Source organism: Theropithecus gelada, chromosome 1 (assembly GCF_003255815.1).
Source record: "Theropithecus gelada isolate Dixy chromosome 1, Tgel_1.0, whole genome shotgun sequence".
NCBI lineage: Eukaryota > Metazoa > Chordata > Mammalia > Primates > Cercopithecidae > Theropithecus > Theropithecus gelada.
In genome coordinates, this window is record NC_037668.1 from 62,466,979 (window position 1) to 62,611,157 (window position 144,179).

General features: G+C 46.2%; 3 protein-coding genes across 9 annotated transcripts; all 3 read right to left on the reverse strand.

Annotated features, from left to right (window-relative positions):
* Positions 1-39,425: 39,425 nt before the first annotated feature.
* SMIM12 (small integral membrane protein 12) lies at positions 39,426-47,700 on the reverse strand. 6 transcript variants are annotated; one of them, XR_003120749.1, is made up of 3 exons: positions 47,047-47,162; positions 42,795-43,346; positions 39,426-39,447 (listed from the first exon to the last, which is right to left on the reverse strand). XR_003120749.1 is itself a non-coding variant. In XM_025393253.1 (2 exons), exons 1-2 carry the CDS (start codon positions 47,339-47,341, stop codon positions 43,063-43,065), a joined length of 579 nt encoding a protein of 192 aa, XP_025249038.1. In that variant the 5' UTR covers positions 47,342-47,700; the 3' UTR covers positions 42,408-43,062. The 6 variants fall into 6 exon arrangements, 5 of the variants coding, with proteins under 5 accessions (XP_025249038.1, XP_025249061.1, XP_025249051.1 ...); XM_025393253.1 differs by lacking the exon at positions 39,426-39,447 and having other exon boundaries at positions 42,408-43,346; positions 47,047-47,700; XM_025393276.1 differs by lacking the exon at positions 39,426-39,447 and having other exon boundaries at positions 42,408-43,346; positions 46,180-47,316.
* Positions 42,408-43,059, reverse strand: LOC112625289 (the record flags this gene model as incomplete). Its single annotated transcript, XM_025386570.1, has 1 exon — positions 42,408-43,059. A coding segment is annotated over one exon (579 nt), but the record flags the coding sequence as incomplete, so codon positions are not given.
* A 1,211-nt stretch (positions 47,701-48,911) lies between the features above and the next one.
* Positions 48,912-117,325, reverse strand: DLGAP3 (DLG associated protein 3). Of its 2 annotated transcripts, XM_025399490.1 has the most exons (13): positions 113,467-113,614; positions 113,122-113,230; positions 95,034-95,116; positions 92,083-93,240; positions 87,886-88,091; positions 87,489-87,561; positions 74,878-75,091; positions 74,297-74,610; positions 73,815-73,900; positions 57,128-57,612; positions 56,079-56,170; positions 54,520-54,663; positions 48,912-53,699 (listed from the first exon to the last, which is right to left on the reverse strand). In XM_025399490.1, the coding sequence occupies exons 4-13, from the start codon at positions 93,187-93,189 to the stop codon at positions 53,481-53,483; spliced, it is 2,940 nt and encodes a 979-aa protein (XP_025255275.1). In that variant the 5' UTR covers positions 93,190-93,240; positions 95,034-95,116; positions 113,122-113,230; positions 113,467-113,614; the 3' UTR covers positions 48,912-53,480. The 2 variants fall into 2 exon arrangements, with proteins under 2 accessions (XP_025255275.1, XP_025255267.1); XM_025399482.1 differs by lacking the exons at positions 113,122-113,230; positions 113,467-113,614 and adding an exon at positions 117,191-117,325.
* Positions 117,326-144,179: the final 26,854 nt, after the last annotated feature.

Genomic DNA, 144,179 nt, shown 5'->3' on the forward strand with positions numbered 1-144,179 from the left:
AAAGAAACTGACAGAAAATTATTCTTGAGAGATGTTTCCTCAAGCCAGGCCACATGGAAGTTCCATTTCTAAAAGCCCTACCATGTCTGAACACCAATCCAAAATGACAAAACACACCAGAAAATAATGCACCACGAATGGGAGTATGCAAAAACAATATACAGAAGAATTTCACTTCCAAACACTTCAAATCATTGAACCATTGGTCAGGATTTTAAATTCATGTAATAAACCAGGTGCGGTGGCTCACACCTGTAATCCCAGCACTTTGGGAGGCTGAGGTGGTCAGATCATTTAAGGTCAGGAGTTTGAGACCAGCCTGGCCAATATGGTGAAACCCCGTCTCTACTAAAAATACAAAAATTAGCAGGCGTGGTGGTGCACACCTGTACTCCCAGCTACTTGGGAGGCTGAAACACGAGAATCGCTTGAACATGGGAGGCGGAGGTTGCAGTGAGCCAAGATTGTGCCGTTGTACTCTAGCCTGGGCAACAGAAAGAGACTCTGTCTCTAAATAAATAAATAAATAAATAAATAATTTATGTAATAGTTTGAATTACTGGCTTCAATACTTTATCCTTCCCTGCATCCACACCCTTGCCCTGGCCCCACTGTAGGCAGAGTATACTTTTACACCTTTCAGCTTAGAGCTTGGCTAGGTGCCTTGTTTTGGCAAATGACTTGAGGAGGAAGTAGCCATGGATGATTCCCAGACTCAGCTTTAAGAAGCCTGAATGCTTCTGCTTGTTCTTTTGTGCCTCTGCGATCATCACAAGAACTTCCTCGGGGTGGCTGCTGCCTTTCAGCCAGGGCCCTGAATGAACACTAGAAGCAGAACTGCCCCAACTGACCACAGATCTACAGTAAAAAGTGGAGCCACATCGGCTGCCCCAGTTTTAGGCAGAGGCCCCCAGCTGAGCCCAGCCTAGTTCCAGCCAGTCAACAGACTCATAAAAATATGTGATTTTTGTTTTAGGCCAGTGAGTTTTGGGGTGATGTGTTATATATAATATTATTATGAAAATATTCATGTGATATGAATAAGTATGCTTTATATTATTGAGAAAAAAAAACAAAAAGGCACCAAAAGTGAGAAAAAAAAAGGTGTTTTTCTAAGTCCATGGAGAAAGAAATCTAAATCAAACACAGAAATAATTTTAGAAGTTATTGAATTTAAAAGCTAATGGAGAATTCTGCTTCTACTCACAAATGACACTTATATGCAAACTTTCTTCCAACCATAAACAACTAGAAAACCAGGCAAAATATATGAAGCAATTCCTTTTGGACATTGAACAATAGGCAGTGAAGAACTCTGAGAAAAGGGAAATAAAGTGAGCCAGCCGTACCATTGCCCCAGTTACTTGTGAAAACAGTTTCCAGGCTGCAGAGCAGGGAGAGAAACCCAAACAGAGACCCACAGTCTTGCTGAATTGAAGAGAAAGAGCTCAGAATTCAGGGAGGCAAAAATGTCCAGACTTTCTAGGACAGAATACCACAGAAGATGGAGCTGCACAGAGAAAGAGAGTTCCAGAGATGTTCAGAAGGGTACCCTTGAGTGTTTTCCTAAGTAGCAATCACTACATGTATAAGGTGAAACTCATAAGGCAATCATCAATAAAAAACTATAAGCTGAACAAATCCTGGAGCTCCACAAGGCTAAGAATAGTTGATGTTTGCATCTTCCAGAGTGGAAAAACCACAGAATACACGGGGCATTGGATAAAGTCCTGACATTAGCATCACATAGGAGCAGGCTAAATTAGCCCCACACGAAATGATCCTCTTGACTCACCCTAACAAAACTAAAAAGCAAACCTCAAGAAGATCTAATATCCCAAGTGGCTCAACTGCATGGCAGAGCAATTCCAATATTTTATAAAGGAATACAACAAAACCCAGCATCCAAAAATTATAACTTACAATGTCCAACACTCAATAAAAAATTACCAGGCATGCAAAGAAGCAGGAAAAAGTGACCCAAAACCAAGAAACTATTTAATAAATAGAAACAGGCCCCTAAATAACAGAAATGATGGAATTAGCAGAAAATGAATTAAAAGAGTTACTTTATAAATATAAAAATATATTCTCAATGATATAAACGAAAACATGAACATGCTGAAGAAAAAAAGGAAAATAAATTTTAAAGACCAAAATGGGATTTGTAGAGAGAATAAAATGCAATATCAGAAGAAAAAAAGTACATTGGATGAGATTTACATTAGAATAGACACTACAGTAAACATGAAGACACACCAGCAGAAACTACTAGAAATGAAGTGCAGAAAGAAAGTCATTCAAAAAGATTGAGCAGAGCATCAGTGACCTATGAGACAGTATCAAGTAGTCTAACAAAGAGAAAGTCTGAGAAGTGAAAAGAGAAAAGAGGGATTAGGAACAGCATTTAAAGAAAAAAATGACCAAAAAATTCAAATTTGATGAAAATAATAAACTCACAGAATCTCAACTAAGAAGCTCAATGGAGACCAAGCAAAATAAATATAAAGAAAACCGTGTCCTTTGTAGGGACATGGATGCAGCTGGAAACCATCATTCTTAGCAAACTATCACAAGAACACAAAAGCAAACACCGCATGTTCTCACTCATAGGTGGGAACTGAATGATGAGATCACCTGGACTCGGGAAGGGGAACATCACACACCGGGGCCTATCATGGGAGGGGGGAGGGGGGAAGGATTGCATTGGGAGTTATACCTGATGTAAATGACGAGTTGATGGGTGCTGACGAGTTGATGGTTGCAGCACACCAACATGGCACAAGTATACATATGTAACAAACCTGCACGTTATGCACATGTACCCTAGAACTCAAAGTATAATAATAAAAAATAAAAAATAAAAAAGAAAGAAAACCACACCATGGCACATCATAATCAAAACTTGAAAATCAGAAATCTTAAAAGCATCCAAAGAAAAAATATGACACACAGAGGAACAAAAATAAGAATGAAAGAAAACTTCTCATCAGAAACTAAGCAAGCCAAAATCAAGAGCAACATTTTTAAAGCTAAAAATAAAAAGAAAAACAAACAACTATCAGGCTAGAACGCTAAACCCAGAGAAAATATATTCTAAAAATAAAGGTGAGTGATATATGCTACAACATGTATAAAAACATTATGCTAAATGAAGGAAGCCAGTCACAAGGACAACAGATTGCGTAATTTTATTTATATTAAATGTCCAGATAGACAAATCTATAGAGACAGAAAGTAGGTTTAGTGATTGCCTAGTGCTGGGAGCTTGGGGAGCAACGGGAAGTGACTGCTAATGGGTACAAAGTTTCTTTCTAGTATTAAAAAAATGTTTTAAAATCATGCTGATGGGTTACACGGCTCTGTGACTATACTAAGGACCACTGAATTTGCATACTTTAAATTAGTGAATTGTATGTTATGTGAATTATATCTCATCAAAGCTGTTATTTTTTTAAATGAAAGCTAAACAAAGACATTTTCAAACAAGAAAAAACTAAGGGAATTCATGCCAGCAGATATGCACTACAAGACATGTTAAATGAAGTTCTTCAGGAAGAAGCAAAATAATACAGATGGAAATTCGGATCTACATAAATGAATGAAGGAGAAAATATTGTAAATATGTAGGTAAACATAAAAGACACTTTTTTAAATCTCATTAAAAGATAACTGTGGCTGGGCACTGTGGCTCATGCCTGTAATCCCAGCACTTTGGGAGGACAAGGCAAGAGGATTCCTGAGTTCCAGACTAGCATTGGCAACATAGGAAGACTGCATCTGTACACCAAAAAAAAAAAAAAAAAAAATTAGTCCAGCGTGGTGGCATACACCTGTAGTCACAGCTACTCAGGAGGCTGAGGCAGTAAGATCGCGCAAGCCCAGGCCTTTGTGGCTGCAGAAAGCCATATACGCACCATTGCACTCCAGTCTGGGTGACAGAGTGAGACCTTGTCTCAAAAAAACAATAAAAATAAAAAAGATAATTAACTGTTTGAAGCAAAAAATAATGTTATATTATGATGTTTATAGCATATGTAGGAATAAAACATGACAGTAATAGCTCATAGGCCAGGAGAAGAAAAAAAATAGAAATATACTATTATATGGTTCTTGTATGGGAAGCAGTATAATATTGCTTGAAGGTAGAATGTGATAATAAGTTAAAGATTAATATTGTAAGCCCTATGGAAATCACATTAAAAATATTTTTTAAAAGAGGTATAACTCATAAGCTAGTAGTAGAGCTAAAACATAATCATGTAGCTTCCACTTCCATAAAGATGACCTAGGGACCTTAGGACCAGAGGAATGACATGAGATGACAAAGTTCACTGGATTTTCTTTTGGCCTCAAAAATCCCAAATTTGGAGGTGAAGAAGCTGGCAACCTTTAAATGCCAACAGGCACAGACCAAAAATAAAGCTCCAACAAAAGCCTACTCTCTTTAGCCAAAGGACAAGAAAATGGCAGCACAGAAAGAAAGAAAACCTTTAGACAATAACCAGTCTACTCCAGGAAAACACCAAGAAAAAACCGTATAACTCACAATGTTGTATATGTGTACATTTGTATATAATGTTGTACAGTGTAGCCACACTCCTATCTATACCAGCAAAGATTGAGTGAGGAGCCTAGACGTTCACCTTCATTAGGCTATAACAAGGTGCTTCCAACACCCCTGCCAGGGTGATGTAGAGAAAACCAAATAGGGAGCCAGGAAATAAAAGATATACATATTTGAAAGGAAAAAATAAAATGTCCCTATTTGCAGATGACATAATTGTATATGTAGACAACCATCTCTATTTCTATACGATAGCACTGAACTTAACATTAAAGTTAAAAATACAATACCACTTACAATCACCCAAAAAAATTGAGGTGTAAATCTAACAAAACAGGTACAGGACTTGTTTCCTTAAAACTACACAATGCTGCCAGGGGCAGTGGCTCGTGCCTATAATCCCAGCATTTTGGGAGACCAATACAGGCAGGTGAACTGAGGTCAGGAGTTCGAGACCAGCCTGTCCAAAATGGTAAAACTGTCTCTACTAAAAATACAAAAATTAGCCGGGCATCGTGGCGCACGCCTGTAATCCCAGCTACTTGAGAAGCTGAGACAGGAGAATCACTTGAACCCGGGAGGCAGAGGTTGCAGTGAGCCAAGATCACACCACTGCACTCCAGCCTGGGTGACACAGCGAGACTCCATCTCAAAAAAAAAAAAAAGAAAAAGAAAATACACAATGCTTATGAAAAAATTTTAAAAAGAGCTAAATAAGTGGAGAGATATGCTATACTCATGGATTGGAAGATTCAACAGAGTAAAGATGATAATTTTCCCCAAATTACAGAATTAATGCAATTCCTTTCAAAACCCCAGCAAGTCTTTCTATACATAGAGACAAGGTCATCCTAAAATTATATGGAAAGGCAAAGGAACTAGAATAGCTAATAAAAACATTGGGGGAAAAAGAATATAGTGGGATAAACCAGTCAACCCAATTTCAAGACTTATCACATAGCTATATAATCCAAGCCACATGGTGCCATGCAGGGACAGACACATCAGTGGAGCAGAATAGACACTTCAGAAATAGACACACACAAATATTCCCAACTAATTTTTGAGAAAAGCAATTCAATGAGGAAAGATAGTCTTTTCAACAAGCAGTGCTGTAGCAATTGAGCATTCATAGGCAAATAATAATAACAGTAATAATGCACTTCAACCTAAGTCTCACACCTTATACACATGGATCATGGACTTAAATGTAAAATCATAAAATTTTAGAAATGAAATCTAGGGCTAGGCAAAAAACATTCTTAGGCTTGACACTAAAAGCATGATCTGCAAAGGGAAAAACTGATGAATCAGACTTCATCAAAATTAAAAAACGTGTGCTTTGTGAAAGACCCTGTTAAGAGGATAAAAAGACAAGCTGCGGAGAGAACAAAATATTTGCAAACCATATATCCAACAAAGGATTAGTATCTAGAATATATAAAGAACCCTCAAAACTCAACAGTAGGCCAGGTGCAGTGGCTCATGCCTGTAATCACTGCACTTGGGAGGCTGAGGTGGGAGGATCACTCAAGCCCAGGACTTCGAGGCTGCAGTGAGCCATGATCACCCCACTGCACTCCAGCCTAGGCAACAGAGATCCTGTCTCAAAAAAGAAAAAAACTCAACAGTAAAAAAAAAAATCCAAACAATCCAATTAAAACGTGGGCAAAAGATGTGAAGAGACATTTTACTGAAGAAGATATACAGATGGCAAATAAGAACCTGAGAATGTACCCAACATCATAAGCCATCAGGAAAACACAAAGTAAAATCACAATGAGGCCGGGCACAGTGGATCACGCCTGTAATCCCAACATTTTGGGAGGCTGAGGCGGGTGGATCACCTGAAGTCAGGAGTTCAAGACCAGCCTGGCCAATATGGTGAAACCCCATCTCTACTAAAAATACAAAAATAAATTAGCTGGACGTGGTGGCGTGTGCCTATAACCCCAGTTACTCGGGAGGCTGAGGCAGGAGAATCACTTACACCCAGGAGGTGGAGGTTGCAGTGAGCTGAGATTGTGCCACTGTCCTCTAGCCTGGGCAACCTAGCAAGTCTCCATCTCTAAGTAAATAAATAAATAAATATAAATATAAATAAAATCACAATGAAATATCACTATACACCTATGAGAGTGGCTAAAATAAAAAATAGTGTCAACACTAAATGCTGGGAATGATGCAGAGAAACTGGATTCCTCATACACTGCTGGTTGCAATGTAAAATGGCACAATGTTTCTAGAAAATAGTGTGTCAGTTTCTTTAAAAAGTAAACACACAACTATTACATGACCCAGAAATTACACTCCTGACATTTATCCTAGAGAAATGAAAACTTTCGTTTACCAAAAAAAAAAATCTGTAGACAAAAGTTTGTAACAGCTTTACTCATAATAGCCAACAACTGGAAACAACTTTAATGAGGGAATGGTTAAACAAACAACAGTATATCCATACTGTGGAATACTACTCAGTAATAGAAAAGGAACAAACCATTGATACATACAACAACCTGGATAAATTTCCAGAGAATTATGCTGAGTGAAGTAAGCCACTCCCAAAAGATTAAATACTATACAATTTCATTCATATAACATCTTCAAATTAAGAAAATTATAGAAATGGAAAAAAAGAAGTAGTTGCCAGGGGTTATGGAGAAGGTATAAGTAGAAGGTAGGCAGGTATGGCTATAAAACGGCAACATGAGGGTGCTTGTGGTAGTAGAAATATTCTATATCTTGACTATATCAAAGTCAGGAACTTGGTTGCAATATTATGCCATAGTTTAGAAAGATGTTACCACTGGTAGAAATTAGATAAGGATGCATGAAATCTCTCTGTATTATTTCTTACAATTGCATGTGAATCCACAGTTATCTCAAAATAAAAGTTTAATTTAAAAATGTAATCATACAAAATAATTAATTCAAAAGAAGGCCAAAAAAAGGAAAAAATAAAGGACATATAGGACAAAGAGAAAAAAAATAACAAGATGATAGGTTTAAATCCAACTATATCAGTGCTTATATTAAATGCAAATGATCTAAGCATTCCAATTAAAAGAACGAAATTACAAAACTGGATAAGAAAGCAAGAGCCCACTATATGCTGCCTACAAGATACTCACTTCAAACATAAAGATATAAATAAATTAAAAATAAAAAGAATGGAGAAAAATATACCATGCAAATACTAATAGATAACTATATTAGTGGCTATATAAATACCGAACCAGCTAGACTTCAGAACAAGGCATATGACTAGGGATAAGAGGGGCATCTCATAATATAAAGAGATAAGTTCAAGAAGATGTAGCAATCCTAAATCAGTATGCACCTAGTTACAGAGTCTCAAAAATACATGAAGCAAAAACTCATAAAATTGAAAGGAGAAACAGATCTACAATTATAGCTGGAGATTTTAGCCCTCGCTTTTCAGTGATTGATACAAGCAGACCAAAAAAAAAAATTAGTGAGGATTTAAAAGCCTCAAAGAATACTATGAAGCAACTCAACCCAACTGACATTTTTACAATTCTCCACTTATTAAGCACAGGGTATACATTTTTTTTAATTCACATGAAACATCACCAAGATAGACCAAATATTAGACCATAAAACCAGTCTCAACAAATTAGAAAGATTTGGATCATGCACATTATGTTCTTTGACCACAATTAAATTGAATTTAAAACTAAGAAAGGTACCTGGGAAAAACAAAACATTTGGAACATAACACAAAGAAATAAATCAAGGGTCAAAGAAGTTACAAGAAAAATTAGGAAATATTTTAAACTAAATGAAAATGAAAACACACACAAAATTTGTAGAATGCAGCTCAAGCAGTGTTTAGAGGAAAATTCGTAGCTTTAAATGCTTATATTAGAAAAAAAGAAAATACCAAAATCAATAATCTAAGTTTCTACTTTTAGAAGCAAGAAAAAAAAAACTGATCCCAAAATAAGAGAAAAAAATAATAAAGATAAGAACAGATGGCTTATGCCTGTAACCCCCGTAATTTGGGAGACCAAGGCAAGTGGATTGCCCGAGTCCAGGAGTTTGAGACCAGCCTAGGCAACATAGTAAGACTCTGTATTTATGAAAAATTTAAAAATTAGGTGGGCATGATGGTGTGTGCCTGTAGTCCCAGCTAATCAAGAGGCTGAGGTAGGAGGATCTCTTGAGTCAGGGAGGTCAAGGCTACATTAAGCTGTGATCATACTATTGCACTCCAGCCTGGGTGACAAAGAAAGACCCTGTCTCAAAAAAAAAAAAAAAAACAGAAGTCCTTATGAACAATAGAGAAAATCAAACCGAGCTGACTTTTTAAAAATAAATATAAAGATAAATAAAGTGGATAATCCACCAGCCAGATTGATCAAGACAAATAGAAAAAGACACAAATTACCAATATCAAGTATAAAAGAGTACAGATCCTATAGGTATTAAAAGAATAATAAGGATATATCATGAATAACTTCATGCCAACAAATTCAACAATATAGATAAAATGGGCACATTATTTGAAAATACAAACAATCAAAGCTCGCTCAAGAAGACATAGATAACCTGGACAGTCTTAAATAAAGTTCATAGTTTAAAATCTTCCCACAAAGAGAACTCCAGGCCTACACGACATCACTGATGAATGCTATCAATTGTAAAGAAAAAGCGTTAACACTTCTACACAAACTCTTCTAGAAAACAGAAAAAGAAGGAACGTATCCCAACTTAATTTGCAAGCAAGCATCTGCCTGAGTAAAATAACAGATACTCACAAAAAAGAAAGAAATTACAGACTACAGCCGGGCATGGTGGCACACACCTGCAATCCCAGCTACTTGGGAGGCTGCAGCAGAGAACTGCTTAAACCCAGGAGGCGGAAGTTCCAGTGAGCCAAGATCATACCACTGCACTCCAGCCTGGGTGACACAGCGAGATTCCATCACCACACCCCCAACACACCAAAAAAAAAAAAAGAAATTACAGACTAATACCCTTTGTGAACATAGACACATAAAATTCTTATAAAAGTGTAGTGATATATAGAAAAGATAATACAGTATGAATAAGTGGGCTGATTCTTGGAATGCAGGATTGGTGTAACATTAGAATATCTGAAACACATGATCATCTCAAAGGATGCAAGAAAAGCATTTGACAGAATTCAACACTTGATGATTATAAACTCAGTTTTCTAAGAATAGACTTCCTCTATCTGGTAAAGAGTGTCTATAAAAAACCTACAACTAACATCATACTTAGTGGTAAATTAGGCAAGGATGTCTGACCACACCACTTCTGTTTAATATTTTACTGTCCAGTGCAGTGAGACAAGGAAAAGGAAAGTGATATATCTTGTAAAGGAAAAAGTCAAATTATTTTTATTCTCAGATGACATCATTATTTAGAAAATCCTAAGGAATCTACAAGAAGATACTAGAAATAATAAGTGAATTTAGCAGGATCTCAATTTATAAGGCCAATATACAAAAATTAACTATATTTTTATATACCACAAAGGATCATTGGAATCAGAATTTTTAAAAACACTATTTGCAATAGCATTGAAATCATTTTTTTAAAAAACTAGGCATCAATTTAACAATATGTACAAGACCTCTACTCGGAAAACTATGACACATGGTGAAGAAAATTAAAGATCTAAATAAATAAGATAGATACCATGTTCATGGATAACAAGACTTCATGTTTTAAGATGCTGGTTCCTCTGAAATTGATTTACAAATTAAATACAACCTCAATGAAAATCTTAGCATGCTTTTGGATAAAAACTGGCCTAGAAAAAGAACAAGATTGGTGTATATACCTTACCTATTTTCAAGATTTACTGTAAAACTACTATGATCAAAAGGGTGTGGTATCAACATAAGGATAAACATATAGAGAAATAAAACAGAATAGAATCCAGAAATAGACATATACATATATAGTCAGTTGATTTTTGACAAATATTCCAAAGTAAATCAGTGAGGTCAGGATTTCTTTTTTTTCATTAAATGGTGCTGGAACAATTGGATATGGAGAAAAAAATTAATGTCAGCCTATACTTCACACCATACATAAAAATTAAAATAGATTTAAAAGCCTAAACGTAAGAGCTAATAATATAAAACTTCCAGAGAAATTCTTGATTTAGGTAAAGATTTGTGACATTGAATTCTTAACAACACAACAAGCACAAACCATAAAAGAAAATAATGATAAATGGAACTCCATAAAAAGTATTAACTAAAAGACATGAAATGATGCTCAATACTAGTCATTAAGGAAATGCAAGTTAAAACCACAATGAAATGCCACTACAAAACCCTGTAGACAACCTAAAATGAAAAAAACTGATCACGCCAATAACATGGGTGAATCTCAAGAGCATGCTAAATGAAACAAGCCAAACACAAAAGATACCATGTAATTACATTTATATGAAATTCTACAAAAACAAAACTTTAGTGAGAGAAAGCAGATGAATAGTTACCAGTTTCCTGATTTATAAAGTGGAGGAATCATCTCCGTAAGTACCTACCTTCTTCACAGGGTTGTTGCAAATATTAAATGGGAATTAAATGAAATAACCTGTACAGAGCACAGTATCATACACATAAGAGTTCAATAATTGTTAGCTGTATTTTTAAATGATTATTATTGTGGTAGAGCCTGCTAGGATTCACTTATGTCATGTTGCCCTCTTCTTCCTGACAATGCTGCTGGACCTCATTTCTAGACTCCTTGAATCTAGGAGAACTACACAACTAATTCTCACCAATAGAATTAGAGTAAAAATGATGTGTGTTACCTCTTAATAAGGTAGTTAAGGCTGCGGTGCCTTCTCTATGCTCTGTTTGCTGGACGATAAAGAGGATCCAATGGAGGACTCAGACCCTAGAAGACAATGGAACCACAGCATGACAGGGGCCTGAGTCCCTGAATGACTGCCTGGAGCAGAGCTGTCCCCATTGCACTGGACTCTGAAATAAGCAAAAACCAAACCTTTATCGTGTTAAGCAATAGAGAGCTGGGTTTTTGTTTTTGTTGTTGTTACAGTATTAGTCTAACTAACCCAATATACCCAGATATATGTATAACCATACACAATACTGCTCTATCCTTATCCTTCCTACTTTGAACACAACTCCTCAAAAGCCGTAGTTCATACTGAGCTCAGCCTCTCACTCTTCAGTTTCCATTCCTGGCCCTATACTTGAACCTACATTTTTACTTCCTGTTACAACCTGAGTCTACAATCATTGATGAGCCAAATCTCCACCAACAGTCCAGGATGTTAAGTAGCACATCTTTATTGCTAGGCAGGGAGGCACAATCAAATGAACATGGCTTGGTGTTTCAAAGACCCAGACTGAAATCTCTGCTCTACAAAAAAGGCTAAGGCCATGTGATACCATCTCTCTGAGCCTCAGTGTCACTATCTATAAGACAGGGATAATAATGTCTTCTTCACAGAGTTGTTGTGAAGATTACACTAGGTAATGGATGTGTAAGGACCCAGCACAGCCTCTGACACACATGAGTCTCTTGGTAGACCCAGAATTACTTTCCCAATTCCCAAAGACTACTAGAGCTGACCAGGCTCCCAGGGGCCAGCATACCATACAGAGAAGCCTGTGGATTAGTAGAGAGATGCACTCTCAGCCCCAGTAGAAGTGGCATCTGCTCAGCTCTCTTTCCTGTACCCATGGAAACAAAAGTAAGTACAGACCTCTTACTGGAAATACTGTAACAACCTCCTCTCAATCACACACTGACAATACCACCACCAACAGCAACAGTCTGATGATAGCTAAAATCTATTGGGTTTATTGTGTGGTACACTCCCCATGAGAAAGTTGAGATGCTAGAAGCGCATTTAATTTTCACAATAATTCTATAAGGTACATATTCTACAGATGAGGAAAATAGGGCCCAGAGAGGTTATGTAACCTGCTGGAAGTCACACAGCAACCAGGTAGCAGAGCTAGAAATTAAATGTATTCATATGTTCAATCTTTCATTGATTGGGTCAAGAAATTGTTTCTGCCATGTGCCCTGCGCTAGGTCATACACCGGGGCTGAAGACACAAAGATGCAGAGAAACAAAATCCTCAAGGTGTCCCAGGGGAAACAGATCATGACTCATTAGCGACAGTCCCATGCAGAATGCAGCCTGTGCCGTGGCAATCCCACTCTGGCCCCTTCCCCCAGCCCTGCTGCCTCCAAAAGCTGTGGAACCCCAGCAGCAGCCCAGAGATGTTTCCTGAGGCTGCTGTTTTCCTTGGCCCTGAGGTGGGAGACGGTGTGCCCAACAAGGTGGAAAACAAGACAGAGGGTGGGGGAAGTAAGAGGACAGCAAATCTCCCCACCCCATCAACCTGTCTCTGTCACTGGTGGAAGCAGGGATCAGAGGGGGCTGCCTTTCCACCCACCCACCAGCCCGTCCAAGCCATTGTTCCCTTGTTGTGACAGGGGGTTCAACTGGGGCCCACGGACTGGGGGCTTCCTCCCCAGCTCACCGTGCTTGGACAGCTGGAGGAAACAGGCGGCTGGCCGGCCAGCTCTCCACTCCAACAACAACAGGCTGCCCGCCCACTGGCAGCCTCGCTGGGGGCCCAGCCTGGAGCCAGAGAGGCCACCCCACTCCACCCCGTCACTGGCAAAACATGTTTTCTTGTTTTCCAAAGGGGAGGAGGAGGAGTGTACCCACGCTGAGCAAACACAGACACTGATAAGCATGGACAGGCCTGGCTGCCAGGTGGGGCTGCAGAGGCAGGGCCAGGACCAGGCTGGCCCTGGAGGTCATTCTGGCCAGCCTGCCAGGTTCGGAGTCAGGTCGGGGGACAGAAAGCGCCTGCCACTCCAGGAATAAAGCACCCAACCACAAGCCTTTCAGAGAAAGAGAAGAGACTGCCAGGCCACAGATATAATCACTGACCTCAGAAGCACAGCAGGCTAGCCTTCAAGAGCTGGAATGCTCTATCGGGTGCCTGCTCCTCGGCCAGTCTCTATGCCAGTCCCTTTGCCAGCAATACGCTTTTCAGTGCTTGTAGAGACCATGAGAAGTATGGATTGCTGCCCATGGCCTTCTTCAGATAAGGAAATAGAGGTTTAAAGAGGCTGAGTGACTTGTTCAAAGTCACGCAGCAATTGGTACCCAATTGGGATATTAATTTTTATCTGTCTGACCACAGAGTTCATGTGCTTTTCACCATGCCCTGACCAGTCCCAGAGCCCTTTATATTTGTAGGAGTCTTTAGTTTACAAAGCACTTACCAGGTTATTGTATTAGTTTCCTAGAGCGCTGCTGCAGAAACCATCATCAACCTGCCAGAGCTGTATCTCTTATCAGAAAGCTCACAACAGACCAGTTAGGTTAATGTCTTAGTTTGGGATCCCCCCTCCTTCACCCAAAGCAGGAGGTAAGGATTTGAGTGCAAAATGGTTTATTTGGGGGTTGATCCCAGAAAGCTACCATAAAAGAGATAAAGAAAGGAGGAAGCCAATAGAGGGTGAACAGGGACTGCTGTGGACAACTGGGGCTCAGTCCCATTAGGGACATCGTGGAGACAGCACAGAATAAAATTGTCCCCCAGAGATGCCATCCAAGCCATTGTTCCCCTGTTGTGACAGGGGGTTCAACTGCGGCCCATGGACTGGGGCTTCCTCCCCAGCTTTCCGTGCCGGAAGCTGGAATATTTATCCACAACTCCTACACATCATTGGTTGAGAGCTGTCCCCCGCATCTAAACTCTCTAAGCTTCCAGACTGCTCCATGATTAAGCTGAGTATGCTCCTGTATCCAGAGAATGTCCTCAGGCAGAGAAATGCAAGTTGACAGCTGTGCAAGGATGGTCAGTACCGAGAGAGTATAGGTAGGACACTGACAGCCCTGCCACTGTTGGTAAAGCAGGGAGCACCACCCCAATTTGTAGATGTAACCCTTGCTCCCCCAGGCTGCACCATCTCCATACCCTGTACACAGAGAGACTCTGGCCCCATTGATCCCTCTTTAGCTCGAAGGAAAAGAATGACCTCTCTGCAAAGGTCATAGCTCCTGCAGCCAACCTCACAGCTCTGAACACCACCAAGGGGTTACGTCTTGCTGTCCTTGCCAATTCCGACCCTGCCCAGAGAGAGTCCATGTCCTTTAACTCCACTTCACCTCTGTCTTCCATTCCTATCCATGACCTTCCCCTTCAAAAGGCTGAGGCAGTATTTATTTTCCCTCTATTTGGGGGAGGGTCTTAATAGTACTGTCCAGGAAGCAAATAATCAACTCTCAAACACCTTTCAATCATTTCTCCAACTAGGCCCAAGGGCTCTTGTACAAACAAAACCCCTGGTGTCCACCAGCTCAGGGCCAGAGTGTCCATGTATACCAGAGTGCTAGAATGAGGCCACACCAAGTGTTTCACTGCACAGATGAAGAAAAGCTCTAAAAGCCAAGTGATTTGACCAACGCAACACAGAAAGCTATCCTTCGAGTCCAGGTCTTCGGAAAAAAGGCAGGGTGCGTCCTGCCCCTGGAGGTTTATAACAGATGCTAGAAAGGGGTGCTTTGCTTTTGCTCTACCATCTGCATGTGTACAGGGGCGTGCCAAAGTGGGGGATGGGAGTGGTCAACCCAAGGTATAGGCAGTAAGGGGGTGCACTGTCTCTAGCACATTTAAAAAGAACAATAAAGCTGCCTAAAACTCAGACAGCTTTTTATTTTCACCATGCACTGGCAATTCTAGAGGATATTAGTGATAAAATACCCCCCAAAGGTGGGCTGCTCCCACCAATCCCCCAGTGCACTGCTGTACTGTGCTCCTCCTCTCCTTTACATGACCATGGCAGATATTACCAATCAATAAGGTCTTTCTCTCCCACTGAAGTGGGAGCCTGCCTCAAAATCCATCTTCCATGCATTACTTTAAGCAACTGCATTCTGAGCTGGCATTGGAACTGATCTCTGGTACCTAAGATCCCTGGAAGCTAAGGGTCGCCCAGGCCCTGTTCCACAGGCTGTTCTCTAACTAGACCCCATCCTGTCAAACTTAACCCAACCCCCCATACCCCCTCTCTGATTTCACAGTCCTCCCTCATCTTTCCTTACTATCCTCAGCTCTATTTTTGCTCTGTCCTTATCCAACTCCACACCTGCTTCCTGCCCCAGGACACCTAAGGCCCTGGCCTGAGAATTCAATCCAAAAAGGCTTGGCCTCCTGCCGGTCTACCTCTGGGCTGCGCTCTTCCTCTGGCCAGACAGCACAGCCCCACAGGGACCATTGGAAGGTGACTCCTCGCCTGTGTATTCTGTCATCAATCCAACCTTGAACCCACCGGGGAATCCCCTTCAGGGAGACCAGGCCTTCAGTTCTTATGACTGTCTGAAGTTATATTATGGATTCGCCTATAGGTTTACTATCTGTCTCCCTCCATTGGGAAGTAAATTTCAAAAGGGCAGTAACCTGGTGTGTCTTATTCCCCAGTACCTACAGCAGTGCCTAGAACATGGTAGGCACTCGATAGTCCTCGGTTGAATGAGGAAGTAAATGAGTTTTTGGCCCAGATTCACCTAGGGGAGCCCCCACACTCAGGATGGCTCTGCCTCAGGATGTAACCCCTGTAACAGGCACACCTGCCCTTCACCCCATGTAAAACCTCAATCCCTTCTGCCACCCCATCCTCTGCCCATCAGCCACTCCTGTGCTCTCCTGCCTTCCCTCTGTGCTCTCACCTGTCCTCTGGTTCTCTGCAGTCTGGGTCTCTCCCCAGTACCTGTCAAACCAATCGGCAGCCCCAAGAATGGAAAGACAGGAGGTGGAAGGGCAGAGTATTTGAGGGCTAGGACGCTCAGATCAGACAGGCCAAACCAGCCATGTGACTCTGGGCTGGTTACTCAACCTTTTTAAGGTTCAGTGTATCTTCATCAACAAAATGACAAAAGTAGTAATACCCATTTCAAGAGTTCTTAAGGGATTAAAGACGGAGCTAAAATATACCAGATGTGTAGTGAGTACTCAGTAATGTGTACCATTATTCATACTAAGTTAAAAGGCTTTTACAACAGTCCGGAGGAAAACTTCCAACCCACTCAGCTTCCCCCACGGCTTATAGGGATCTCTGAGAAAAATGTGCACAACTTAGGCTTGCATAGAACACAGGTTGAAAAACAGTGGTCTAACTGCCACTTATTTTGCATTGCATTAATGTCCCTAATTCTTCATCCCTCCCTCTACCCACAGGCTTTGTCCTAATGCTTTGCAGTTTATCTCACTGAAGAGGTCGAGTTTATTTCCTCACCTTTGAATGTGGCCTGGCCTGTGGCCTACTCTGACCAACAAAATGCAGTAGAAGTGACGATACCAGTCCTGAGTCTGGGCCTCTAGAGGCCTTGCATATTTGTATCTGCTCTCTTGTGCCTCCACCACAGCCAAGAGAACAAGCCTGGGTGAGCCTGAGAGAGAATGAGGGATATGTGGAGCACAGCAAAGCCATCCTGGTCATGCCAGCCACGGCAGTGTAGACCAGCTAACACCAACTAACCCCCAGACATGTGAATGAGCCCATCCAAGATCAGCAAACCTGCCTGCCCTGTGAGCCATAAGCCCTTACTGTTGTATAGCGCTGAGGTTTTATGGTTCTTACACAGAAAAAGCTGACTGATACATCATCCAGCCAGGTATTGGACCCCATTGTGATCTAGCCTCTCTACCAAAAGCTGACCAGCTTCTGCTCATGCAACCTCCACCAACAGGAATCAGATTACCTTTAGAGGCAGCCTACTCCAAAACTCTGTCTATATTTTGACCTAAAATCTCTCTATTTGTACTTGAAGCCTTGAAACAAACTCCTAGATCCACACAAAAGAAGCCCAGTCTCTCTCCTAGGCCCATCTGTGTGTTCATTTAGAATCCATGCAGAATGCTACTGTAGGTGCCCATTCCTGCCTGTGGGGACGGCCTCTCTGAATCCTCCACTGTCCCTTTGTCTCTAGGCCATCGTCTCTGGATTCTAAGTCTGGAGCCAAGATCACATACCCCTACCCAGCAGCCAGAAACAGGGAGGAGGAAATATCTTGCTCCCTGTGACCTCCATAGTGAGAGATGGAGCTCTGCTTCCCTCCAAGAATCATGAGATTCCTTTAAATCAAGGAGGGGGCTTAGGGTGCTGGGCAGGCAAAGTCAGGGGACAAGTGTCAACAACAGTCCCTAGCCTCAAAGACCTTACATTTTGGAGTAGAGGTGAGGAGGGACCTTAGAGATCATCTATTCAACATTTTCCAAAGTGTTATTGTAACCACAGCAGACAATTCCTGTTCATTTTTTTTTTTTTTTTTTTTTTTGAGACAGAGTTTTGCTCTGTCCCCCAGGCTGGAGTGCAGTGGCATGATCTTGGCTCACTGCAACCTCTACCTCCTGGGTTCAAGTGATTCTCCTGCCTCAGCCTCCAGAGTAGCTGGGATTACAGGCCTAATTTTTACACTTTTAGTAGAGTGTAAAAGTGCCACCACACCTAATTTTTATTTATCCTTTTAGTAGAGACTGTTGGCCAGGCTGGTCTCGAACTCCAGACCTCAAGTGATCCGCCTACCTTGGCCTCCCAAAGTGCTGGGATTACAGGTGTGAGCCACCAAGCCAGGTCTGGTTCAACTTGCATGTAAGAAAGTTGTGAGTTGGTTTTGAGTCTGTCAGGGACCCTCAGGTCACATAACCAGAGCAGGCCCAGATGAACCAAGCGTGCAACCACAGGGGGATCCTAAGGGTTCAGTCCGAGGAGTGGGGATTGAATTCAGAAGCTGATGCTGGCTGGGCGCGATGGCTCACGTCTGTAATCCCAGCACTTTGGGAGGCTGAGGTGGGTGGATCATGAGGTCAGGAGATGGAGAACAGTCTGGCTAACACGGTGAAACCCCATCTCTACTAAAAATACAAAAAAATTAGCCGGGCGTGGTGGCGGGCACCTATAGTCCCAGCTACTCGGGAGGCTGAGGCAGGAGAATGGTGTGAACCCGGGAAGTGGAGGTTGCAGTGACCCGAGATGGCGCTACTGCACTCCAGCCTGGGTGACAGAGCGAGACTCTGTCTCAAAAAAAAAAGAAAAAGAGGAAAAAAAAAAAAAGAAGCTGATACTATATGGCAGGATCCAGTCAGATCGTGTGTCCCAACATCACCTCATTGCAAGATCACGCCTCATTATCCTAGGCTTATAAAACCTGACTCAGTCCCAGCTCAGGGAGACACTGCTTTGGAAACTACCCCTGGCGTTCTCCTTATTTGTTACATGTAATAAAATCCCCTTGCTAAATCTTTCTTGGTTATGGTCACTGGGTTGATACCCACCAAGAGACCGAACCCATCCGTGATGTGATGAACGTTACCAACAGAACACTGTAAGGAGGATGAGAAAGGTTCTGCAGTCAAATAAGTCGCTTGAGAAACACTGGTGAGCTTGGGTTCCTTCATTTCCGGACAGCTCAGAGTCTTTACTATGCCAATGTGCACTGGGAACATCTAGAAGAAATCAACAGCTTTTCCCTGGTTTATTTGACCATGCAACTCGATTCTCGTGGAGTATTTTGTAGGACTCATGTTCAGCAGATCACACTTAGGCAAACTGATCTAACCTAACCCCCTGATATTCAGACAGGGAAACTGAGGGACTTTCCTGGTCTCACCAGGTCCCTGGCCTCGTAAGAGTCAGCTCAGGACTCAAGGAAGGGACCAGTTCCCAGAAAGAGGAAGCAAAGATGGAGGTAGGGACCTGGGCCAAGGAAACTGCTCAGGCGGTGTCCAATCCCTGGTCTGGTGCTGCCTTCCCTGTTCTGTCTGCTGACATGAGCTCACCACCAGGTGCAGCTGAACAATGCACACTCTCTATGCCTTCAGGTCTCACTTCCACCTTTAGGAAACTCCTTCCAGGAAAGAGGGGGAAACATCATGGGCTGCACCAGGCGACAGCCCTGCTCCCCAGCTGCCTCCACAGCCAGAGGGAAGGGGCAGGACACTCGGTAATCAGCAGGTGCCAGAGCCTGGTTGTGAAGCGCGGATGCTGGAGTCCAGGCCCGGATCTGCCACATGGCTGTGTGACCTTGAGAAACAATAGTTAATTCTCTGAGCCTCAGTTTCTACAGCGGAAAAAGAAAACACTGATCAGTTGAGACATTTCAAATGAAAGTATCCAGCAAAGTGTAAAGGATTCTGCAAATGTGGAGAGTTATTGTTACATTGGACATCAGATATGAAACAAACTTTCCTCTTTTTCCTAACGAGAGATCCTGAAAAAAGATTTATCAGATGGGTTACAGTAACCCTGGGGGCTTCCCTAAAAGGAGGTGTCTCCTATTTGGTTTAATTTGACAGGGCTGTGGTCTGCCAAGAAACAGAGATAAGACAGCATAACACTGAAGTGTTTATTCTAGAAATATTCACTGAGTGCTGCTATTGTGCCAGAACTTTGCTTAAGTCTCTCTCTCTCTCTCTCTCTCACACACGCACACACACACAATGTACACACGCACACACCATGTCAGCTTGCACCTTCATCTCCACACCCTTTCTCTGATGGTCCAGGCTGCCTAGAATGTGCTGCCCTCGCTTCACCTGGTGAATTGCTATTCATCCTTCTCAGTTCAGCTGAGGCATCACTTCCTCAGGGAAGTCTGCCCAGCCTCTCCTCCCTCCAGGCTAAGTTGGGTGCCTCCTTTGTGCTGCAACCCTGTAGACTGCCATCACTCATCCTCCTATCCCAGAGTGACTCTTACCTGTTTGTACACCTGTCCCCTCTAATAGGTTGTGAATGATTTGAAGGCGATGACCCTTGAGCCCAGCCTGGCTCATACAGGTTGACTGAATGAATATGTGACCCAGCTTTCAGTTCTCCCTGTTGAGGGAAGCCTCAGATTTTGCCTCCTGCCAATCCTTGAGCCAAGATTCCACATGTCTTCATATGTCCCCCCAAGAAAATGCATACCCCAAAGCACCTGAGCACTGAAGGTTTTGTAAGGAAGTCAGAGGTGATGCACACACCACAGCAAAGCCCCCCAGTATTCAACAGACATGTGTATCCCCCAGTCTCCTTCCTATCAGCAGTAGTCCTTGGTGGAAGACAAAATGAGGCCCTCACCCCCAAGATGTCCATGTCTTAATCCCAGAACCTGTGAATATGTTAGGTTACATGGCAAAATGGAATTAAGGCTGCAGATGGAATTAAGGTTGTTAATCAGCTGACCTTAAGACGGGGAGTTTATCCTGGTTTATCAAGGGAGTCAGTAAAAGTATAAGAGGAGGCTGGGTATGGTGGCTCATGCCTGTAATCTCAGCACTTTGGGAGGCCAAGGAGGGCAGATCGCTTGAACCCAGGAGTTCAAGACCAGCCTGGGCAACATGATGAAACCCCGTCTCTATAAAAAATACAAAAATTAGCCAGGCATGGTGACACATGCCTGTAGTTCCAGCTACTTAGGAGGCTGAGGAGAAGGATCGCTTGAGCCCAGGGGGTGGAGGTTGCAGTGAGCTGAGATGGCACCACTGCACACCAGCCTGGGCAGCAGAGTGAGTGTCTCAAGACAAAAACAAAAAAAAAAAGTGCAAGAGGAAGGGAGAAGTGGAGGTCAGAGTAATGTGATGTCACTTGAGCTGGCTTAAAGATGGTGGAAGGGAGCCATGTGCCAAGGAATGTGCGTGGCCTCTAGAAGCTAGAAAGGATAAGAAAACAGGTTCTCCCTTAGAGCCTAAAGAAAGGATGCAGCTTGCTGACACCTGGATTTTAGCCCAGTAAGATCCACTTCAGAATTCTGGCCTCCAGAACTGTCGGATAATAAATTTCTGTTGCCTGAGGCCACCACATTTGTGGTAATTTGTTTCAGCAACAATAAGAAACTAATACATCCTCTTTCTTGCCCTTGCCCCATACCATGCCCAGACTCTCCTGTCTCAAACAATTCAGTTCTGGCCCAAAACCTGCAGCACATCTCACTCAGTTAAACAAAAGCCCTGCAGTTGCCCAATCTATCATTTTTTTTTTTCTTTTTTTTAGACACAGAGTCTCACTTTGTTGCCCAGGCTGCAGTGCAGTGGCACAATCATAGCTCGCTGCAGCCTCGAACTCCTGTGCTCAAGGGATCCTCACACCTCAGCCTCTCAAAGTGCTGAGATTATAGACATGTGACATGGCACCTGGCTTACCCTCTTTATTTTATTTATTTATTTATTTATTTATTTATTTATTTATTTTGAGATGGAGTCTCACTCTGTCGCCCAGGCTAGAGTGCACTGGCGCAATCTTGGCCTCTGCCTCCCAGGTTCGACTGACTCCCCTGCCTCAGCCTCCCGAGTAGCTGGGATTACAGGCATGTGTCACCATGCTCGGCTAATTTGTGTATTTTTAGTGGAAGGAGGTTTCACCATGTTGGCCAGGCTGGTCTCGAACTCCTGACCTCCGCCCACCTCAGCCTCCCAAAGTGCTGGCATAACAGGCATGAACCACCGCACTCAGCCTACCCTCTTTAAATAAAGAGTTCAGCAACCATTTGTTGTTACTCAAGGATAACAACAAATGTTGTTACCCCTAGCAACTAGTCAAAGCATCCTTCCCAAGCAGACGGTGTGCTCCCTGAGGGAAGTACTGGTAAATGCAATTTTCTCCATCTTATCACTTGTGAAATAAGAACACAGCTAACATGTGGGAGTACCTGCAGTGGGCCAGGGACTATTGTTAGTGCTTCGCATGTATTAATTTGCTTCACCTTCCCAACAACTCAGTGCAGCAGGTACTGGTATCATCCCCACTATATAGTAGAGGAAACTGAGACACAAGGTGTTCAAACAACTTGCCCAAGGTCACACAGCTGAGATGGTAATTCAGGCAGTCTGACTCCAGAGTCTGGGCTTTTAATCATCACAGTAGAGTCTTCCAGTATACAAGTAAATGAATAAATGAAGTGAACGTGGATGCAGGTGTAGACATATACCTATGTGTGCAGATGCTGACAGTCATCACAACAGGTCACCTGTGCTTATAATCACAGCACTCTGGGAGACTGAGGCAGGAAGATGTGCTTAAGCTCAGGAGTTTTAGACCAGCCTGGGCAACATAGCAAGACCCCATCTCTAAAATAATTTAAAATTTAACTGGTCATGGTGGCATGTGCCTGTGGTCCCAACTACTTGGGAAGCTGAGGTGGGAGAATGGCTGGAACCCAGGAGATCAAGGATGCAGTGAGCCATGATCACACCACAGAACTCCAGCATGGACAACACAGTGAGACCCTGTCTCAAAAAACAACGAAGAAAAAGACAGGGCACCTCCCCTCAAGTTTCTCACAGTCCACCTGGGGAAGCAGGGGCGAACCGCATCCGCAACCACCCAGAGCTCAGAGAGCTTTTCTGCGCAGAGCTCTGGGAGCAAAGGGAAAGGGCATCTAAATTGGACTGGAGTGAGGGGTCAGAGAAGCTTTCTGGAAGAGGTGGCACTGAACCGAGTTTTATGGGGTACATAGATAATCGCTGAGTGAAATGCAGCAAAGGCACTGGGTCAAAAGACCCTGAGGCCTAAAGGGAAAATACAGGGACAGGACAGGGACACAGAGAGACAGAGAAACACTGACTGCAAATGGTAGAGGCAGAGAAAAAGCTACAGAGAAAGAGGCAGAAAATAGCTGATTGTGTCGTGAGTGGCTGCTCCCGGCCCAACCTCCCTCCAGTCCTGGGACAGAAAATAGCCTGGCTGACCCGTAGTGTGCAAAGCATTTCCTGTGCAGCCCTGGGGACCCCTGAGCTGTACTTTCTCAGGGGTGGGGCTGGCTGGAGTCTGGGTGTGAGGGCAGAGAAGGAGGGGTCAAGCAGTCCAGGGCCTGGATGAATTCTCCAGAGCAAGAGTGGCTGAAGATGGGAAGGCGCTGGTGTGCATATGTCAGGGTCCGTTTCTGCATACGGGTGTGCGTGTGCCCTTGTCCGTGCCCATGTGGGCAACTGCACCTCAACTCACCCATGTGGCTAATCCTGGGTTTCCATGTGTCTCTACATGGGCATTGAAGGCCGGACGGGCACAGCAGGGCACAGTGGCCACCTCCCTATCTTAGGTACTCAGGCAAAGGGCAGCTATGAGCCTTCTTGAGGTTACAAGCCACCTCCTCTGGGAAGCTACCAGCTTCAGTGTTCCTGGAGCAGCTTCCACTTGATTCCTTATCCCGCCTGGTCCCCAAGGACACCACCTCCATGTATCCCTTTATGGGTCAATGAACTAGTCCCAACTTTTACTGGGGACTGAGTGATCCAGAAAGAACTTTCTCTGGAGGCCTTTCCTAAGGAACAGGGGGAGGGGTTGGGGGACAGTTAGGCCTGGTTCCCAGAACCCAGCACATCTCACTGAGGAGGACACCTCCTTTCAGGAAGCTCTCACACTTCCCAAGTGACTGCTCAATGACTTCAGCCTAGTCCTTTTCCCCTGCCCCCTTGTGGAGTCCCTGTCCCCACCCCTGAGCCTCCGCCAAGGTTGCTTTTTTTTTTTTTTTTGAGACAGAGTCTCGCTTTGTCACCCAGGCTGGAATTCAGTGGTGCAATCTTGGCTCACTGCAAACTCTGCCTCCTGGGTTCAAGCATTTCTCCTGCCTCAGCCTCCTGAGCAGCTGGGATTAGAGGCACACACCACCATCCCCGGCTAATTTTTGTATTTTTCGTAGAAATGAGGTTTCACCATGTTGGCCAGGCTGGTCTTCAACTCCTGACCTCAAGTGATCCACCCACCTGGGCCTCCCAAAGTGCTGGGATTACAGGGCTCACAAAGTGCCAGCCCCCAAGGTTGCTTTTTAGATTAACTATCTTTAAACCAGCTCTCCCCATCCTGTCTTTATGCAGTTTGTTATTTTACCCTCTACCCCTGTTAGACTTTTCTTATTCCAACACACGGAGATGGCTTTGAATCTAGAGCACAGGTCATTCCTATTCGATGGACCTGATTTCAGAAGCATCCTAGCAGTAGCTGCGTGACCACCAACGGGGCTGCCGCAGAAGGACTCCTGCCCGGGAGGGAAGCTGGGCTTTCATCTGCAGCAGGGCAGATGCACCTGCTGCAGGGGCAGTCCAGGTGAAACATCGGTTTTCAGGATGCCCAAAATGTACATTCTTGGGCTGGGCACAGTGGCTCACGCCTGTAATTCCAACACTTTGAGAGGCCAAGGTGGTGGATCACTTGAAGTCAGGAGTTCGAGACCAGCCTGGCAAACATGGTGAAATCCCATCTCTTCTAAAAATACAAAAATTAGCCGGGTATGGTGGCAGGCACTATAATCCCACCTACTCGGGAGGCTGAGGCAGGAGAATTGCTTGAACCCGGGAGGCAGAGGTTGCAGTTAGCCGAGATCACGCCACTGCACTCCAGCCTGGGCAACAGAGCAAGACTCCATCCCAAAAAAATAAAAGGAGGGGCCGGGCGCGGTGGCTTAAGCCTGTAATCCCAGCACTTTGGGAGGCTGAGACGGGTGGATCACGAGGTCAGGAGATCGAGACCATCCTGGCTAACGGGGTGAAACCCCGTCTCTCCTAAAAAATACAAAAAACTAGCCGGGCAAGGTGGTGGGCGCCTGTAGTCCCAGCTACTCCAGAGGCTGAGGCTGGAGAATGGCATGAACCCGGGAGGCGGAGCTTGCAGTGAGCTGAGATCTGGCCACTGCACTCCAGCCTGGGCGACAGAGCGAGACTCCGTCTCAAAAAAAAAAAGAAAAGAAAAAGAAAAAAAGATGTATATTCTTTTGCTCGCCTCCTATGTTGGAGGTTTCCAGCCCACATCTCAGCCAGGATTACCTCTCCATGACCTTTGGTCTCATACCCTGGCCCATCTAACCACCAGTTAGGATCTTTGATTCCACCACATTTGGACCCATGGAGCTCCTGTGAAAAGTCCATAGAAGAGTTGCTGGGCTGGATGAATGCCAGCTTCATTGGCCAAGCCATGCCAGGCCTTCCTGGCCTTCAGGGTCTGCTCCCCTACTCCCCTGGTTTCCAAGCAGCTGCACAAATAAGGGGTGCTAGCATCCCCGCCTTCCTAATAGGAGAGCAATGGAACTAACATTTGTTGAGCACATATCCTGTGTCTCCCTTAATCCACACAACAATCCTTCTAAAAGGACACTGTAATTCTGATGAAGAAGGGCTTTCCAGATATGGCAAGTCAGGATTCAGAGCCGGGTATATCTGATATGTGGAAAGGCCAGCATCTGCTTCTCCCAGCATATATTTACAAGGGGAGGGTCTGATATGGAAGGAGTGTGCAGGGGGCAGGCCTCTGGAGGAGGTCAGGGCCAGATGACCCTTCTCTGGCCCAGCTCCTAGGACTAGGGCAGCACCTCAGGAAGAGACAGGGGATCTTCTGGCAGAGGCCAAATAACTTTCTTTCCTGGGGGATTTTGTGAGAGAATGCTCACCAGCTGAGCTGCTTTGGGGGCCAGTGACAAGGTATGATCTGGATGTGGTAAAAGGAACCTTCTCCCGCCTTCTTCATGGAGCTTCAAATGGCTCCAGTTCAATAAAGACCAATGGAAATATGGTGCCACCTGGAACCCGGGCTGTCTGCAAGTTTGAGGGCACCAGGACAGCACTGGACACAGATGGAGTAACGATTCCTCCAGGGGCCCTACAGCCCTTCTGTAGCTTGCAAGCCAGGGCCAGTCATGAACTAGCAGCCTGTGCGCACATGAGAGATAGCCCGGGGTCTCTCTGAGTAGGCAGAAGTCTGGGGTTCTAGAAATGGGGAGGAATATGAGGCAGAAAAAGTAGAACATTAAAGCCAGTGTGATTTCATTTGAATCCACAGGTTGATGAGGTCAGGGAAACTCACATCTCGTGCACTTTTAGAGATGGGATCAGAAAGGCCAAGTCACTTGCGGGGGTGGAGCTAATGCCTAGCCTTGGTCTCTCGAGCCTGGCTCTACAGCCACATACTTTCCAAGACACCAGGCTACTTGGGCCACTCTTAACACCCGTTTCCAGACCTCACCTCAGTTCCATTTTTAAGGTTAGTGCACTTCTAAGAAATGACCAGCCAGGTGCGGTGGCTCACAGCTGTAATCCCAGCACTTTGGGAGGCCGAGGTGGGTGGATCACTAGGTCAGGAGTTTGAGACCAACCTGACCAACATGATGAAACCCCATCTCTACTAAAAATACAAACATTAGCCAGGCATGGTGGCACGCGCCTGTAATCTCAGCTACTCAGGAGGCTAAGGCAGGGGAATCGCTTGAACCCAGGAGGCGGAGGTTGCAGTGAGCCGAGATCACACTACATGTTCTGCAGCCTGGGCAACAGAGCAAGACTCCATCTCAAAAAAAAAAAAAGAAAAGAAAAGAAAGAAATCACCAAAGCAGAGAAGGCTGAGTCCATCCCTGCAAACCCCTGCCCTGCCCAAGAGCAATTGTCACACCTGTTCCTTCTTGGAACATCATCTGAGGAACCATGTGCCTTCTCTGGGAACTGTGACCCCAACCACAGGCCATTGCAGAAGCTGCCTCGTCTTACCTAACACGTCTTCTTCCCAGACACTATTTAGTAGTCAAGGGACACAAGTACCTGGGCTAGTGTGTCCCTTCTTTAGGATTTTTGGATTTAGAAACCAAATTTGATAGTCAGCCCTCTCCTGTGACTGACAGAACCTGGCACACAGAAGACCTGGGGGTTATCAGTGGCCCTGCTTTCCTCCACCTGGAAGAAATAGGTCTGCTGGGAGAAGTTGGGGCCACCCCAGAGAGAGATGCGGAGGTGAGGGGCAGGGAGACAGTACCGGGGAATCTCGTGTCTGTCGCCAAAGCTGCCCTGGGAACTAGTAAGGTCTTTTTGCCTGAACGAGTTGGATTTTGGTCACTTGCCTAAAGCCCTATCCAGCCCCCATATGCCCTTTCCCATCCATCCCAAGATAGGAAGGACAAAGGGCATCAGCACCAGGGAAAAGAAAAGCCCTGGGGGGTGGGGAGGTAGAGGGAGGCCCCCGTTAGACAGTCCCTTGGGTTTCTCCCAACAATGGCACGGGCAGTGACATTGTTTGTTTCTGGGATCGAGATCCCTCCCCGGATACCACCACCCCTTGGCTGGCAGTCAGGTGGGGTGGAGGTAAGAATTGGTGGTGAGGCAATTGCCAGTGTCTTTGGAAACCTGGTGCCCGTGGACCCCCTTTCTCACACAACTTCACACGGGCAGGGAGGGAAAGAGGAAGAGATCAGATGGGGACAAGAGAACAGCTTGTTCTATGCTACAGAGCAAGAGAGTGACCCCAGGCTTGAAGGAAAAGGGCTAGGAGACTTCAGAAACAACCTGGATGCTTGATCACTACTCAGACACCCCAGGGTGGCCTTGCGCAACCAGTTCTCTTTTCTTTGCCTCAAGATCTACAACTATGAAATGAGCAATGGGAGCAGAACATACTCTGGGCTAGAGACCCTGATCCCTCCCATGTTTGGGGAAAACTTGGCCTCACATGTGATCCCAGATAGGCTCCTAACCGTGTCACCTGCCAAGCTCCTATGAATTCTAACTGCTGTGACTGTCTGGGAACCTACCAGAGTAGACCAGCCCACAGGGCCTTCCTAGACCTGTCCAACACCCATGGCCTCAGGTGCCAGGCTTGCTGAGCCTCCACTGTTGGTACAGCTGATGGGAAAGGACAGGAAGGTGGGACGGGGCGGGGAGGGTGAGTTATTCCAAAGGCAAGATCCAGCCCAATGCTGATATCTTGAGGCCATTTTGATGTTCACAGCAGACAGATTTCAGAATTAGGGTTTCAGGAAACAGGTGTGTTCAGAGCAGGATCCCAGTCCAGAGCTTAGGAGTACAGACACCCGACCCCGCTCCTCCAAGGGGAGCAGAGAGGGACGCTGACAAGGCTAATCAGTGTCAGGAAGCAAAGCAGGGCTGATAAACTGTATAAACTGGGAGTGTGCAGCTGAGGTTAGATGGCTTTGGTCCGGGGGTGCCCAGGACTTATGCACACCAGGATGTTGGCAACAAAGCTAATAATTCCAGAGCCCGCAGCCCATGGAGGCTCAGGGAGTGGCTAAGAGTGGTAAGATCGGTGCCTGTAGCAGAGGAGGGAGAGAACTTCGAGCCACATGCTGGAACTACAATCGATGCTTGGGGGATGAGTCTGTCATTGACATTAGGGAAAAGCCATGTGATTGTCTATGGTTTCTGTGCCGAGGATGGGGGACAAAGGGAAGAATCCAGAGTGGCAGGTGTCGGGATAAAGAGTCCTAGGGCAGTTGTGGCTTCCCTGGGCCTAAGCAGTCACAATTTACACCTGTATGAGGGCAATAGAACACAAGGCAAACTCTGTTAGTCAGTAAGGCCTGGCCATGACCCATCCATGGAGCACAGGGCCTGCTTGGGCAGCTTTCTTCGTCCAGCCCCAGAAGTTCCTGGCCTTTGAGTGTTAGACCAAGTGTGCACTGGATTAACTCCACCAATGGAGGAAGAGAACCAATATCAAGAATCCAAACCCCATAGACACTCCAAATAGTAGAGGGATACTATGTCACTCAGTTCTCAGTCACCCAAATCCTTTTTCCTCATTAATTTATTTCCTTCCACTTATCAGGTTCCACAGTTATATCACACCCTCTCGCTCAGCACCATTCAATAGGACATTCTGCAGTGACAGAAATGTCGGTCCCCACCATCCAATACACTAGCCACTAGCCACGTGTGGCTAGTTAGGAGCTAATTTTTCATTTGTGTTCATATTACTTTAAATAGTCACATGTGGCTAATGGCTACCACATTGAACAGAGGCCTGGTTCTCCTATGCTGTAGGGCAGTAGGATCCTCAAGTCCAAACACTTAACTATATCTGTACACCAGCAATGATTAGAAAGGGATCTCTGCTCAGGGTAGGGCTGAGTGACAGAGACAAGAGGAGAAGGGAAAGAAATGGAAGGAAAACATGACTAGGTGAGGAGCATGTGCATTACCTTATTTTATCTTCACAGAGACCTGCAAAGTAAATATGATTAAGCTCAGATTATAAGTAAAGAGACAGAGACTCAAAGAAGTCAAATTACTTTCCTTGTCACACCATTAGTTAGGGCCAGAGTCAAGATCTGAACCCAAGTGTCTGCCTCCAAAGTCCATGGTTTTCCACCTATCAGACAGCTGAGAAAGAGAGTGGCCCCTTCCTGGCAGCGATGGGTCTCAGAGTTGAGCAGGTCAAATTCATGGGCTGCTAACTCGCCTCCTCCAGAGCAGGTCTGCCCTGTTACAACTGCATTGATGTGAACTTCCAGAAATCAGACACACCCAGACTCACACACAAGGCCAAAGGCACATGGCCAGAAAAAATTATCTGTGACTGTGCCATCCATTAGTGCAGATAATTAATGGTCTATTTGATATTCTTGGCATAAAAAAAAGGCAGAAATAATGCTTTGTTTGGGCTGATATTAAAATATCTCTTCATAGCCCTGCTCTCACTAATTCACTTGCTCACTGGCAGACCAGGCAGTAGGGTCAGAAGTGAGCTACAAGGGAAGGAGATGAGGGTGGAGAAGGAACTCACATTTCTTAGACATCTAATAAGTACCAGGTACCAAGTGAAAGACTTCAACAGATTATTTCAAGCAATGATCATCCCTATGAGTCAGCTCTTACTATCCTCATCTCACAGGAGCAGGACTAAAGCTCAGAGGGGTAGGGTGGTATATGCGCAAAGCTGCACCGCTGATAGCAGTGAGGGACGACTTCAAAATCTAGGTCTGCCTGACTCCAAACCCATGCTATGTCACACTGACCATTGGCAGAGATCTAGAAAGCCCATCGCTGCTAATAAAGTGATGGACCTCCTTTCCAGCTCACTCTGGTATCATGCCTAAAGCCAGGCTTCTGTGTAGCCATCTCATCTTCCAGAAGTTCAGGCTCCCATGAGCAGGAGAGGACCCAACCCCCAACCCCATTGTGCAACCAATGACAATGAGAGCCAGGCGTCCCCTTTCTTACCCACCACTTTCCTCCCCACCCCATGGGGTGCTGCCAGTTCAGCACAATAGTGTATTCTGTGTCCAAAAGCCTCTGCTGGCGGCCCCTAGTCTTTTGCAGTCCCTCCAGACAATGGCAGAGCCCAAAAGGCCTGATAGCCAGTGACAAATATATGTGAATGACCAGCTCACAGGAAGTGGCCTTCAATAGTCCGATAGTTTCCTGTATCCTGACATTGTGAAGGCCCACTTCCTGTGCTGTCTCTGAAAATACAGCAAGGCAAAGCTGGGGGTGGGTGCAGAGGCAGGGTTTCCCTGTCTACCCCCTAGCCCAGGCTCCCCTATAATATACAACTCTGCTTGCCTAAGGATGCCACCAGCCAGTCTCACCTGACTTCTGATTCAAGGGTGAATTCCTGGCTGGTCTCTGACCTGTCCCTTCTCCTCTTAACCAAACCCCACCCAAGCCCAGTCAGAACAAAATGACCTATTTTTAAAGATTTTACAGGCTTCCTCAGTCTCACCCCCAACCCCCCTTCCAAGTTCCCAGGCCTTCTCCTGCTGGGAAAGGCTTTCTCATGTCTACTCACATACCTTTGCTGCATACTAAACCCATTTCCGCGTGTCCGCTGGTCACTCTGCCCTGAATGATAACCTTGATAGGTTTACAAATGCTCATTAAGTCACCCTTCAAGTTTATCTTCCCGGAGCCGATAATCACAATGCCTTCAGCTTCCTCCGTGTTACAAAAAGCAAAGCGAAGCAAGAGAGCTGGGGAAACAGGGAGGCCTCCTTTATCTCTGGCTCCAGCTGGACTCAGGAAAGGCTCTCCCAGGTTGTGCCTCCCCGCAGCACCTTGCCTCCCAGCAGAAGCTGGCCCAAAAGATCAAGCGCACCTGCCAGTTACCAGGAAAGCAGGGGCAAGAGGGAGAACGGATGTCTTCTATGGAATGAGGCACTATGCTAAGAGCTTTCTCCTCAGTTACTTGGTGAAGGAGGTAGTAAATCCCTATATTAAAGACTAGGACACAGAGAAGCTAAGTGGCTTTGCCCAGGGTCCCACAGCTAGTGAGAGGGGGAGCCATGTGACCCACAGCCTAGTAAGAGGAAGCCGACAGTACCCATAGCCTTGCTTGGCACTGGAAAATGGTTTGGATACGGGGGAATGGGGAGGTTACTGTTTGCTCCCTCCTCTCACACCTGCTCTCAGGACCCTCATATCTCATACATGGAAAGTCATCTCCCAACTTCCTAGCACAGGAGAAACAGTGCTGGAGGGGGGCAGGTGGCTGCACCAGTCCCGCCAGCAGCCTGTCTCTGAGCATTGTTCTCCACGGTCAACAACGACGGCACTGAATTAGCCTCGGGCCATTGTGGTCACTGGGGTAGGAGACATAGTGGGGGTGGGGGTACAGGTCAAGGGGTGACAACCCATTCATTCCCTCCTAGTCATTGGAGATCTGAGAGCTGCAGCCCAGTCAGTCAGGAGCCCTGAGCCCAGTGTGTCCAGGAATCAGGGAAAACAAAGAGGTCTCTGGAGATGAAAGGAAAGAGGAGGGGAGGAAGCCCCCACTGACTTTCCCACCCTCCACCCTCCACTGTCCAAAGGGAAGAAAGGCCAAGGGCACAGTGAAGCTGGGAGGAACAGCCAGCTTCACTGGAGGTAGAACAGAGCTCCAAAGCCCACAGACCTAGGCTTCGCTTCCAGCACAACCACTCTCTCAACGTGCAATTCAGTTACTTAGCCCCTGAGTCTCAGTTTCCCCATCTATAAAATGGAGAAAACAACCCCCGCTTTGCAGGGCTCCTGAGAGGATTAAATGAGATATCAAAAGCATCCAGCCCAACACTTAGCCTAAAGGAGCTCAGTGGCCACAGTTCTTGGGTTCCCAAGACTAATGAAGTCCACAGGAAAAGCAGGATGGCTGCCTTCTAGCCCTTTTCCAAGAAGCCAGGGAACCTCTGCAATCCTAGGAGTCTGTGGACCTGGCTGGGCAGAAGGCAGGGGGCAGCTGGACCTAAAGCATCCATCCTTCTTGCCCCTCCAATGCTGGCTTCTGGGCCTGGGGGGACAAGAGGGCATGAGAGACCTAGAACTGCTGACCCCAGAGGAAGATGCAGGATGCTGGGTGAGGGCAGTGCACCATCAGAGGACCCTGAGATGATCTCAAGACCACCTAATAGGGCTGCATGAAAGACTGACGGGGAGGTGGGCTTCAGGGCCAGGCAAAGCGCTTACTTGTCATCTATGGCCAATTCTGATTCCCAGAAAGTTTCTAAGCCACTTCCCAACCCGCCCTCAGCTTTTATCAGAAAACACATGCACTCAGAGAGGAAAGTCTTTACTAGAATATCAGCCTAAACCAACTCAGTCAGACAAGAAAATCTCCTGGAAAAAATAATAGAAGTGATGTTTGAACTCTCAGTGCTTTTTCTAAACCACTCCCTGCCAGGTGGGGTATGTAGACAGCTGCAGAGCTCAGCTAAAACAAAGGTGGTGGTGTTACCCCCTTCAAAGTCACTGCTCATGGGGACAGCCTGGGTCACAGCCTGGAGGCGGAAGGGAGTCGAGGCTCTGATAAGGCAGGGGAAGGATGGGACAATGCCTGGGACCTGCTGACTGTTCCTTCACCCCAGAGACCACAGGGATAATCAGCTCACAGAGCCTTCCGGCCTCAGGCATTTAGTTCTGACTCTAAGGCCTCTTGTGGGAGAGAGGGAGGACCCAACACCAGCCTCTCCCCAGGGTGGGCTGAGCGCCTCCCCATTAAAGGCTCTGGCTGCAGCCACTCTCCTATGCAGAGGGTTCCCCAGCGGCAGCAGCCCGCTTCATGCTGCTGTCGTCTGTCTGTTACTGCTGAAATGTGTCCCCACAAGATTCATATGTTGAAGTCCTAAACTTCATATTTCTTCATAATATGACTGTATTTGGAGATAGGCTTTTAAAGACAAGATTAAATGTGGCCATTAGGGTGGGCCCTAATCTAACCCGATGGTGTCTTTTTAAGAGGAAATTTGGACATACCAGGAGTGCACAGGCACAGAGAGATGCCCATGTAAACAGGCAGCAAAAGGGTGCCCACCTGCAAGCCCGAGAGAGAGGCCTCAGAAAAACCCAATCAAGTCGGCCCCTTATCTTTGACTTCCAGCCTCCAGAACGGTGAGAAAATAAGTCTCTGTGGTTGGTGAGCCACTCTGCGGTGTTTCATTACAGCAGCCCTGACAAACTAACATGCTTCCCCTGTCTGGGGGTCATGAGCAACAGTCTGGGGGACCCCCTCCGCATACACTCCCAAGAGCCACAGTAGCCCTAGCAGGGTCCCCTCAGCTCAGTGCCACCCTCAGCCAACCCTCAGCTTCTCCAGCCTCCTCCAGAAATCTCTCTCTGCCTGAAGGCCAATCAGTGAGCCAGCCAAGGCTGTGTGCAGGTTGGGATTGCTGCAAGACACCAAGGCAGTCCAGGAAGGGCCTGGGGACTCGGAGGGGGGCAGTGAAACAGGGGCAGAGAAGCAACAAACAACACAGCCAACAGGCCTCAGGACTGAGGATCAGGGTTCCCCAGCTGTTGGCCACAGGGTTACTGTAGGCCTGTTTCCCCACTACACTCCAGCACCCCTCTTAGAGCCCAGAGAGAAATCAGGGTCCTAAAGTGTGGCTCAACGTATGAAATGGAAAAAATACTCCTAATCACAATAACCAACTTTTCCTAGTGCTAACTATATGTGAGCCACTGTTCCAGATGCTTTGGTGTATTTTCCTTGAATCCTCGCAATAACCCTATAAGTCATACATTAGCCCCATTTGACACAGGAGACACTGAGAAGAAGCTTGCAAAGGACTGCAGCTGTGAAAGGCAGTGCTGGGCTTTGAATGGGAGCAGTCTAGCTCCAGAGTTGAGCTTCTTGAGGAGAGTGGATTGCAGGGTGCGAGGTGGGGTGGCGTGGGATCTGAGCCCATCAAGGCCCCAGCATATATCAGCGAGGTGAGAGCCAGCCAAGGACAGGGCTTTAGGGACAACAGCAGCTGAACAATCCACCTTGTCATCAATCAACCAAATTATAAACACACAGGACTTGCATCTGTGGGAAACACTGTGACCTCCTACCCTCCCGCACGTGAAGAAAACAGCTTGGAGAGGATCAAAGGGGCAGAGGTACCCTAAGAGTTGATCTTTAGTCTGTGTGCTGGGAAAACAAAACTGGGAGGGGGCAGGAAAAGCAGGCTGCAGCCTTCATCAGAGGTAAGTCACATGAGCCACCAGAGGGGCTGTGACTATGCCCTACAGCCAGCAGGCACCCAAGAGGGTTTCCCCTCATCGTCAAGTCAAGCAAACTGCAGGCCAGAAGCTGACCTTGGTTTGGCATGATGACAAGGTGCAAGCTGGAAAAGGGAGGGGGCATGGGGCGGCCACAGGGCCAGCTCTGCTAAGAATCCCATTATCTTGGGGGAGCCATTTCCCACTCCAGGGGTAGAAGGCGAATCGGTGATTTTCTCTCTTTTAATTGAATCCTTAAGAATGACAGACAAGTGGAAAGAGGGTTTCATATAAATACAAGATTTATAGTCTGCTTCTTGAGGAGGTGGGGAAACCGGAGCCTTCTCCATCTCTATTTTCAGTGCTTACAGGCTTCACCTGCCAGCCCACCCCACCCTCTTAGGCACGTGGCTAGAGGGAAGGCATGAAGGGGAAGATGGAGATAAAACAGAGACACTCCAGAAGCAGTGGCTCCCACAGGATCTCCAGGAAGTCATTCCCACCCCTTCCCAGGATTCCTCAAACCAAAGGGTTGGTCCAAGGGTCCACCGAGAGGCTGGAGAGCACCACCTGGTAAGTGCATTAAGAGGATCCCTGGGCTCAGACCCAGGGCCTCGCTGGATTCCTTGGAGTTTTCCCATCCACCCTGCTGAGCTGCTGCAGAGCTTTGATCACTACTACACGAAGGGTTTCCTGAATGCTTTCCTGAGGACATTGTTCCCCACCATAGAGTCATCAGGGTCAAATTCATCACGGGCTATCCTGGTCCAGGTCCTACCCAGGAGGGAAATGCAGTCTTCTGCCCAAGTCCCCGTCCCCTAGAAAATTAAGCCAGCAGTTTCTTTTGGTTCATCCCATTACCAGCCTTGGGGAAGGTAACGCTGTAGCAAAACACAGCTGCCATTAGCTCTAAGCTGCCAGGCACCTCAAAGCACACACCTGGCGGCCCTGCTCCTTAGCCTTCTGAGACCTGTCCCCACACCCAGCCCCAGTACCTGCTCCATCCCAGAATCACACTCCAGGGCCTCTTAATTCATTCAACATTTATTGACAATGACCATTTGTGAGGCACTCTGCAAGGGGCAGAGGAGTAAAAATTGGTCCCTGCCCTCAAGGAACTCACAGTCTAGGGGGGATACAGACACACACCAATCCCAGTGCCTTGTAACGACATTCTTACAGTAGAACGAACACAGGGCTAGAGAAGCAGAGCAGGAATGACAATCTGTGCTTGGGAAAACTGCATGTGGCCCTGCATGCTAAATCCTGTAGTGTAACTAGGAGTTTACCAGTTACCAGGCAGCCAGTGAGGGAAGTACCAGGCAGGCACAATGTGTAGGGCACATGGAGGTCTCAAAGTTTAAATGGGCATAACATATTCAAGATGTGGCAAAAACTAGGTCCCATCATGGGGAACAATGGGAGATGAAGCTAAGGAGGTGGGCAGGGGCACGATGGTGAAAGAGCTTGCATGACATGCAAGGGCCTTTCATTTGTTTCCTGTAGGCGAGGAGCCAGGAAGGTCTTTAGAAAGAAAATGCTGGTAGAAATGGGGAGAACTTTCAGGAAGAGACCAAAAGCTCAGGCAAGAAATGAAGAGGACCAAAAGCAGGGGAGTAAGGGGGAAAACAAAGGATGGATTTCAGATGCAGAAGTGGCCACCACAGTGGGTGATGGAATCCATGGGAAGGAGGAGGGGCAAGATCAAAAACAACCTGAACAACAGGACAGAGGGAAGAGACTCTGCCCGACACTGCACTAGGTGTCTTATAAACATAAACATTATGTCAATGTCACCACTCTGTGAAGCGGGCAGAATTCACCCCATTTTACAGATGATGTTCATAAACTTTAAATAACTTCTCTAGTCACACAGCTAGATTACAGAGTTAGGCTTCAAACCCAGGTCAACATTTCAACCATTATACTGTATGGTAAATCTAGACAGAGATGGGTGGTATGCTGTTTTGGATAATGATCTAGAATTTAAGGGAAAATTCAGAACTAGAGATATACATTTGAGAGTCATCGCCACTGGGGTGGGGGAAGCCACAGATGAGGCTAAGACTGTCCAGCAAGAAAACAGAGGCAAGAACGAAGCTGGAAGAACATTCACATTAGAACAGGAGGGAGCAGGGGCAGGAGAGCTGAAAAAGGAAACTGAGATGTGGTGATGTCAAGGGAGAATCCTATGAAGAGAACGTTGTGTACTTCAAAAAGCTAGAATATGACCAGTATAACAAGATTTGCAATTACAAAGGCTTTGAACCAAAATGCCCTCACCGCTGTATTGGTGGAGGCAGACAGCAAGCAGTAAAGAGCAACAAAGGGCACGGGGATGGGGTTGAGATCCTCAAGGAGCTTGGATTTAAAAAAGATTACCTTGGCCGGGCGCAGTGGCTCACGCCTGTAATACCAGCACTTTGGGAGGACGAGGCGGGTGGATCACGAGGTCAGGAGATCAAGACCATCCTGGCTAATACGGTGAAACTCCGTCTCTACTAAAAATACAAAAAATTAGCTGGGCTTGGTGGCGGGCGCCTGTAGTCCCAGCTACTTGGGAGGCTGAGGCAGGAGAATGGTGTGAACCCGGGAGGCAGAGCTTGCAGTGAGCCGAGATCGCGCCACTGTACTCCAGCCTGGGTGACAAAGTGAGACTCCATCTCAAAAAAAAAAAGATTACCTTGAAGTGTTGCAGACTCTGTTGCCATCCACAACCCATGAAGGAAGAGGGCCAGGCAAGATGGTTAATACAAACTACTCCAGCTGCACTTAGCAGCTTAGGCTCAGAGAAGGAGAAATGGACATTGGAGCGGGGATTGGAAGTGAAGAAACCGGGTACTGAGAGAGGGAATAAGGGCCCTAAGGACTTTGGATTCTTCTAGATGGAAAAGCTGCCCTTGCTGGGGCGCTAGTAAAGATTTTTTTAAATCTCAATAATTAGAAGGGCCCATTCGGCATTTTTAACAAAAAACAAAGCCAGGGTTTACTTTTGTATTATGTAAAAAGGATCTGATTAACAGATAATTGATGTTAACAAGTTTAATTCAAAAAGAATAAACTGTTTTTCAGGTACCACAGGCACTGCTGGAACAGGATGAAAACGGATACACCAGTTACTAATTACTCCTCACTCTTCAAATTGATTCCCGTAAAGACTTCTACTTCGCAAATACTTTAAAATAGGCTGTGTACAGGAAAGAAATAATAGCACATGTATTTGTATTTTATTATTCAGACTGGCTGCCATCCCAACTAGATAAAGGAGGTTTTACTGAGCTGTAATAGCTAGCACTTGCATGTTTTCAGAGCACTCTAAACTGGTTTTCTCCCTCTTCACAGGATCAGCAGGGAACACGTTCCCCATTTTGCAGGGAAACCAAGGCCAGGAGAGGTGAAGCGGCATACCCCAGGTCACCACTCAGACCTCTTGCCTCCAAGTCCAAGGCTCTTTCCTCTCCCAATTCTCCTGATCTGTGACCTCCTGGGCATTCTGGCCAATCTGCTTCCCTCTGACTTTGCAGACTGCCCTGATGGAGCTACCACGAAGGCAGGTGGGAAGCCTGCAGTCTCCTGACCAGCCTGTGCTTCTTGGTTCTTACGCAAGCCAGTTCTTTCTGTGAAATATTTATCAGCAGCAATCAACCACCAGGTCTATGAGGGTCCCTATTGTCCTTCAGCCAAGGCTGCTCTCTCCCCGAGACCCCCGCCTCACCAGGGGCACAAGGATACACGCAACTATTGCAGGAAACGTAGGTTCTTCCTGCAATACAATTAAAGCTGCTAACATTTACTGAGTACCCACTGGTGGTTGTGAGGATGAGGTAATGTATGTAAAGTTTTAGCATAGTCTGTGACAATGTATGTAAAGTTCTTAGCATAGTCACTATGTTAAGAAGTAATTATGTAAAGTTCTTAGTCACTATGCTAAGAACTTTACGTAATTACCTCATCCTCACAACAACCCAACAAAAATTCTTACCCCTATTTAACAGGTGAGGATATTGAGGTTCAGAAGGGCTAAGTGACTTGCCCAAGGTCATCCAGTTAATTGTTGAGGCAGTATTCATAATTCAAGTCTGTCAGACTCGAGAATCCACTTTATTTTTCCTCTGCTACACTGCCCTGGCTCCCTACTTTACAAGTACTTAAGAGATCTAAAGCAAAGTGGAAAAGAAAAAGTGAGGCAAGACGGAGGGGCTTTTACATTTTCACTGCCTGGCTCCCAACCCAGACTCTGGCAAGGCTAATTCCATGATGTTTCACTCAGCGACAGTCCCACCAACCAGGAGCCCTGGGGAGCTGACCAGAGTCAAAAGGCTCCCTGGCAGGCTTGTTCTGGCAGCTGCCCAGTCGACTTGTGCTAACACAGCAACAGGCACAGGAAAGGGTCTAGAAAGAGTGGAAAAGCACCAGACACTGAACCGCTGCAGGGAGAGAAGTGATTCCTGCCGTGCTCGGACAGCATAACCCTATACTAAAGCCAACACCATCACAGGGCTGGGAAGAGACGGGGAGAAGTGGTAGGAGCAAAAAGCCCCAAGCACGTCCACTCACTCATGTGTTTCAGTGAACTGTGACTGGAAGGCCAGTCAAAAAGAGGGTCACTGCCTCCAAGGTGAATCAGCAAGCATGGAAGAAAACCAGTCTGTACCTTGGTTCATTCCAGCAACCCTGACCTGTCTATACCCACATCCACATAAACCTTGCTACCTAATGTCACCGGAGCAGAGGCAAGAGCACATATACTATCTTACAGCCACTGCAACGACCAATTTCAGCCAGCCTGTGGGAAAGAAAGATCTAGCTGAGAATACTAATAGACTTGCTAGAGGAAGAAATTCAGTGACGACATGCTCTTGGAAAGAAAAGTATTTAAAAGGGGGCACAATCAAAGTGAGACTGGAAGAAGGGAGCCACTTGGATTCCGAAAGATAGGGCTCTCTCGACCAGACACCGAGTGCAGGCCAATGGGTGGTGACAGGGATATTTTAAAAGATCTGAAAATCCAAAAATGTCTGTGGGAAAATGTGTTTGCTATTATTTCTGTAGGCTTTCCATCCTCACATTTTTCTTAGGTTATTAAGCTGTCTTTGTACAGGATGCCCAAAAGGGTTTTGAGGGAAACCAATTCTGGGATCTAATATTTGTCACAAGTTGATAGATCGAAAAAAAAGCATATTTCTTAGGTGTCATCAGAAGGAGGCAGTTTGAGAGGTCACAAATTGGCAGCCACTGGGTCAAATTAACCCCACAGGTAGGTTAGCATGCTTAGAATTTTGTAAAATGAACTATCAACACTTAAAAATCAGAAGGTTACACACACCAGACAACCCTGAATTTCTAGCATCTTTTCTTTTCTTTTTTTTTTTTTTTTTTTTACACTCTCTGGAACTCTTAGAACATCTTTTAGAAAAATTCAAAAATCTGGTACCACTGGATGAGCAGCAGATTGGAAGGTGAGTCGCCACTGCCCCCTTTCGGCAGGTCTGTACTTTCTGCCAGCGTGGTGGCGCATTTGTCACCTGACCTCTGCCGGCACCGGTGTTTGGTTTAGCCCAGGGAAGCGATTGCAGGCTTGGTAATGCCCAGGACTGCCATAGGGTGGCAGCACTGGTGTGCCAATGAGGCCTGCTCATCAGCCAGAACCAGAAATCTCCTTACTTGGTAGCTGACAGCCTCTCCCCAAGTTCCATCGGATTTGTTCCCTGCGAAGCAACAGCAGCTCATTTCCACATTCCCACTAGGCCTCAGTGACATAGAAGAAGCCAACGACTCAACCTGCTCCCTCCTCTCAGGCCACCACCAGGTCCTGGAAGGTACCTCCAGCTGGCACCTCTTCACAGCTGGCACCTCTAACTGTTCAGGAACTCCACCCTCACCCACCTGTGAACACCATCAGGCCTCAGGAGAGACAGTCTAAGAAGCAGGGCCAATACCCACTCCCTTTTAGAGGCAGATTAATTCACGAAATGCTCAGTACTGCCCTTTGCTGACTTAAACATCAGACGACTTCAAGAGGCAACAGCTTCTTATGCTTCTTCCTGCTGTCTGCTTTTACTCCCCTCACAGCCTTACCAGCAACATCTTAAGTGGTAACATTTAGTAGAAACTCCTAGAGCCCTTTAGGAAAGACATTTGGTGTTATGCATGAGATCCTCAAAACTGCTCATTTATCCCATTTCATCCAAAGTGACATTTACTATTTTTACTGTTTATTCCAAAATGCAGGAAAAACTTCATATAAGATATTCATTGCAGTATCTAAACAAGTGAACAACCAGAAACAACTGAAATGTCCGGCAATATGGAAACTGTCCAGAATAAACTTATGCCATACTCCCACTTGATAGACAATTATGTTGCTATTAAAAACAACTACAGCCGGGTGCGGTGGCTCATGCCTGTAATCCCAGCACTTTAGGAGGCCAAGGCAGGCGGATCACAAGGTCAGAAGTTCGAGACCAGCCTGACCAACATGGTGAAACCCTGTCTCTACTGAAAATACAAAGATCAGCCAGGCATAGTGGCGCGCACCTGTAATCCCAGCTACTCAGGAGGTTGAGGCAGGAGAATCGCTTGAACCCGGGAGGCAGAGGTTGCAGTGAGCCGAGATCACGTCACTGCACTCCAGACTGGGCAATACAGCAAGACTCCATATTAAAAAAAAAAAAAAAAAACTACAGGCCGCCAGGCACGGTGCCTCACACCTGTAATTCCAGCACTTTGGGGAAGTTGAGGCAGACGGGATCACTTGAGGTCAGGAGTTTGAGACCAGCCTGGCCAACATGGTGAAACCCCCATCTTTACTAAAAACACAAACACTAGCCAGGCGTGATGGTGCATGCCTGTAATCCCAGCTACTTAGGGAGCTGAGGCGGGAGAATCACTTGAACCCAGGAGGCAGAGGTTGCCTTGAGCCAAGATCACACCATTGCACTCCAGCCTGGGTGACAGAATGGGACTCCATCTCCAAAAAAAAAAAAAACAAAAAACTACAGGCCAAGGCCGGAGGATCGTTTGAGACCAGCCTGGGAAACATAGTGAGACCTGGTTCTACAAAAAATTAAAAAATTAGTTGGGCGTGGTGGCATACTCCTGTAGTCCCAGCTATTTGGGGGGCTGAAGTGGGAGGATCACTTGAGCCCAGGAGGTCAAGGTTGCACTGAGCCGTGAATGATGACCACACAAAATGGAAAAATGATAATGTGAGAAAAGTATATAAAATTAAATGTACAGTAATAACTATCTTTAAAACCTATGCAGAGAATTAGTAAAAGACAACAAAATGTTAATGGTTGTTATTAACGAGCTGGGAACATGGGTGCCCTTTTTAAAATCCCTACCAAATTTTCTTGAATGTGCGTATATACTTTTATAGGGAAAGGCGTGTGCGTGTGTGTGTGTGTGGTCTACTTCCATTTAGACTTGAAGCTGCTACGGCCAATTGTAATGATGGTAAAAAGCTTCCTGGGAATCTGTGCCTCCAGGATTCAATGCAACCGCACTAGTAAAGCAGTTTCCAGGGCTCCTTGGCACCCTTTAATACCAATGTTATCCTGCTCTAAAACACCTGTACTTGCCTAACTCCTAAGAAGACTCCCAAATACCATCTAGATGATAAGATTCGATCATTATGGTTCTCAGATACCACTTTAATCAAGTTTTGCACTCTACAGTGATGGGGGTAGATGATGGGGACTGTTTTCAAGCAAATTCACGAGGCACATGTTCGTCCCTGCCCCAAAGTGAACAGTCTGGGCTTCCCAGAACAGAAAAATGCTTTCCTTCCCGGGGGAATCCCATTCCTGAGCTGACAACACAGATTTCAGTAAGAATGAGCACAAAGGATAGGGCAAAACAGTGAAGGGAGCCAGGTGCATATTTGAATTCTTCCCAGTGCAGACTGGAACTAGACATGCAGGTATCCCTCCTAAAGGCAACACCCAAATCCCAGCCATTCCCACTCGAGGCCAAACCGCCTGCCCACAGAGATTGACAGCCAACGTTCATCTCATAACACTCCTCCCAGCAGTGCACCAGTAAACTCAGATGCCTGAGTGCTTGTGGCCACCACACAACAGATGCGGCCTTCCTCTTCACTGGCCCTTTGGCTGCCGCTGGGTCTGCCTGGACATCAAGGAGCAGCCAGTATTTGTGTGGCTGTGTGGTGTGGGAGGGGCCAGAATAAGCAACAAAGCCAATTAGATGTGGGTTCTGGGGCTCTGTCAACATGGTAGCAGGACAAGTCACCGCCCACAGTAGGGCCGTAGGGCCCTGTGTCCTCCATCAATTCTTCTCTGGGCGGTTTCTGTTCAGCACAGCTTTCGGGGCAAATTCTAGCTTGTCCTTAAGGCTCACCACCTGCGTGTGGTCCTTGCCTAGAAGCTCATCCAGCTTGCGATCCTCTCGGCGCTCTGAGATGCTCTTTTCCTCCTCCACGGGCTGGGGGTCCTTTCCCCTGATGAACCATTCCAGGTGGTAGCCCACAGCCCCGACCACGAAGGCAACAGGGAATGTGACATAAGGAGCATAGGTACGAACCACGGTCCAAAACACAGGCCACATGACATCTGTGGAAGAGCACAAGGCAGCATTAGAGAGAACCCAGCATCACCTCCCACCAAATAAGAGCAACCCACTAGGGCTCTCCACTTACCAGGCAGCCTGGCACAATGTTTTTTACTTTTTGTTTTGGGTTTTTTTTTTTTTTTGAGACAGAGTCTTGCTCTGTCACCCAGGCTAGTGGTGCGATCTCGGCTCACTGCAACCTCCACCTCCCAGGTTCAAGCAATTATCTGCCTTAGCGTCTCAAGTAGCCGGGATTACAGCTAATTTTTGTATTTGTTTAGTAGAGACAGGGTTTCACCGTGTTGGTCAGGCTGGTCTTGAACTCCTGACCTCATGATTTGCCCACCTCGGCCTCCCAAAGTGCTGGGATTACAGGCGTGAGTCACCGTGCCTGGCCAGCCTGGCACAACTTACTGAGCACCCACCCCCATGCAGAGCAATGCGAGAGGTGGGTCCCTGAAATAATCCAGGAAATTTCAAAAGATTCCATTGTTAGGGAAGAAGGAGGGATCTTCAGTTTACAGACTGTAATCTTTGACAAGTGTGCACCAATATATGACAAATGTTCCCCACAAGGGGACCTCTGAGCCTTACCTAATAGAGCTTCAAGCCCATTGACCCCAGGCCCTAGTTTGCCAACATTTCAAGAAGGGAAAAAGACGCCTTTCTCTGCTCTATGAAATTTCTCCATGAGCGCAGCCAGCCACCTTTTCCCCATGACACACAATTCTACAATTCTCCACCATATGAAAAGTCGTTCCTTTTCCTCATGTAAAGCATAAGGAGTATATTTAAACAGTCAAATACATACTGTGTTACCTAATTATTCTGGATTTTAGGTAAATAGATAATGGTTTTATCCTATTCTGAAACCTGGCTTTTCTAACAAGGGGACAAACCTATACTTTACAAATCTGCTGACTAAACCACTTTCAAAGTATCCTATCTTGGCTAAAGACGGTGGCTCACACCTGTAATCCCTGTTACTCAGGAGGCTGAGGCAGGAGAAATCACTTGAACCTGGGAGGCGGAGGTTGCAGTGAGCTGAGATTACGCCACTGCACTCCAGCCTGGGCGGCAGAACGAAACTCCGTCTCAAGAAGAAAAAAAAAATTCCTGTCTTCAATGAAACCCATACAGTCGTATTTACATAAAAAGCTCCTGAAAATATCACAAATCATTATACATACTCTGGATATCGCAGAACTTGAAGATTTACTGTGAAAAACCACTGTACAAGCCCTGGCCGGGAGCTGGGGCGGGGGTAGGGGGGCAGGGAGAGGAGTGGAATTGTCTCAGGGCCTCCTGAAATGAAGTAGGGCAATGCCAAAGTAATGTAAAAACACACAAATTGGGTCACTCTAATGGCCATTCTGTCTCAAATGATTATTACATTATCAATTTAAAAAGATCATTCACAGTTATAATAACACAGCTACCATGTATTGAGCACTTATTACATGCTAGGCCTTGGGCTAGGCACATCGTATGCACTCTCTCTCTTAATCCTCATGTCCACCACGTAAGGTAGATACATAACCCACTATCAGAGGGTTAAGAGACTTGCCCAAAAGTATCCACTAAAAGATCTTTCTGTTTATGCCCCCGTAGGTACTTCTCCAACACTGCTATCTCTGATCTAAAGTGAACAATCAAAACCTCACCAAGGATAAGATGATTCTCCCCCTCTCTCTTTGGTTCCCAATTCTCTTTGAAGGAATCCCATTGTTCTCTGGACATTAACACTATAAGGCAGCGGTCCACAACCTATATTTGGCACCAGGGACCAGTTTCGTGGAAGACAATTTTTCCACAGATGGGGGCTGGAGAGGGATGGTTTCCGGATGAAACTGTTCCAGCTCAGATCATCAGGCATTAGATTCTCATAAGGAGCACACACCCAGATCCCTCGCATGCGCAGTTTACAATAGGGTTTGCACTCCTGTAGGAATCTAAGGCCGCTGCTGATCTATCAGAAGGTGAAGCTCAGGCGGTAATGCTTCCCAGCTGGCCCACCGCTCACCTCCTGCTGTGCAGCCCAGTTCCTAATGGGCTGAAAACCACCACCGGTCTGTGGCCCAGGAGGTTGAGGATCCCCCCAGTGAAGGGAGCATCATGAAATTAAAAATAATAAATAAAATAAATAAATAAATAAAACTGCAGCATCTCCAAGACTCCCCTCCTTATTGTCTTAGCACCAGGCACTATGATGACAATTTACACACGAACCATCACCTGATCCTCATAACACCTCTATGATGTAGGAATGATTAGCCCAGGCTCTTGTTGAAACAAAGGCTCACAGACATTATGTTAACTTACCCAAAATCACCAGAAGTGATAGAGCCACTGATTTTGAACCCAGGCCTCTCCAACTTCAAAGTCTACACTCTTTCTAGTGGGAAGAACACACTGCAGAGGTATACGATTTCTGTTCAAATCCTGGATTTGGAGAGAGCTTCCCACAGTTCTTTTCCCATCAGCCTGGCATTTCATTACCTAGAAGAGCTTCCCCTTTCCCAAACCCTGAGATTATACTCAGGGATTTGTGAAATTCAGAGATATAACAATAGTTAAAAGAGGCACCTCTGAAGAATCTCAAACCTAATACTTCTTCATTTTCCTTCCACCTTTAAAGCAAGTCCTCTGTAGAAGTAAATGCTTCCCTAAATAGCAACTGTCCAGACTTTCAAATCTGTCTTAAAACATATCGAGCCTGAGTTCACAACGATCTCTCACATGTAGCATAAAGTCTCTCTCTACCGTCCTGCTCACGTTCTAATCATTCCCAAATAAGTCAATTCATTCCTTTATTCAACACTTATAACCACTTGCGCTGTGTCAGGCACGGTGCTGGCTTACCCTGTTTGCATTTCTCAAGACACTTTAAGCTCCAAAAGGCTAAGCACCATGTCCGTCTGGCCCCATTGTGCCCTATCCATCCAGGCACCTCTCCCACCCTGCCTGGCAGAGTGCCCAAAAAAGGTCTGCTGAACGAATGAATGACAGCCCAAACAACTCCCTAGTGTAAAATCACAACATTCTCCACCCACTCTCCTCCAGAAGGTGGCAGGAACATAACAGACGCCTTTGCTGATTACAGAAACCTAAAGACTCCATCATAGTCATCCCCAGACAAGGTATCACAATGAAAGAGGCAAAAGTGTCTGAAAAACACTGTGACGCATATTTCCAGCCCGGCATGGAGGACGTCTGCCAAAAGCATCCGGTAAAAGTCAACTGAGTTGCTGGGAAACCTGCCCCAGTGCGGGGGCCCGGAGGCCCAACGAGGCCAGAAGCCGTAGTCCTAAATTCAAGAACTGCTAACAAGGACAGAGGAGGCCTGAGAAGGTGAAAGAATTAACCCTGACAGTCACTCAAGCGCAGTCCAGGAATGGGAGCGCAAGTGAGGTCAGGGTCCATCCAAATGGCTACCCTTCTCCCTTCTGTGGGGCTCCCGGTCCACTGCCCCTAGCCCACCTCATTCGTGGCCTCATCAACGTCCGTCCTCACTGAGGTGCCGATAAGCCCTGTCTGCGGAGGGCTACTTGGGCTCCCAGACTGGGCACCAGAGCACCCACCAGAGAAGGGGGCTGGCAGGTCTGGCCGGGACCGGGGTGGACCCTAGCGATCACTCCTCCCGTAACTCAGAGGTTACGGGCCTGGGCTGACCGGACCTGCTCGCCCGGACCGCGCGCTCACCTGCGACCCAGCCCACACTCCCCCGTGTGGCCCCCGCTCTCCGCCCGCTCGCCGGGAGCACGGAAGTCGCCGCTCCCAGCGGCCCGCGGGACCTTGCCCTGTGACCCTGCCCACTGGCCGCCGGCTCTCGGAGCGCAGGGATTGGCTGAACTTTAGCCAAAGGAGGGAAGGAAGCTAGGCGCCCGCAACCGGGCCCCACTGCGCTGAAATGGACGTCGCGCCCCCTGGTGGCCTGGAGGTTTCTCAGTGCCGTCCCCACGTGCTTTCTACGTGGAAAAAGTGAAAGATCGATCATCCAGTCATTTTTTTCAACTGATGTTTATTAGATGTCTTCTAAGACCTAGGTCTTGGCACGCAAAAACAAAAGACATGATCCCTGACCTCAAGAAGCTCTTCTTAGGAAAGTATAATTTAGTGCTTTAAGACCTCTTGGGATCCAGGCTAGCTTTCTAGTGACCCTGGGAACATTATTAACCTGTCTGAGCCTCCCTTCCCCTTCTGTGTAGAGGTAATAACACCCATTTCGCAGGGATGGTGTGAGGGTTGGATGAGACAATATTTGTAAAGTACTGTGGCAGGCACACAGCCAGCAGGGAAATAAATGTGGCTAGTGTTAGTGTAAAAATAATTGAAATATAGTAAAACCTAAGTCTTGCATGACCTCTTGGGTACAAGTATTCACTTCCTCCTCTGTGTCCCCACTGTACCCTATACAGACATCAATTTTATCATATACAGAAAAGTCCCAAAGCTCAAACTTCTTAACACTCCCACAAGGCCCTTCCCACCTTCAACCCACTAATCTCAGTCTGCATATTTATTTTGCTCACACATACAAAACCCGGCAGACCACGCTGTTTCACACCCAGTGAATTACTGATGCTTTTTCATCTACCTAGAGTGTCCTTCCCACCTTTTTTTTTTTTTTTCTTTTTAGTTTCACTCTTGTTGCTCAGGCTGGAGTGCAATGGCACGATCTGGGCTCACCGCAACCTCCGCCTCCCAGGTTCAAGCGATTCTCTCCTGCCTCAGCCTCCCGAGTAGCTGGGGTCACAGGCATGCACCACCACGCCCGGCTAATTTTGTATTTTTAATAGAGAAGGGGTTTTTCCATGTTGGTCAAGCTGGTCTCGAACTCCCCACCTCAGGTAATCCGCCTGCCTCAGCCTCCCAAAGTGCTGGGCTTACAGACGTCAGCCACTGCGCCCAGCCGCTTTTTTTTTTTTTTTTTTAACAAGATCTCGCTCAGTTACCCAGGCTGCAGTGCAGTGGCACAATCATAGCTTACTGCAGCCTCGACCTCCTGGGCTCAAGTGATCCTCCCACTTCAGCCCTCCGAGTAGCTGGGACCACAGATGCACACCACCAGGCCTGGCTAATTTTTGTACTTTTTGTAGAGACTGGGTTTCACCATGTTGCTCAGGCTGGTCTCAAACTCCTGAGCTCAAGCAATCTGCCCCCCTCAGTCTCCCAAAGTGCTGGGATTACAGGCATGAGCCACCGTGCCTGGCCATGCAGTGCCCTTCCCGCCTTTCTTTACTATGCCAAATTGTGCTCTGGCACAATCTTCAAACTTCAGGGACACCTCCAGAGGAAGCCTCATACATAGACTGCTTACCACGTTAGGCACCCTTCCCCTATTATCTCAAAAGCTCAAAGCTAAGTTCTGGCAGTTAAGATGGAGAAAGGGGAACAGTGTTGTAGGGACCAAGGTTCACTGAAAATCAACTGACAAAAGGCAGATTAATAGGAGAAAAGACATACAAAATTTTATTTTAACGTGCATAGCACGGGGTGGGGGGCGAGGGGGCGGGAAGGGAAGGGTCACAGGAGAATGATTACCCAATAACCCAATGGGGTACAGAAGCTTATACACCCTTTTTCAAAGGGGAAGGGGAGAGATGGAGAATATAGACAATTCTTTTGAGGGAAGCACGTGATTCTTAGGGCGAAAAAATGGACAGAAATTAACTTGAAAATGATTCTCTTTAGAATTTGAATGAGCCCGAGAAGCAGGCATCATCTTGTGAAAAATCCATCCAGGCGTAGTTGCCTTCCTCAGTCTTCTTTTCTGAGATAGATGAGATTTCGCGGAGGGGAGGAAGGCAATTTTGTTTCTTTTGGAAAGAAGTTTTCTTGATTAGATTAGGACATTCTAGAGAGAGTGCCTCCCTATACTTGGGAGAGAAGGTTAGAGGGACCTTGATTCTGAGGCAGCTTTGAAGGCCTCTCACCATGTCAAAGCGCCAGTCTTTGGGGTATCGCTTTCTGAGCCCCAACAGTACAAAGAAATATTTAGGAGACCGTGGTTAGCAGAACCTGTTCACTAACTGAATATGTGGAGACGAGAAGGGAACAGAACTGCCCAGAGTAACTGGCATTTGGCCAGCCAATCATGTGCTAGGCATTGGGGATGCAAAAATGGCTGGGACCAACCTGCCTCCAGAGTTCTCTGACTAAAGAAACAGATGGGTCTACAAAATGTCAATAGAATATAAGAAATGTGATGACAGAAGTATACACACGCAGCACAGAGGAGGATCTTCAGCCCGGCCAGGAAGATTCAGGGAAGGCTCCCTAGAGGAACCAGGCCTTGAGCTGAGTCTTGAGTCATGGCTAGCAGTTCCCTCAAGCAGAATTGCTGAGGGGCTCAGGAGCATAGACTTAGAAATCAGATAGCCATGGGTTCAAATCCTGACTCTTGTCTGCTTATCTCAGAAAAGCTATTTACACTCTTTGTTTTAAAAAAAGACAATAATAGTACCCACTCCTAGGGTTGCTGTGAGTATTAAATCACCTAAATGTGTATAAAGTGCTTGGCATAGTAGTTTGCACCTTCTCAGTGCTCAGTAAATGGTTATTGACATGTTAAGTATTTCCCAACTGTATTGCTCCTTCTGTAATGTCCTATGTCCATTCGTGGCATTACTCATTCATTAAGCCAGAAATCTGAATGACACCTTCAAGGTGTCCCATCTTTGCGTTATTCTCCAGATCCAGCTTGCAGCATGTATGCCTCCTAAATGTCTCTCAAAGTCAACATCATTATCTCTTACCTGGACCACTTTAGCAGCTCCCTCAATGGTCTCCCTGCTGTCTTGTTGCCCCCTCCAGTCCATGTCCTGTCTTTTGGCCATAGTTTTATCTTTCAAATAAAACTATGAGGCCTCCATCTTAGCCCCCTACCCCCAACTCTATGGGTTCCTCCTGGCCATATCTCCTCCACGCCCTCCACAGCCACCATAACCTGTCACCCTCTCCAGCCTGTGCTTTCATTCCCAACACACATGTGCCTCCACGGCTTTGCCCAGGTTTGTCCCTTGGCCGGAAATGAATTTCTCCCTTCTCTTCCTTGACTACAAAATGCTAATTCATCCTGCAAGATCCAGCTCACAAGGCTGAAAGCTCTCCCAGACTGCCTGTGCTATGGTTGTACCCTCCAAAACTTACACTGAAATTTGTCATTGTAAGTATTAAGAGGTGGGGCCTTTAAGAGGTTATTAGGCCACGAGGGTTGCACTCTCATGGGTGCAACTGACGCCCTTATAAAAGGGCAAGTTCAACTCCCTCTTGCCCTCTCTTACCTTCTCACCTGCCATGGGATGACACAGCAAGAAGGCCCTCACGAGTTGCCAGCACCTTGAAACTGAACTCCCCAGCACCCAGAACTGTGAGCCAATAAATACCTGTTCATTATAAGTTACCCAGCCTGCAGTATTCTGTTATAGCAGAACAAAATGGACTAAAACACCCTGGTTGCTAGAGGCTCTCTCCTCTCTCAACCCCTTGGCCCCTCTGAGAGAGCAGGTCTCCCTTTGCACCATAACTTTCTGTTTATGTGCTGGCCATGGCCAGACTGTAAGCAACTTAAGCCAAAGGACTGGACCTAATCTTTCACTGATATATGGGGCTCAGCATAACTACCTAGGCCACAAGAACCAAAGGAGACTCATCCACACCAGACATAGAAAAGTCTATGAAAAGTCATAGACCCATAAAATGCTGTATAATGTAAAGGTTAAACTCAGACTCAGCCACTTCCTGGCTTCATGGTTTGAGGTAAGCTGTTTAAACCTCTCCATGCCCCAGTTTCCTCATCTGTAAATGGGGATGATAACAGTATCTGTTTTACAGCGTTGCTCTGAGTTCAAACCTCACCCATGCCCCAATTTTAGAGATGATAAAACAATCTCAGAGAGGTAAACTGACCCAGCCCTTCTACTGGAGACCCTTGGACAGTCATCCAATTTAAGTTTTCCCAAACCTGGCTGCTCAGAATCTTGTGGAGCACTTGTTAAAACCTTATTTGAGGGCAGAGTCTATTCACTAAGTCTTGGACGAGGCCCCAGAGTCTGTATGGGATCACCTCCAAACTAACTGCTTTTGGGAATTCAGATCACATTACAGCCCTCCTCACCTTCCAGGCTCATGTGAATTTGTATTGTGGACCATCTCTTGCTTTTCAGAAGTTGTCTACCAAACCAGTCTATAAAACGTTCATGCCACTCTTCTGTTCAAAACCCTTCTATAGCTCCCTACAGCCCACAAGACCCAGGCCACCTGCCTCAATGAGACCCAAACACTGATATAATCAAGACCCTGTGCTCCCAATGTCTCTTCCTCCTCCAGGCCTTTGCACAGCTGTTCCCTGATCTTGGAACATTCTTCTCAACCCTGGCCCTCCTTCAGCAGCTAATCCCTAATCATCCTTCTGGCACTCACCCCTGTATTTTAACTGCTTGCTTATTTATCTGTTTTTCCCATATGACCATAAGCTCCATTAAGGGTAGAAACTACATCTTGTTCAAGGCTATTCCTGTGGCGCCCAAAAGTGATAAATGTCTGCTGAATAAATGAATGAGAAGAATTAGCTGATCCAGTGTGGCCCAAAAAAGCAGCCAATCCTGAAGGATTTTCCTCCTGCCTGGAGGTGACACACCAATCCAAAGGACTGCTCAAGGAGTGGAAAGGGGCTTTCTGGGTGGAGAATGCCATCAGCCCTCTCTGGTCTAAGAAGCCTGCAAAGCTAAAAGCTCACGATTTGACATTAGACCTGGGTCCACCACATTTAGCCCTGTGACCTCAGACAGGTCGTGTAACCTGCCCTGAGCTTTGGCTTTCTCTTCTGTTTTAAGGACCAGCCACATTCATGTAAAACACTCACCCCTTGCCTGACCCACACTGGCCACTCAATAAAGCCATCGATACTAGGTTCTGTTTGCCATTTAGCTTCCCAGGAGAGCTCTGTTCTTTGTACTTCCTCTTCCCCCACCCCAGCCTCCACCAAGGTGGCCACCCATAGGAGGCATCAGAAAATGTGGCAGGACTGAAGTTTTTCTGCTGCTGATCAGGAATGACTGGAGCAGAAGGAACATTGCGTCCCTAGGGGAAGGGAAACCAGTTATTTGTCAATACCTAACAATCACCACACTCCCGGTTTATCAAGCACATGCTGTGTGCTCAGCGAGCTCCGGACTTCCCTCTCTGGGGGAACCCTGGGGACTGGGAGGCAGAATGGGATACAGCGAAACCGGGAGAGAGGAGAAATGGACACCCTCCCCCTCTTCACCCCACCTGGGCCCCTCCAGGAGGGTCCAGGTCCTTACTGTGGGCATCAGGGGGCCGAATCTCCTTTCCACCAGCTGGCCCATCCCTGGGAGGAGCTCAGGCAACACCCCTGCTGTCTCCAAACCAAGAGAGTGGGCTCCCGGCCCCTTCTCCCTTCACCCCCGTCCTCCCACACACGGGACGGAGGTGGCCTCTTCTGGAGAGAGCAGCTGGCTCGAGTGCAGTTCTGCCGTTTTATTTTTCCTGGGATACTCAAGGGGATGTGGGAACAGCCACAGGTGTGGTGAGGGGAAGCCCCCATCTCCCCTACCCAGCCGCTGGGAAAGGGGAGAGGCCCAGGCGCCCTGGTCCTGGGTTGGTCCAGCCACTGTGGTCCCTGGGCCCAGTGGGCAGAGGGCTGAAGATGGAGCCCCTGGGAGGGTGGGGCGGGCTCCTAGGCGGGGTTCGGGATTCTTCATAAAAAGCCACGAAGCTTGATCCCCACGAAGCCCAGCCCCGCGGGGTGGGGGGAGGGGACGCAGAGCCCAGATGGGGGGCCCGGCCCGGCCTGGCCCGTGGGGGGAAAAGAATGGCAGAGATGGTGCCCATTGGAAGGAGGTGGGGACAAAGCGTCGGACCAGGTGGGCGAGGGATCCAGGTGAGGGGCACAGGGCGGAGAGGCACGGCCCCCTGCCCAGCCCGGGCGCCTTCGCGTGGGGTCAGGAAGGTAAAAAACCCACGAGAGTGTGACGGGCCCGGGGGCTGGGGCGTGCGGTGCCGGTGGGGCGGGCGCACGGGGCGGCCCGCGTTCACAGTGACCTCGACGCTGGGTGTACAGTACGGGTGGAGAACCGCGGGCCCAGGCCGGGCTGGGCGGGCCGGACCGGTCACAGCCTGGTCTGGGCCTCGGGGATGTAGATCTCGATGCTGTCGGCGCTCTCGGTGGCCGAGCTGTGGCGGAAGGAAGCGGCGCGCTTGGCCGCCAGGAGCCGCTTGCGCGCTTCCTGCCGCTGCCGGTCCACGGAGTCCAGGGAGCGCTCCTTCACCGGCACGCCCCGGCCCCGCAGGGGCTTCTTTGGTATCGGCGGAGGGACCTTCTTCTCCTCCTGCGGAGCAGAGGACAGCGCTGAGCTGGGGCGCCGAACTATCCTAACACCCCGGTGCCCGCCCCCGCGCCCCCGCACCCCCGCACCCCCGCACCCCCGCACCCCCGCGTCCGGAGCGCTGACGACCGCGCGGCTCCGAACGCCATGGCGCTCAGAATCCGCCACGGATCCCGCGACCTGAAGCCCCACCTGCGCCTGTTCCGACAAGGTCAAATCTCCACATTTTCTACCAAAGCGCGGCGCGTTCGAGCGCCCCCTGGTGGCGCCGTTCTCAACAGCTCGCATCAGAACCGGGTTTTCACTCGGGGTCCCGACCCGGAGGAGGGAATTCCCAACCCAGGCTCCGCAATGAGGGTGCACATACCAGGCCTCTGGCCCTCATCGCAGACAAGGTCCAGCGACCTGGCAGCTGAGGGGACTCTCAAGGCTCTGCCCTGGATGCCTAGGCCCGAACTGAAGACAGTCTGTCCTTCTGTAAGGTCTACTTTTGCCTTTTGCTCCCTCCAGCTGCAGCCGCCCTGCCCCTGCAGCCTCCCTGCCCCCGCAGCCTCCCTGCCCCCCAGCCTCCCCCCCCCCCCACGCTGAGGAAGCCTTGGGGTTCTGGCAGTTCAAGCACTGATGAGCACTGGGGCCAAGCAGACGGCAGTGGCCACGAGCATGGTCACTCTGGAAGGGGATGGTCACCTATCACCTGTCCAAGGCTGCCCTTGCTGCCTATGGGTCCCTTCCCCTGCCCCCTTGTTCGTCCCACCCTTCACCTTTCTGGGGAGGGGAATTTCCCAGAGTCTGGCCTCTTTGCCTGAAGGGACCCCAGCCCCACCTTAGGCTCCAGGAGTTTCCAGCTGTTGGCCTTGAGTTGCTGTAGCTCCAGGAACTTGAGGGTCACATCCTCGATGGAGAGCTGTAGGAGGTCCCAGAAACCCGCCAGGTCCTGGAAGGTGGGCACAGGGAATGCAGTGGGATCCTGCAGCAGAGGAAGACAGAGGGAAAGTGATTGGTCAGGGAGGTCTGAGCCCCAGGCAGGACTATCTGGGGAGCCTGTCCCCGATAATTCTTCATGGGTTCTTTTCTATTTTCCCTAAGTGTTGGCCAGTCTGAGAAACAAAGGGAAAGCATACAAAAGAGGTAAATTTTAAAGCTGGGTGTCCGGGGGAGACATCAGATGTCGGCAGCTTCCGTGATGCCCCCAAGCCACAAAACCAGCAAGTTTTTATTAGTGATTTTCAAAAGGGGAGGCAGTGTACGAATAGGGTGTGGGTCACAGACATCACATGCTTCACAAGGTAATAAAATATCACAAGGCAAATGGAGGCAGGGCGAGATCACAGGACCAAGAGGAAATTAAAATTGCTAATAAAGTTTTGGGCACGCATTGTCATTGATAGTATCTTATCAGGAGACAGGGTTTGAGAGTAGACAACCCATCTGACCAAAATTTATTAGGCGGGAATTTCCTCGTCCTAATAGGCCTGGGAGTGCTACAGGAGACCGGGGCTTATTTCATCCCTTATCTACAACTGTAAAAGACAGACACTCCCAAAGCAGCTATTTCAGAGACCTCCCCTTGGGAATGCATTCTCCTTCTCAGGGATGTTCCTTGCTGAGAAAAAGAATTCAGCAATATTTCTCCTATTTGCTTTTGAAAGAAGAGAAATACGGCTCTGTTCTGCCCAGCCCACAGGCAGCCAGACTTTAAGGTTATCTCCCTTGTTCGCTGAAAATCGCTCTTATCCTGTTCTTAAGGTGCCCAGATTTCATATTGTTCAAATACACATGCTCTACAAACAATTTGTGCAGTTAACGCAATCATCACAGGGTCCTGAGGCAACATACATCCTCAGCTTACAAAGATGATGGGATTAAGAGATTAAAGACAGGCATAGGAAATCACAAGAATATTGATTGGGGAAGTGATAAGTGTCCATGAAATCTTCAGAATTTATGTTCAGAGACTGCAGTAAAGACAGATGTAAGAAATTATAAAAGTATTAATTTGAGGAGCTAATAAATGTCCATGAAATCTTCACAATTTATGTTCTTCTGCCATGGCGTCAGCCAGTCCCTCCATTCGGGGTCCCTGACTTCCCGCAACAAGGACAAGAGAAAGTCCTATCCACCCTAACTGCCAGGAACCTCAGCCTGGGAGAGTGGGTGGGGGCTGGGAGACAGGGGGACAAGAAAGAGCCCAGCCCTCCCTTCTTATGCACAAACACCTGGTCCTACCTCCAGGCACAAGATTGACAGCTACTCCTGCAGGCATGCAGGCCTGGTCTCACCTCTGGTACACACGCACACTGGGTCACCTGCCTGTCCCACCTCCAGCACACACACACTCTGGGTCACATATATCTGGTAGGATCTACTACTATGGGCACTCACCATGCTTTGCTGACACAGCCGGAAGAACTGCTGAACCTTCTGGGACAGGAGAAGTTGTGTGCTGCCCACAGCACTGCGGATCTTCTCCAGGACTAGAAAGCAGAAGGAAATTCAGGGAGGGAAATGATGCATCTCCTTCCCCAGACTCCAGGAACTCTGCCCTGAACGCTGATCCCTTGGTTGCTTGGCACTGTCTATCCATCAATCTCCTCCAGCCCCAGTCCCATCCTATCCTCAAGTTCATAACAAGTTCTTGCTCCACTACACCAAGACTGTATCCTCAGACCCTGATGTTCCCTCCTTCATACAGCCTACATTTCTTGAGTGCTCATTCTCCTTTATCCTTTCTCCCTCCCATATCAGAAAACAGACAGAAACCAGCCCCAGCCTAGCCTATGGCCTTGGCCAGGGCATTAGCTCAGTGACCACCCATTGGCTAAGCTTTGTTCATCACTCACCAGTGCATGCAAGACTCCTTGGCTCTTTAAGAATGACCAAGTAATTTAATGTACGTAACACATCTTCATAGTCACTGTCCCCTCAACTCAGAGATTCTGGAGTAAGACTGTGTCTCTCAGTGGATCTGACTTACAGGAAGCGCCAGGCTTTCCCTCGGGCCAGGGCCATGTCTCCCTGGCTGAATCTCCCTCATCTATGCCTCAGACAGGATCTGACATTGTGAACTGCCTCCCTCTCTGTAATCTCGGTCCCACCACCTGGATCCCCACACCAGTCCAGATCTTAGTCCCCATAAACTTGGTGATTTGGACTAGTAGCCATCCATAGAAGGTCCAGCCCTTTGGCCTGCATTGTCTGCAGTCCCAGCCCCTGGCCTCTAAAGCTGCACCGTGTGCACCCTGCTCCCTTCCAAGAGCTCCCAGCATGCCTTGCTACCAATGTTGACCTGCCACGCTCCAATGCAGACCAGTGAGGCACAAACTGAAGGGGCCTCCTGTTACACTGCAGCCCCAGCCACCCCCATCAGGGTCTCCTGAGCACACACTAGGCCATGGTCCCCAGAGTCCCCTCATTCCGATGCCGTGACTCACTCTCCTCAGGTAGCTCATAGTCCTCCGCCTCACGCTCCATCTGCTGGCACCAGTGCTCCAGCTTCTCCACCTCTGCCCGCAGCATCTTGATGAACCACTCGCCGTCCCGTGGGCAGGGGGACGCGCGGCCTGAGTCGGGGAGGCTACGTGAACCGCGCTCTATCCAGGAGTCACGGCGGCCGGCCCCGGGGCCGGGGGTGGGGGCAGGGGCAGGGCCGGGCGACCCATCGGTGGCCGGCGGCTCGTACGGCAGTGGGTAGCCCTCGCGGTAGGCCCACTGGCCCTGTGTGTGGACCGTGCGGAAGACTGAGTAAGTGGGGGCCCGGGGCCCAGGCTGGGGCTCAGAGGCGTGCCTCTGGAAGGAACGTCCAAACTGCAGGGCCTTGTCTTCTGTGGCAACCGTGGCCAGGCCTGCCAGGCCCTCCAGCTCCAGGTCTGCCTGCACGCCGGCTGTCACACTGTTGGAGCGCTTGAACCTTGCTCGCCTGGGGAGAGGGGTGGCTGTCATCCCCCATTGCCCAGGCTCATCCCAGCTCTCACCCCCACCCCAAGCCAAAAAGAAGGAAGGGAATGAGGAAGGGAACCTACAAAGTGATGGACATTAACCTATGCACTTTAAATATATTGGTCCTGGCCGGGCGCGGTGGCTCACGCCTGTAATCCCAGCACTTTGCGAGGCCGAGGTGGGCGGATCCTGAGGTCAGGAGATCGAGACCATCCTGGCTAACACGGTGAAACCCCGCCTCTACTAAAAATACAAAAAATTAGCCGGGCGTGGTAGCGGGCACCTGTAGTCCCAGCTACTCGGGAGGCTGAGGCAGGAGAATGGTGTGAACCTGGGAGGCAGAGCTTGCAGTGAGCCGAGATCCGCCACTGCACTCCAGCCTGGGCGAGAGAGTGAGACTCCCGTCTCAAAAAGAAAAAAAAAAAAAAAAATATATATATATATATATATATATATATTATATATATATATATATGTCCTTGCAACAGTTATGTACATAATATACCTACCTATTGCACTGCCTCTAGACAAGGGTGATATCCAAACTATTTAGCAACCAGTTCAGTCCATGGACAGAGCAGATGCTGGCATACACCAGGCAGAGCAGGCACAGACCAAAATGCTGCAGCAGTGCCCTGGAGAGGCTAGATTGTGGGGTGGGTCAGAGGAGCCAGGGTGGTGGCTCTTTACCAGTGAAGGCAGAAGTATTTCAATTTTTTTTTTTTTTTTTTTTTTTTTTTTGTGATGGAGTTTTGCTCTTGTTGCCCAGGCTGGAGTGCAATGGCATGATCTCGGCTCACCACAACCTCTGCCTCCCAGGTTCAAGCGATTCTCCTGCTTCAGCCTCCTGAGTAACTGGGATTACAGGCATGCGCCTTTTGTCTCTTTTTGGAAGAGACAGGGTTTCTCCATGTTGATCAGGCCAGTCTCAAACTCCCAACCTCAGGTTATCCGCCCACCTCAGCCTTCCAAAGTGCTGGGATTACAGGCGTGAGCCACCACGCCTGGCCGAAGTATTTCAATATTTTAACAAATGCTATGTCTATGCTAGTTTACACCAGCTGCACTAGAGTGTCCTCAGCCCTACCTAGAGATAAGTAAACCAAGTCAACCCAGCTTCAAAGTAGCAGAGCCAGGATTTGGACTCAGGGCTGCTGGGCTCCACAGTCCAAGCATTTCGCACTGCACCAGCTACTAGAACATCACAGGAAGAAATGCCTTGGAGCAGCTGCAGGTGGAGTGGGCAGGACTGCAGCTGGGAGGACTTCTCTAGGGACCCCGATGGCTCAGCCCAGAGCCTGGCCAGACACAGTAAGTCAGTGCCAGTGGAGCTGAATTAAGTTATTTGCAGGAATGACATAGGGCTTGGAAATTTCTTGTCTTTGAGTTAATAATATGCAAATCTTATGCAAACCAGAAAGTCAACTGACCTTGTTCATTTTTTCCCTGAATTCAGAGTTCTTTTCTATAAAGAAGTCAGCGGTCCCTTAAGATGCATGAGGTTGGGACCAGGCAATACTTTAAGAAGTGGGAGCCAGGAGATGTGGGAAGTGGGGGATAAACAGAAGATCAAGGTTTGGAAATTCAAGGACCACAAAAGAAAAGCCTGTGTGTCCTGAGCTACCTCCACCCCTACATGGTCAGAAGGGATTGTGGTGCCAGCTCTAGGGGTCCCTCCACCTCCCCAAGAGACTCTCCCAACCCCCGCAACTTCAGCCTTCCTCTTGCTGCCCAGGCCTTCTCTCCCTGCCTGCCTGCCTACTTCTCTCCAGCTGGCAGGCTGCCTGCTGGGAGCCTGTTGCCATAGAAACCAGGCCCAGAAGGATGCTGCAGGACCCAGGAAGGAGAGATGCACTCATGTGCAGTCTCCAACGAGCCCTATGTCCCAACCCCCACCCAGAGAGGGAGAAGAAGAGAGAACATATCCTCATTGCCTCCCACACAGTCTTCCCCTCAGTGTCTGCCCTGTCCTGCCCTGGTCAAGGCTTGTACCACCATCTGCCCTGATGATTAAACTGGCCTCCTTTCAGATACCTCTGCCTCCATGAGTACCCTGCAGAGGAAGAGCATGGGACCAGGAGTTAGCTCTGAGTTCTAATGCTGGCTTTGTCACTGTGTGCGTTTGTCACTCATCCTCCATCTAGGTCGTCCAATGTGTATGTGTATGTACTTAAAATATATATATATATTAGATATAAATATACACACATATATACATCTAAAAATACACACATATATACAATTATAGAAATAGATAAGTAATTGCCAAGGTAGCTCCTCTCTCTAAAATTATATTTTGCATATTTTAAGATCTGGGGCCCTCCCCAGTCCACCCAAGACTGGAATAGTCTTCCTAAAGCTGAGCTCTGCCAAGTCATTCCCCTGCTCAAAACACTTCCACGGTCCCCTACTACCAACAAGACAAAGTTCAGACTTCCTGTACCAGCATTATCTGAGGCCCTGATGCCCTGGACACAGTCCTCCTTTTCAACCTCATCTCCCCCACATTCTCCTTGTTCCCCAAGTTGACTCCAAGTCTTTGCACACGCTATTTCCCTGCCTGAAATGTCCATTCCCTGCTTAAGTCCTGTTTCACCTGTTTCACCCCTCTCTGCCCCCAAGACCACTCCTGATTACCACACCTCCCTCAGCAGCCCTCCTGGCTTCACAGGCAGCCCTGCTGTTCGGGCAGATTGTTCTTTCTGGTGAGAGTCTTGAGTGTCTAACTGCAGTTAGGATGCACCTTGACTTGCTTTGAATGTTCGTGTGCCTTTGTGCTCCAGTTAGCTTGTGGCTCCTTCAGAGCTACAGCTGTTGCAAACCACAATGGTAATGGAGGGGTTTGCTCCAATAAATACGTGCCTGATGATCTGCCACGCCTGCGTGCTTTCCTGTCACCCCTGCTAAACACAGCTCTGTCCTTCGGCACTGCCGTGTTCGCTGCCTTCCACCTGTCCTCTGAGATGTCCTGAGAGAATCCCATTCCATCGCGATGGAAACAGTATGGAAACAGCCATACTGCCGGGAACAGAAGCACCAAGTGCCCCAGGCTGCATGCTTCTCAAGTCACTGCCTCAGTGAGCTCTCTCACATGTCTGCCTCAAAGGAGACAAAGGAAGCCGACGAGCCAATGGGATGACCGGAAGCACAGTCCTCACCAACGCTCCCGGCCAGCAGCCAGAGATGTGTACAGCACAAGCAGGAGGTGCTCATCCCTATGCAAGTGGCATTTAAAACCAGCAGTGTGGGACAAGCTCACCCAAGAAAAGAACAACGGATCCAAGATCCAAACCCCGGGGAAACATGGACATTTCAGGGGTGGGTGGAGATGGTGCAGCTCATAGAGGAGTCTAAGCTGGAAAGGAAGAGGGAGAAAACCAGCAGAAAGTGACATAAAAGCAGAGAGGGGACAGAAAGGTCTCATGAAGGAATGGGCAGCTAATATGGAAAACGCAGCCGGTTAAGAATGAAAGGTGCCCACGGATTTGGCAATCTGGAAGCCACGGGTGATCCAAGCAAGAGTGGGTTTGGTGGAATGTGGGGGCAGATGCAGACTGCAGCAGGTTGTCAGGAGGTGGAGAAAACTAGTCAAGGCAACTCTCAAAGAGCCTGGCTGAGAAGGGAGGAAGGCAGAAAAGAATGTACTGTTAAAGAGGGATATTTTGTTTTGGGTGCTTCTTGCTTGCTGTATCCCAAGAGGAAAGAACCTGTAGGCAGAATAACAGCCACCAAAGGAATCCACATCCTAATCCCCAGAATCTGTGAATATGTCACCTTCCACAGCAAAAAAGGAATTTGCAGATGTGATTAAGTTAAGGATACTAAGAAGAAGAGACTCTCCTGGATTATCCTGGTGTAATCACATTTTGTAAATGAAAGAGGGAGGCAGAAGAGTCAGAGAAGAAGATGGAACGACAGAATCAAGGTTGGAATAATGCAACCTGGGGACTCAGCCCACCACTGCTGGCTCTGAAGACAGAAGCAGGCTACAAGCAAAGGAGTGTGGTCAGCCTCTACAAACTGGAAAAAGTGACCAAATGGATTCTTCCCAGAGCCTTCCAGAGTCCAGTTTGAAACCCCATTGAGACTCTGACCCCAGATAATAAATATGTATTGTTTTCTATCACTGAATTTGTGATCATTTTTTTCAGCAGGAATACGAAATTAACACAACCTGTAAAGAGAAATGGAATGAAGAGAGAGAAGAGAGAAGGAACCAGATATGAGGGGGATAAAAAAGAATAACATCTTCTGAGCACTTAGTATGTGCCAGGAGAAGCACTTTCCATGAATAAACACGCTCAGTCCTCACAAACAGTCCCACTCTATGGGTGTTAGTATCAGCCCTACTAGTAGATCAGAAAACCAAGGCTTAAGGGGGTTGACTCCTAAAATGAAGGCAGGGCTGGTGGAAGAGACAAGGGAAGAGATCTAAGTAAGCTGGGGTTTGGCTTGGAAGTGGACAGAAGTCCCACCAGTTGACCCCAGTCATCACAATGAAGTGGGTGATGGGGGGTGGTTATGTGCTGGAGATGTCTGGGGAGTAGGGAAAGGAATGAAAATGAGCAGCTTTAGTGGGGGCATTAGAACAGAGCAGTTAGGCCGGTGTGCTCTGGAGCCTTGCCCGGGTCCAAAACCCAGCTCTGTGGCTTGTGCCTCATTTCCCCATCTGTAAATGAGAATGATAATAGTAACAGTTCATAAGATTGTTGTGAGATAATATCCATAAAGAACTCAGAACAGCACCCTGCCTGCCCATTGTGTTAGCTATTCTAGAGAAGTAGAATGGTTTGCAGCTCTCACTGAAAAGAAAGGGAGCTGGACAAACACAATCATCGGAATGTAGCACTGAGAACCCGGCTAGGGCATTGTAGTTATTAATTATTATGATTGCTGTTGATCATTTCCATCTGTTCTCCCACAGCGCTTTGAACAAAACTCTTTTATACTCCATATCACATTGTATCATGGCTGGTTATTTGCATAAGTGTCTCCTCACTAAATAGGGCAGTTCATCACACAGAAACGTTGGCTGGTTGGTTGGTTGGTTGGTTGGAAGGAAGGAAGGATGGTAGAGACCACTAACTGTCTTCTAAGATCCACTCTCCACTTCCCCCTTAGTAACAGAACCCCACCATTTTATGCTGGACGCATGGCTACTTTGAATAAAGATTCTTTCCCATTCTCCCTACCAACTAGATGTACCCATGTGAGTAAGTTCTAGCCCATGAGACAAAAGTAGAAGTGGCATGTGCAATTTCCAGAAAGTGTCCTTAAAAGGAGGAGGTATGCCCTTCCTTGTCTCTTCCTCCTTCCCAGTCACCAGAATGCAGACATGATGGCTGGACCTCGAGCAGCCATTTTGAAACATGAGACCAAAGGGAAGTGCTAAGTGGGGTGGGGGATGAAGAATAAGATAGAAGGCTCCGGGTCCTGACACTGTGGGGCACCTACCAGACCTCAACTAAGTCTCCCTGGATTTCCTCTAAGTAAGAAAGAAATAAACTTCTATCATATTTAAATCACTGTTGTTTGGGGGTTTTCTAGAACTCACAGTCAAACCCACTCCTAACTATAACAGATGAATTTTTAGAATAGTGAAGTTCAGGGCTTATGTCGCTATTTAGTTTTGGATTTGGCAGTATTTGCTGTGGTGTCCACCAACAGCTGTCAGCACAGGATAGAAACTGGCTTCAGCTGTGAATTGTCATTAATGCGTAACAATGCGTTCAAAGTATTTTCTCCCAAGCCTTTAAATGCGGCTGCAGAAGCCTCCTCCCTTTGAGTTCTCCAAGGTGACAATGATTACATTCCTGACGATTCTGCAAGTTGTTATCATGGTTACTTCAGGGAGAGTTTCCACTGTGATTCTACTTCAGGGAGAGGTTCTACTGTGATTCTCTGGGGGATAACATAAAAGCCTCTGGGTAGAAGCTGGATTATCCCAAGAGACACAGTATCCAAGGAAAGCTCAGTATCCAGAAGTTGTCGAGAGGTTTTGCCAGGAGTATTTGGCAGCAGGCTGGAGGGGTGGGAGGGGGAGTGGGTAGGGAGGGGGAAGGACGGTGTCATTTCAACTAGGCATAGCCTTCAAACTAGCTGCTATAGAAGCTCCTGTGTGAAGGCATCTAAGAGCCTAAACATATAATCAAGCAGGGCTCACTGAACCCACCGTTCCAGCCCGGGGGCTGTGACAGGGATGCCAAGTGGAGGCTAGGGTGGGAGATTCAGGAGGAGTCATGAGGGTCAGTCAGGAACTGTCCTAAAGTTGCAGGCTCAGGAATGGAGGCAGCATCTGTGCCCAGGGCTTTGGTAGTCAGCTTCTCGTTGCTTTTGCAGGATTGTTCTTGGAATATAACTTCATGGGGATGGAAGCTTCCTTCCCAGGCTTAAGGGGCCATTCTTTCAGCATATACCCTTCCCAAGGTCCCAAAGCTAGAAATGACCATAATGTCAAGGAAAGGGTAGGCAGGTCTTCCTCCACAGAGTTCTCCAGGTGGCCCTTAGTGGGCACAAGCAGGTATGAGTAGGGATGTCAGATAAAATATAGGACTCCCAGTTGAATTTGAATTTCAGATAAATAACAGATTTTTTTAGTATAAGTATGTCCCAAATATTGCATGTGACATACTAAAATGTATTCATTGTTTATCTGATCATCAAACTTAACTGGGCATCCTGGTAGTTTTTGTTTCTTTATTTTGGCGGGTTTTGCTGTTGATGTTGTTGGTTTTGTTTTTGCTAAATTTACAGTTTAAGATAAGGTCTTTCTGGGGGGAATCTAGAGGTGGAAGATACAGGCAGATCCCCATGGTTAGAGAGAGTTGGAGGCAAAAATCCCATTTTCGATGACTTCAAAAGGCCATTTGCTAATATTCAGCAAGGCATTTGATGCATCCTTTTATCATAGCCCAGAGTGTGCTGGGTCTAGGGAAACAGGTGCCGTAAGGACACGTTGAGACACGGCTGGTAACTGATTAAGTATGTTCTCTCTCACCACAAGGCCTTAGCATATGCTATTCCTTCTGCCTGGAACCTTATCTTCCATTTTTCAATCAGTTAATTTTTGTTCATCCTTCAGATCTCCATCCAAATGTCACTTCCCAAGGAAGCCATGCCTGACACCTCTGGCAGACTCAAAGCCCCATAGTCTACACTGTCAAGGCTCACATGCCTCTCCTTTGCGGCACCTGGCACAGTGGCTATGTCATTAATGAGATTCTTAGATTAACTTAGTGGTAAGCTTTGCATGGGCAGGAGCTGTCTCTGGTTCTGCTCACCTTTGCATCCTCAGTGCCCAGCACAGTGTTTGGCAAATAATGCAGATCCAATAAATATCTATGGATAGATGAATCTTGGCAGGGGTGTGTGCAGTGGAGATAGAACTGAAGGGGTGCCAGCCCCCTCCTCGTATATTCTACGCCAAGTGATCACTGATGCTGGGCAACTGGAAGGACTCACAGACAATTCCCAGACAGAAGGGACAATAAGTCCAAAATCCTCACCCAAGAGGTGAGCAGGGAACATCCTGAAAGGCAGAAGAGAAGAGATGTTTCCTGCCCAGCAATTTTTAAAACCAAAGCACAGAGAAAGAAACAGATACTGGGATGAGCGAAACAGCAGTAAGGACAAGAGAGTCAAAGAAAATGGGGCTGGGCTGTGTGCGGCGGGCTCGGCCTGAATGCTGGCCAGGCGAGGCTGCTGGAATTCATGGCTCACTTTTATGCACCAGTTGGGGCATGGTGTGTGAGGAGTCAGACTTAAAGTGCCAGGGACATAAGGGACAGAAAGGACTGTGCAGGTGTATGACTAAGGACGCCTGCAGCAGACAGGCCAGGGAGCCTGGCCAAAGAGATGGGCCAGATTTCCCCCCTCCCCACCTGTCACTCCCTCTGAATTCCCAGTGTGATCACCTGTCCCAGGCAATTTGGTTCTTTAGATGCTTATTCAACACCATGTCCTCTCCTCAGTCCGCCACATCAAGACCTCACCAACCACTTACACGACAGCAAGGAAGGCCACGTTCTCTGCCTGTCCCTGCCCTTCCCTGACTTTCACTCCAAAACACTGCTCAAATTGGCCCACTTCTCTCTGTATCCACCGCTATCAGCCTTACCCAGACCACCGACCAACAGAGTAGACTGAACTAACTTAGGAAGCTCCCACTCACACCCTAAACACATAGAAATGCTGGGTTTTAAGAAATCAAAAAGGTGTTTTTGCTACAATGCTGGGCTTGAAAATAGGAATGAGAATTTTCAGGGTACCAGAAACAGGAAGGAAATTCAAAACCCGTATAGTCAGAGAGGGTCTAAGCCAAGTGAACCACAGGGAGATCAGGCCAGACATATGCTAGAGGCTGGATGAAAATGCTGAAGGAGGATGAGAGGAGAGACCCCAAAGCTGTGCAGCAAGGGGAGCTGGAAAGAGACCCTGTGCACAAAGCCGGCAGCCAAGAAGGTCTGTTTCATTTGCAAACTTGGACTGGAAACACTCATGCCAGGGATGCAGGAATGTGGCCTGGAAGGAGAATGCTGGGAAATCAGAACATGAAGGCTTCCTTGTGTGGGGGTGTGGGGTTCAAATGAGTATTACCCCTGTGAAACACAAGAAACGTCAAACCTCAAGGGAAGATATTAACTTTAAAATTTCAAGCAATGCGGCCGGGCGCGGTGGCTCAAGCCTGTAATCCCAGCACTTTGGGAGGCCGAGACGGGTGGATCATGAGGTCAGGAGATCGAGACCATCCTGGCTAACCCGGTGAAACCCTGTCTCTACTAAAAAAAATACAAAAAACTAGCCGGGCGAGGTGGCGGGCGCCTGTAGTCCCAGCTATTCCGGAGGCTGAGGCAGGAGAATGGTGTGAACCCGGGAGGCGGAGCTTGCAGTGAGCTGAGATCTGGCCACCGCACTCCAGCCAGGGAGACAGAGCGAGACTCCGTCTCAAAAAAAAAAAAAAATTTCAAGCAATGCTTCAGCATGAAGGAAACTGAACCAGGAGGAAGAAGAGGGCAGTAACAAACAATAGTGAACACACAAATTATGGAAACACACTTGTAAATCTAAACTGTTAAAGCATAAAAGATACAACAGCAGCTGATTTCGCAGACTTTTAAAGAGGTATAGTCAAACTGCTAGATAAACATAACATGGAAGATGGGAAGAGAAAATTAAGAAGGAAAGTAAAGTGTTCCAAAAGTCTTGTTTTGTGCCTAAGAGGGACAGAAGTACTGACTAATGTTAGACTTTATTAGGAAAATATGAAATTAAGTATATCTGTTAAATTTTTAAGGGAAATCACTACTAAAATGTAAACTTCCAAACCAGTGGAGAGAAGAAGAGAAATAAAATAAACTCTATTTACTGTTGATCAGTTCAACGTAAGATAAAAAGTAGGAGAGGGAGACAGCAAAGAAAAAGCATGTCAACTAGAAAATTTTTAAAGAGATGATAGAAATAAACTCAAATCAGTAAAGAAAAATATATACATGGATTAAATATGTCTAAACTCTAGTTACATATCGCTTATAAGCAACACATATAGGCCAGGCGTGGTGGCTCACTTCTGTAATCCCAACACTTTGGGAGGCCGAGCCAGGTGGATCACCTAAGGTCAGGAGTTCGAGACCAGCCTGACCAGTATGGCGAAACCCCGTCTCTACTAAAAACACAAAAAATTATCCAGGTTTGGTGGCACATGCCTGTAATCCCAGCTACCCAGGTGGCTGAGGCAGGAGAATTGCTAGAACCCGGGAGGCGAGGTTGCAGTGAGCTGAGATCATGCCAATGCACTCTAGCCTGGGCGACAAAGCAAGACTCATCTCAAAAAAATAAAAATTAAAAAAAAAAAAGCAACACATCTAAAACATAAGGATATAGGAAGGTCGAAAATAAAAGGATGGAAAAAGATGTATTGGAAAATTAACCAAAAGCAAGCAGTCATAGCAATAAAAATCAGGCAAAAAAGACTTCAAGGCAAAAGCCATTAGTAAGGATGAAAAGCAGCCTATTTAATGATAAAAGAGCCAAGCCACCAAGAAGATACAACAGTCACAAGCTTGAATGCTTATAAACAGCACACTCTCAAACTGAAGTAAAAATTAACAAAGTTACCAGGGAAAATGACATATCCACAATCGTGGTGAGACATTTTTAACACACCTCTCAGAACTGGTAGATCAAATGTACAAAAAAAGAGATAAACATTTGAAAAATATAATTTATAAATTTAACCATATACGACAGTGGTCCCCAACCTTTTTGGCACCACGGACTAGTTTCGTAGAAGACAATTTTTCCAGAAGTTGCAGGGGGGCGTGGTAGAGGATGGTTTTGGGATGATTCAAGCACATTACATTTATTGGGCATTTTATTTCTATTATTATTACATTGTAATATATAATAAAATAATTATTCAACTCATCATAATGTAGAATCAATAGGAGCTCTGAGCTTGTTTTCCTGCAACTAGACGGTCCCATCTGGGGGTAATGGGAGACAGATTATCAAACATTAGATGCTCATAAGGAGCACACAACCTAGATCCCTCACATACACAGTTCACAATAGGGTTCAGGCTCCAATGAGAATCGAATGCTACCGCAGATCTGACAGGAGGCGGAGCTGAGGCAGTAATGCTCACTCGCCTGCTGTGCACCTCCTGTTGTGCCTGGTTCCTAACAGGCCATGGACAAGTACCAGTCCCCCGCCCAGGGTTTGGGGACCCCTGATATATGATATACAAATATATAATGAATGAAGTCTCAACAAATTCTAAGGAATAAATATAACAGATACATAATGTGACCACAATGGAGCATATTTAGAAATCTGTAATGAAAAGGCAGTCCCCTGTTAAAAAAATTCATTTGAAAACTTAAAAAAAAAAATTATTCCAAAAGTTCAGAGGTTAAAAAGGAAATTATGAGAAAAGTGATGAAAGACTGAAAGTTACATCTTCAGAAATGTACAATAAAAATGCTGCTTCTCAAAACTTATGAGATACAGCCATGAAAGTATATAGATATAAGGGAAGTTACAGTCCTAACAGCACATGTTAAAACATAACAAATATTGAAAGTTAGGGATGAATTCAAGAGGCAGAAAAAAAGACAAACACAGCAGATGAAAGAAAATAATCAAAAGTAGTAGAAGAAAGGAAATATTAAAGATTGCTCACCAAAACCAAACACTAGCTTTTCTAAAAGATGAATGAAATATAAATTTCAACATACTTTTTTTTCTTTCCCCTCCTTTTCTTTCTTTGACACAGGGTCTCACTGTCTCAAAGACAGGCTGAAGTACAGGGGTGTGATCAGAGATCACAGCAGCCTCAAACCCATGGGCTCAAGTTATCCACCTGCCTCGGCCTCCCCGGGAGCTGGAACTACAGATGCACACCACCAAGCCCAGCTAATTTTTGCATTTTTTTGTAGAGATCTGGTCTCACTATGTTGCCCAGTCTCACCTTGAACTCCTGACCTCAAGCAATCCTCCCGCCTCAGCCTCCCAAAGTACTGGGATTATAGGTGTGAGTTACTGTGCCCAGCCTAAAAATATATTTAAATGATAAAATATACAAACCTAAGGCAAGGTTGATTCAAGAAAGAGAAGTAAGACATAAATACATGGTATTAGAAATAAAAAGGGAACCAAGCACAGTGGCTCAGGCCTGTAATCCCAGGACTTTGGGAGGCTGAGGCAGGCGGATCACTTGAGGTCAGGAGTTTGAGACCAGCCTGGTCAACATAGTGAAAACCCATCTCTACTAAAAGTACAAAAATTAGCCAGGCATGGTGGCAGATGCCTGTAATCCCAGCTACTTGGGAGGTGGAGGTTGCAGTGAGCCAAGCTCGCACCACTGCACTGCAGCCTGGGTAACAGAGTGAGACTCTGTCTCAAAAAAAAAAAAAAAAGAAGAAATGCAAAGGTAGATATCAATATAGAGATGCAATAAATATTGATAACACATTTTAATACTATGAGAAAGAATATTTGTGCCAAAAACTTTGAAAACCGTCAATTTTTATAAAATGTTTCTTTTTTTAGAAAAATATAAATCACCAAAATGATTCAAGAAAAAAAATAAAACCAGAACAGGTCAATAATCACTAAAGAAACTGAAGCTGTAGTTTTAAAAGTCTCTCCTACCCACAAAAGCCATCAGACCTAGATAATTTTATAGGCAACCTTTACCAAACCTTAAGGAATAGATAATTCTTGTCTTACAGAAATTGTTCCAAAGAACAAAAACACAGAGAAACGTACCAAATTCATTTTAGGAGACTATCTTAGCTCTAATACCTGAATTGAATAACAATAAAAAATGGTAGGCTTATAATTATTATGATTTATCACTTATGATATATTCATAAATATAAATGATTTAAAATTTTAAAGTAGCAACTGTTCAAAAATCTAATAATGTATACAAAAATAATATAGCAAAACTGTAACAAAAACCCCTAGAGTTCCACATACCTATTCTTTGTCTTTAGGCATGAGAACCCTGATTGTTAGCTATGTAGTTTACACCCTCCACATTGCTTCCCAGCTAAAAGACTATACCCCACAGCCTCCCTTGCAGCTAGGTGCCACCATGTGATGAGATTTTAGCCAATGTAATGAAAGTGGTTGTGTGTAACTTTCAGGAAGTCTTTTTAAAAAGGAAGGACTGCATCCCTCTTCTTCTTTCCTCCTTCTCACTGGTCAGCATGCAGACATGCCTGGAGGAGCTTGAACCTGAGGTCCCTGGACATGAAGTGATGTACAAAATAGAAGGAGTCTGGAGTCCTGACATTGCACTCCCTACATCTAAGCTGGCTTTTTTTTTTTTTTTTTAATGAGAGAAAAATACACTTGTTTAAGACACTACTGAGGCCCTGTGACTCACAGCCAAATTTAATCCAAACTGACAATGGGATCAAGCAGGGTTTATCCCAGGAATGAAAGAATGGAAAATCCATTCATATAATTCACCGTGTTACACATTAAAGAAAATCATGATCATCTAAATAGATTCTAAGAAGCATTCAATAAAATTCCACTCATGTTCTCTATTTTAAAAAATAAAAATAAGATGCGTAGCCAACTAGGAATAGAAAGGAATTTCCTTAACCTGACAAATGGTATCCATCAAAATATGTAGCAAACATCATCTTGAAAAGCATAGCCACTAAAGTCAATACTACTCAACAGTGAACAGAAGTCCTATTCAATGCAGTATTACAAGAAAAATAAATGAAAAATACAGATTTAAAAGAAATATCTTCATTCGCAGAAAAATAACTGACTATATATATATAGGAAGCCCATCATGATTTTCAAATAACCTATGAGACTAGTAAGAGAGACCTAATTCAGCAGCAACGTTACTGAATACAAAATCAACATACAAAACATACAAAACCTAACAGTAGAGGCCAGGTGCGGTGGCTCACGCCTGTATTCCCAGCACTTTGGGAGGCTGAGGTGGGTGGATCACCTGAGGTCAGAAGTTTGAGACCAGCTTGGCTAACATGGCGACACCCCGTTTCTACTAAAAATACAAAAAATTAGCCAGGTGTGGTGGCAGGTGCCTGTAATCCCAGCTACTCAAGAGGCTGAGGCAGGAGAATGGCGTGAACCCGGGAGGCAGAGCTTGCAGTGAGCTGAGATTGCGCCGCTGCACTCCAGCCTGGAGGACAAGAGCAAAACTCTCGCTCAAAAAAAAAAAAAAAAGAAAAACCTAACAGTGCTCCCACACACTGGCAGTGCCTAGTTGTAAAATACAATAGAAGAAAAACATCCCAATCACAATAGCCACCATACTGCAAAACACAATCACCTGTCTTCTGGATCATGAAAAATTCTCCTAACTAGCCTTCTCGTTTCTACTATTACTTTCTTCTAATTCATTCTCCACTCAGCAGCTTGTGATCTTTCATGAACATAAGTTAGATCATGTTACACTCCTTTTTTAACCTTTTCATGGCTACTCATTACTCATAATTAGATTCCAAGTCCTTATCATGTCCATGCTCTGCATAACCTGCCCCCTGCCTGTTCTCCAATTAACTCCTTCCCCACTCCCCTGCCCCACTCTACACCAGCCACATCGACGTTCTTTCAGTTTCCGATGCATGTTAAACTCTTTCCTGCCCCAACACCTCCACATATGCTAGTCCCTCTCCCCAGAATGCTTTTCCCTCCAGTCATCACCTGAGAGTTCTTAGTCAATCCTCGAGTCTCAGCTTAAATGTCACCTGCTTAATCTAAATAAGGTCCTTTCTCTCTTATCTCCTCTTTTTCTTTCATATTCCCACATAATGTGCAATAATATTCCACTACCTATTATATCATAATATGTAGTCATATTTTTAGTCAAGGATTATTCATTGCCTTGATTTCCCCCTAGGCCATAACTTCTGTGAGGGCAAGAGTCATGTCTTTGATGTTTCCTGAAGCATTTAACACAGTGCATAGGAGCTATCATACAACACGTGCTTAGTAAGTATCTGATGAATGAATGAATCAACGAATGAATGACAAGAGTTTGCTGATTTAGCAAGAGTCTCAGCTAGAAGGCCTGCAGCACTCTTCCCAAGATTCAAGGGTTATTAGGAGGAATGGGGGGACCTCCCACCCCCTTGGACCTAACTAGACAGGGAACCAAAAAGCCTCTAAAGGGAGTGAGTGGGCTTGGTGGTCCATGGGATAGCACTAGAGTTGGGGGTGGGCAGGATTCAGACCATAGAGTTGCATCCGTCCATGACTCCTATCCCATCTCTCTGTAATTCAAGTCACAGATTTGCAAATTGGGTTTGCCACAAAATGGTATTTTTCTGAAATCTTTGTGGCACAGTAAAAGTTTGGAGGACAGCAGCTTTAGAAGTCATGCAGGCAACCAGGGCAGCATTCTGCCACCCTCGATGAAGGCATTTATAGCCCCAGGAGCATACAGAACTTCAGGGAGCCAAAGCAGAAGTTGAGAAAAATGGTGAATCCCATAGGAACACCAGAAAGACTTGATCAGACACAAACACAAGACATCCCAAGGACATCCCAGAAATAGCTGGGGAAATCTGGGCGAAGGACGGCAACTAGGAATAGAGCTATGAGGAACCACTGCTAGTGGGACACTAGTTTTTTGTGTTTTGGGTTTTTTTTGAGACAGTCTCGCTCAGTCACCCAGGCTGGAGTGCAGTGGTGCAATCTCAGCTTGCTGCAACCTCAGGCTCTTGGGTTCAACCAATCCTCGTGCCGCAGCTTCTCGAGCAGCTGAGACTACAGGAGTGTGCCACCACGCTCAGCTAATTTTTGTATTTTTAGTCGAGATGGGGTTTTGCCATGTTGGCCAGGCTGGTCTTGAGCTCCTGGCCTCAAGTGACCCGCCCACCCTAGCCTCCCAAAGTGCTGGGATTACAGGCGTGAGCCACCGCACCCGGCCTGGGAGACTAGTTTTATTCCTCTAGTCGTATGCCTGGGAAGCTCAGAATACCATGAAACCATGATGGCCAGCCCCTGGCAAGTTCCCAGACACTCTTTCTCCCCATAGGCACCCAACAACAGAGAGGCCTCTTTCTGGTATCCTCTCCAGAGCTGGCAATGCTAATTCTTCCGTGAAAATTAAGGAGTCAATGTTTCTGAGGCCACCTAATGCCAGAATAGTGGCTGCTGGTAATTGTACTGTCTCGGGTACACCACAGACTCAGGCATGTAATAGGTACCCCCGACTGGTTAAATGCTTGTGCGAGCCAAGTGAGGAGGAGTGTTATATCTGCCAGGGGCCCCTGAGAGGCAATCTTCCTGTTTCTTTTTGAGCTCACATACTTGTACACCACAGGATGTAATAAGGGATTGGCAGATCCTGTCATCCCCTGGAAAGGACAATTGCTGGAGTCCTGCTCGGCACCTACATGTAACCTCTCCCATCCTCTTCTTCCCTGCAACTGCTGTGTATCTCCCGTCTGACTCTGAGCACCTGGGGTGGGCATGGGCACAAGAACTCTAGGTTTGATGACTCCCCTGGTGACATCTCTGTGGACAGCCTCTGTGGCTGCTCTGACCACCCTCTATAAAAAGGCTTCGTCTCACCTCCAGGAAAAGAGGATGTGCAGGGAGACTGGGCTAGTGGGGACACTATGTAGCCCTCTCTCTCTTCCTCTCCCCCAACAAAGCCTGGGCAGTCCCACCGTGACCTACCTCTTGTCCTCTTCCACCTGCACGCCAATGGAGTGGAACTCCCTCCGGCTCCTGTTCTCGGTGTCTGAATCTGAGATCGTCTCCACCTGGTGGCAGGGTGGAGGAGTCAGTGGCTGTGGCGAGCCAAGGTGAAAACCCTTCCCGGGGAGAATGGCTAGCAATGGCTGCGCCCCAAGCCAGCTGGCAGGTCCTGCAAAGACCATCTGCCTGAACAAGATGAGAGACCCAGGCGGTCGGTCACAGGCCTCAAAGTGGCAACCACTGGGCACGGCCCTCCATCCCTCCATTAGCCAGGACGAGGGACGAGGGAGTGGGCGGAGGCTGGCTGGAGCAGCCCCGTCGATGTCCAGGCACGGGGCTCACTTGCAGCTCAGGGGAAGCCAGGAAGAAGGTCGATATATCCAGAAGGCCGCTTCCGGCCCCTCACCCCAGCCCCAACCCGCCAGGGTCCGAGCCCTTGTGGGCGCCTCCCCGTTCCATACCTGCACCCCAATGGACGGCCGCCACTTCCGCTGCCGCGCCAGGCTCCTTAGCTCCTCCCTGCCAGGGATGGTCTTGATGATGAGTGTGGGGGGCTTGGGGCTGGCCCGGGGCGGCACCGGCGCCAACTCCAAGGTGCGCGCACCCATGGCTGGGCCGTCCAGCCCGTCGGCGGAGCTGCAGCGCCGGGCGGGGCCCTCGGCTGCCGTGAAGCTCTCGTGCGCGGAGTCCGTGCTGCTCTGGGCGGTGATGGAGATGCGGGGCGGGGCCTGGCTTCCCGGCGGGATAGGGGGCGGGGCCTTTCTGAAGTTGAAGGCTGTGGCCGGCGGGCACAGAAGCGCAGTGCGTGAGGCTCGCGGCCCTGCCTGGGTCCTGGGCCCGCGCCCGACTCCCACCCCAAGAGGCCCTACGGGACCCTGCAGCGGCTGCTGCACACACGCCAAGGGACGCTCTCCCCGTTATATCCGACCCCGGGAGCGAGCGATCTGCGCAGGGTCACAGCACAGTCGAGGGGGTGGCCAGAACCCGGACCCAGGGCGCTCTCCAGCCTGGGGCCGGGCCAGGGGCAGGGAGGTGTACTCACAGGAGCCGGGCCTCCCTGAGACAGCGGCAGGGGTAGCGAGGAGAGGCAGGCAGTCGTCGTCTTGAGAGCAGCCGGCCTGGATGGCCCGGAGGTAGCTGTGGCTCCGCATGCGGAAACAGCCGGGCAGGTCCAGGGCGTCCACGGCCTGGGACTCCAGCTCCCCAAACACGGACCCGCACACGGCCTCCAGCTGCTGGTTCAACTCATCGCTGAGCTGGAGGGCAGGGGGTCGGGAGGACAGTTACGAGGTGCCGGGAGGGGGTGGAAATCCCTGGGGTGCTCTGCCTTAGGAAGACCTCTCTATATCTGCAGAGGCTGTGGGCGACTCTTCCGCGTTTGAACTAAAAGGAACCCTCTTTGCAAACAAAGATGGGGTCATCTCTGCTCCATCCTAGCTCCCCAGGCTTGTCTTGGGGCCCAGTCTTTCCTCTAAATATCCCACCCCCACCCCCACCTCCACCCCACCTATGCCTCTTCCAGGTGTCTGTCTGGCTGCACCCCAGGCTGCAGACCACCATGTTTTCCTCTCCACCTAGTCCCAGCCCCTGACGTTTCTCTAACCTGACCCCAACAGAGAGGACCAGGGACCTGGCATGCACCCTCCTGCCCAGTATGGGGGTGGGGACTACATGGAGGACACCTTTTGTTTTATTATTTATAATCCATTACATTACAAAATTGACTGAAAATTGATATATATACCCATTAGTTTCCGTCCTGCCACTTGGTATTTTATATGTATGTTTATATTTTATATGTATGTTTATATTTTATATATATATATAAATAAAATATAAAACATCAAGTGGCAGGACGGAAACTAAGGCGTAAGTGATGGAGCAAAGTTATTAACCTACCAGTGTCCCAAGCCTTCCCCCACCTTCTACCCACTCACTCGGGTTCTGGCTTAACCTGTGGGCTCCTTCTCTACCCTCCCCCACCGAGGAAAGCTTAGCCATTGCTGGATGAGGTTCTTGGTTTTGTTTTTGGTATTTTGGTGGTGCGGAATCCATGGTGTTTAAAAAAAAAAAAAAATTTAAAGCATGAAAAAAAGCAAAACAAAAATTTTGTTCATGGAACTGTGCCGCACACCACCACACGAAGACTAAATATACCACAGAGGTTGCAGCTTCATTCACATTACATGAGAAAACTGGTGCAAAGAAAAAGTACAGGCAGGAAAAGGTGCTACCAGAGGTAAGTGCTACCCCCAGAACACAGGTGACAAAGTCCTGAACATTGCTTAAGATGGGCACATATTTAACCCTGAGCTTCCAAGCAGGCAAAGCATCAGGGAGTATAGCCTCAGAGTTGCCTGCATGGGCTATGAGTGAGACCTCTCCAAGATTCAAGTGCTTGCTCTACCACTTCCTAGCAGAATGGCTTGGGGAAGTTAAAGTTTGGGGGCCTCAGTTTGCTCACCTGTCAAATGGGAGTGATAATGGTACCATCTTCACAGGGCTATTGAGGGGACTCAAAGAAAAATATGTGAGGCTTTTGGTACAGGTACTAAAACATAGTAAGCCCTCAGCTAGTGGCATGCAAAGGTCTCAGGGCTTCCCTGGTAAACACAGGCCAGATGCCGAAGAGAACCACAACAATTCCTGTCCCTGAGACTAAGAGACAGTCATCCCCTGTGGATGATTATGTAGAGTCCATTGAATGACGTCATGGACAAGGTCCTCGACAGCATCCCATGGCAAATGTAACAGCAAGTATCACATGGCTGCATCTTGTGACATCTCCCAGGAAAGATTCATGGCATTATATTTATGTGCAGTCAACAGAGGATCAAAGGAGTGGCCTGATCCATGTGTAAACTGCAGCTCAATGTTTCCATAATTCAGCCTCCAAAGCATAACATGATTTTGCTGGATTCTACTTCAAATAGAGCCATTTCTATTCCAATCTATTAATGGGCAAAAAGACCCAGAGAGGGCAGATGAATTGTCTAAGGATGCCCAGCTGGTAAGTGATAAAACTGAAATTAAATGTCATGCTTCCTGGCTCCCACATAAGGCTGATTGAGCAACAGAATCTCTTGGGGAGCTTGTTAAACCTACATTAACTCAGGCCCCACCCCAAGGATCTGAACCCAGGGTTAACAAAACACCTCTCTTGCTTTGGCTGCTTAGAAGCTCAGAGTCAAATTTGCTGGAGATTTAGATTCAGTGGTTTCAGTGTGGGCCCACTAATTAAAAAGAAGAATTGTCTGAACTTTTTGAAGCTTTTTCTAAAGTGTATGGAAATCACAGGCCATGGAAAAATCAATCCGAGACCCCATAGAAGTTAAATTATCTCATACTTGACTGTCACAAGCCACACTTGTGTGACAGTTGTGGCTTTCACCATGATGCTCTGTCATCTACCTCTCAGTCTTTCTGTCTCTGTACTTCTGGGGCACCAAGGACAACAGTTGCCAGTGTATTTCCTAGAACACAGGAACTGAACTAACTCCTGCTATTTCTGGGCTAGGCTCAAGACACTCCCCAACTAGAACAAATGCAGCCCAGAGTGTCCCTCTTGGAGCACAGGGGAGCTAATCTAACCCTAGCAGAAAGCACGCTGGTCTCAAGTCCAGACACCAGGGATGAAAGGAATGTCACTCTGTAGTATGTTTCTGTATCTCTAGCCCTCTTCTGTGTATAAAGCACTAGGCATAATATCTGGCACACAGTAGATGCTCAATAAACTTTAGCTACTATTATTAGCAACAAGAGGCTCTTAAATCACAGTGACAATACCACTCAGAATGAGAAGTGCCTCTTTCCCTGGGGTTCTGAAGCTCTTGAAATCCCACCCACAGGCAATATTCACAACCAATTCTATCCAACGCAGACAAAAGAGGGTGAACAACTCCCTGGGGTCATACACCTGCCAGCTCAGCTGGCCAAGAGGAGCTTCTGGGGTTCCAACAGGAGACCAGGACACAAGGGAAACACGGACTCAAGAGACTCTCAGAGAAATATTGCACCCAAGTTGATCTTTACTATCTTACAATTATAAAACTATTCCTATTATCCCTGCACTGACTTCCATCCACCCTGCTTCCCTCCACACCCACTTACAGGAGAGTCAAAGTCAAAGGATCCTCTTGGGATGAGATCCTTAGCCTTTCTCCAAACCGGACTGAGAATCAGTAGCCATTTCCAAGCTCATGGCATATTTACAGTAAAAATGCTTTGTGTCTAATTGGAAATTGTCCAGACTAGAGTTGGTGGGTCCAACAGGGGGCCAGGCAACATCCTGTATACTTTACATGTGTTATTTAGTTTAGATAACCTTTAGAAAACTCTCCCATTTCAAAACATTGGATAAAATATAACAAATGTTGCTTTATATGCATAGCTGAGCTCACAAGAAAGCGAGATAAGTCCCCAGGGGACAAAAGCAAAGAGGAGACTGGAAAATCAGAATATTAACTGTATGAGCCAATGCTGCAAACAGCCCAGTGGAGGCGGGAAGTGGGGGCAGGGGCTGTTGGTCTCAGCATTTTGGTAAAGACTTAAGTTTTAAACACCCACTTGGGCATAGGAGGAAGGCTTTGGGCCCACATGAAGCATGGAATTGGAAAGGAGAACCTGCATAAAGTTAGGAAAAGTGAAACCTTTGATGAAAATGTAGACTAGAATAAAAAAATTAGTCATCACCACAGGCTGATGACAAGGAAACTAGTCTGAAGTACAAGGATGGCGGGAAGGGAAAAGAGGCAAATCCCCTAAGAGTCTGTACCTACAAGCTGGTCCTCACACAGCTACAGTACCGTGTATCTGCATGAACCTTCATGGGCCACACCCCCAAAATTAAAAATTAACATAAAATCATCCCAAACCATGGATATTCTAACAGAAGCAACTGCAAAATATTTCCTGGGGAACTCACTCCTAAGCTGCTCATGCTTCTCACAGATAAATTTCCAATGAAGGTGAGTGTACTATGTGGGAGACAGCCTCTGACATAGCTCCTAATGATCTCTATCTCCTGGAACTCACACCCTTGTGTAATCCCTTTCTCATGAGTATAGACTGGACTTATTGGCCCACTTCTAATGAATGGAATATGGCAGACACAATGGGATATCACTTCTGAGATTAGGTTACAAACAGACCATGGCTTCCATCTTAGACACCTTTTCTTATTCTCTTTCTCTCAGAGCCTTTGCTCTGGGGGAGGCAAGCTGCTATGCTGTGAGTAGCCCTATAGTGAGTCCCACATAGAAGAAATTGATGTCCCTGGTCAATAGCCAGCAAGAATCTGTAGCCTGCCAACCGCCATGTGAGTGAGCATGGAAGCAGATCTTCACCCAGTCAAGCCTTGAGATGCTGCAGCCTTGGCGAAAACCTTGATTGCAACTTTGTGAGGCACTTGACCCAGTCACACCCACAGCCAGGCTGCACTCAGGTTCCTGACCCACAGAAACTGTGAGACAATAAATACTCATTGTTTAAAGACACTACATTTGGTGATAACTTACATAGCAATAGAAAATACAAATTGTGACATAAACAAAAACCAAACTTTTATTGGGTTAAGCCATTGAGAATTCAAGATTTCTCTGTTATAGCAGCTAGTGCTACCTTAGCTAAAACAAAATAACTTTTAAACGATGTTTAAAAGTTCTAAACTTAAAAGATAAAACTGAAAACAGAAGAAAATAAGACTCTAAAGCAGGACAAAACTGTCAAAAACCACCATTTTATCACTCTGCAAATCAATAAAAGACATATGACAAAGAAACATGTATTCATAAAAATTACTGAACTTTGGGTAAGAATAGCATGACTCTATAGTATCCTGAGGCTGCCCTCGTTCACCAGGTCCCCAACGCTATCAGTTGCAATACTTCAACAAACGTGGTGCCGCATGTGAAAAATCAGCTGCTTCACTGCCTCTGCCAGGGGGCTCCACTTAATTTGGGGCATTGTCAGTTATAATATCAAGAACGGGGAAGGCCAGCAGCACTGTTAGGCTGGGTTCCAGCAATGTTTAGGCCAAACAATGGACTGGCAAACTAGCCAGGAATTTATCAGAAACTTCCAGGGGGTGAGACAGACCTGGGGAGTTTAATAAGCTCTCCACATATTTTGGGTTAACTCGAAGCTGGGTAAATGCACAGCAGAGAGCAGAGAAGCCTGAGCCACCCACACATCCCTAACGAATGGAGCCTATATACGTGTGCAGGGGAAATAAAAGAGTCTGGTGAAGAGTAAAAGCCAGGGTAGGTTTGAAAACAACCTGAACTTTGCCCTCCCCAGCTCACACGTAGAACTATAGGCAGAGAGAAAGTCTAACTAGCTTGAGGTTCTTGAGCACAACCTCCGAAAAATCTCTGGCTGAACACTAAGCTATGCAGATATGGGGGAACCCTCTAAGAAACAAGGCTTAAAAATAAAAATAAGAAGGAAATAAAACTGAATGGAAACATTAGAGGCCACATGCTGTAGGGAAGACAGATTTCACAGATTTCATTCAGATTAACAAACAAATAAAGCAATAACAATCTTCAAGAGGAAAACATAAGAATCTAGAATTGCTACAATATATTAGCTAAAATGTTCAGTATTTAACAAAAAATTATGACACATGCAAATAAACAAGAAGGTATGCATATCCCCAAATGTTGGATTTATCAGACAAAGACTACAAAGCAGCTATTATGAATATATCAAAGAATTAAAGGAAACCATGTTTAAAGATTTAAAGGAAAGCATGACAACAATGACTTCATGAATACAAATCACAACAAAGAGAGATTAAAAAAGGAAGAAATTGAAATTCTGGAGCTGAAGAGGATAGTAACAAATTAAAAATTCAGGAGAGGGGGTCAACATGATAAATGATCAGTAAACATGAAGGCAGATCTGTATAAATTATCCAATATGAATAATGGAGAGAAAAAATATTAAATGGAAATGAACACAACCTCAGAGGCCTATGGGACAACATCAAGCATATCACCATACATGTAATGGGAGTTCCAGAAGGAGGAGGAGAAAAAAGAGAAAAAGGAAGAGATAGGGCAGAAAAGATATTTGGAGACACAGTAGCCAAAAACTTTCCTTTTGTTTTTGTTCTTGTTTTTTGTTTTTTGTTTTTTGGGTTTTTTTAGAGATGAGGTCTCACTATGTTGCCCAGGCTTGAGTGCAGTGGCTATTCACAGGCACAATCATAACAATCATAGTGCACTACAGGTCAAACTCTTGGGCTGAAGCAATCCTCCTGCCCCCACTTCCCAAGGGGCTAGGGCTACAGGTGCCCACTACTGTGCCTAGCTACCAAATTTAATTAAAAAACAAAAAACATTAGAGATCAAAGAAGCCCAATGAACCTAAAGTAGGCTAAACACTAGGAGATCCATATTCACACAAATTATAGTCGAAATGTTGAAAGCTGAAAACAGAGAAAATCTTAATAGCCGCACAAGAAGAACAATTCATCACACAGAGGGAAACAACTCACTTTTCATCAAAAACAATGAACACCAGAAGGCAGTGGAATGGTATATTCAAAGTGCTGAAAGAAAAATAACTGTCAGCCAGGAATTCTATATCCAGCAAAACTATTCTTCCAAGACGAAGTGAAAATAACATTTCCAGATGTTACTGAATAATTGTAGACTGAATAATTTATTGCCAAGAGACTTATATTATGAGAAGCACTAATGGAAGTCCTTCAGGCTAAAAGGAAAATAAAGTAACACCCAATGGTAACTCAAATACAGAAGAAGAAATAAAGAGCACCAGAAATGGTAAATATGTGAGTAAATACAAGAGCCTCTATAAATATATTTTCCTCACTTCCTCTCTTAACCTCTTTAAAAGACATAAGATTACACAAAACACTTATTATAATACCAATGTTTATTTATAACAAGTGTTAGGTTTAAAACATATATAGGTAATATATGACAGTAATAGCACAAAGGGGGAAAATGAGTTATGTTAGAGCAATGCTTCTATATTTTACTGTAATTATATTTTGATAAGCTAGGATATACATTGTAATTCCTAGTGCAATCACTAAGAAAGTAACTCAAATTGTATAGTAAAAAATTAACAAATAAATGTAAATGGTACACTAAAATATTTATTGATTTAATACAAAAGAAGTCAGTAAAGAAGGAACAGAGGATCAAAAAATAATATGAGACAATCCAACCACATCAATAACCACATTAAGATGTGAAGGCCTGGCCTGCAGGCTCATGCCTGTAATCCCAGAACTTTGGGAAGCCAAAGTGGGTGGGTCCCTTGAAGTTTTGAGACCAGCCTGGGCAACATAGTGAAGTCCCATCTCTACCAGAAATAGAAAATTAGCTGGGCATGGTGGTATGTGTCTCTAGTCCCAGCTACTTGGGGAACTGAGGTGGGAGGATTGATTGAGCCTGGGAGGTCAAGGCTGCAGTGAGTCATGTTCACACCACTACATTGTAGCTTAGGTGACAGAGCAAAACCCTGCCTCAAAAACAAATTAAATAAATAAAATAAAACACGAATGGACAAAACATTCATTCAAAACGCATAGTGATAAGATAAAGCAAAAAAAAAAAAAAAGACCATTAGATGCCATCTACAAGAGACATACCTTAAATCTGAAACACAAACAGTTGAAAGTAAAAGAATGGGGAAAAGATATACTATGCAAATTATAACATGAGAGAATTTTCCAGAATTGAAGAAAAACATGAATCCACAGATCTATGGAGCACACACATGAACATATCACAGTGAAACTGCAGAATGATAAAAATCAAAGCAAGATCTCAACAGCAACCTGAGAGAAATTAAAACTACCTACAAAGACAATCGGGTTGATAGTAGACTCCTTAACGGCACCAACAGACAGATGACAAAAGAGTATCTTCAAAACACTGAGAGAAAATAAATGTTAAGCTAGAATTCCCACAATAAGCTAAACTGTATCAAACAGTATGAGTAAAATATATTTTTTGTTAAAGTTGAAGTTTGCTACTAACAGATATTCACTGAAAAAATTACCAAGAATATAGGAGGAAACAATGAGATGTAAGGGGGTAAAGTGAGGAGTAAAAAAGGTAGAGATGTGAGTATATATAATCAAGAGCTAACAATATAAAAAGTAACAATAATAATGGAGACTAATTTGACAGGTTAAAAGGTAGAACTAAAATACTGGGCAATAAGTCCACATAAGAAGGGAAGAAGTCAAGGAAATTAAAGTGTCCTAAGATCACTTAAGTATTTGAGGTGATGGGCATGTCAATTCACTTGATTTAATTATTCCACATTGTATTCATAAATCATAACATTACTTTGTACCCCATAAATATATACACCTACAATTTGTCAATGTATAATAAAAATTAAAAGTAAAATAGGCCAGGCATGGTGGCTCACGCCTGTAAACCCAGCACTTTGGGAGGCCAAGGCGGGTGGATCACGAGGTCAGGAGATTGAGACCATCCTAGCTAGCACAGTGAAACTCCGTCTCTACTAAAAAAACAAAAAAAAAATTAGCCAGGTATTGTGGCGGGCACCTGTAGTGCCAGCTACTCGGGAGGCTGAGGCAGGAGAATGGCGTGAACCCGGGAGGCAGAGCTTGCAGTGAGCCGAGATCGCGCCACTGCACTCCAGCCTGGGTGACAAAGCGAGACTCTATCTCAAAAAAAAAAAAAATTTAAAATAATAATAACAATAAAAATAAAATAAATACTGAAAGAAACCAAAGAAGAACTTAATGAATGGAAATACATCCAATATTCAAGGATAATAACACTTAATATTGTTAAGAATACAATACCCCATCTATACATTCAGGGCAATCCCTTCAAATTCCCAACTACATTTTCTTATAGAAATCAACAAGCCTACCCAAAAATCATGTGTGTACGCAAAGGAAACACAAAACACAAAGCAATCTTTAAAAGGAGTAACAAAATCGTGTAATTTCAACTTACCAAAATCAACACTTACTACACAGTTACAGCAATCAAAGCATGTGGTAATAGCATAAAGATAGGTTCATGCAGACCAATCGAATAAGTTTTAAGGTTCATTAATAAACACATGCATTTACAGTAAATTGATTTTGAAAAAGGGGCCAAGAAATTTCAATGAGGAAAGAAAAGCCTTTTCAACAAATGATGCTGGGAAAATTGGATATCCACATTCCAAAAGATAAAGCTGGACCCCTAACTCGAATCACACACACACACACACACACACACACACACACACACACACTACTCAAAGTGGGTCATACATCTAAATATACATATTAAACTACAAAATGCTTAGTAGAAACATTAGAGTAATTTTTTGTGATCTTGCATTAGACAAAGATTTCTTAAATTTTGCACCAAAGCACAATCAAGAAGAGAAAAATTGATGAATTATGCACCATCAAATTTAAAATGTTTTATTCTCCAAACAGCAACATAAAAAATATAAAAATACAAATCACTGAATGGTAGAAACCACTCCAGCTGACAGCTTGATCAGATTTCTAGCCTCCAGAACTGTGAGAAAATAAATTTTTGTTGCCAAAGAAAAGAACAAGAAGGGAAAAGGTCATCAAAATCAAAATGTTGGCCAGGTATGGTGGCTCACATCTGTAATCCCAGCACTTTGGGAGGCCAAGGCAGGTGGATCACCTGATGTCAGGAGTTTGGAACCAGCCTGGCCAACATAGTGAAACCTGTCTCTACTAAAAATACAAAACAATTAGCCAGGTATAGTGGTGCAGTTATTTGGGAGGCTGAGGCAGGAGAATCACTTGAACCTGGGAGGCGGAGGTTGCAGTGAGCAGAGATCTAGCCACTGCACTCTGACCTGGGCAACAGAGCCAGACTCCGTCACAAAAAAAAAAAAAAAAAAAAAAAAGTCCTAGGGTCTCTGCATTGTTTAGGAGGAGTACAGAAAAAACTGTCAGCTTCAGTCATTAAGTCAAATATGCATATGAAAATTATAAGGGTAACCACAAAGAATAAAATAGGATATATAACTACTAAACCAGTGTGGGATTTGGTGGGGAGAAGAATAAAGAAAACTCAAACCAAAAGGAGGCAGCAAAGGAACAGAAAAGCATCAGCCCAAAGGCAAGATAAATACAAGTCCCAAAATAAGATGATAGAAATAAATCCAAGGGTTAGGGCCTGGGTCATCACAGTACCCTAGGTTTAGGCCAAGGGGTAATCACAGATTATCAGTAATCACAATAAATATAAATGTACTAAACTCTCAAGCAATTATCAGAATGGATATAGGTAAAATGTAGCTATAATTATTTTCAAAAAATATACCTGAGACATAGACAAAAAGCTTTAAAGTAAAAGATGGAACAAGGTGTTCCAGGCAAATACTAAACAAAAAAACAATAGACTTAAGGGGAAAAAAAGTATTATGAGACATAATAGGGTGACATCTCTAGTGCTTTAAACTTATTTCATCTTCTATAAAGCAAGAATAAGAAGCCATACCTCCAGGCTAAATATGTCAAGTATATGTGATGTTAGATAGTGCAAAGTGCTAAGAAGAAGGAAAAAGAGCAGGAGGAAGAAGGCGGAGAAGACCTCAACAATGACAGCACAGAGAAGGGGAATAGGAAATGTTGGAAGGGGGGCGTTAAATTAAAATTTTAGAGCCTTTGGGAAAAGACCTGAAAGAAGTGAGGAAGTGATCCATGGGAGTGTCTGGGAAGGTGACACCCAGGCAAAGGTAGTGGCAAATGCAAGGGCCCTAGGGAGTGTCGTGTGGCTGGAGTGGGAGGGAGGGGAACAGCGTTAGAAGAGGAACTCAGAGGCAGCTCCACTCCAGCGAGGTCACCAGGTCATGCAGGCCTTGAAAGCCATGGTTAGGTTCCTGAGTTTACTCTGAGCAAGGTGAGGGTTTTGAGCAGAAAAGTGAGTGAGTGTGATTATAGTTTTTAAAGATCATGCGGGCTGTAATGAGAGAGAATGAAGTGGAGCAAGAGCAAATACAGGAGACCAACTAGAAGGCAGTGCCATCATCCAGACAAAAGGATATGGTGCCTAGAAGAACCAGTGGCAGTGGAGGTGGTGAGGAGTGGTTGGATCCTGGATACATTTAAAGGTGGGACCAGCAGGATTAGCTAAAGGATTGGAGGTGAGTTGTGAGAGAGAGAAAGTGGTCAAACTGACTTCAGCCTTTTAAACCAGAGCTTCTAGAAGGATAAAGTTGTCATCTGAAATGGAGAATTCAGAGGATAGAGCAGCAACTGCAGCAGTGAGGGACGGGAGGGGATTGTGGAGGGTGTGTGTATCAGCAGTTTAGTTTTGGACATCTTAAGTTTGAGATGTCTACTAAGCATCCAAATGAGATTTCAATGCACAGTTAGACATATATGCCTGGCATTTACGGGAGAGTTTGGGCTGGAGATATACATTTGGTAGTCATCAGGCTCTCAGCCATGAGCCCGGACAAGATCACCTAAGGAGTAGGTATAGAGAGAAGTCCAGGGGTTGAGTTCTAGAAAACTCCAGTGTTCATATCCTGGGGAGTTGCAGAGGCACCCAAGACACAGACTGAGGATAAGCAGCCAGGGAGAGAATCCAGGAGAATGTAGAGGGCGTGGTGTCCTCCAAGCCAACCAAGTACAGTCTTTCAGGAAGGAGGGAGTCTTCAACTGTGTTACATGTGACTGATGGGCCAGGTAAAATGAGGGCTAAGCATTTAACTCGTGGGTTTAACAACATAGGCTGGTCTGATGTAAAAAGAGAGCTGTGCCAATCAGATTCCCTGGTTCAGGCAATGGAAAAGGAATACTGAGAGACTGCAGCAGTGAACAATGGGAGCCAACGTGGATGGTCTTTTGCATTGCATTTTTTCCCCAGCATACAGTAAAAATAGCTAACCTTTATTGAATGCTGGCTATGTGCCAAGAACACTATTATGATGCCTATTTTTAAAAAGGGAAAATGGGGCTCAAAAAAAGTCAAGTAACTTGCCCCTGGTCACTCAGCTGGTAAGTAGCCAAGCTGGAATTCAACCCCATCTCGTGTGTTTAATTACTAAACGGCACTGCTTCCGTCTAATTAAAGGGAAAGTCTGTACTTAGATATGGAACTCACATTTCTCAAATGCCATTTTTGGGCCAAGTACCTTGTGTTTGCATACATTTTCTCACGGAACTCTCACAAAACCCCTGCAAAATAACTGTCCCTACTATTGCCATTTTAAAGACGAGAAACAGAGGTGTTGAAAAGTGAGGTCTCTTGCTTGTGGTTCCTCAGGACAGAGGGGCAGGGTGGCAGAATTCAGGCCCAGATCATGTCTGAGACTGCAGCTTTGCCTGTGCCCTGTCTGTACAAATCAATCCTACCTTTTACACGGGGGCAGGGAGGAAGCAATCGGGCCTGTGGAGAGCCCCAGGGCACTGGAGTTGCCCTTACAAGCTCATCACTTTGAGGATACTTGGTGGGTTTTAAGGCTGTGATTCTCTGAGACTCCCAGCCTGAGTCAGCTCCAGGAGTCCTAAGGCAGGTTTCCCAGTTTCCCCAGAGCCAGGCCTGAGCTCTCTCCATGGGCAGACCCTCTGATTTTAAGTCCTAAGCTAAGCATGGCACTGAATCCCCTTTTCACTCTTTCCTCCAGGCATACTGGGCCTCTCCCTACCTGTCCAGTGGTGAGGGAACGGCTGTAGCCAGGGATGGAGCTCCGGGGGTGGATCCGGGGTGGGACACAGCAGCTGGGAAGGGCAAAATTCCGGAGTCAGAACAGTGGACTGCTAGGAGGTGGGGGAGGGGAGATAATAGCACTGGGGCCCCTGAGCAAGTCCTATTCCTCAGAACCCCCAAAGAGAGATCCCTTAGGAGATCCTGGGTAAAGAGACTCCCAAAGAGGCCCCGGAGAAGGACTCCCACCAAGACCCTCCCTTTATGTGGAGCGGAGTGAGACACCCTAGTTGAACCCTAAGCAGGACTACTTGACTTTCACCCACTCTACACACATCTCCCACAGGAATCCAGCCTCAGCCTCCCGACCCGCACCCCCCGGCCCTCCCTGTCCTTACTTGATCCTGGCCTGGTCCACGCTGGAGGAGCGACGGGTGGTGAAGCGTCGGGCGACTGCTTTGGGAGATGTCTTGGGGCTGCCGTCTGAGTCTCCGCTCTCCTCATCCCCCATGGCTTTGATGTAGCTGCCGCTCCGCATCCTGCGGCAGGGGATCTCCCCATCCTTGCCACCAGTGGGGTAACCCCCCCAGTCATCTTGCGGCACCTGCAGGAACAGGGGCCTCTGTCTCTCAGACTTGACCCTAGTAAATCTAGAGGCCAGGACTCTTTCCCCACTGCCAGTGGGAGGTGCTCTGCCCTAGCTTGAACAGGCACACTCAGGTACATGCAGAGGCAGAATGGGAGGGTCTCAGGCTGTCCCCCTCCCTTACAAGAGACACCTCGTCATCCTCCACAGACCTTCTGCACTTAATTAAGGGCCACCTAGAGAGTCTGAGGGAGTGACATGACAGGCGTCAAGCAGTTGATGATCAGAGGCCAAAGTGACCTGTGTCAATTCCATGCCCGGCAGTCAGGCATCACCTGACCTCAGTCAACCTTCTACCCTTCCTTTTCCTTCATCCTTTCAACCTGCTTACATTCCAAATCCTCTCTCCTTCCCCGCTGTGGGGAGCCACAGAGGGCTTCATGCAGGGGAGTGACATCAGATTTGTGTTGCAGAAAGAGCTCTCCCACAGTCCAAACAGAGGCTGGATTGTGGAGGGCCAGGAGCAGGGCAGAGGCTCAAGTGGCGAGAGGACGACCAATTAGGAGGCTGACGCTGTTATCCAGGCAAGAGATGATGAGGCCTAAATTAAGACAATGACAATGAGGGGGAAGAGAAGGAGATGGAAATGAGAGGTGTTAAGGAGCATCAGTGAGCCTGATTAGACGTGGGGGATGAGGGGGCGGGAGGAGTCGAGGATGACTGCCAGGCTGCTGGCTGAGGACCTGGAGGAGGGTGCTGCCGCTCACTGAGCCATAGAACCCCAGAGAAACAAGTCTGGGAAAAGGTGGTAGGGTCGGGGTTGAGCACCTTGAGCTTGGCATAGAACTGTTGAGCAGGTGGTTGGATGTTTGGTTCTGGGATTCAGTGGGGAGATCGGGGTTGGAGGCGGACATGTGGGAGTCATGGGCGGCAGCTGAATCCATAGCAGTGAATGAGACAGCCCAGGGGAGAGAAGAAGAGAGATGAGCAGAGATCCACTGACATTTAAAAAGGGACTGTGAAGAAAGGAAGAGGAGCCTGTGAAGTCACCTGAGAAGGAGTGGGCAGAGGGGTAGGAGGGAAGTCAGGAAAATGCCATGTCATAGAAACAGGAGACATTTCAAGAATAAAAGGAGTCGATTATGTCAAATGCCACAGTGCGTTCAGAGGTTAGTAACTCAGGCTCGGGAGTTAGAAGATTCATGTGCAATTCTGGCCCCATCACTTGCTGGATAGGTGAACTTAAGCAAAACGGATTAACCTCTAAGTGTCAGTTTCCTTGTCTGCGAGTTGGTCATGATACTTATGCCTACATCGGAGGGTTGGTGGCAAAGATAAATGAGCCAATAGAGAGTTTCCAGGACATAGAAAGTGGTCAATAAATGGTAACAATTATTATAGGCACCAAAAAGTACCTTTTGAAGACAGCTCTCAAGAGATCATCTGTGGCCACTGCCAGGGCATGTCAATGACAGGAAGTGTGGGAATCAGACCACAGTGAGGGGAGAATTGAAGGAAAGTGAAGAAGAGGCGTCTATGCTCTAAGAACTTGATTATGAAGGACATGGAAGGTGGGATGGAGCTGCAGAAATATTTTTTAGGATGCAAGTAACTTTGGACATGTTTTCAGGATGACAGAAAGAGCCAGTAAAAATAGTCTTTAAACCTCAGAAGGGAGAACAGTTCAGGGATGGAGGGGGCCATGAGGAGATGGGCTCAAGCCCTGGAGGAAGGATCAGCCTGGGATGGGTGGTCCCAGCTTTTCCTATGAGCCAAGGAAGGGGATGAGGGTGGCTGAGAATCTGGATGTGTCTAGAGAGATGCTGTCAGGAAGCTGAGGGAGTCTGTGATGTCAGCCTACACTTCGGAAAATGAGGTGTAAGTGAAGACGTGGGGGAGAGGTCTGGAGGAGGTAGGGAGGATTTAAAACCCTTGTTGTAAAGAACAGGTTAAATGGGGTAGGGATGGGAGCTCCAAAAGGGGTAACACCTCAGGGACAGCATAGGGTTCAGGGGAAAGGTGGAGACTCGGGATGAGAAGGAACCCACGGGGAGGAGCAGGCCTCTTCGAGGGGCTGGGGCTCAATCGGAAGATGAGAAACAAAGAGATGAGGCTCCATAAAGAAACAGGGGCTCAGAGTGGACAGAGGGATTCTGGAAGAGGCTTAAGACAAAGCTGGTATCCAGTGGGAGAAACAGGGCTTCAACAATCGGATTGGGAGTCCGACAAAGACACCTGGCCGCATGTGGCCAGTCTCCCCTGCTTTTGTACCAGGGGAGCACGAGGCTTTCTGGAGGGTCCCTGTAGCCCCTTGATTCTTTCCCACATGGGCTCAGACATCCCAGTCCTCAGATATCCTGGAACTCCAGATCAGAGGGATCATTCCCCTTCCCCATTCTCTACAGAGAGCAGCAGGCAGGTGGAGAGAGGCAGGCCAGCAGATGGGAAGGCCACACTGCAGGGTTCCCACTCTAGCCACTGCAGAGCTCCTCACTCCTCTGCAGGACACTGTGAGGTGCATGTTAAAAAGGAAGCCCCCAGGGAGGTCAGGGCAGCCCTGGAGAAGCAGCAGGGAGCAGCAAAATGGCAGTGAGTCTTCAGGGATGGCAAGGAGTCGGCTATGGGGGAGAAAGGATGGGTGTTCCCTCCCTGGACCCTTCAGTTCCCAGCTTAGAGCACCTCCCTACCCAGGGAGGGGGCAAACCAGGCCAATCCAGAAGTCCTGAATCCAGAAGTCCCTTCTTATTTGCTCTGTGGCCCTATGTGCTCCCTTGGGCCTTCATGAGTTCTCCAGGAGAGCCCTAACTTGTGCACAACTTACCTAGCAAGGCCAATGTCCCACAAAGACACACGCAGACTCTATTTTCCACACCTTTGAACATGCTGTATAGTCTCTTCCCAGAATACCTTTAGTCGGCACTCAACAACTGCAACTCCTCCACCGAGATTCAGCTCAGGGAACATTCCTCACCCAGGTTGGTGAGGTGTCTCCTCTGTGTTCCCAAGAAGCCCAGGGCTCTCTCCTATCACAGCCTCACCACGCTATATTCTATCTGCTTCCTTGTCTATTCCCACTGTACACTGTGAGCTCCTCACAAGCAGCATCTGTATCTTCATCCTTGTATCCACAGCACCCAGAAATACTCATTGAATAAATAGGTCTGTAGCAGCTATGTGGAATGCAGAAATACACTGAACCTCCAGAACTTGTATTGACTTTTTCTCCTAAAATTATGGCATGACTTAAGAAAACGATGTAGGCTGGATGAGGCTGGGGTGAAGGCTCCATAAAAAGTAGGAATCAGAGTTCCTGGCCTCACCTGCAGAGACCATAGAGATGGTAAGACAAGATGAGAACAGCATGCCAGCTATCACCTGCACCATCCACTCCCAGGAGGCCCTGCCTGAATTGTATCAGGGCTGAAATCCAGTTTGTCCCCTAACCTAGGAAAACATATGAGACACATGAAACTCCCAGGACCCCTCCACAGCTTCGGCTGTCCCACCACAGGTACCCCGGAATGACAAACTTCAGCAGAGGCACATTCTGGAAATAACGGATCTTCATATTCAAACATGTGGGCCACCCGGATTATAGCAGAAAAGAGGGCTGGAGAAGGCTTTGCTTTCCAACTGCTGACCTTCAATCTTAAGAGCAGCCACAGCTAAGGTGCACCTCAGTATCCTGTCCACTGCCTGTCCTCAACTTCATTATGCCTCCAACCTCCTAAGACAGAGATCAGCACAGCCTGTCCAAAACAGTAGGTCAAGCGGAAGTCTCCAGGGACTGACACATCATTAGAACAGAAGGGCCCTTCATGGCACAAATAGGGAAAGTGAAGCCCCACAGGAGTTCAGAGTGACCCAATGGGGCAGGGCAGAGCCTCCCGGCATCCAGGCCCTCCATCACAGGGACAGCTGGCTCTCACCCAACACTTTCCACTGCTCCCTGGTTGACAAGACTGGTGAAGGCTGAGGACCCTGTTCCCCAACCCCCAAAAAGCCTCACCTGCAGATAGTGATAAGTCCTGGCTTTGGCCTTGGTCTCCGGACCCAGGAGCCCCTTGCCTGGCCCGGCCCCCGGGTATCCATCCCGGCCCTGGCTGACCATCATGGTATGCCAGGCACTTCGCTTGACCGACTGTCCATCCAGTGACATGGACATGCCAGTGCAGGCAAGGCAGCGGCCTTCCGACCCGCCCGAGCGCCCCTTGAAGCTCAAGTCCCGGTAGGACCCATCTGGACCCTCCAGGCAGAAGGGACCACCAGGCTCCCCAGGGGGCCTGCCACCCGCCAGGAAGCCGCTATCACTGTCCAAGTTGTCATCGGAGCTCCACCAGCCTGTAGACTTGGCCTGATGCCGCCCATCCCCCTTGCGGTCCTTGCTCTTGCTCCTCTTGCCGTGCCGGGACTGGTGGTGGTGGTGATGGTGGTGGTGATGGTGGTGGTGGGAGGTGTGGGGGCCTCCGGAGCCTGGGCCAGGGTAGCTGTCTCCTCCAGAGCCACCTCTTCCCTCAGCCTTGGGCCCATTATAGTCCCGCTTCCCCGGCGCCTCCAGAGAGTGGGACTTGGCAAAGAGCTTCTGCACAGAATGAACCAGGTGCCGGATGCGGCTAGGGCTCTCGCTGCGGGGCTCTGGGGCAGTGCCAGTCCCTGGCGCTGGCCCGGGCCCTGCCCCTGCTGGCCCTCGCTGGTATGGTAGTGTGTGGAAGCCATCTTGTTGAACTGGCAACTGCTTTTCAAACTGATCCAGGAGTGTAGGAGGCAGGCGGGGGGCACCCTTGCCCTGTGGGTGGCCCACACAGTCTTCACAGGTGTCGAAGGGGCTCTGGCCAGGGTACATCCTGGGGAAGGTGCTGCTACCCCCCCCAACCCCGGCCCCCCCTGGCCCTCCCTCAGGGCCTACCGACGGCCCCTCACTCAGGCTCAGGGGCCCTTCAGGAGAAATGTGTCCCAGGCCAGCTCTCGGGGCACAGAAGCGGGGCTCAGTGGAGAAGGCCTCCCTGGAGCCCAGCAGGTATGGGGCCCTGGCAGCTGGGCCCACGTCCATATGCTGCTGGTCAGCAAAGCGGGCTGGGCGGGGATGGCTGCCTCGGTCGCCATGGTAACCCCTCATGGCCTCAGCAAAGGCTCTTCATAGTCTTGGGGGCCAGGCCCCAGGAACCTCCTGGAAAAATAGGGAGAAAAGGTATTTGAATTGAACAGCCCTCTTCATCTAAAACCATCTTTTATTAGGCATCCTTGTATCCCTTTAGGTAATACATATCAATTTATTATGATTAATTTTACTATCCTTCCACAAATGGACTAAAAACTCCTTTAAACAGTCATAATAGACAGATAGACACTCAAGGGCACAAAGTAATCCCATCATTCAACGAAAGCTGCAAATCCGATAAATACTTATTCACAGGAGGATATTCCCTCAGTCAAATGGGTTTTTAAGTGTCCTTAGAGACTGGGCACAGTGGTTCACACCTGCACTTCTAGCACTTTGGGAGTCCAAGACAGGAGGATCACTTCTTGAGCACGAGAGCTCAAAGCTGCAGTGAACTAGGATTGTATTATACCACTGCACTCCAGCCCAGGCAACAGAGCAAGACCTGGCCTCTAAATTTTTATATATATATATATGATATATATATATTTGTTTGATTTTATATTTGTAAATGTATATTAATAAATATTTATAAATGCATATATATTTATATATACATAGAAATATTTACATATATACATATATACACATTTATTTGTAAATATATAGATATACTTTGGGATGTGTGTTTGTGTGTATGTGTATATCCTTAGTTTACCAAAAACAAAAGTATACCCAGGGAGACATAAAATATTCAAAGGAACCAGTCTTTAGGTGAACTAGCTTTTAACAAGCTGGCATTAGGCAAATAGATCCACAGCCACATCTCTACCCCAACCCTGCCCTACACCCCACTGTTGCAAGAGCCAAGCCTTAGGGTCACAGCTCCCAGCTGCTGTGAACAAAGAGAACACTGGACCCAAATCTACATATCCAGCACCATCCCACAGAAAAATCCCTCCCCTTCCTTCCATGCCCTGTGCATTCCATCTGGCCGCAGGCTCATTCTCCCTCCACTGTGGACTGAAATAAGGAGAATCTGAGATGACTCTTCCTCCTTCCTCTTCTGGGTTCCAAATATTTCCCCCATGAAATTACCCCTTTTGCCTTTTACCCCCCACCCTCCACTCCTATTCCACTGGAGGGGAATCATGAAGAAAGAAAATCCATGAAGAAGAACAGCAGCTACACAAAGTAGCATCTGAATCCTAAACTGGGATTGGAACCCAGGAGTTCCTCCTCCCAGGAACAGAGGGAATGCAAGACGGGAAAGCGATGGAGGAAAAACTCAGGAACCAGTGCTCCTGGCCTCCATCCCAGGCTTGCCAAGGCTACAGGACAGAGAGGTCAGCTCTCAGCAAGAGCTGCCTCCAATCAGGACTCCAGGAGCTGCCAGGATAGGAGCTACGGCAGGAGGGAGTGACAGCAGGAGGGACAGGGACAGAGGAGCTGGCAGACGGTGCCCTCCCTCATCCTCGACCAGGCTCCTGGGCCATCTGCTGACTAGGAGGGATGACAGCCTCAAAGGCTCCAGACAGCGGCACCTCCGAGACTCATTCTCTTTCTCCCTACCACCACCTCCCCACACCCACCTTTCTTCAGATCCTGCTCATCCCTCATCTCCTACTATTTCCCAAGTACTTGCTATATACCAGGTATTGTGCATACCTGATACTCTCTAATCTTACTGAAATCTTGTAATGCAGATATTATCCACACTTACCCATGAGAAAATTGAGCTCAAAATGGTGAGGTCACACAGCCAGTAAGTGGATGAGTCACTTTGAATCAAGATTCAAACCCATTATTCTGGCATGAGAACCTGAGTCTAATCCCCGCTCCCAGACTCTTCTATCACTCACCATCCAGGGTGTCCCATCCTTGATGTCAGGATCCTCACCACCAGGCAGAATCCTAACTTCAGAAGGCTCAGGACCACTGGTTCCTGATGGAAAAGAAAAGGATGGTAAGCAAAAGGGGAGAGATGTTTTCCCACAGTCCTCAGAGGACTGGTCTCTGGCCCTGACAGTTTCCCTTCCCAACCCCCCCAAAACCAGGACTGATTGGATCCGCCATGATGCAGAGCCTTTGAACCCCCAGGGAAATGAGGTTGGCTTCATTATTCAAATACATGCAAATGAGCTTACAGGTTGGACTACCTCCAACTGCAGGTGTCTGTGGGATCTGTCCATGGTGCTGAGCCACTGCATTTTTTTTTTTTTTTCCATTGCCCTCAAATATTCCATTCCACAAACATTTGTTGAACAGCTACCATAAGCAAGAGAGTGGGAAGTGTATAGAGGTGATTTAAGAGTGGTCCCTGTCCTCGAGGGGTTTATACTCTAACAGGGGAACAACCTCTCACGTGACAGAGTTATTTCAGGCCACTTTATTTTTGCACAAACTGTACCCTCCTCCTAGAATTTCCTTTCATCCACCTCAAAGCCCTCCCCCTGGCTAACACTTACTCATATTAAGCCCCACCTTCCCTTAAAGACTTTCTGTGCTCTTATTCTAGGTTATGCTCTTTATCGGGCTTTTATAACACCCTGGGTGTCCCCATGAAAGCAGCCTTCACACTGCATTGAAAATGTCTGTTTTGGTTTCTGTCTCCCCACTTAGAATGTGGTCTTCTTCAGGATAGGAACTAAGTCCTATTCATCTCTGCATCTCCAGCACCTAATTCAGGGCTTTGCCCAGAGCCAGTCCTTAATAAACATTCACTAAGTAGACGAACAAATGACTGTGCTGTAAAGAGGTACCAAAATGTTAGGCTACGTCAGATGAGGATGGGACCAGATTCAATAGAGGGCAGTCAAGGAAGACTTCTCAGAGGAGAGGGTGTTTGTGATGGAGTACAAGATGTCTGTGTGTCCCATACACATAGGTGATGGGGAAGAGAACCTACCCAGTGGAGGAAACAACAAGCACAGGGAGAAGAGGTGTGCAAATAGGGAATTCTAAGGGGTAGGCTCAGAGGGTTCTGGCAGACAGGGAATGGCAAATAGTGGGAATAGGAGAGAGAAATTCAGAAAGTAAGACGACCCTGAAGTTTGCAGCAGCCGTGACTGGAAGACTAATGATGCCATTATTAGACACAGGGACATCAGGAAGAAGAGCTAGCTTTGCAAGCATGATTAATAGTAGTGGAAGAGGCACAGTCAGACATCAGGAAGAACTTCCTGACCCTGAAGGATATGAGACAATGAAGAAGACTGTGGTTTCCTAAGAATCTTCCATAGAGGACAGGGTGAGACATGCCCAGCCCCTGGCCCACCCTGGAGCCTGGACTGTAGAAGCTGTTGGTTACACTGCCTAAAGGGAGACTGGGGTGACCTCACGGATACCAGCTGCCTGGCTCTGGATGACAATTCTCCTCCATTGCCCTTCTTTGGGGAAACAGAGGGAATTTCAGGTCAAGATGGCCTCTCAAGTAGTTGTTGAAAAAGCACTTGGAAGCATCTCTCTGCCTTGGAAAGAAGACAGAAAGACAGCCTGGTCCTTCATCCATGTCATTCTCTTTCCTCTTCCTGCCCCAGGCAAGACCTGTATCTGAGACTCACGGCACAAAAGGCCACTTTGGCAGAAGCCCAGATTGTCCCATTTGCTCTGTGTGTGGCGACATCAAGCTAGGGCCTCATGGAACTTCCCAGGGGTGGACATTCCCAGGTGCCCCTCTGTCTCCTGCTTCACGCAGGTGCTGCTGGCAAGCTGTTCAGCTTTCATCAAGATCCTATGAAACTTCAGCCCCTCTGGCATCAATCCACATTCTCCTTGCTCTTGTCTTGGAGAAGATGAGCCCTATAATTGCTGCTCTCCAGACAGATCACCCCTCAACTCCTTTACCCAGATGCTACAGGGCAGCCCTGTATAGTGAAAAAGCACAGGTCCTGAGACCAGAACGTGTGTGACACCTGACGTACCAGAGGCGGCCCACCCTCTCTAAGCCTCAGGATACCTGCTTACCTATCTCCCAGGATTTCAATGAGTATCAAATAATAAAATCACTCTTACAAACTCTAAAAGATTAGTACAGTGTAATCCCTCATGAGAAGCCTTTCTTTGGATTTACAAAATCCCCAGTGTCCAAATAGTAAACAGTATAATCAAAATCCAAATTACTGGGAGCAGGAGATATCCAATTTATGGATTTTCTAAAGAAAATATTTAATTAACAACTGGCTTCCTCCTATATATTATGCTTTATGATCACATTCCTCCCCCCACATCACTCACCTTCACTCCATTACTAAACAAAATCAATGGGAGGGAAAAACAAGTGAGGAAGAGACTAATAATTCAGTCCATCACCATGCCCTATGGATTTTGCTTCCTAAAAAAAAAAAAAAAAAAAAAACAGATGTGCCCATTTATTCCATATTCACCATATCACTGTTGGCTGACTCGCTAAAACTCATTCCCAGCCTCCTTGTCCTTATCTCGGCCTCCTTTGTAACTAGAGGCCACATTATTCCATTTTGGTTAATGATATATACATGGAAGCATAATGAGGGTTTCTGGGAAAGACTTTGCCTTTGTGACCAAAGGGGCAGGAATTGCTAATGCCATCTTTCCTCCCCTTATTTTTAGCTTGACTACAACCATGATGGCCAGAGCTAGGGCTGCTATCTTGCCACCACAAGAGGCCTAGAGAACTGCAGAGATGTCAGTTCTGACATCATCGGGCCATGGAACCAACGTGAACAGTTGCTTTACTCCAGGTCTACATGTGATAAGGAATGCGCTCTTTATTTAAACCACTGTTGGCCAGATTTCCTGTAGTATTTGCAGCAGAAAGCACTGCTAATGAATCCAACTGTTCCTGAGAACACCATCTCCTGCCTGCATGCCTGCACGTCTTCTCCTAACTGGTCTCCCTGCTTCCGTTCTTACCCCGCTCCAATCCAAATGGTCACTTGAAAATGCAAATCTCATCATGTCACTTCTCTGCTTAAAACTCTTCATTGGTTTATTGATGTTCTCAGGATAAAATGCCTTCACTTGTCCAACAAGACCTGCAGGGTCTGGCCCTTCCTACTTTTCCAACATCCTCTCACAACATGCTCCCCTTGCTTTCTCTGCGGCAGCCAGGACAGTCTTTTGTCAGTCCCATGATCCCTCGCATCACGCGGCCTATTCCCCCTGTTGGGAAAGCTTTTCCTACCCACCTCTGCCTTGCTAACTCCTACACACCCTTCAGATCTCAGCCCAGTTGTTGCTTCCTCGGGGAAGCTTTCTCTGGCCTCCCTGACTAGGTCAGATCCCCCTGCTGTTTGCTCTCAAGGCACCATGTACCTGTCTCTTATACTGTTACCATTTAAAATATGTGTGACTCCTAGATTGTCCGTCTCTCCCACTAGAATGTAAGCTCCACATACGTGCAGGAATTGTATCCATCTTATCCACTGAATTGTCCCCAGTCCCTAGAACAATCCTTAGCATATGGCAGGCATTTGCTGAGTGCATGTGAGTCTACAAAGAACAAGATCCTTTCATTTATGATATTTTGTGTGATTCCCACAACTATTCCAAGGGATAGGTATTGTCCGCCCCCCACCACCACCTTCCAGTGTACAGAAGAAGAAACTGAGATTTGGAGAGGCTAACTTGAGCTCCCCAAGATCACACTGAGAGCTGCTGTCAAAGCCAGAAGTCAAATCCAGTGTTGGCCGATTTCAAAGCCTTAGCTTTTCTCCTATCTGTGTTGCCAGCCCAGAGAAGTCAAACTTATTCAATGCCATTCTGAAGTGAGCACAGTAATGAAAGTGAATGTTTTTTTTTAAAGTAAACAAACAAATAAAAAGACCTCATCCATACATATCTCCCAGAGCTAACCAGAGTGTGATTTAGCCTTTTCCCATGTGTGGTGAGCACTGAGTTTATACTAAGCCCAAGGTCAGATTAGTATATAATAAAAGGACACTCCCTGAAGTCCTATGACAATTCTGGGTGCTGGTGTTATTTTCTCATTTTTATTGCACCAAGTCATCCATCCACTATCCCAGGACACAGAGAGCTGCCCGAATGGTGAGAGGGCCGAGGGAAGCAGCCACTTTTGCAGTAGTCTATGGTTGGCTGGAAAGTGGTGAGTGAAGGAGTCTGGGAGGGTGCCGTGTGTGACAAATTCTTCTCTGATGCAGCTCAAATCTATCTGGGAATGGAAGAAGTGGCACAGATGCCGTCACCAAGAAATTACCCAATTTAGCACCAACTACACAATCCAGCAATTAGTTTCTTAAACCGGAACTTGCTGGGGGCTGCCAGGCTGGCGGGGTTGTTGTTACAAATCTCACTGGGAAACCAGCTGTGTAATTCGCCAGGAGATTGTCACTGCCCCAAGCAATTACCTTCCAGAAAAAGAATGGAAAATGGGAGAAGGAGTCAGAGTGTTTTCTCTCCCTCTCCCCTAGGGCCCTGCCCAGCCAAATCGGTTGGTTTTCCTTTCTTGAGAACTAGGCAACTCACAGACTCCCTTGATTAAAGCAGTTATTGGTATGGACTCTGCCATCAGACTCTGTGGGCTCAAATCCCTTTCCACTCACTTAATGGCTGTGTGTACTTAAGTAAGTGATTCATCTCTCTTAACCCGTTTCCTCATCTGTAAAATGGGGATAATATTAGAGCCATAATAAAGGTGTGAATGGTGTAAGGTTTAACAAGGTAAAGCATATAAATCCCTTAGCACTGTCGCTGGCACATGATAAATACTCACTAACGGTAGCTATCTTTATCATTGTTTCCTCCATTGGTTTACAGTGACATTGGGTAGGTCACTTAATTTCTCTGGATGACCATCTAAGACCAAAGATACTCACCTGGGGAAAAGATAAGGCATTCTTACTCTAGACTGTCCACATCTGGGTACCCAGAGATTCAGGTGTGTTTGACAAAGGCCAGTATCTCAGCGTTTGGCACAAAGTGATGCCTTGGGCCAAGATGAAGATTTCAAAAATCAAATTTTAGCCAATTCACTCCTTCCCCAGGAAGCTGTCTGGGAGAGCTACAAGCTGGACATGACGATCCAAACAGCAGCAAAAGGTTAGAGTTGTTCCCTTGTGAAGGTCAGCCCTATCCAATCCCCTCACCTGGAGCCTATAAGGTCATCTCCACACCAGTTCCAACACAGTAGAACTTCCAGCAAGGAATTCTAGTGAGGCCTAGAATTCATTTTGCTGCTGTCAGCCTGGCTCCTCCACGCCGGTGAGAAGCCATGTGTGTCCCTGGGATCCCAAAGTTTTAGGCTTTGTCTACCCACCCCCTCTCCCTGTGTTAATCAACCAGTATAGACAGGATTGTGCCTCAGTTTCTCTGTCCAGCCCTTCACACTGGGAGCCCTAACACAGAGCCTCTGACCTGCAGCTCATACCCCTGATTATTCAATTGTGCCCATGGATAGGCATCCCTCTGCCCCCTCAGCCCCTGGTCTCTTCCTGCATCCAGTTCTGCCTGAGCCCCCCGACTGATTTGACACTGGCCTTGCCCAGATGCCTGTAGCAGGATCTCTGTAGTTGGGCTGGTGTCCTAGTCCCTGGCCTCTCTCAACCCTACTACCCACCCCTGTTGCTGAAGACTTGGTATGCCTTGTATCCAACCCCACACCTTGGGACCCCAAGGGAAATCACCTCCTCTTCCCCTCACTACCCCAGAAAATGGAGAAGGAAGAAGGGGAAACAGAACGGAAGGAGGGAGGCTTGCCGTTTTATTCACTCATCTTTATTACTTTATTTAATCAAGTCTTCCTAGGGGCTTAGGGCAGAAATTTTACAGAAAATGGGTTTACAGCTCCAAAACACTCGAGCCATTTAGGCAGATACAAGTCTAAATCCATCTCCTGACCCACTGGACAGTGCTCAGCCTGTGAATAACCCACACTACCTATAATCTCTTTGAAAATCCCACCTCAGGGGGCTTTGCACTTGATGTTCTCTCTGCTGGAACACTCTGCCCCAGATATTCCCATGGCTTCCTCTGTCTCAGAAGAGACAGACAGGCCTATCTGACCACTCACTCCAACTATAGTTGAGCTGCAACCCTGGGTATGCTCTATATCACCTGCTTCATTGCCCTCAGAGCACTGATTGCCCTTTGAAATTATGTTCTTTGTCTATTGCGTGTTTATAGTATGTCTCCCCATAGTAGAACATAAGCTCCAGAAGGGCAGGGACTGTGTCTGTTTGTGTGCTGCAGCATTTTGAGTGTCTAGAACAATGCCTGCCACTAAACGGTGTTTAAAAAAATACCTATTCTGTGAATGAATGTTTTCCCTTGCTGCCCTCATCCACTCTGCTCCTACGTACAACAGCCCACAGAAAGGACCTCCACTTCTTTCTCTTCAAAGGCTTTGGAGAGTCCTGGAGAATCTGGCATTAGAAATCCAGCCTCTATACCTAGGGCCTTGTTCATGATGTTTGTCTAGCCACTCTGCTTAGCAGGTAAAGATGGTGCTTTTCCAGTTGCATCTCGGTCTCCCCCAGATATGTCCCTCTGCAGAGCTCAGGGAAGGTAGTGGAGGGAGAAGGGAGAGTAAGAAGGAAAAAGGTGGCCCTCCCCATGCTGCAGAGAGAAAGAATGAGGCACAACTTTCAGGGATGGACTGCAGGAGCAGGGTTCGGGGTCTACCACCTAGTCCCACACAGGTCTCTTCACTCAGACTTGCTAGGCCCCAGCTCCCTTCCCAGCTAGGGCCATGTACCCAACAGGCATCAGAAGCAGAGTCTGGGTTTCCTCCTCCTTCTCCAGGGCTGCCAAAGGCCCTTTGAGACACAATTCAGCCTGATCAGCCTCACTCTTTCATGCCCCCTAATTGCAGCCATGGCCATCTGCTTCCAGCCTTTTCTCAGTTATCTCTTCCTTTTCTGTCAACTGAACCAATTCTTAGGCTATGCTGCCTTATCATTTCCACTTTTCCCCTCTCCTGAAAGTCTCTAGGGGCCTTCTTTGGGGAAGACTGCACAACTGCTGAAAGGGAGGACTTCTAGGACCAGAACTTTTCTAGGACCAGAACTCTTCTAGGACCCTTGTTAGGGGCAGCTGGTGAGAAACTGTGGCTTCTGGGTCTTATGCTAAACTGTTTTGAGTTCATATCCCAGGTCCACCACTTACTAGACGTGTGGCCTCAAGGAAGCCTCTTCGCCTCTCTCAAGTTCAGTTTCCCCATTTTCAAATGGGAGCAAGAGTAACCCCTTTCTCACTGTGATGTCAACGAGGACTAAGATAATGAAGGTAAAGTATCTAGCAGGGTGCTGAGGGTTAACTATTGCTAACTAGGGAGAAACTACTTAAATGCATGAGACTTGGAGACAAGGAGAGGATCTCTAGACAGCTTTGGGCAAAGGTTGTTACTATCCATACATGACTTGGTTTGGATCAGAAATGGGTAGTCTGAAAACTCATCTGTTTCATACATGTAGGAATTTCTGTTGGCCTGGGCTCCTTTTGAAGACCTCCCACACCCTAAGCATACCAAAGACAGCAGAGCAGTCCTGGTAGCCAAAGATGGTGGCACCTGAGAGGACGAGAGGACCTTGATTTGCAGACTCCCACAAACTCCTGTAGCCAGGGTTAGTGGCCTCTCTTCCAACTCCAGGGATCTGGAAGGGAAAGCCCAGCAACCTCATAGCTGGGTATTGGAGAGCCAATTATCCACCTCCATCCATTATGTCACAACCTATCTTTATGACCATGAGCAATTTGTGTTATCTGCCTGAGTCTCAGTTTTCTCATCTGTAAAATGGGATCACAATACCTACCTCCTTAGCTTGTGGCAATGAGTAACTAAGCTGACCTATCCAACGCAACTGCACATATATCTCCCTATGTTGGCTTCTTTTGACTTTAGCACTAAAGCACCTTCTTTCATTTGCATGTGATTTGGGCTGCTGCTACCCTAGCCTCCAGGATGCTCCACACCTGAGCCTACCAGGGCCATCAAAGAATAGCAGATAGGAGTCCAAGCCCATGGCAGGGGTCCACTGGGCAGGAGTTTCTCAGCCTGGCCACACCGATGACCTTTCCTACTCTCTGGCCCAGGCATCTGGTCCCCTCTTTGTGTCCAGAGCTTGGGACTGCCTCCTGGATTAGCACATTGTCCTGTAAGCTCTCTGTGTGAGCTGGGACAGGGGCTTCTAGCAACAGGGCCTGAGCCCTCTTTCTGGGCCTTTTCCACAGAAGAGTCAACCACAGGAAGCCAACCACGAAGGCTGGCTGGGTGGCTGACTGCCAGGTTCACGTCGTGGCACCTCCCACCCCTCAGCTCTGCCTGAAACCCTGCCTGACCCTGCCCCAGCTTCAGGGATGTCTATACCTTTGCTCTCTCTGGGTTTCACAGAAGACAGCCAGGAGCTGAGAGACACAGCATGAGAGCACACAGAAAGAAAAGGCAGCACAGACTGCAAAACCCCTGTCCTCCCAACCTTAAACCCTCCGCTGCCACGCAGGTGTACTCTCTTCCAAGAGGCCTCCCCTACAAGTGCCCTCCCATCAATCCCAGGACACAATTGCCAGCTCCTCTTGGGTCTCATACCTCTATTCCTTCCCCACAGTGGGGTAAAGAGTTGTTTGTAAGCTGTGAGTTCCTTGAAGGCCAGGATTCAGGGGATCTATCGCTACATGGACAGACATGGCATACAGGAGGTGCTCAGTGAGTTCAGGGTCAGCAACTGAGCCATCAAGGAGTGCCCCACAGCTGAGGCATAGCGAAACGGGGAGAAACAGAGGGGAAAGGAAGGCAATGACTCCCTGCAGCTGGACCAGAACTTCCCAGCAGATAGAACTGCTCCAACGTGATGTGGCTTTCCTAAAGAGCTGGGAGTGTCCTGTCTGGGGAGGCATGCAAGCAGAGGACCGCTTTGCAGGATGGTACAGTGTGCATTCAAGCACTGAATACATTGAATACATTTCAGACCAGACAACCTCTGGTGCCTTTCAACTCTGAAGTCTAAGGTTAGGCTCCTGAATACCTACAATTGTCCAGACCCAGCATTAAGTGCTTTAGATGTTTTTCTTCGTATAATCCTCACAAATATCCTTTGCAGTAGACACTATCATTACTCCCATTTTATAGGTGAGGAAACTGAAGCTTATAAATGTAAAGAAAATTTCCCAAGGTCATACAGATGGTGGAAGAAGGATTTGAATCTCAGTCTGGGTCCAGGCCTGACCAAGACCCAGGCTGAACGAACACTTTCATTTAAAGTTTATCTTATTTATGTATTTATTTATTTATTTAGAGACAGAGTCTCGCTCGGTCACCAGGCTGGAGTGCACTGGCGTGATCTTGGCTCACTGCAACCTCTGCCTCCCAGGTTCAAGCGATTCCCCTGCCTCAGCTTCCCGAGTAGCTGGGACTACAGGCTGGTGCCACCAGGCCTGGCTAATTCTTTTTTGTAGTTTAGTAGAGACATGGTTTCATCATGTTGGCCAGGATGGTCTCGGTCTCCCTGACCTCGTGATCTGCCGGCCTCAGCTTCCCAAAGTGCTGGGATTATAGGCGTGAGCCACCGCGCTCAACCTCAGAGCGCCTTTAAAGTAGCATGTCTCCCTGACCAAACTAGTCTGAGGAGGCCAATAGGTGGACCCCAGTGTGCCCTTTCTCATCACTCAGCCCCGGGAAACCTTCCATCTCTGTCATTGTTTCCTCAGACACAGCTATACACGGCCCCAAGACTGCTCATTCACAAATTAACAGGTGTTCAGCCAGAGGCAAATTACACAGCCACACAGTCATCCACACACAACTTACACAGCACCTGACCTCATCTATGTAGTCACTGTCACGCACTATACACAGATCCACACAAACTTGTTCCTGAGAGGGTTCATACACCTCATGTGCATTTCCATCTGATAGATCCTTTTTCCTTTTTTTTTTTTTTCCCCAGATAGGATTTTGCTCTGTCACCCAGACTGGAGTGCAGTGGCACTATCACGGCTCACTGCAGCCTTGACCTCCCAGGCTCAAGCAATCCTCCTGCCTGGGACTCCCGAGCACCTGGGACTACAGGCATGTACCACCGTGCCTGGCTAATTTTTTATTTTTTTGTAGAGAAAATGTCACTGTGTTGCCATGGCTGGTCTTGAACTCCTGGGCTCAAGAGGTCCTCCTGCCTTGACCTCCCAAAGTGCTGGGATTATAGGCTTGAGCCACCACGCCTATCCATCTAATAGACTTTGATGCTTGTGTGCATAGAAGCTGCACAGATACAACACCTTAAATACGTGTCCACATGTTTATCCCCATATGACAGAAATACATGACCATTTCACAGCGCTTAGGCACCCATATCCGCTCAGGATCACTCACCAAATCCTCCCCAAACAAGAACTTTATCCATTGTTCCCAGATCCAGTACTACACCCAGGTGAGCCATGATGCTCCTCCTCTCTGGGGTTGACCAGGCCGTCCAGAGAGGGGAAGAAGGCTCAGCCTGCCTGTGATGGATGGAATTAATCTACTGAGCTGGAGAAACTAAATAATTAAATCCCTAATCACCCCCCAAGCCAGCCCAGGCCAATATAGCTGAGGGAGGGAGGGGGCTCGGAGGCCCAGACCAATATCCTAGAGAAAAGGAGGGGCTTGGGAAATGAGGCACAGGCAGAACCCTCTGGGGGGTCTCTCAGAGGAACTCTGCCAGCCAGGCATACAGACAGATAGACAGACAGGCAGGCATGGTTCTCCAGTGCCACAGGCTCCCTTTCCACATGGAAATGAAGCAGCTTGGGAAGACGGCCTGCCACCATCCACTGACACAGGGAGAGAGGAGGGGCAGAATCCTCCTTCCACCCTTCCGGAGCCCTTCCTGCCTCGCCTAGAGGGGTGTCCTGGGGGTCTAAGGGGATGGCAAGCAGGACCCTCAGAGTGCCCAGGGTGGAGGCAGACAAGGGGTCTGCTCAATGCAGAGCTGATGTGGTCTCAGCCAGGCCTTGGCCCACCCCTGCCCCCCTGAGAACAAACTCAGCCTGGTGCAGATGGCAGGGGAGGACCCCTTCACACAGGTTCACCTGCTGCCCTTAGGAAGTGGGTCCAGCACGTGGCTAATAGGCTGAGGATGGGGCAGAGGCCCGGGCAGGGGGGCTCAGGAAATCAGCCGGGGAACAGGCCCCAGTCCGATTGGCTGAAAAGTGGGTCATTTTCCTTTTGAAAAATAGTGAGAAAATGGAGAAGTAGGTCGGGCTCTTATCCCCTCAGCCCCAGGCACCATCCCCGACTTGTGAGGTAAGGAGAGAGGGAGACGCCTGAACATGCCAAAGCCCCATATACCCTAGGACCCTGGCCAGGACCCCACAGTGCGGGAAGCCAAGGTCATCATTACTCAGGACATCCAAGGACATGCACACTCCGAGGCCAGGGCTGGAACACCAGCCCCACCCTGCCCCAGGGATCTGGGGTGAAAGGAGCTAGGGCTGGGGCCAAGCTAGAGGGGTGGGGGCTTCCGCACGCAGGACCCTGAGGAACCCCTCCCATCCCCGTGTCTGCTGTGAAACCTCCTCTCCTCTCTTCTCCTCCCTTTCCTCATCGTCCACGTGGGCAGAGTCGTTGCCATGACACCGCGGGCAGGTGGGCGGCTCTGGCGGCTGCTTCGGCCCAACCCCCATGCTCACAGCCCAGGTGGGAGGGGAGCGGCTGCAGCACCCTGGCCCCTAGCCCAGATGAGAGAAGAGAGAGGCAAGAGGCCCCCCTACACCCCTAGAGCCTGGAAGGGGCTCTATCACTGGCCTCTCAGTCATGAAGCAACCCAGCCCCGTGCTTGCAGGTCTGGGGAAGGAAGTGCCAAAGAGGATCTTAGGCCTTGACCACTCCCCTCCACCAGAGGTCCCTGGAGTGGCATGGGGTGGGGCAGACCCCCAACTCCCACTTCCTCCTTTTCTTAGCAGCTATCCTCCCAGCTTTCCCCACATACTATGTCTTAGTCTCTTCATGCTAGCAGCTGATTGGTCCTGCCTGAGGTTTAACCTCAGTTGCTCATTTTGCCACACAAGCTCAATTCTCCATGCTCTCTTGGGAGAAAGGAAAACAACCAGGCTGGGCTCAGTGACTCACGCCTGTAATCCCAGCACTTTGGGAGGCCGAGGTGGGCGGATCACCTGAGGTCAGGAGTTTGAGACCAGCCTGGCCAACATGGTGAAACACCCATCTCTACTAAAAATACAAAAATTAGTCGGGTGTGGTGGCACATGCCTGTAATCCCAGCTACTCAGGAAGCTGAGGCAGGGGAATTGCTGGAACCCAGGCGGCAGAGGTTGCAGTGAGCTGAGATCATGCCACTGCATCCCAGCCTGGGTGACAGAGCGAGACTCCATCTGAAAAAAAAAAAAGGAAAGGAAAGGAAACAACCAAAGTTGAGACACTCAGAGAAATTCCTCCCCTACTGCCAGACCACAAAATGTCTTATAGAAATGAGGATCCCTTCCTCTAGGTCTCCCCGTATACCTGAATTCACATCACAACCCTGGGGACAAATCATTCCTAAGTCCATACTTGGCTAAGGCATCCACACCACCAGGGTAGAGGACCAAGAGTGGAGCAGGAGAAGAAGGGAAGAAGGGAAGAAGGGAAGAGGTTGAGGCCAGGCATTAGAAGCTGCCTGAGGATGCTGTCCCACCCCTACCATATCTGGCTTCAGGAAGTCTGGGCCATGCCTGAGCTTTCCATCTCTGAGCTCTCCGCAGCCATTCCCCTTCTCTCTACTCCTCTCACAGTCCACGTGCCTCTCTCCAAGTGTCTCTAAGTCTCTATCTGTGGCTCTGACCTCCTAAGACTATTCCCTTTGTTCAAGACCCAGCTCCCGACTCCTGTTCCCTACGGCAGGAACCCTGCATCACTGACAGGGTGGAACCACAGAGACCCCTGCGTGGCAGGCCTCTGCAGCCTGGCTGGCCAGAATTAACATACATGGGATATTGGTGACAAGATCCAAAGGAAGAGAGAACTGCAGTCAGCATTAGCTGGAGGGTGTCCAGCCTGTCATGAGGTGTTCATGACATACATACCACACATACACATAAAGACACTTTTACTTTCTTCCTTAGCCTTCCCCTACTAAAACAGCAGATGTGATTAAAGTACAAGCACATGCATGTATATTTGTGCACGCACGTGTTTGTAGATTGTGTCTCCTTTTCTCCACCCCCACTGCTGGTGTTCTAGGTCAGGCCACTCTCATCCTAATTGCTCACCAAAGCTATGACAACAGGTTCCTAACTGGTCTCCCGGCCTTGCGTCTTGCTCCACCTTGATCCTTTCTCCTCACTGGCTGCCAACTATGTAAAATTTCTTTATTCAACAAATATGTATCGAGTGCCTACTCCAAGCTGAATACTCTTCTGGACACTGTAGATACAGCAATGAACAAAACAGATGAAGCTCCTGTGTTCATGAAGTTTATATTCTAGTGGAAAAAGAGGGATGATAAGCAAATATATAAAATAATAGTGGTGGCAAGTACTGAGATAAATAATAATAATAATAATGGAGTAAGGAGATAGAATGACAATGGGCTATTTAAGATAGACTATTGGGGAGGTCTTTCCAAATACGTGACTTTTGAGCAAAGACTTGAATACAGTGAGGAAGTGAGTTGCCTGGATATCTGGGGGAAGAGCATTTCAGGCTGAGGGGAAAAGCAAGGGCGATTGCCTCCACATGGAACTGTGCTTTTTATGGAACAGAAAAGAAGCCCACGTAGGAGTGGCCCCTGAGATCCAGGAGGTAATAGGGGGCTTTGCACACATAGCACTCATGTTGCTCAGGATGCACTACACTTTGGATTTCACTCTGAGTGAGATGGAAAGCAACTGGAAAGGAAAGATCTCATTTTACTCTGGCTGCTTTTTGGGGAAGAGTCTTTGGAGGTGGGGCTGGCAAGGGTGGAAGTGGGAAGACCATCTGGAATATTTCCTGTCACTGAAATACCTGTTCCCACAGTTGCTCACCTGGTAAGCACCTGTTCAACGTTTAAGCCTCAACTCAAAAGCCTCCCCTTCTATGGATCCTTTACCAAACCTTTCCCTTCCCCACTCCAGAGCCAACCTACCTCTCTTTAGGTCCCCAATCCCTCCAATGAACACTTAAGTGTACCTACCCTCCTTAACACTCTCCTTATTTGGTTCCAGGTCCTTTATCCTCCCAAGATTGCAAGTTATCCGAGGTCAGGGACCATCCCTAGTGCCCAACACAGCATGTGGCACATTAGAGGCATAAAATAACCACTGGTTGAATGAATGGATGCACTGGGTGAGGCACATGTGATGGGGAAGGATATGTTTGCAAGCTATTGTTAACCTGGATGAGTGAGATGCACAAATGTATGGCCATGGGTTGTAATCAGACAAATGTTAGCATATGCCCACATATTTCTGTATATTCTGTTCACATGTATATGTGTTAGCATGTATGTGCATGCTGACAAATCCCCATGTTGGTATAGACACTCCTGTAGATTTGTTAATGGATGTACATGTTAGAAAGTGCACCTATGTTGATATACCCCTATTATGGCACAGACAAGTAATAGGCTCATGTACCTGTACACGTGTATTGCTACGTGTTGTATGTGTGAGGCTTATGCACACACTTGGGCTCCCCTCTTGCTCACTATCCCTTTCATCCACTAGGCCCAACTTGTTGGATTTTGAAACCTCTGTAGCAATGTTAATATTTAAGTTCCCATCCGCTTTCCCCACAGACAGCTCTGAGCACCACAGCATCTGAACAGCCCGAAGCCTGGATTTCTTACTCGGCTATCCCCAAGGCCTTATAGGTTTTCCCTCTGCAAACTCCTTTCATATGATGGAGAAGAGCTGGCTCCCAAGGACATGAGAATTTGAGAGACCTCAGAGAGCCTACTTTCTGGAGAAGAGCTACAAGTAGCAGGGTGATCAAGTTCAAGGTAATGGGAAGACACTTTTGGGTAGCCCAACATTCAGTCAGAATTGGTCTCTCTCTCTCTTTCTCACATTTATTCACAGGTTTGGCTCAACTTGTGTACATATATTCATATGTGGTTGATACGGTATGTATATGCATGCCCCACATACATGCTCACATGCATGCTTACACTCACACATATGCATTACTGGATAAGCACACCACACACACACACAGACACACACACTAGTTTAATTCAGTAATTTCCTTCTCATTCACATATATACATGAATGCATACATAGAGTCATACATATATATACACACATTCACACTTATACAAATAAATGTGCTTATACACATATACACAGCATACTCACACATACTTATGGACATATACACAGTCATATACCCACTCACAGGCAGAAATACACATGCATGTCCATGGAGTCCCAGATCTTGCAGAGATATCCAGCCTCTCCCCTGGCTTCTATCCTGTCCACAAAGTTCGTATTCTCTCCAAGTACATCACAAGTTTGCGTTTGCTCTCTCCTCTTGCTAGTCTCCCACTTCTCTATTTGGAAAGTCGTTCCTGTTATCAATGAGATATGCCCACTCCTGGACACATCCCATTCCCACCCACTCTCAGGGGGAAAAGAAACGTCACTTTTTTTAAAAGGGCTCTGTTATGCCCTCATCCCATGCCTAGAGAAACGAATATTTCCTCAGACAACCTTGGTAGGAGTAACAATAAAGTAGGTGTACCTCTTCAAACCCAGGAGACAATCCCCCCGTACACACAACCCCTTAACTCTAAAAAAGAAAGAATGAAAGAAAAGAAAGAGAAAATATCAAGGCCAAAGGCCTTCCTCCCAGTACCTCTGGGTAAAAGTCTAACACTCTCAAACTCCAAAACAGTTATTGGGGCAGAGGAAGAAACAGTAAGGAAATTAACTGTGGGCACTAAAACCTCCTAGGACACCCCTTTTCTTCCCTAGAGGGCAACTTCATGATGAGTGAACCCCTCCCTTCCCAGCCTGTGGGCCTTGCCAAGGGAGAGGTTAGACCAGGGGGCTTAAAAATGTAAAGGGGGTGACCTGGGCTCAAATAACAAAAGAAGCAAGTATTTTAAAAACAGAAGCTGGGAAGGGAGCAGAGAGGCAAGCTGCAGACACCTCCTGGCAGGGAAGCAGCTGCTGGAACAGTGGATCAGGAAGAGCAGGACTCTCCAAGGGGCCAGGGAAAAGGGGGTGGACATCTAGCATTTCATGTGGGGGTGGAGGGGTGACTGCTTCAGGCAGGAGCAGCAGCTCCAAAGTAAAGTCTTATCAAAGCTGTTATGTAACCAAGGGAGCTGAGTGGAGCACAAACACCTCCCCTCCCCAAACAGGCACCCACACCCACACCCACCACCTCCCAGCACCCACAGCAGAGGAAAACTCAGCTCCTCCCAAGCAGCTAGAGAAGGCAGGAATCATCTTGATGAGTTACATCAAAAACATGATGGGTGAGGGGCTCCTTATGAACTACAAGTCACATCTGGGAAAGGATCAACTGGTTTAGTTTGAGGTCCCTAGATTCCTCTCCCTTTTCTTGAACTCTCTGCCACACCCAATTTTTGCCCAGTATTATCTGGAAACTGTCTCCTTCCTCTCCTCACAGGGAGGATCCCATTTGAATATTTGATTGTACTCTTGGGGATGGGAGGTGAAGCCACCATCAACTCTTCCTGTCTGTTATTCCCCTACAGACTCATCTGCATGTCCTGACATTTGGCTCTCATCCCCCTGGGATGACAAGGGAAGGGACCTTGAGAAATAACTCCTTGCTCTATTCCCTTCACGGTTACAAAGACAGTGCATAAGATACAGATACTTGAAATGACCCTGACTCTAAGTAATAAGGAGAAAGATATCCAAGAGAACTAAAGACTGAGATCCAGACCTCATCCCTCCATTTGAATATTTTTTACTCCCCCAGATCTTCCTCTTTTCCCACTGCCCTGTCTCCAGTAGCCTCCTCCTTCTCTTCTCCATGGCACTGAACAACCCCACCCACTCCTTGAATCTTTTGCTTAAAAATCTTCCTCCCCAACAAAAAGTATCTCCCAAATGCTGCTCTGAGCTAGGTTTGGAAATGGACAGAACACAAGACAGGCTTGCAGAATATTTCAGTGTCCCCTGTCCCAAATCCCAAAGTATGGTGGGCAAGGGAATATCAAGCGGTCAATCAAGTGATCCTGAACTCCTGAGCTGTAACCACCCCACACCTAAGCAGAAAGACCCAAGTTCTCTTAATCCAGAAGCACCTTGAGCCTGAATTTCTGGGCCCCAGTAGGTGAAAGGCTGGTATCAATATCTCTGAGCTTGTTGCGCTAAAAAACGTTCCCAGGAGATGAGATCTCACAGGCACAAAATCATTCTCCAACTCTACCCCAATAATAACAGTAGGATGGTTTTGGAAGGGAGAGGAGGAACTGAAACAGCAAAAGGGGAGAGGGGCCCCTTGGCGGAAGGGTTCCTAAATACCACTAACAACTGTGAGACCTAAAACATAGGAAGAACCCCAAATACGTATTTCCTTCCAGGGACTGTGCCCTTGGAAAGTGGGTCATCTGGGAGAATTTTTCTAGTGAGCCCTTCCCACTGCCCATCGCCTTTCCACCATCGGGACCAAACGAAGCCTCATTCAGCACTCGGGACAGCTCCGAAGGAGCAAATCCCCGCCGAGTCCCATTCAGCACCCGGGACAGTTCCCAGCGACATTCCCGGCCCCGGTATTCAGAAACCCAGGCTGCCAGGAAGGAACAGGCTTACCCCACCACACACCCTCTTTAGAACAGAAGCCCCTCTCCCCTGCCCCTCCCACTGTCGCTCCCATTCACCGGGGGCACCTGACAATCCCCCCCACCTTCCCTCTATGTCCCAAGAGAGAAAAGAAACCCAGATATGGGGCTTCCCTGAGCAAGCCTTGAGAGAGGACCCCACCCACCTTCCTTCAGCCCAGAGCCTCTCAACGCCACTCACAGCTGGTTCTAAAAACCACTTTCCTTCTTAATCACCACCCCCAAAATAAAAGAAATACTCACGTGGGGACTTCCAGCCCTGCAGACAGATGTGGTGGGGGGAGGCAGAGAGAGGTAGCTCCCCAAACCCTGTTCTGAGCCCCCTTTCTGAAGGAGCCAGCTCCCATCTGGACTGGGGGGAGGAGAGACATGTGGAAGCACTGAGTGAGGGGAGGGGAGAGGGGAGAGGGGAAGAAGCAGGAGCGAGGGACTGCGGGGCGGGGGTGTCGAGATGGGGGCGAGGGAATCCTTTTTAATTGCATTCTCTCCCCATGTCTACATCAGCCCTGCAGGCTCAGCTCTTTAATATTTACACACAGGAAGAGGAGAGGATGAGAAAGAACAGAGAGTGAGGGGGGCAGAGACTACCTGAGCTCAAAGGGCATAGAAGCAGGGACCTTTGGGAGCTAGGAGCTTGGGTCCCCGACACCATCCCCAGCCCACTTCCACTCTGAGCTCTTGACTGGAAGGAAGAAGAAGGAACCCTGGGACCATTCTGTCCCTTTGTTAACAAGACACTTTGAAGCTGCATCAGAAAAAGATCAGATCCCCACCCACATACCTGGACACCCCCACAAACCCAGATTTCTTGGGTGCCTTATGTGCAGATGGTAGAGACAGTATTCAGGCACAAGCATGTTCTGAAGCTTGGAAGCATGTTTGCCTGTGGGCTGCTGTGTAAAAACACATGAACATGTCAGCTAGCATGTATAAGTTTATACAAGCATGTTCTGAGTGTTTTCACATGTTAACAGCCCACACAATCATATGCAAGCCTATGTAACCATATGTGTAAACCAGCTTCCAAGAAGCCTCCCCGCAGCTCTCCAGCTACAGTCCCAGGGACAAGGCCACCCACTTCTCCAGACTCCCTTATTCCCAGACCCCTCCCTCAAAGCCTCACTTTTTCTGTCTGTGACATGGGAAGAAGGGCTGGTAGGAAGAGATGCTGCATAGAGCCCAGGGGCCTGACAAGTTATTAGCAATGATGAGCTGGCAGCTCGTTACCATAACGATGGTGCCACTGCCTCACCCCAGCTCAAACCCAGACTCCCCAGACGGCAGGAGGCCCGCTGAGCCAGCAGCCTTCAGACTGGGGAGGGGCGGGGTGGATAAAGAGGAAATCAAGACATAATGCTTGCATAGTGGAGGGTACACAGCTGTTCTTCCAACCCCCACTGAGTGACAAAGCTTTGACTCTACCAAGTGGGAATGAAATCAGAATCTGGGAAGGTTTCCTGACCATGGGGATGGTAAGACCAGAAGGGGTCTTTGGAAGCTCCTCTAGGGAAAAGTTTTTATCATCATTTGCTCCCTTCACCACCTCACCCCCAAAAAACTAAAAAGCAACCAAATACGGGGCCCCTTGCTGAATTTCAGTCTCCCCACCTGTAATATGGGGGCAATCCCTTTATCATTTGTCCTAGACTCCTGGAAGATTTCATTAGAAAGGGTTTAGGGGTAACTACAGACCCTTCCTAAATCAGACAAGCCCCAGAAGTTTCTCTATTCATTAGGAACCCAATAAGGTAAGGAATAGTCCATCCAGCTAGAGGCAAAATGCATTGGAAATTGGGGAGGATGAAGGAAAACGAGCTTAGCCAGCTCGAGCCCCAACATCAGCTGGAAGAGATGATGTTAGGTGTCAGGCAGCCGCTGAAAGCAGGTACTAACACGAGAAAGTCTGGGAGTCTGGCCTGTAGCAGCTCCAGCCCCTCACCAGTAGGAATCAAGACAAGCCCATAGCCTACCTCGGTGGTGGGTGTGGCTAGGAATCCCCATCCCCAGCGACATCTGTAGCGCCCTCTCTTTGGCAAGGAGTCCCAAGTTGAAAGATGTACAGCCTTAGGCTTTTTGAGTCTTCATTTCTTTTCCAAAAATCCCCTGTACTCAGCTCTGATGGGGGTGGGGAGAGTTCAGGAATAGAAGGCAACATGGAGGATTGCAAAGTTCCTGGTCTAAGATTAGCCTAGGAACCCACAAATTTGTTGTGTGACCTTGGGCAAATCCGCTCCCTTCTCAGGGCTTCAGAGTCCCCAGTTTGTAATGAAGACATTGGACCAAGTCAATTCTAAGGTTCCTCTCCTGGCCATCATTCTACAGCTACATACAAGCTCACTCCTTGGATGTGAGCCCCCTGGCACAAAATTCCGTGGGCCCTGCCTGCCAGATCAGTGGGGCAGTGGCGGGTGGGAGATGCGGGGGCTGTATGTGAGGCCGTTCATCCTATGTTCATGTTCCTTTTAGAAACACCTGCCACCCTAGCCCTCCCAGCTCCCTTTTTAGACCCTGATTCACTGCCAGCTCACGAAGCCTCTCCCTCCCCTCCCTCCTCTCTTTTCCCCCCCCTCTCTCTTTTAGGCATTGGCAGCTGGGTGCAGAAGTAGCCCCAGCATTCAGGGAATGCTGCGCAGAGGTAGAGGGCAGTGCCCCCAGGGTCAGAGAGAGCACACCAGGAAGTACCACTCTCTAACCTTGGCCCAGCCCAATGCTTTGGGTCACTGAAAGACCTGGGCTGAAGTCTTTCTGTACCACTGACTAGCAGTGTGTGGTTGTGGGAAATGCAATTCATTTCTCAAGCCTCAACATCCTCATCTGTAAATCGGCATTATATTTGGTTGAACCATGTGAAATTGCTGTTTTTGTAGGTTAAATAAAAACAGTTGAATATTGGCAATTTCATATGGCTTAACGTGATACCTGTCCTGCTGCTTCCCAAGGCTGTTGGGGAAATAAGAATAGTTCAGAGGGCAGCATTTTCAAAAGCCCTGAACTAATATGAGGGCATTATTTTATTATTATTACTTCAAAGAGCTTAGTACAGACCCACCCGGAGCCAGTGGACTGAACCAATGACCCAGAACTTGAAGGCTTGGGACTTGGAAGTCTGGGAGAGCGCCACCTGCTCTGATGACTAACAGGGCAGACGCTTCCACCTGGCCTCCTCATCTCCTAGCTCTAAAAGGCCCTCGGTGAAGCATTATTGAGATGACACAAGTTCCCAGGCCCCCAAAAGGAGAAGCAGCACACACAGGCACATACTCCAGCTCACCCCAGATCCCCCCTCCCACCCACCAGGGACCTCAGCATGCAGGAAGGACACGACCAACAACATCCCAGAGGGCACCCCCTGAGGTAGGTGAAGGTAGAGACTAAGATGGGGAGTGCCACATAGCTCTTGCCTGAATGAAGGGTCAGAGGTCCCCAGAGAAGGGGGGATGATCTGACCTCGGAAAAGTCTCATCTCCCTGTCCTATATCCCACCAGGAATGGGAGGACGGGGGGGGGGCGTGGGGGGGGGACAAAGCACAGGTGTGGGTGATTCAGAGTTAACCGTGCTCAGATACACTCTCTCTCACACAGCCAACGCACGCGCGCACACTCGCACACACACACACACAGTCACACAGGGCAGATACCGGGACCCACTCACAGAGATAGTCACACCGGCACACACATCCATTCACACACTCACAGAGACACACACGGGGACAACACACACTCATTCACTCACATGTCCACAGATACATACACAGTACCACCCTCCACACTCATGCTGCATACACCCACTAACATGCACACACACTCTCGCCCACAGTGGCACACGCACACACGGCATACACTCACCGGCACACACAATCACCCACAGACCCACACAGTGACACACTCGGCACAGACACACAGCGACACGCACTCACATTCACACACCTGCAGAGGAAACTTCTCTCCGGATCTCCCCAACACTACGACTTCCCCCCCTCAACCAGCGGGCTACTCCCTCCCAGACCCAAGCCTCCAGCCGGGCGAGGGCTGGGCCGGGGCTGGCCTGCCCCCGCGGCACTGACCGGGAGAGTGGGTCCGCGGTCCGCGTGGTCCCCGCCCGCCCCTCGGGTCTGGCCCGCTGGCAGCCAGGCTGGGGCAGGAGCGGGGGCAGCCGAGGAGGCCCAGCCCCTCCCCCCTCCCGGGGCCGGGAGCCGAGGCCGCTGGAGCCCGGGGCGTGGGCGGCGCCCGGGCCGCAGCCGGGCCGAGCCTGGGGGGCGCTGCAGAGGGCGCCACAAGCGCGGCCCCGTCCCCACTCCTCCCCGCGGCTTACCTGGCCCGGCTCGGGCTATGGCCGGGTTACATGGTGCCAGCGGCCCGGGCCGGGGGCGTTGCGGCGTTGGGCAGGCGGGCAGGGACCGGGGCCCGGCACTGCGGAGCCCCCAGCTGAGGGGCCGCGCCGGCTGCGGAGCCCCGAGCGAGCGCCGAGCGGCAGCGGGCGCGGGAGCGGGAGGCGGCCAAGCCACGGAGGCTGGATTTCCCGGGGACCGGGAAGGGGAGGCGGGGGGGATCCCGCCCGCGCGCTCCGCCCCCGCCCCCGCCCCCGCGCAGGGCGACCGAGCCGGGAGAGGGAGAGGGAAAGGGAGGGGGACCGAGCTCCTCGCCCCCGCGCGGACCCAGGAGAGCCGAGGTCGCCGCCCGCGGGCGGCCGCCGGGGTCCCCGAGGAGCGCCCACCTCGCTGAGCGACGGTGCTGGGGGCACCCAGCGTAGGGGCAGGAATGAGATCCCCCTCCCCGGGGACCCAGGAACAGGCACCCGAAGTGTCACGGCCACGCACAGCCGACCTGGGCACAGGGACCCAAGCCCGGCGGCGGGCGGGCGGCCGGGGGCCAGCTTAGCCTCACTGACCGGGTCTCGCCCCCCGCCGAGGCGCAGTCACGCCCTGAATGTCACACACAGCTCCCAGGCCCGTCCGCTTAGGAGACTCTCCTTCGGGCTTTCCCAGTCGGCCGCCCGACCTCAGCTCCTGGCCTGGGGTCAGGGGGCCCCCCTTCTTCTGCCCCAGCCCCTGCCAGGATGGGGCGCTGTGCCCGGCCTCTGAGCCGCTGGCAGGCATCCCCCACCCACAGTCCGTACAGCCGAGGCATCCCCAGTGTGGAGGGAGAGCCCCGCTGTACCTGCAGCCTGTGCTGGGCCCCCGCCCGTGCCCACTGTGCCCGCCCGCCTGTGGGCCCTGAGCCTGGGATTGTGCCGTGGCGGTGTCGGGGTCGGGGGAAAGGGACTGTTCGAAGCACAGCTGGAGGCTGCGGAGCCCGGACACAGGCTGCGGGAGCCGAGAGGCGGAGAGCTGACTGCAGCAGTCCCCTGGCTTGAATCCGTCTTGGCGCCCAGAGCGATGCTGTAATGGGGGGGAGGGGGCCGCGGTGGGGAAGCCGCAGGGGGAGGGGCTGAAGACGTGGGGGAAGGGGTGGCTCCGGATTCTGGCTTTCCAGGGTGCGTGTGAGGGAACACTGCCTCCGGCGCTGAAAGTTGGGGGTGGAGGTTCAGTGGGCCCTCTTCCCTCCTCTACCTTTTCCGATCTTGAAAGCTTGGGGTGGTGAGGTGTGGGCTTGGGAGGCTTGGGAGACTGTCCACCTCTCTAGGAACATACCTTGGAGTTGTTCTGATTCAACGGCCCCCACCCTGCACCCCAACAACTTCCTGCTCTCTGTTTCCTTGTGGAGCCACCGGCTCTCCTCCCTGTATAAAGGGGGAAACCGAGGCAGGGGACGGAGAAGCTAAAGACCCAGAAGAGCTACAACTGGGAGCCAAGATCTCTTTTCCTCAGGGAGATGATGTTTTAAGATGCCACATTACATTAAATAACATAAGGGGCTTGGAGAGCCCTCCTCCCAAGGGAGACCTAGAAGTCTGGTAAGAGACTAGTAGATTGGTCACCTACCCTGCTGCTCACAAGAACAGTTCATTGTCTCTTCAATCATGAACTGAGGTTGCAGACCATTTCCAGCCCAGGGTTCAGTCAAGAGCAGATGTCAGAGAAAATAAGAGAGAAAGTTGTTCCCAGGAACCTACTTTAGAACTGAAGGAAACATCTCACTTTCCGTGGAGCATAAGAAGAGCCCTCAGGCCTAGCGTGGTGGCTCACGCTTGTAATCCTAGCACTTTGGGAGGCCAAGGGAGGCAGATTACCTGAGGTCAGGAGTCCAAGGCCAGCCTGGCCAACATGGTAAAACCCCGTCTCTACTAAAAATACAAAAAATTAGCCGGGTGCAGTGGCACGTGCCTGTAATCCCAGCTACTCAGGAGGCTGAGGCAGGAGAATTGCTTGAACCCGGGAGGCGGAGATTGCAGTGAGCTGAGATTGTGCCACACTGCCGCCTGGGCAACAGAGCCAGACTCAGTCTTAAAGATTTAAAAAAAAAAAAGAACAGCCGACAGCCAGGCGCAGTGGCTCACGCCTGTAGTCCTAGCACTTTGGGAGGCTGAGGCAGGCGGATCACCTGAGGTCAGGAGTTCGAGATCAGCCTGGCCAACATGGTGAAACCCCGTCTCTACCCAAAATACAAAAATTAGTCCGGTGTGGTGGCGGGCGCCTGTAATCCCAGCTACTCAGAGGCTGAGGCAGGAGAGTCACTTGAAACCGGAAGGCAGAGGTTGCAGAGCTGAGATCGTGCCATTGCACTCCAGCCTGGAACTCCGTCTCAAAAAAAAAAAAAAAAAGAACAGCCATCACAGAGGATGCTAAATAGCACCACGGTGTTTTCGCAGTTCTAAGACCTGTATTTTGTAAACTATTCTGAAACTGGAAAGCATCTTACAATAAACGAGGACATTTAATATGACTCTTCTACCTTTCTGTTAAAGCTATCAGAGTTGGTGCATTTTAGAATTGAGAACATGATGTTATTTTCATTTGTTCATTCAACAACCCTTTACTGATTATACCTGGCACCTTGCTAGCCTCTTGGGGGCATACAGATTAATCAGACAGGCTTACCTTAGGCAGTGTTCTCTCATAGCCATCCAGTGATTAGTAAGGGAAATGGAGATGTAAACCAATAATTACTATACGGGCCAGCTTCATGGGATTGTGACCTGTGCAGTTGTACAGAACCCCACATGTAGAAGGGCATCACTCTTAGTAGAATATTCTGCTGTCACTGTCTTAAAATTGTTAATAATTTTTGAACAAGGGGCTCACCCTGGGCCTAGCTCTGCCTAGGTGAACAGGACAGACAAAGAAGCACAAAAAGCTGGGCGCGGTGGCTCACTCCTATAATCCGAGCACTTTGGGAGGCGGAGGCAAGCAGATCACCAGGTCAGGAGATCGAGACCATCCTGGCTAACACGGTGAAACCTTGTCCCTACTAAAAATACAAAAACAAAATTAGCCGGGCATGGTGGTGGGCACCTGTAGTCCCAGCTACTCAGGAGGCTGAGGCGGGAGAATGGCGTGAACCTGGGAGGTGGAGCTTGCAGTGAGCAGAGATAATGCCACTGCACTCCAGCCTGGACGACAGAGCGAGATTCCATCTCAAAAAAAAAAAAAAAAAAGCACAAAAGCAGCATTTGAGTGGAGTCTCAAAGATTGGGAGAGAGACTTTCAGGAAGACAGTCACATGTGCAAAGACAGAGACTCACCCAGTGTCAGTCAGACAGTATGACAGGTGCCTTGTTTGATCTTCCCACTGAAAACATGATAAATAGCAAAACAAAACAAAAATAAAGTAATTTTTATTAAAACACAATAAAGAAGAGAATATATATGTATAAATATGATATTTTTTAATATTCTTAAATGTATCAATGTGCTGGCAAGAAAATAAGAATCACTCCAGCCAAAATCTAGGTAAAGGCAGACCCAGAGAAGTAAGCAGAGCACTGAAGCCAACTTTAGTCTTGGGGGCTGTGATAGATGAGTTGCAAAAAGAGCACCAATTCTCTGCCTCCACCTGAATCCATCTCCTTTGCCCTGTGACTTTGCAGCTCCCTGCATCAAGAGGTGGACTCTTTGGAACAAGGATCTCTGAGGAGGAAAAAAAAAAAAAAAAAAAAAGCGGCAGACCCTGCTTTCCCACCCCTTAAATCTGAGTGGACTTGTAACTTGCTTTCGCCGGTGGAATCTGGAAGAAATCATGGTGTGCCAGTTCCAAGCTTAGGCCTTCAGAGACATGAATACTTCTACTCTTTCTTTTGGTCTCCTGCCTTCACTATAAGAACAAGCCTCAAGCCTGAGACAGCTGGAGGATGAGTGACAAGGTGGAAGAGAGTTGTGCCATCACAACCATCCCAGCTAAGATCATCATGGACCAGCCTGTAGCCAGCAGATCTCCAAACATGTGAGAGAGCCCAGGCAAGAGCAGCAAAGATATCTACCTGTCCACAGCTGACTGCAGACACATTAGTGAGACCAGCTGAATGAGAAGAACCGTTGAGCCAATTTGAAGACTCTTGAGCAATAATGAATACTCATTAATTTAAGCTACTGAGCTTTGGTATGGTATGGTATTATGCCACAATATTATGGCACTTAGTAACTAATACAGGGTCATTTGCTGACAGATGAAATTTAACTTCAGTTTTCATGATCTCTCAGGGCACCAGAGATAGAAGATAAAACCCCAGTCTGCCCAACATGGTCACATACTCCCCTGTATAAGCTTAGAACCCCAAAGGGCTGTACTCTCAATGTACAGGAGAGCTAGAAAAAACTCACCCCATCCCCAAACCTAGGAAATTGTAAGAAAATTGCATGCTTTAATCCTCAGCAGTAGTAATGAGTGTAGGAAGGAAGCATTACCTCCTGAGTATCCATTACTACAAGTTAGATTTCACACCATATGCAGTCAGATCCACTCTACCTAGAGGATCTAGACAAACTCAAGCCAATAATTTGGTATAAAATGTACCAGACTGGTAGTGCCTCAGGTGCCCAGCAGAAGCAAATGTAAATCTTTGTCTCGGGCCTCAAATAATTTCCACAGATAAAATTCCAAAGAAAATGAATGACTCACAGTTAAATGTCTATCACTGAACAAGGAAACATGGCACTGTAAACAAGAAACAATGTGATTGTTCATTTTTATGTGTTAACTTGACTGGGTTAAGAGATACTCAGATAGCTGGTGAAACATTATTTCTCAGTATGTCTGTGAGGATGTTACCAGAAGATATTAGCATTTGAATCAGTAAACTGAGTACAGATCCAACCTCATCAGTGTAAGCAGGCATCATCCAATCCATTGAGGTCCCAGATAGAGTGAAAAAGGCAGAGCACGGCAAAGCTGCTTTCTTCTTGAGCTGGGATATCCATCTTCTCCGGCCCTTGAACGTTAGAGCTCCTGGTTCTCAAGCCTTCAGCCTCAAACTGAGAGTTATACCATTGTCTGCCTCAATTCTCAGGCCTTTGGGCTCAGGCTGAATTACACCAATGGCTTTCCTGGTTTTCCAGCTTTCAGACAGTATATCGTTGGACTTCTTGGCCTTCATAATTGTGTGAGCCAATTCCCCTGATAAATCCCCTTCGATATGTCTACATATAGACCACTGGCTGTTTCCTGGAGAACCCTAACTGATACAACCAGCAAAAACAACACATAGTAGAAAAATACCTGCAAATAACAACTAATAGTATTATGAGACACAGAATATAAAATAACTATGTTGAGTATATTTAGAGAAATAAAATAATCTTGCTCCTTTGGCTTATTTTTCTTGTCTTACTGTGCTGGCTGGGTCCTAGAGTACAATGTTGGATAGAAGTGGTGATGGTGGGTATATTTGTCATGTTCATAACTTTAATGTTTCTGATAGTTCTTCTTTAGGATGACATTTATTATAGGGTTTTTGGAGACCCCTCTTGATCAGGTGAATGAAGTTCCACTTGATTTCTAATTTACTGAGAGTTTTTATCAAATGTATGTTGAAATTCATCAAAGGCTGGATCTTTTCACTTGATCATATAATGTGTTCAATTATATTTAGAGATTTTCCTAATATTAAATTTTACTTTCCTGGGATAAACTCAACTCACTCATAGAATGTTATGATTTATTTTACATAGATAATATCATCAGACTCAATCTGCAAATATTTTATTTTGGATTTTTGCATCTATATTAATAAACAAAAATAAGTCTGACATTTTCCTGTCTTTGTTATCTATGATTTGGCATCTAGGTTAGTCTAGCTTTGTAGAATGAGTTGGGGGAGTTTTACCTCTTTTCTTTTTTTTCTTTTTTTTTTTTTTTTGAGAGAGAGTTTCACTTGTGTTGCTCAGGCTGGAGTGCAGTGGTGCGATCTCGGCTGACTGCAACCTCCGTCTCCAGGGTTCAAGCGATTCTCCTGCCTCAGCCTCCCAAGTAGCTGGGATTACAGGCGTGTGCCACCATGCCCAACTAATCTGTAGCCGTGCCCAGCCACCTCTTTTCTTTTTCTCTGAAAAAGTTTGTGTAAGACTGGAATGATCTGTTATTTGTAAGTTTTTGTGAGATTTGTGTAAGACATGTGTTTCATCTATAGAACTGGTGTTTATTCATTAATTTTTTTTCCTATTGCTTCTATTTCCTTAGCAGGATATATTAGTCTGTTCTCACGCTGCTGTAAATTACCCAGTTCTCATCGAGACCGGGTAATTTATGAAGAAAAGAGGCTTAATTTACTCACAGTTCTGCAGGCTGTACAGAAAGCATGACTGGAAGCCCGCAGGAAACTTACAATCATGGTAGAAGGCAAAGGGGACATGAGCATGTCTTCATGTGTAGGAGCAGGAGAGAAAGACAGCAAAGGGGGAAGTGCTATACACTTTTAAACAGCCAGATCTCATGAGAACTCACTGTCGTGAGAATGGCAAGGGGGAAATCCACTCCCATCATCCAATCACCTCCCACCAGGCCCCTCCCCCAACACTGCAGATTACAATTCAACATGAGATTCCGGTGGGGACACAGAGTCAAACCGTATCACAGGACTATCTAAAGTACTAGTTCAGGCTTTCTATTTTTTCAACCACTTCTAATAAGTTGTGTTTTTTTTGTTTTGGGGGGTTTTTTGTTTTTTTTTTTTTTTTTTTTGAGACGGAGTCTCGCTCTGTCACCCAGGCTGGAGTGCAATGGTGCCATCTCAGCTCACTGCAAGCTCCGCCTCCTGGGTTCATGCCATTCTCCTGCCTCAGCTTTCCAAGTATCTGGGACTACAGGCGCCTGCTGCCACGCCCGGCTAGGTTTTTTTTTGTATTTTTAGTAGAGACGGGGTTTCACCGTGTTAGTCAGGATGGTCTCGATCTCCTGACCTCGTGATCCGTCTGCCTCGGCCTCCCAAAATGCTGGGATTACAGGCGTGAACCACTGCGCCTGGCCATACATTGTGTTTTTAAAGGATATGTCTATTTTGTCTAAGTTTTCAAATGTATTGCCATAAAGTTATTATAAAATTATTCTATCATTTAAATTTCTGCTTTACCTATAATTATGTCCTCCTTTATAAATATTTATTTGTACTTGCTTTCTTTTTCTTGATTCACATTGCCAGAGATCCATATTTTAATCATTTTAAAGAATTAGGCCAGGTGTGCTGGCTCACACCTGTAATCTTAGCACTTTGAGAGGCCAAGGTGGGTGGATCATTTGAGGTCAGGAGTTTGAGACCAGCCTGGCCAACATGGTGAAACCCCCGTCTCTACTAAAAATACAAAAATTAGCAGGGTGTGGTGATGGGTGCCTGTAGTCCCAGCTACTCAGGAGGCTGAGGCAGGAGAATCGCTTGAATCCGGGGGACAGAGGTTGCAGTGAGCTGAGGTCGCACCACTGCACTCTAGCCTGGGTGACAGAGCAAGACTCCTTCTCAAGAAAAAAAAAAGAATTAGGCCAAGTGTGGTGGCTCACGCCTGTAATCCTAGCACTTTGGGAGGCTAAGGTTGTGAGGATTGCTTGAGCTCAGGAGTTCAAGACCAGCATGGGCAACATAGTGAGACCCTGTCTCTATTCAAAAAGAAAAAGAAAAAATCAAATGCTTAGCTTCCTAACTTTGTTGATTTTCTCTGTTGTATCTTTTCTAATTTGTTGATTCTGCTCTCATTTTTATTATCTACTTCTTTCTACGTCCTTTGGGTTTACTCATTCTTTAAGAAATTGCTTAAGTTGAAAATATAATTCCTTAATTTTCAGCTTTTCTTCTTTTTTAATATAAATATGTAAGGCTATAAACTATCTTTAAAGAACTGTTTTCACTGCATCTCATGTTTTCATTATCATTTAGTTCTAAGTATTTTTAAATCCATATTATGATTTTTTTGACCTATGAGTTATTTGGAAGTGTATTTTTCATTTCTAGAGAGTAACATTTAGTTTATATTTTTGTTATTAACTTCTAACTTAATTGAATTGTGATCAAAGAATCTTGCCTGTATGGTACTTATTCTTTGAAGTTTGTTGAAACTTGCTCTGTGACTAGTATGTGATCAAGGTTTGTAAATGTTCTGTGTGTGTTTGCAGCTGTCAGTCTCCAAGGTGGCTTCATTTACTCTCATCTCATTGTATGTCTGGCCTTGGGTAGCCTCCTCCCACACTGGATAATAGGGCTAATATGTACAAGCAATAGAATTTGCAGAAATGACAGTGTATGACTCCTGAGGCTAGATCATAAAATACATTGCCGCTTTCACCTTGCTGTCTGAGGTAGTTCAATAGCTAACTCTGGGAAGCTAGCTGCCATGTCATGAAGACACTCAAGCAGACCTACATGGGGCAAAACTGAGCCCTCCTTCTGAGGCAGGAAGTGGGACTCAACTCCAGAGGTGGGGACACGGGACCAAATAGACAACTATCTAAAACAGGGCTGCAGCAGAAGCAGCTTTCTATAAGACATGCCCCCCACAGTGTGCCATGTCAGTTTACCATTGCACCCAGATGTTACTGTCCCTTTCCACGGCAATGACCTGACCTGGCAACGAATCCAGAAGTTAACACCCTTTTCCTAGAAATGTCTGCATAAACTGCCCCCTAATTTGCACATAATTAAAAGTCAGTATAAATATGAGTGCACAACTGCCTCTCAGCTGCTACTCTGGGCACACCGCCTATAGGGTAGCCCTGCTCTGCAAGGAGCAGCACCTCTGCTGCTACTGTGCACGGCCCATTCAATAGAAGTTGTTGTCTAACACCACCGCTAGCCCTTGAATTCCTTCCTTGGTGAAGCCAAGGACCCTCCTGGGCTAAGCCCCAATTTGGGGGTTCATCTGTCCTGCATCACTTCTAGTCATTAGCACCAACCTTGTGATTATGTGAGTGAGTCAGTTTGACAGCAGATCCTTTGGCTCCAGTCAAGCCATCAGATGACTGCAGCTCCCGACAACATCTCTCTGAATTTCATGAGAAATCTTAAGCCAAAACCACCCAACTAAGCCACTCCTAAATTCCTGACCCATAGAATCTGAGAAATAATAAATACTTGTAGTTGTTTTACACTACCAAGTTTCCACAGCAATTGGACAACTAAGACAATTCTGGAGAAGATTTTGTAGTCTCTGACCGTAAAAAGCAGAATTATGTATATGTTAAGCCTCTGTTTTTCAGTTTCATTGTTCATATCTTCAACATATTTACCAAATTTCTGTTTGACCTATCAACAACTTTTAAAATGTGTTGAAATCTCCCACCATGGTGGAGGATTTGTCTATGGTAGCCCTATTAAATTTTCTTTATATATTTTAATGATACTTTATTAGGTGCATGCATATTAGGATTAAAAAAGGAAAAAAATAAAATTATCATTATTTTCAGATGACACAAAATTCACCTGGAAAATAAAAAAGAATCTAAACAAATCGTTAGAGTACTTGTACTTGCCAAGGAATCTGGATAAAATATCAACATACAAAAGTCATTTGCATGTTTATATTTGCACAATAATAAAACATAATTTTTAAAAGCATACCACTTACAATCATTACAAAAAGTTATATATTTAATAATAAATATAATGAAAGATGAATAAAATTATGAATATTTACTGAGTCATTTTTAAATACTTAGTAAGTGGAAAGATACTTCACATTCGTGTATTTAAAAGTTATAATTTGCAATGATGTCAGTTCTTCCAATATTAATCCCTAGATTCAATGCAATTTCAATCAAAATACATGCAATTTGATAACCTGATTCTGAAATTAGTATGAAAAAGTTAAGAACCAGGAACTAAGTTACAATTTTTTAACTTTTTATCATGACAAATTTCAAACATAGTTTTTAAATAGAATAGAAAAATATCTCCCCATGTGTTTTTTACCCAGATTCAATGATGATAAACTCTTAGCCAGTTTTGTTTAATCTATGCATATATTATATATATATATATTTTTTTTTTTTGAGATAGAGTCTTGCTGTGTTGCCCAGGCTGCAGTGCACTGGTGCTATCTCAGCTCACTGCAACCTCCGCCTCCAGGGTTCAAGTGATTTGCCTGCCTCAGCCTCCTGAGTAGCTAGGACCACAGGTGGGCACCACCATGCCCAGCTAATTTTTGTATTTTTAGTAGAGACAGGGTTTCACCATTTGGCCAGGCTGGTCTCAAACTCATGACCTCAGGTGATTCACCTGCCTTGGCCTCCTAAAGTGCTGGGATTACGGACGTGAGCCACCATGCCCAGCCATAATCTGTATTTTCTACTCTTCCCCTCTTTGTACTATTTTGAAGCAATTGCTAAACATAGTACTTTATCGATAAATATTTTAGTAGCTATCTCTATAATAAAAGAGATTTTTGTTAAGCATAATCACAATACTATTACCACATCTAAAAATTTTAATAATTTCTTAATATCATAATATCATTAAATATCTAGTTAAATATCCAATCAAATTTCTCTGATTCTTCTTATACATTGCAATCAATTGATGTCATCTAAGTCTTTATTTTTTTTCTGAGACGGACTCTCACTCTGTTGCCCAGGCTGAAGGGCAGTGGTGCGATCTCGACTCACTGCAACCTCCGCCTCCTGGGTTCAAGCAATTTTCCCACCTCAGCCTCCCCCATAGCTGGGATTACGGGCATGCGTCACCATACCCTGTTAATTTTTGTATTTTTAGTAGAGATGGATTTCACCATGTTGGCCAGGCTGGTCTCGAACTCCTGACCTCGAAAGATCCACCCACCTCAGCCTCCCAAAGTGCTGTGATTACAGGCGTGAGCCATGGCTCCCGGCCCACTTAAGTCTTTTTTAATCTGTAGGTTCCCTCCTTTTTTATTCCAGCAATTGTACTTGTTGAAGAAACCAAATTGCTTATCCTGAGAATTTCCCAGTTTGGGTTTTGCCTCTGAAGTTTTATCATATTTCTCTATCCCCTATATTTCCTGTAAATTTGTAATTCGTTTTAGAGATTTGGTCAGATACAGGTTCAATTTTTAGGCAAGATTTCATTAGTAATGTTGTATATTTCCATTAGTAGATATATCTTACATATCTTTTTTTTTTTTTTTTTTTTTTGAGACGGAGTCTCGCGGGCTGGAGTGCAGTGGCGCGATCTCGGCTCACTGCAAGCTCCGCCTCCCGTGTTCACGCCATTCTCCTGCCTCAGCCTCCTGAGTAGCTGGGACTACAGGCGCCCACCACCGCGCCCGGCTAATTTTTTGTATTTTTAGTAGAGACGGAGTTTCACTGTGGTCTCGATCTCCTGACCTTGTGATCCGCCCGCCTCAGCCTCCCAAAGTGCTGGGATTACAGGCGTGAGCCACCGCGCCCAGCCCTTACATATCTTTTGAGTAATGGTTGCATAGATATACATACATGTAAATTTGCATCAATCAATACATTTAAGATTGTACATTAGGTTGTATATATTAAGATCTATACTTTTAAGATGCACTTTAGTATGTGTCTTTTTTAACTCAATAAAAATGAAATAAAAGTAATAATTTGGTTCCCTTGCATATTACAAAGGTGACTAATAAGGATTTTGTGGGATTTTCTTTGGTAAAATTATAACTTTTTTTTTTGAAACAGGGTCTCACTCTGTCACCCAGGCTGGAGTACAGTGGCACAATTACAACTCACTGAGGTCTCAGCCTCCCAGGCTCAGATGCTCCTCCCACCTGAGTCTCCAGAATAGCTAGGACCACAGGCACATGCCAACACCTCCAGCTAATTGTTGTATTTTTTGTAGAGACAGGTTTTTCCCATGTTGCCCAGGCTGGTCTTGAACTCCTGGTCTGAAGTAATCCACCCACCTCAGCCTCCCAAAGTGCTGAGATTACAGGCATGAGCCACCGTGCCCGGCCTTTGGTAAGATAATGAACTCATGCATTTAAACATGTTTGATATATTTTAATACACTGAAGGTATTCTATTATGCTCTATTTTTCCCAAATTTGACCAAAGGTAGTTTCTTTAAGTTGGCTACTGGGTCCTTCACAAGCCCATATTTGGTAATTTCCTTGTTTTTTAATATAAGAAAGCATTTCAATTCAGTTTGTGCATTTTCTGTACAAAATAGTCATTTTTTCCAAGGATTCAGAATGCTTTTAATTCAAAATGGTATTAAAACCTTCAAACCGGGTACTAGGAGATTTCATTAATTAACCAAAACACTTCTGAAGAAGAAGAATAAAGAGGTGTTATTTGCCTTATCAGGATCAGTACTTATTAAAAAGATATAGCATCAAGACCATGTGGTGCTGGCTCAGAGAGACAACATGATCAGTACAATAGACTAGAGAGCTCAAAAACATATTTATATGTGGAACTTAGATGTGTAACAGAGGCAGCATGGCAGATAAGTGGAAAAAGGAGGGAAAAGGATTACCCGTTTTGAAAAGTAATTAATTGAATTCCTACTTCACACAATACACAATTCATCTCCAGCTGGATTGGGTTAATGATTTAAATGTCAAATGCAAAACTCTTAACAGAAGTTGCGGGCAGGCATAGTGGCTCACGCCTGTAATCTCAGCACTTTGGGAGGCTGAGGTGGGTGGATTACTTGAGGCCAGGAGTTTGAGACCAGCCTGGCCAACATGGCGAAACTCCGTCTCTACTAAAAATACAAAAATTACCTGGGTGTGGTGGTGCGCACCTATAGTTCCAGCTACTCGGGAGGCTGAGGCACGAGAATCGCTTGAACCCAGGAGGTGGATGTTGCAGTGAGCCAAGATTGTGCCACTGCACTCAAGCCTGGGTGACAGAGGGAGACTCTGTGTCAAAAAAAATAAAAGAAGTTGCACTTGTCCGGGTTCTTTTGACAAACAGAACCAACAAATGTGTGTACGTGCGTATGTGTGTGTGTGTGTGTATGCATGGATGGATAGATAGATAGATAGATAGATAGATAGATAGATAGATAGATAGATGGATGCATAGATGCATAGATAGACAGACAGGTAGATAGATAAGTATAAGGAATTGGCTCACACAATTACAGAAGCTGAGAAGTCTCAATATCTGCAGTAAGGCAAGCTGGAGACGCAGGAGAGCTAACAGTAGAGTTTCAGTTCAAGTCCAAAGACGGGAGAAAAACTGATGTCCCAGTCAAGCAGAGGAAAAGAATTCTTTCTTACTCAGTTTTTTTATTCCACTCAGGGCTTCAATGAACTGGATGAGGCCCATCTGCACTGGGGAGGGTGATCTACTTTCTCAGTCTGCAATTTAAATGTTAATCTCATTCAGAAACACTCTCACAAACACACACAGAAATAATGTTTAGCCAAGTATCTGGGCACTCCATGACCCACTAAAGTTAACACAGAAAATTAACCATCACAGAAGTATAGGTAAATATCTTTCTGACCTTGAATTAAGAAGATTTTCTTAAACAAATTGAAAAAAAAAAAAAAAAAAGCACTATCTAGGAAAGAAAAGCTGGATACCTTTGACTATATTAAAGTTAGGAACTTCTATTCATAAATCATCTTAAAGAAAGTGAAAAGACAAACTATAAATGGGGAGGAGCTATTTATAACAAGCATAACTGGCCAAGAATCAGGATCTAGGATTTTTTTTATTTTTTCATATGAACTCCTTCAAATCAATAAGAAAAAGGCAATCAAATAGAAAAATACATGATACATGAATAAGATACATGAGCAAGATAACTAAGCAGGAACTTCTCAGAGAAAACACATATAGCAGATACACGCTTGAGGACATGCTCAAATTTATTAGTAACAAGGGAAATGCAAATGAAGACCAGAATGAGAAACCAATTTGCTCTCATCAGATTGGCAAAAATTAAGAAATCTGATAATCTCAACTGTTGGACAGAATGTGAATCAACAGGATTTCCTACACATTTTTGGTGGTGTATAGATTAGAATAATCATTTTAAAATAACTTGGCTTGCAAAGTTTGCCATTCATAGTCCCTCAGGGATAACATTCAAAGTTTTAACGAGTACTACATGGGACTGACCAAGCAGAACAGATCCAGCCAAACCAGATGCTAGCCAATAGTTCTGCTGATGTGTACTGGCTGACTACTAATCTTACATACACTTAAAACTTAGCATTTCACCCCTAGTTATCAATATGTACCCAATGGAACTTCTGCTCATATTTAATCAAGAGACATATACAAAAGTATTCATAGCAAGATTGTTTGTGGTAGGGGAAAGAAAACTAGAAACAACCAAATGCCCATTAACAGAAGAATGGATAAAATAATCATAGAATAGTCACACAATGAAATATTACATACAGCATGCAAAAATATGAATAAATCTAAGTGAATATAACATTGAGGGGTTTTTGAGAAGTCCCAGAAGATTATATATACCATAAAGTGACTAAAACTGAATAATTTTTGGGCCACAGATACATTTGATAAAACTATAAAAACACAGGGAATGTAAATCACAAATTTGGTAAAAGGCGAAAAATTTATACAATTTGAAGAGAAACCAGAGTATAAATCACAAATTTGGAGAAGAGGAGGCAGAGTTGTAGGATAGGGGAGAATCAGGGAGAGTGCTCTTGTAGCTCGTGAGTTGGGTTGTGGAATTCTAGGCATTTATTACATTCTTTTACAAATATCCACAGATATATACTCATACACAAATAACAGGTCCATGTGCACTGATGACAGTGAACCATAAATCAAGAATTATGATTTATCCAATTCTATGAATCTTAAGTCATTAAAAAATAAAAGACAAAATATGAGCAGAAAACACATTTAAAGAATGACCAAGCAAATAACAAAAGGACCTAAACGGAGCATCTAGAAGTGAAAAATATAACTGAAACATAAAACTCAATAAATTGGTTTTACAGCCAACTGGAAGCAGGTGCTAATTGAATCAATGAACAGAAAGAGACAGCTGAAAAATACACACAAAAAGCATCCTAGAGAGAGACTGTGAGAGACAAGTTAAGAAAGGAACATGAAACAGCCCAAGTTATATCTAATCCGAAGCCCAAAAGAGAGGGAGAGAATGGGGCAGGAGCAATATGTGGAGAGACAAGGGCTGATTATTTTCCAGAACTGATGAAGATATCAAGCTATGGATGCCCAACAAATTTCAAGTAGAATAATTAAAAGGAAATCGAGACTAGGCACAGTGGCTCACGCCTGTCTTCTCAGCACTCTGGGAGGCCAAGGTGGGCAGATCACTTGAGCCCAGGAGTTTGAGACCAGCCCAGGCAAGAAAGAAAGACCTCGTCTTCATATAAATACAAAAAAAATTAGCCGGGAGTGGAGGCATGCACCTGCAGTCCCAGCTACATAGAGGTTGAAGTGGGAGGATTGGTTGAGTCTGGAAGGTTAAGGTGGAGCTGCAATGAGCCATGATCGCACCACTGTACTCCAGCCTGGGTGACAGAGTGAGACCATGTCTGGAAAAACACACACACACAGACACAATAATAAGTTCTGGTGGGTTTCTCACACACACACACACACACACAACTCAGATTATATATATATATAATATATATAATATATACATAATATATAATATAATAGATTTTATATAATAGATTATTTATATATTATATAAATAATATATAATATATTATTATATTATATATAATATAACAATATATAATATATTATATATATTATATATATATAATCTAAGCTATCGCAGCCTGTGAGGTCGATGCCTATATCATTAACCTCATCTCTTACCACTATCCCCACACAGTTTAATCATTCTGAAATGGTACTTGGATTTCCACTTCCCTTGAATGTCTCTTATTTCAAATTTCCTACAACTATTTTGGAATTTATGCATTCTTTCTGTTCTTTTAATGATTGCTCTAGAAATTTTAGCATATATACTTAATTTATCAAAGTCTGAAGTTAATCAAACTCCAAAATACAAGAAACTTAGACACACCGTAACTCCATTCTTTCCTCTCTCTCTCTATATATACATATACCTACTCACACAGACACACAAAATTGTCATGTTTTAATTCTATCTTTGAAAAACCCACTAGACCTTATTATTACAGTTTTATACACTCAAGATCTACTTACATTTATCTTTTTTTTTTTTTTTTTTTTTGAGACAGAGTGTCTTGCTCTTCACCCAGGCTAGAGTACAGTGACGCAATCTCAGCTCATTGCAGCCTCTTCCACCCAGGCTCAAGCAATCCCCACCTCAGCCTCCCAGGTGGCTGGGACTACAGGCACACACCACCATGCCCAGCTAATTCTTGTTTATTTTTTGTAGAGATGAGGTCTCACTATGCTGCCCAGGTTGGTGTTGAACTCCTGGACTCAAGCAATCCTCCTGCCTTGTCCTCCTAAAATGCTGGGATGATAGGTGAGACCCACCATTCCCGGCCCTATTAATCCACATATTTACCATTTTCTTTTTTATTATTTCTTGCATCCTAGACTTTCATGCTGAGATATTATAAAATCTTACAAAGGTCTGGGTGCAGGGGCTACTTCTGAGTAGTCCCAGCTACTCGGAAAGTTGAAGCAGGAGGACAGTTTGAGGCTTCAGTGTGATATGATCGTGCCAGTCAATAGCCACTGAACTCCAGACTGGACAACATACTGAGACCCTATCTAAAAATATAAAAATTAAAAATTTCATGAAGGTAAGCAGAAATCTCAAACTTTCTGAGATGTTTATTTTCTTCTTCTTCCTTTTTTTTTTTTTTTTTTTTTTTGATACAAAGTCTTGCTCTGTCACCCAGGCTGAACTGCAATGGCATGATCTCGGCTTACTGCAACCTCCTCCTCCCAGGCTCAACCAATTCTGCCTCAACCTCCCAAGTAGCTGAGACAACAGGCGCACACCACCATGGCCAGCTGATTTTTGTATTCTTTGTAGAGACGGGTTTTCACCATGTTGCCCAGGCTGGTCTCAAACTCCTGAGCTCAGGTGATCCCCCTGCCTCAGTCTCTGAAAGTTCTGGGATTATAGGCATGAGCCACCATGCCCAGTTAACCTAGAATTTTTGCAAGCAAGCAAAATGTGGAGGCTTTAGGCCATGGCTAGCCAAGCCATAAATCTGTATACTCAGAACCAAACATTCAGGGAAGGGCCTCTCCACAGTGGCAGTTGACTCCAATCATTGCCATGTGCCATTGTTAGTGGAAATGAAATGCTGCTGCTTTGGCTTGATGCCTGAGATTAAAGTTATCTCTTGTGAAATGGAGAGAATGATTTTTCTGTGTTATGCTCAGTTGGAGAAGTCCTGCAGTAAAATTGCTTGAGCTGTTAGTTATATGGCTCTTTTTCTCATTGCCATGGACATCCAGGCAGGGACTCCATAACCTCAGGCCCTAATGATTTCACAAGAGTCAAACTCCTGCTGCAACTCCATTCCTGCTGATGTTATCACCACCACCACCACTAGGAACCAATGAAGCAGGAACTCAGCCATGCCACGTGCAGGTGGAGCGGGAATTCAGCCGTAGCCTGAAGGCCATGGAACTTGGAGGCTGCATTGCATTCAAGGGAGAGGTTTGTGTTTTTGCTCCTTGGAAGTAAGAAAGAGATGCTCCCTTTGAGGAGTATTCAGTGGAAGAGAGGAGGGGGTCATAGTAAGGTTGACTAAATTTTTAGAGATTGGTGGTTTCATTCTTTCAACTCAAACTCATAACCCATGTCTCCCAGGGTGCACATCTACCACCGGAGTGACCAAATTGAAACTACCTCCAGTACCAGCCTCTGTCTTGTATCTAGAACCAGCACTCCGTTCCACTACTTAGGATCTATTGCTAGAGTTGGTTCATGTGCCCAACTCCTTCTATTTATAGTGAGTCTCCCTCACTGACTTCTGATCTCCTTCCCTGCCCTCCGGCTTCTGTTGGGGTCACCCGCAGTCCATAGTCTTATTTGTATATGTCTGAAATAGGTCAAGACTTCTCTTCAGAGATTACTCAGGCCTTGTGTAAATCGTAAATACAAATGGATACAAAGGGAAGAGATTTGCCTAACTTTTCTCCGAAAGACCTGAGCCCTAATTCATACCTAACCATGGCATTCTGTTACATTTATATAATTTAAAGCAGTTTTAGAGGTACATTTTTAAAGTACATTTTTTCATTTTTAATGAATTAAATGTTTTAAAATTTAAATAGCTTTATTAAATTGTAATTGCATTGTATGTGTATGTAGATGTGTATATATCTACATACAGTGCATAAATTAGAAGTGTACGATTTGATAAATATGTCACAAAGTAAACGTATGCCTGTCACCAACCCTGATCACGAAACAGAACATTATCAGTATTCATGTATATGTTCAAGTTAAGAAGGACTCGGTGGTAGGAGAAAGAAGAGCCCAAGATCATCCCAGAGTTTGGTTTGGATGACTGAGTGGATTGTGGTGCCATTCGCTAAAATAAGAAACACAGGAGAGAAAGGAGGTATGGAAGAGAAAATTATATGTTTGATTTTAAACATGAGTTGAAGATGCCTATGGAACACACAAAATAATATTTCTAGTACTCAGTTGGAATTATGGGATTAAAACTCCAGAGAAATGTTGGGGCTGGATAGATAGGTTTGATGACAAGCACATTTTTGTGCTTCTCCCACACTTGAGAGAGAAATTTTTAATACCAAAGTATTGACATTCTTGGGATGTTTCAATGCTTTAGGAAATGTGCTTAACCTCTCTATTCCCAATCTCCTCATCTGTAAAATTGGGATAATCATGGTACCTACCTACTTTACAGAATTCTTTTTTTTTTTTTTTTTTTGAGACAGGGTTTCGCTCTTGTTGCCCAGGCTGGAGTGCAATGGCACGATCTCAGCTCACTGCAACCTCCGCCTCCTGGGTTCAAGTGATTCTCCTGCCTCAGCCTCCCAGGTAGCTGGAATTACAGGCATGCATCACCACACCCAGCTAATTTTTGTATTTTTAGCAGAGACGGGGTTTTACCATGTTGGCCCGGCTGGTCTCAAACTCCAGACCTCAAGTGATCCACCCGCCTTAGCCTTCCAAAGTGCTGGGGTAACAGGTGTGAGCCACCATGCCCAGCTAATTTCTGTATTTTTATTAGCAATGGGGTTTCACCATGTTGGTCAGGCTGGTCTCAAACTTCTGACCTCAGGTGATCCACCCACCTCGGCCTCCCAACATGCTGGGATTACAGGCGTGAGCCACCGCATCCAGACTTACAGAATCCTTATGAGTAAATACTGAGTATTTAATGAGTAAATAAATGTAAAATGCTTAGAACAATGCCTGGCACATAGGAACCACTCAGTAAATGTTAGTCACTCTTGCCTATGGGGACAACAGAACTAAATATTTGAAATGAGAAGTGCTCTCAATATCGGGATATTTACAACTGCTTACTACAAACAGGTGTTAGGGAAAAAACCAGATGAACCCAGCCAGTAGCCTCTTTGAATTGAAGCAAAAAGAGTCTGTCTCTGGTCCCTGTGCTTTAGAGGGCCTTACATCACACACACACATACACATATACACCACAATTTATTAAAGAACACATGGATATCTGTCTCTCTAAATCCAGAGCTGTTGAAATTGTATTTAATAATTATATCTTTAAAAGGCTTAAAAATAGCAACAATTGAGAGTATTAAATATAAACTTTGATATAAAACGTTGGCATGATATTCTTAAAAGAATAATGTTATGTTTTGATATTTAGCCAACAAAAGCACATTATTTCCAGGAAAGAAAAATATCTATTTTCTAGGTTCAGTAGAAAATATTTTGAAATTTGATGATAGAATGGACAAACATGTAAAATGGATAAAAAAGTAATGATAAACAATCACTGTCTGAGATGGCAAGTTCAAAATGAAATTAATAATTTAACGGGCAACATATTGAAAGAAGAAATAACAGTCAGCCCTCTGTATCCATGGTTCCGCGTCCAAGGATTGAACCAACCAGGGATCGAAAATATTCAGGAAAGAAATGAATGGTTGTGTCTGCACTGAACAAACACAGACTTTTTTCCTTGTCATTATTACTTAAACAATACAATATAACAATTATTGGCCAGGCGCGGTGGCTCAAGCCTGTAATCCCAGCACTTTGGGAGGCCGAGACCGGTGGATCATGAGGTCAGGAGATTGAGACCATCCTGGCTAACATGGTGAAACCCCGTCTCTACTAAAAAAAATACAAAAAACTAGCCGGGCGAGGTGGCGGGCGCCTGTTGTCCCAGCTACTCGGGAGGCTGAGGCAGGGTAAACCCGGGAGGCGGAGCTTGCAGTGAGCTGAGATCTGGCCACTGCACTCCAGCCTGGGCGACAGAGCAAGACTCCATCTCAAAAAAAAAAATAAAAAAAATTAAAAAAAAAACACAACAATTATTTATATAACATTTACCTTGCATTAGATATTATAAGTAATCTGGAGATGATTTAAAGTATACAGGAGAATGTGCCTAGGTTATATGCAAATACTATGCCATTTAATATCAGGGACTTTTGTATTTGCAGATTTTGATATCCAAGAAGGTTCTGGAACCAGCCTCCCATGGATACCAAGGAACCACTGCATACATAAAATTTCAAAATGTAACTATTACTCCATTCAACTAGATTGTGCAGGAACCAGAGTCATATTGAACAACTAACTTTAATGTATATAATGTGAACTACCAGAAGAAAATACGGAAGTCAAAAATAATTAGCACATCATTAGTTTTATGCTTGCTATAAGAAGTACAAGATTTTTTTAAATTCGGATGTAATTTATAGTGTAACAAAGTGCACAAATCTTGAGTGTACAGAGCCACTGTTACATATGTAATTTCCATCAGATAAAGATACAGAAATTTTCAGTACCCCATAATGTCTCCCTTATGCACTATACCAGCTAACACCTCTCAAGAAATATTATCACTGTTCTGAACTCTATTATCACACAATATTTTACCTGAACTTTATATAAAAAGAGAACTCAAAGAGTGTAATTTTTCATGTCTTTTTTTGCTCAACTTTATGTCTGTGAGGTTCACCCATGTTACTGCATCCAGTTAATTCTTTGTCATTGCTGTGTAGTATTCCAGATACAACTATATCATAATGTATTCATTCTACTGTTGAGTAACATTTGGTTCACTTCAAATTCATGGCTATTACTATTAATGCTGCTATGAGTATACTACATACATATCTTTTAGTGGACATATGCATTCATTTCTCTTGGGTATACACTCAGCCCAGGAGCTGAGTTGCCCAGTCATGCATTATATGTTTGCTTAGCTTTAGCAGATGCTGCCAAGTAGTTTTCTAAAATGTTGATGGAAATTTATACTCACATAAGCAATATATGAGACTCCTAGCTTCTCTGTATCTTCACCAACTCTTAGATTTGTCAGTCTATTCACTTTAGCCATTCTAAAATTAGATGGAGATGAGGGGGTACCTAATGGTAGTTTTAATTTGCCTGTACTTGATAGATAATGACGTTGAACACTTTTAGAAATGTTGATTAGCCATTTGGATATCTTCTTTTGCGAAATGCCTATCCAAGTCTTTTGATCTTTTTGAAACTTATGTTGTCAGTCTTTTTAAAAAACTGCTCTGAAAGGTTTCATGATATAGTCCAGTTATGAGTTCTTTTTCCAAAATATGTATTGCAAACATTCTCTCCCAAGTTGCGGTTTGCCTTTATACTGTCTTAAGTTTGTGATTTGTTGAGAAGATTTTTATTTTAATGAAGTCAATTACCAGTCTTTCTTTTAGTTTTTCTTATGTCCTGTTTCAGAAATCTTTGCCTGGCCAGGCACGGTGGCTTACGCCTGTAATCCCAGCACTTTGGGAGACTGAGGCAGGCGTATCATCTGAGGTTGGGAGTTTGAGACCAACCTGACCAACATGGAGAAACCCTGTCTCTACTAAAAAATACAAAATTAGCCAGGCGTGGTGGTGCATGCCTGTAATCCCAGCTACTAGGGAGGCTGAGGTAGGAGAATCGCTTGAACCCGGGAGGCGGAGGTTGCAGTGAGCCGAGATGGAGCCATTGAACTCTAGCCTGGGCAACAAGAGCAAAACTCCATCTCAAAAAAAAAAAAAAGAAAAAAAGAAATAAATCTTTGCCTACCTAAAGGTTGTAAAGATATTCTTCCATGGTTTATTTTGAAAGCTTTGTCCTTTTACACATACATCTATGCTCCATACCCAATTATATGGATGATGTAAGGTAGGGATATGGTTCATTTTTTTCTCTATCATGTATTTAAAAGATCTTCCTCCTCCCACTAAATTGCGGTGGGACCTTAGTAATAAATCAGAGGACAGTATATGTGGGGGTCTGTTTCTTCCTCTCTATTCTGTTCCATGGGCTATTTGTCTGTTATTGAATCAATTACATACTCTTGTTTTTGGGTTTTTTTTGTTTGTTTGTTTTTGTTTTTTTGAGATGAAGTCTTGCTCTTGTCAACCAGGCTGGAGTACAGTGGCACGATCTCAGCTCACTGCAACCTCCGCCTCCTGGGTTCAAGCAATTCTCCTGCCTCAGCCTTCCGAGCAGCTGGGATTACAGGCCCACACCACCAAGCCCTGCTAATTTTTGTATTTTTTTAGTAGAGATGGGGTTTCACCACGTTGACCTGATTGGTCTTGAACTCATGACCTTGCAATCCGCCCGCCTCGGCCTCCCAAAGTGCTGGGATTACAGGCGTGAGCCACCGCGCCCAGCTTAATTACATACTCTTAAAGCAATACGTGTCTTGACTTCCGCTTTGGGCAATGATGGAGTAATAGGGCCCATGCTTACCCTTCTACCCAAATAACTAGGAAACATGACAAAATATAAGAAACTATTTTTTTCATACATCAGACAAATAGTACAAAACTGTGAACTTGAGAAAAGGAAAATAAGCATAGTAAGCCCTATGAATCCTAAACTTTCTACTTGAGGATACATTCTGGACCATGGTGCAGGATAACAGATCCCAGCAGAGTACGGAAGTCTTGTTTAGTTGAGGAGAACAGAAACTGTCTCTCATGGAGCCTACAGTAGTTGCAAGTAGCAGGGCAGAGTTATAAATAAGAAGAACTCTATAGAAAAGGAGCTTCTGAAATCTGTTTAGGGGTCCTCTTAGTTTATGTCAAAGTCTAAGCCATGCATGAAAGGGTGAACACCACAAAGCTAGATAAAGAACATGTAGAGAGTTGTAAAGTGGAAATTTATCACAGCTCACACAAGGTTAGGAGACATTCAAGCTCTGACCAGCCAGAGTGAAGAGTCTTCATTGAACACCCTTGGCATTTAGTAAAGAATAGAAGGGTAATATATTAGTAGTAGAGACAAATTATCTGTAGATCTGGCTGAGTACAGTGGCTCAAGCCTGTAATCCCAGCATTTGGGGAGGCCAAGATGGGTGGATCACTTGAGGCCAGGAGTTTGAGACCAGCCTGGCCAATACAACGAAAGCCCATCTCTACTAAAAATACAAAGCTTAGCCGGGTGTGGTGGTGCATACCTGTAGTCCCAGCTACTCAGAAGGCTGAGGCATGAGAATCACTTGAATCCGGGAGTTGGAGGTTGCAGTAAGCCAAGATGCTGCCACTGTGCTCCAGCCTGTCTGGGCAACAGAGGGAGACTCTGCCTCAAAACAAACAAACAAACAAAAATCTGCAGAGTAGAGACCATTCCGGACCATCTCTCATAAAACTTAAAAACAAGTCTCAATCCTCAATATCAAGAGGATCAATATGATCTTAAAGTAGTTTCGCTGCCTCACAGGACAAAGCCCAAAGTTCTTTAGAGAAAGACACTAAAATTCTGTAACATACATTTCACAATGCCCAACATCCAATCCAAAAATAACAGATACACCAAGAAACAGCAAAATGTGATCCATAAACAAAAGAAAAAATAGTCAATAAAAACAAACATCAGAAATGTGAAAGATTATGGAATTAGAAAACAAAATAGCTATCATAGATATATTTAATATATTCAGGAATTTGAAGAAAAATATGAATATAGTGAAAAGAGAAATGGAAGATTTAAAAATTACTAAGCCAGGCATGGTGACTCACACGTGTAATCCCAGCACTTTGGGAGGCCAAGGCAGGTGGATCACCTGAGGTCAGGAGTTCAAGACCAGGCTGGCCAACATGGTGAAACCCCGTCTCTACTAAAAATACAAAAATTAGCCAGGTGTGGTGGTGGGCACCTGTAATCCCAGCTACTTGGGAGGATGAGACAGGAGAATACTTGAACCTGGGAAGTGGAGTTTGCAGTGAGCTAGGATTACGCCACTGTACTCCAGTCTGGGCAACAGAGTGAGACTCTTTTCAAAAATAAATAAATAAATAAATAAATAAATGGAACTTCTAGGTATGAAAAATACAACATGAAAAAAAAATCACTGGATGGAATTATTAGCAAATTAGAAATTGGAGAAAATAATATCAGTGACACAATAACAACTATTCAAAATGAAGAACAGAGAGAGGAAAAAAAGGTGGGAAAAATAAACAGAGACTCAATGGAACAATTTCAAGTGGTTGAATATATTTGTAATTGGAGTCACAGAAAAACAGAAGGAGGAAGACAAAATACTATTTTAAGAAACAATCCAAAATTTGTCCAAATATGGTGAAACCTCTAAAGTCATTGATCCACAAAGCCCAAAGAACCAGAGCAGCATAAACACCAAAAAAAGCACATAAAGGCATATCATACTAAAATTCCTAAAAAGTGGTGATAAAGGGAAAATATTAACAGCAACTAGGACAAAACACAAAATACGAATAAGAGAAACACAAATAAGGATGGAAGCAAATTTCTTATCAGAAACACAGCAAGTTCCAGAAGACAAGGAATAACATCTTGAAAGTACTGAACAGAAAACAAAAGCAAAAAAACTTCGTCAACCAAGAACTCTATATGCAGAGAAGATACTCTTCTAAAATGAAGAAAAATGAGCGAATTTATGGTATGTAAATTACACTTAGATAATACTGTTTTGAAAATCAAGAAAAGCTAAAGTTTGTTTCAGACCAAAATAAACTGAGATAATTCACAGTCACCAGGCTTGCACTTGCAGAGATATTAAAGGAAATTCTTAAGGTAGAAGAAAAACGATCCTAGATGAAAACATGGATCTACACGAAGGAATAAAAAGTGCTGGAAACAGTGCCTATGAAAACATTTTTATTATTTTTTAAAGTCTGTAAACCATAATTGACGGAGGGGACATGGGGAGTTATTGTTCAGCGGTGTAGAGTTTCAGTCACGCACAATAGGGAGGTTCTGGGGATTTGCTGCACAACAAAGTGCATGTAGTTGAGAATATTGTAGTTCACACCTGGAAATTGTTGGGAGGGTGAATTGTATGCTATGTGGTTTTTTTCTGCCATGATAAAAAAAAAACATAACTGATGTTTAAAGAAAAGATAGTAATAATTTGTTATTGGAGTTTATAACATATGTAGAAAACAAATGCATGGCAACACTAGTACAAAGGATGGGAGGGAGGGCACAGAAATACACTCTTGTGAAGTTCTCATATAATAGGTGAAATGTGAAGTAGAATAATATTATTTCAAAGTTAATAGAAATAAGTTACAATCCTAGAACAACCACTAAATAAACAAAACGAAGAATATAGCTAATAAGCCAGTAGTGAGTGCAGATTAACCTCCATCTCCTGGGTTCATACGATTCTTATGTCTCAGTCTCTTGAGTAGCTGGGACTATAGGCAGGCACCACCACTCCCTGTTATTTATTTTTGTTTATTTATTTATTGCATTTTTAGTAGAGATGAGGATTTGCCACATTGCCCAGGGTTGTCTTGAACTCCTGAACTCAGGCAATCTGCCCACCTCGGCCTCCCAAAGTGCCAGGATTACAGGCATGAGCCATATTTATTTATTTATTGGAGCTTTATCATCCAAGCTGAAGTGCAGTGGCACAATCATGGCTCACTGCAGCCTCAGCTTCCCGAGGCTCAAGTGATCGTCCCACCTCAGCCTCCCCTGTAGCTGGGACTATAGGCACATGCCACCACACTTAGCTAATTTTTGTATTTTTTTTGTAGAGATGAGTTTTACCATGCTGCTCAGCCTGGTCTTGAACCCCTGGCCTCAAGTGATCCTCCTACCCTGGCCTCCCAAAGTGCTGGGATTACAGATGTGAGCCACCAAGCCCAGCCAATTGTCCAGGCCTGGCACAGTGGCTCATGCCTGTTAATTCCAACACTTTGGGAAGCCCAGGTGGGCAGATCACTTAAGGCTAGAAGTTTGGGACCAGCCTGACCAACATGGCAAAACCCCGTCTCTACTAAAAATACAAAAATTAGCCAGATATGGTGGTGGCACCTGTAGTCTCAGCTACTTGGGAAGCCAAGACACAAGAATCGCTTGAACCTGGGAGGTGGAGGTTGCAGTGAGCCGAGATCGCACACTACGCTCCAGAAAGCAAGATCCCGTCTCAAAATAAAAATAAAAATAAAGAGAGACAGGCTAAAAGTAAAAGGATTAAAAAGATACAGCATACAACAAAATAAAGTGAAGTCACTATATTAGTATCTACCAAAGTAGACTTCAGAACAAGGACTGTTAGCAGTGATAAAGAGCTACATTTCATAATAGTAAGGAGTCGATTAAACAAGAGGGCATAATAACTCTAAATTCACATTCATCTAATAAAGGAGCTTTCAGCAGCATAAAGCAAAAACTGAGAGAAGAGAAAAACAATAGACATATCTGCAATTATAGTTAGAAATTTCAATACTCCTCTCTCAGTAATTGACACAACAAGGAGACAAAAATTAGTAAATACGTAGAAGACTTGAAAATTATCAACCAACCTGACCTAACTGACATTAATAGAACACTCTACCAACACAGAAGAATAAATATTTTTCTCAAGTGCACAGGGAACGTACAACAAAATAGATCATATGCTGAGCCACAAAATAAA

Excerpts from the sequence above, each read along its gene's own strand:
- SMIM12 (XM_025393253.1), bottom strand. The coding sequence starts at position 47,341 with ATGATCGATCTTTCACTTTTTCCACGTAGAAAGCACGTGGGGACGGCA. Across the intron at positions 43,347-47,046 it reads GAGTGTGGGCTGGGTCGCAG|ATGTCATGTGGCCTGTGTTT; the intron begins GTGAGCGCGCGG and ends GCTCTTCCACAG.
- DLGAP3 (XM_025399482.1), bottom strand. The coding sequence starts at position 93,189 with ATGAGGGGTTACCATGGCGACCGAGGCAGCCATCCCCGCCCAGCCCGC. Across the intron at positions 73,901-74,296 it reads GGCCGTCCATTGGGGTGCAG|GTGGAGACGATCTCAGATTC; the intron begins GTATGGAACGGG and ends CCCTGCCACCAG. Across the intron at positions 53,700-54,519 it reads GGAAACTCCTGGAGCCTAAG|GAGGAGAAGAAGGTCCCTCC; the intron begins GTGGGGCTGGGG and ends TCTGCTCCGCAG.